This window comes from Podarcis vaucheri (assembly GCF_965113315.1).
Source record: "Podarcis vaucheri genome assembly, chromosome: 11".
NCBI lineage: Eukaryota > Metazoa > Chordata > Lepidosauria > Squamata > Lacertidae > Podarcis > Podarcis vaucheri.
In genome coordinates, this window is record NC_138749.1 from 60,523,019 (window position 1) to 60,667,197 (window position 144,179).

The 144,179-nt window shown below is 42.8% G+C and overlaps 1 protein-coding gene and 1 long non-coding RNA gene across 3 annotated transcripts; one reads left to right on the forward strand and one right to left on the reverse strand.

Moving 5' to 3' along the window:
- The first annotated feature begins 9,333 nt into the window (after window positions 1-9,333).
- On the forward strand, window positions 9,334-84,605 carry LOC309542676 (transducin-like enhancer protein 1). Of its 2 annotated transcripts, none has more exons than XM_082241566.1 (20): window positions 9,334-9,945; window positions 10,874-10,974; window positions 12,823-12,886; window positions 13,273-13,317; window positions 32,690-32,752; window positions 34,163-34,267; window positions 43,445-43,649; window positions 44,418-44,434; window positions 58,690-58,806; window positions 61,179-61,232; window positions 61,724-61,876; window positions 62,850-62,994; window positions 64,028-64,218; window positions 67,221-67,297; window positions 73,179-73,428; window positions 75,681-75,928; window positions 81,999-82,146; window positions 82,796-82,946; window positions 83,625-83,701; window positions 83,968-84,605. In XM_082241566.1, exons 1-20 carry the CDS (start codon window positions 9,922-9,924, stop codon window positions 84,073-84,075), a joined length of 2,343 nt encoding a protein of 780 aa, XP_082097692.1. In that variant the 5' UTR covers window positions 9,334-9,921; the 3' UTR covers window positions 84,076-84,605. The 2 variants fall into 2 exon arrangements, with proteins under 2 accessions (XP_082097692.1, XP_082097693.1); XM_082241567.1 differs by having other exon boundaries at window positions 34,163-34,237.
- On the reverse strand, window positions 34,681-43,438 carry LOC309542802. Its single transcript, XR_014224449.1, has 2 exons — window positions 40,742-43,438; window positions 34,681-40,281 (listed from the first exon to the last, which is right to left on the reverse strand). It is a non-coding gene; the product is annotated as an uncharacterized lncRNA (long non-coding RNA).
- Window positions 84,606-144,179: the final 59,574 nt, after the last annotated feature.

Sequence of the window (144,179 nt, forward strand, 5' to 3'; positions counted from 1 at the left end):
GGGTGGCTCGGTTTGGGGGCAGCTCAAGAGCCAGTCAAACGACCTCCGTGGGCTGCTTCTGGCCCACAAGCCTTCGGTTGCTGACCCCTGGGCTAGTTGCTGTATCACAATAAGCTTAATAATTGCTGCCGTCACAAGGATGTTAATGTCAGCACCAGGCGGGCCTTGCTGGAGAGAGCATTCCATAAATATGGGGGGGGGCACCACTGAAAATATCTTCTCCCTTGTCACCACCCTCCAAACCTCACTTGGAGGTGGCGTCCTGAGAAGAGATTATGTGTTCATCCCTTTGCTTCCAAAATTGCCTGAGTATTCTCACTATGTACTTTACTGTGCAATTAATCTATTAGGTTTCCACCCCTCCCCTGTAAATTAGATGGCAGTAACATTCTTAGGATAGAAAAGTAGGCATGAAAGGAGAAAACAGAAGTAATGGGAAGCCACTCAGTGTTGGATGTCGTTTCCACATGCTGTTCATTTATTGCCCAGAGAAGACTGAAGCTGCTCGTGTCTCTGTGCCTTTTGAAGTTCTGCGTGAGGAAGTGTACTATAATTATCATAGTATGGGAATCAAGGGGAAGCTATGACCTTAAACCCTATTAAGTTTCAAATTATGTTCTTCATTAGTGTTCTCCATTAGGCACCACAGAATCAGTCCAGGCAAGGCATGATCTTGCTACATCAGGAGGTATTTGTATCCTTATAAAAATGGAGTAACCTTTTTATTTGGGCTTAAGCAGTCCCTTTGCTAGAATGCAGAACAATTGACCATGACTGTTTAATGTGGCCTGGTGGAAACATGTTTTTCTGTTACTTGAATGGATAATGTACTAAGAGAATCTGAAAGGGACTCAGAGCTGGGATCAACAATATATTATCCTGTAGCAATGATTTATTTACACATACACTATTTGAAAGCAATAGAATATTGATTCTCAACCATATTTTGATCATTGGTCTTCACCAGTAACTTTTATGTAATAATGCATATCCTGTTATGAATTAGATTGAGGAGTCCTGCCTGGCACAATATTAAGTAAAAGTGTTTTTAAAAAGCAGAATAAATCTTCTATTCTTAACATAGCCTCTTTCACCAGTAATGTAGTTGTTAAAATGGATAGGGGAGCATTATGTCATCATCTGGGAGTGATATTTGACTGTCATATAGAATTGTTTTTGTAAGTTGTAGTCTACTGAGAGTAAGGTGTTGTTGATTTTTAAACTTTTTGAATAATAGTTACAACATGGTAAAATGTGTCTTTAGCAAGAATATAGGAGAAGTGTCTAAAGAAAAAGACAATAGTTAATTATACTGCTTGAAACTAGTATCTATAAAAAGGCTGAGAATGTTAGGATATATCTGGGAGTAAGAATTGGCTGCAATTGTTAGGCTTTTTCAAACAGGTTCTTATAAAGACCATTGCAAAACAGATTGTAAAGGGTCGCACCAAGCAATTTGAATGGAGTAGGTAAAGATCACATGACAGTGCTTCTTCCCATACAGCAGCTCAGTTATTTCCCCCCTGAAGGTAATGAGAAGTCATTAGTCTGGTATGACAGAGGGTATATGCATGTATTCATGTATTCCACTTTGTGGGTGCAAGTTACTCTATTTGCAGTATGAACTTCTGATGGTGCTTTTAATTTGCAAGGCAAAGTTTAGTGACTATAATTAGTTTATAGGCTGAATTGGCAATTGCCTCTAGTGACTGTAAGATTTCAACTTACGGAAACTAGAAAGAAATAGGATTGTTATGTAATGATTTCGTTAACATAATATTTTAGCATAGACTGATTATTAGAATTAATGACACTATTAAGTTTCTTTGGGCACACACTCTTTGAGTTGGGCTGCAATTGGAGCCCCATTTACCAGGGAGTCTTCTTCTTCTTCTTTGACAATCACTTCGTAGCCGAGTAAGATTGTATTCCATGTCCTTCCACAGTGGTGACATAGGTTTCCAGGTGGGAGTTGATCACGGTGTGGATTTGCCAAGTGTGCCTTCCTCCTAGCGTGTTTCTCCCTTGCGTCCTGAGTTCGAGTGTCTTCAAAGCCCATGACACCTTTGGTAAAGGCTGTTCTCCAACTGGAGCGCTCACAAGCCAGTGTTTATACTACATTTTTAAAGATTTGCCTTGAGACAGTCTTTAAACCTCTTTTGTTGACCACCAGCATTACGCTTTCCACTTTTAAGTTCGGAAGCCCCATTTACCAGGGAGTAACCCTCACTGAATTCAATTGGACTTACTTCTGAGTAGGCATGGTTAGCATTGCATTTTTAGGTTATTATCTTTGGGTATGCTTCTTGATAATGCTACTGTACTTTTCTTTATTGTGGAGGAAAAGGCTGACCTTCCAGAGCAGAGAGTCTTTTTCACAAGATCACAAAATGGTGTTAATAATGTGAATTGGGGCCACATTATTGGGCATGTGCATGATATTTATTACCGTATTTTTTGCTCTATAAGACTCACTTTTTCCCTCCTAAAAAGTAAGGGGAAATGTGTGTGCGTCTTATGGAGCGAATGCAGGCTGCACAGCTATCCCAGAAGCCAGAACAGCAAGAGGGATGGCTGCTTTCGCCACACAGCTGTTCTGGCTTCTGAAATTCAGAATATTTTTTTTCTTGTTTTCCTCCTCCCAAAACTAGGTGCGTCTTGTGGTCTGGTGCGTCTTATAGAGCAAAAAATACGGTAATTTAGAAAAGTATTTATACACTGCCCACAACATAAAATAATTTCAAGAGTGACTGCCTCATTTAAAAAAAGGAAACCAAAGATCTGAATAGACCTGTGTGCATTAATTTCAACAAGAGATGTCTGAAGGTTAACACTGAGGATAGTTGCTAAATATCTGCTAGGAGAATATTTCCACATGAAATGTTCAACTCCCAGTTGAGGACAGTTGAGCCTCTGCAACACAGGGGAATCACTAAAAATGTTCCTTCAGATGATATCAGTGATCAAGCTGGGATACGAAGACTCAACTTGGACCCAAATTGTCAGGGCTTTGTATATTAATAACAGATACTTGAAATGGTCCGGTAAAATGCAGGTAGATGTTTTAGTATAGGTATCACATCCTGAGCACCATAAACTACGCGCTGCAGTCTACCTGCTGCATTCTGCACCATATATTTATTTCTTTTAGTTACATCCCACCTTCGCTCCAAGGAACTCTCAAGGTGGCTGACATGGTTCTTTCCCCTTTCTCCATGTTATCCTCACAACAACCCTCTGATGTATGTTAGGCCAAAGTCACCCAATGAACTCTGTGGCTCCTAGTACAACACTCCAAACTGCTATTCCATGGGACTGGGATATATGGAAATCATGGCTGGCCAGTGTAGTACATGCTGAATTATATGCATGAACTAGCTCCACAGGAAATATCCGTGCGTAGGAACTGAACATATTTCTCAGCAATGGTAAATATATACATATTGTCTGAATTCATTAATAGATAGCTTCAAATGCCCCTGACGGGTATGTGTGTGTGTGTGCCTTAAGCAACTCAATAGGCCACGGTGCAACTCTCTACAATTTAATTTGTGAATCAGCGTAATAAAGAGCAGATTTTTATGAGCCCACCCTCAAATGAATAAGAAAAATAGTTAAATATGCAAATGAGCCAGCATTTGTTGCATTAAATATCCCACTGATCTCCCGCTGTCATTTCAATAGCAGAGACTGAAGAAATGTTCTCTGGTATCAAAGTCAAAATCTCAGGTGGCTGAAAAACACTTGTTCAGAGCAACATGAACAACGTGTACTTTCAGTATGTGTTAAAACATGCCCTGCAAAAATTAACTTCGATCAATAAGATTACATAAAGCTATTCAGCATCTTTGCAGCAAGTCTGAGAAGGGGAAAGACTCTTGTTTGTGTTGCAAAATACATTATTTGAATTATCTCTTTAGGTCATATTAACAAACTTGTACCAGCAGGTTAAACATAAAGCCAGTCTTAAACTTAGCTATCATAACTCCACACTAACTTTGTTTCTTGGTGTGTGGCTCCTACATACAAATATCACAGTGCAAACCTATACAGATCTACCTGGAAGTGGACACCATTAATCTCATGGGTACCTACTCCCAGGTAAGTGTGTACGGATTGTGGTCTGAAGAACATCCTTATGTGTGCCTACTCCCTTTTATAAAGGGGACTCAGCCCATAGCTGAGCATCAGTTAAGATACCAGAATCAATGTAATTATATTATTTAATTGCCACTGTGCTAATAATTATTTATTTAATCTGTTACATTTATTTGCCATTCAATAACAAAAGTACTCATTGCTATAATATATACAACTTCCCTCTTTCATTCCCAGGCATCTGAATGTGACTTCTTTTGGTAAAGCACGAGATTGCTACTCTCAGGGTTATGGGTTCAAGCAAAAGATTCCTGCATTGCAGGGGGATTGGAATAGATGACCCCAGGGTCCCTTCAAACTCACAATTCTGTGATTCTGTGATATCTGTGTAGTAGGAAATCCTGGCACCTGTTCCAGTCAATTCATAACGTGTGCTAATCATTGACCCTACTGGGACTCAACCTTGTCATTATTGTTGTTGTTGTTGTTGTTGTTGTTGTTATTTTATACCCCGCCCATCTGGCTGAGTTTCCCCAGCCACTCTGGGCAGCTCCCAATCGAGTGTTAAAAACAATACAGCATTAAATATTAGAAACTTCCCTAAACAGGGCTGCCTTCAGATGTCTTTTAAAGATAAGATAGCTGCTTATTTCCTTGACATCTGATGGGAGGGCATTCCACAGGACAGGTGCCACTACCGAGAAGGCCCTCTGTCTGGTTTCCTGTAACCTCACTTCTCACGATGAGGGAACCGCTAGAAGGCCCTTGGAGCTGGACCTCAGTGTCCAGGCTGAACGATGGGGGTGGAGACGCTCCTTCAGGTATACTGGACCGAGGCCGTTTAGGGCTTTAAAGGTCAGCACCAACACTGCTAGTGTGCCCTGGAACAAACCCAACAGTTTCCCCGAAGAGAAAAATCTGTAGTGGTAGGCAAGCTTTCAGAGAAGCTTGTCAATTGTCCAGTTGTGATCTCTCTTGATCAGCTTCTGAAGAATCCACATTGCAACTTGGAAATCACAGTTGCAAGCTGTGACAGGTATGAAAATTGATTAAGCTTTGTATTATGTGTGCAATATAGTAAGCCTGGTTGTTGTAAATATACAGGCCAGGATCCAAAGCTCCGCACCTGGTGCTTCACCTGCAGGCCAAGCCTTTTCCCTGACAGTTGTGCCACCTCAAAAGGCACAAAGGGCTGAAGAAAAAATGGCCGTGTCCTTCTACAAAGGGGATAAAATTTGGCTGGCATAACAGCAAGCCATTAACAATTTAGAATGGCCCAAGATATTCTGCTGCCTGAGATAAAGGACAAGATACAGCACCCTTTTCTCAACTGGATTCACACCTGAATCTTCAGCAGTGGTGAGGAGACAGCACCCTCCACCATAAGACCAGCAGACTAGCTTAGTGGACACAGGGCAAGCTGCAGGGCACACGGCTTTGTCCTTTAGCAGAAGGGAAGGCCAGAGGGGGCTCATAAGAAATGTGGTCAGGACAGTGGCATCAAAGCACCACCCCAGCATCTGGCGCCTGAGGCAGCTGCCTCACTCTGCCTAATGACAGGGCTGGCTGCATGGACAATCCAGAATTCAGACTGCTATGAACTTCAGCCCATGTACTGTACTGACAGTCACGGTAACCTTTTATAGGACTCAAAAACATGTTCATGCTAACAGCCTGGTTAGGAACATTGAAGTTGGTCTTAAAGTGTTCAGTTATTTGCAGGATCCAGCCTACAGGTGGGTGGGTCTTCACTGGCAATGATCCCACACATGGAAAGATTCTCTCCACATTTCTTTTTGTTTTGTTTTGTTAATAGGGTTCTCTTTTCGTACCCTCTGTTGAGAACTTAGCTAGTAAAAAATAATAAGAAAGGCTTCTCTTGCATTGCATCCTCATGGCACTGCCTGAAAGGAACCGCTCCGCAGTGCCCAATATAACATGGGCATCATTAAGTCAGTGTAGACTTTAATCATACCACATTTTCCCTGTTTAGATAAGATCTCAGAATTATTAATTGTGGAAGTGAGCTGAATGCAAGAGCAAATACTGCTTTAGCAGAGGCTTAGAAACATAAGTGTTGGACATTGCAGCAGACACAAAAATCAGCAAGTGGGCATAATTAGATTATAAGCCTCCAGATCAGAAACGGTGCCATTTTTGCTAAGTATGAGGAGTGAGGCACTCTCATCAACTTCCAAGACTGCAGTTCAGTGCACAATTACGCGGAATGCCATGTATTTTACTCCTGAGTAAACATGCATAGCATTGACTTGCAAAATTGGTATATGAAGAAATCCTGACACAGGAGCGCACTGTGAATTGAGCCACTTACGCTTATGAAGAATTTGATCTACAAACTGATATATTTATTATTAGGCGTTTGAGGCAACCTATCACCTGTGACTTCTGGACTTTGGGCCTTTTTGGGACTGGGCCTAGTGAGCTATAAAACACCCAGTTGACATGGTGCCTCTCAGGCTAGGAAACTGACACTTGCTGGCTGTATGGTGAAGAGATTTGTTACTCAGAACACACCACCACCCAGTAACCTTTCTTGCTTAGCTGAGAAACACCTGCAGCAAAGACCAGCTCCTTGGCAAGGCCACGGGGGTTGCTGTGACTCTTTTCAGGACTGGACATTGAGCTATAAAACATCCCGCTGGCATGATGATGTGGTGAAGCAACCTTCAAAGGGTGGTGTGCCCTTTTTTGAGTTTAGATTTGTTGTGATTTTTTTTTAAAAAATAGGCCAATATGTAAAAGTGTGAAGTTGCATGAAAAGTTATTTTTTTGTTGATGGAGATGCTAAAGAAATGTTTCACATTCAAGTATGTGAGCTTGTTCTTGTGGATCCTGTCCCCTGCACCCACAGGGGAGAAAGGAGAGGGCTGGCTGTTGCATGCTAGGCTTGTAGATCTGTGTTTATTCCCCCCCCCAGGCCCTGGTTTTTGTAATGTGGAGTTAATGAGTGTTTTGTTGGCTAGCTGGCTGGCTGCAGTGCGACAGAGAAGTGGTTTCTGCTTTAGGGCGAGAACATGTTAGTGGAACCTGTTCTCTGTGTGAGAGAGGGAGGAGGAGTGTGTGCACCCTAGGGGTGTGTGTTTGTTTGTGTGTGTGTGTGTGTGAGAGAGAGAGATAGGGGTGCCTTAATTGATGCTTTTTCTGTTTCTTGCTGCAGGGTTTGCTGGAGTTCCTAACACATATCCAGTGTGATTGATGGGTATTTTGTATGGTTTTGATTGATTTATTGTGGATTTCTTTTATATTAATGTGTTTTTCACTGCTTTGGGCACCTTTTGCCCCAAAAGCGGTATATAAATAAGCCCGGGCATACCATTCTCCTTCCACAAAGGGCACCTTATATGTCTATCTGAAGTTGAGAGTAATTTATTGCTAGGTTTAGTCATAAGAAAGGAGTTGTTACTGTGGCCAAATTAACAGTGGTAGGACTGGACTCTCGGGCTGTATTTTTAAATGTACACACGGAACTGTGTTGCTGAAAGTGATTGGGCTTTTAAAAAAAGCTGGGCAAGGGGAGAAGAGGGGGTACCTATGTTCTTATGCCTCCGTTCTATGGAACGCTGTGGACAAAATACCACTATGTTGCATTTAGTAACTTAAATCCACAGCTCTTTTGCTTGCACTGCGGTTTTTTTTAAACCCAAACAGGGATTTCGAGCCTATCCTATCAACAACAGTCTCTTTAAACTCATTACTGGTGGGTTAGCCGCTGCCTAAATTCCTCTTTATCCCACGAACAAAACTTCCAATATGCCTGCAGAGATAGCGGGGACATCAGAGGTCAAACATGCCTTTGGTGTTCTCAAAAGTAGGGCAACGCTGGGCTCTATAGGGAGCTGGCAAAGAATGGTGTGGCCTTGTGTTGAGTGCTTTTATTTTTTTATTATCACCTAGACAGATAGGCCTAAATTCAAAGGCCGTTGATCAGGTAAGAAAATAAATAAAATAAACGATTGACCCACTGTTAAGTCCCGATATTGGCTAAAGACACTTAAAGAGCTCAAAAAGTGACTCGTTACTCTTTCTGGCTGCGTAGGTACTTCAGTAAACACAGGCGGAGAGCCTTCTGACAAATTAAAGATAAAACCGTTGTGAGAGGAGGCTACGTTTTTCTGAAGCCCTGGAGAGGAGGAAACTTTGATACAGATCGCTATGAACACGCCGCCCTCCAAGGCAACATCATGGTCCTCGTTCCTCCATTAGCTTAAACAGGGCAGCATCTATCTGACTCCAGCGCCTGCCTGTCCTGTAGTAGGGGATGCATTATTTATCTCTCTGTGTTATTTTCACAGATTTCTGGAGAGAGCGGGGCAAGGTAAAGGAATAATAATAATAAAAGAGAGAGAGAGAGAGAGAGAGAGAGCGCCTAGCCTATCCTCCCCCCCCCCGCGTCTCTCTCAAAAGCCCACGTTACTTTGATTGACAGCTCAGCCTCTCCACTCTCCTTCTCCCCGACCTTCCCATTTTCCCTGCCTGTCTGCCTGCTCCGCCGCCTCCCATTGGCTCGCTCGGAGGGGTCCCGCAGCTCCGCGAGGAAGCCTTCCTAGCAAAGGCGGGGGGGGGAGGAGAGTGAGAAGGGGGGAGGCGAGGCCTGCCAGCGCCGGCTTCCCATTGGTCTGATGTCACGGCCCCACGTTGGTTCCCCAGCCGGCGATTGGGCGCCCGCCCCTCCTCCCCCTCTCCCGGGGCGGGGCCAAGGGGCTGGTTAGCTGGAGGAGTGTGAAACCGCGTGTTAATGTAACCAGCGCGGGCGGATACTTTGTGTGTCCCGTTTCTTGCGATCCCGCCGCCGAGCTGGGCTGCGCGTCCCGCGGAGTTTCCTCCTTGCGCGCCGAGCTGGTCTCCATGGAAGAGGAGAAAGCCTTGTGATTATCTGCGGCGGGACGAGGAGGGCGATCGCCTGCTCCGCCTGGATGTTTCTTCTTCGACGGATCCTGGGGAGAACTTTGGCCCGGGATTGAGCGAGGCGGGCGGCCGACGGGAGAGGAGAAGCAGAGGCCGCGCGGGAAGGCGAGCGGGGATGCTGCCGCCGCCGCGGCTCCGTCCTTTCCTGGCGGGGCTCTAGTGCGGAGGCCGATGCGCGGCGGGCCTACCGAGGCAGCCCGTCACTTCCTTTGGGTCCCGTTCGCGGCGCCTGGCTGCGGGGAGAGGAAGCGCGGCTGAAGCGGGGCTGGTGGGGGCGGGCGGGGGGCGCCTTTCCCTTTGCCCCTCTCCGGGCGCGGCTGGATCCGCCGCTTGGCTTGGCGCGCCCCATCCAGCACCGCAACCCCCTTTCCTTCCCCGTGTCCCGTGCGCGCCCCGGCCTCCAGTCTCCCTCCCGGCAGCCGCGTGGCCTTTTGTAGCGGGACTCCCCGGCTGGGGCGAGCCGTCGGACTTGACTCCCTTGGATTTTCGAGTTGCGGAGAGATCGCAGGAGCTGCCGCCGCCGGGGAGTTTGGGGTCTTGCAAGTGCACCGCGCAAGTTGGAAGAGGAGATTTCTTGGCTGGGGGGGCGAGGAAGGAGCCCCGTCGGAGGAGGAGGAGCACGGGCGACCGCGACGAGAAGCGACCCCCTTGCCCGGCCAGGGCTCCCCTTCCCCGGTGACATTTCTCCCCCCCCCCCCCCAAGCTCACAACAAAGGAAGCGGCTGGAGCGAGGCGGCGGCGGCGGGAGGATGGTGCAGTTGAGCCGCGAAGCCGAGTAGGGCCTCCCGGTCCCGCTCCTCTCCCTCCGGCCGCCTTTGGTGCGCTTCTCCCCTCGGGATTTAAACTTCGGCCATTCAGCTGCGAAGGAGCAAAGCAGCAGCAGCAGCAGCCCGAGTCATGTTTCCGCAGAGCCGGCATCCCGTAAGTGGCCCCCCCTCTCCCCGGTTGCGTGTCTCCCCCCCCCATCGGGGTCGCCCCCCGTCCGGGCAAAGTGCGTGCAAGGTCGCTTCCCAGGGCCGGGCCCCTCTCGGCCGCCTGCGAACTCTGCCCGTCCCGCCGGAGGAACTTGGCGGGCCCGCGCCTGGCTCGCTCGCTCCCTCGGCCCGCCGAGCAGCGCCGACTCCTTTGTTTATTCTGGGACTTGTTTGTCTACCAGCCGACAATGGCGGGGAGTAGGGGGGGTTGTTGCTGCTCTGGTCGATCTCCGCTTTCCAGCCCAACTGCGGGGCTAGATAAGAGAGACGGGCAGCCGGCGCTTCTCTCTCCCCCCCCCAACCACTCCAAAGAAAAACCTTGCCGGTGAAACCTAGACGCCCCCGAAGCGTCTCCAGAGATGATGGTTCCCGGAGACAGCATCTCCCAGAGCGTTTTGCAAAACTGTTTTGAAAAGAAGGAGCAGATGGGTCTTCAGCCCCCCAGTAAAACATTTGAGCCCCCAAGTTGTTGGACATTGCCATTCAAATGGTGTGTCATGGACCCCCAATATATTATTCAAGTCGGCACCCTTGACCAGCAGGTTTTTAAAAGGTAGGGAAGAAGCACCAGGCAGGTGGCCATACTTGAGAATCTCCAAAAGGACATTTCTGTGCCAGGTAACTAACCTGTGGCCCTCCAGAGGTTGCTGGATGCCTGCTTGCCTCATCCCTAGGCTGATGGGGGGCTTGGAGTCCAACAACATCTGCAAGGCCCAGTTTCCCCAGTGCTGCTTGAAGACCCCCCCCCCCCACTTTTTTAAGTGCCACTGTCTTCTTGGGTTGTGCTCTGTAGTTGGACTTCAGCTGTAGAGATGACTTTGCCTCTTATCTACACAGATTCCTCCTAACTCTTTGCTTTCTTGCTCTTCCTCCAGACGCCACACCAGGCTGCAGGACAGCCTTTTAAGTTCACCATCCCAGAATCTCTAGACCGAATCAAAGAGGAGTTCCAGTTCCTTCAAGCTCAGTATCACAGGTGGGTGCGGCCTGGTCCCTTCATTCCTGCCTCCCTGTGCTCTGTAGGCCACGTCTGTTTCGGGGATTTCAAGCTGCTCCACAGCGTGCTTGTTCAGTGGGGTGTGTTTTGCTTGTTCAAAATGTACTTTGTAGTTGTGCCCAGGTGGTGGCGTGTGGAGTCAGTTTAAGGCTGTCACTCACTTAAAAACAATGGTCAGAACCCCCCCCCCAATTTCTTTTTTTTGCATAGGCTCTTCAGTTCAGGTGAACGTAACCCACCCTCCCCCAGAATGTGCTTTCAGAACTACACAGGAACTGTCAATATTTGCTCTGGAAAGTTTTGAAAGAGACTGAGTTGACATTTGGTCAGCCAGTGTATTCTTGTCGTCATATTCCTGCATTCCACTACTAAATGGTTGAAACATCGATTTAAACCTCTGTTGTTTAGGAAACAGAGGCATTTGGATACTAGGAACTTATCAGCGCTGCTAGTAAAGGGTTCAATTTTTCCTGCCTTGACAAAATGGTGTTTGAACACTTACCCAGGCCGCTAATAATTTCATCATGTGCAAGTTTACTTAGAAGTAACTCCCACTAAGTGCAGTGAGACTCACTTCTTAGTAAATACGCAAAGCCAAAACAGCAGATATGGTATTGAAAGTGATATGGTATAAAAGTGAGGTAAGTCTACTGTATGCAAGTCCTAATGAAATCAGTAGGGCTTTTCCAAGCAAACATGTCCTAGACCTGGTTTGTTAGCATACTATCTTAGTCTGTAACAAAACAAACACACACATACTGAGATCATGTTATTTAGCTTGAGGTTCATGTGTACACAGTTTTAACTCTTCTAACTCAAAAGATCAAGCCAATTCAGATAAGTAGTATTCTGAGACAGCAAAGTTTTAAGATAGTAGGAGCTGATCAGGTATTCTAGCACACCACTGCAATTACCCTTTGAGAGAGAGAAGCAGCAAAACAGTTTGAGTTTCTAAACGATTTATCTTGATGGCCTATAGACTTACATTTTGAATTAACACACTTTCATTGTAATCCCAAACATGGGAGAAGTAAATTTCCATTTGGGGTTCATTGCATGTTAGAGTTTTATGCATGACAGCCTGAACCTTACTTCAGAGGAAATTCAGTGGTGTTCGCTGGGACTTGCTTACAAATATGATTGCAGCTGGGTAGCCCAATCTCTCCACAGTAAATGTGCACAGAATCCTATTGTGGCTTTACTTTCAGCTGAAGGGCCGGTACCTAGCTATCATTTAGGTGCTATTCGATTATGCAAATTCATACTGATTCATTTCTTGCTTAGTTTTTTAAACAGGTAACTTTATAGTGCAATACTAAGTGGAAATGTACTAATATTGAAGTAGTGTAGTATAAATAGTATATAATTTCAGGTAGTTTTCTGTTTTAAAGTGATTGTTTAGAAAGAACATGTAAAGATGTAAACTGCTATAATTATTCTGAACTCTAGTGCCTTATCTTTGGGATAGATGAACTATCTTTCTGAATATTAACACTGGCAAGAAATCAGGAATTGTACTTCACTGCAGCCTCTAACAATCATAGATCCCTATTGGAACCATGGCTTCTATACATCATCTGAGTAAATGTGTGTTTAATTTGTTCTGAGTTGATATTATGTACTCTGCATATTTGAGCTTGATCTTCCATATTAAAGCAGTATGCTACAGTTTCTCTGTATTTACACTGTGATATATTATGACAGCTCTCCAAACAACTTTCTTTTCAGAATGCAAGCAATGGCAAATACTTGAATTGACATACTTAAAAAATACCTGTGTCGTGGTTGGTTTGTTTTTATTTCAAATATATATTATTCTCTTCCTAGCCTTAAGTTGGAATGTGAGAAGCTGGCAAGTGAAAAGACAGAAATGCAAAGGCACTACGTGATGGTAAATACAATACAATCTTGTCTCCTTATTTGTTTTGATAAAACACAGAAATGATAGCATTGGAATGCCCCTGGGAGGTCACCCAGCCTAGCCCCAGCCCCATGCTCAGTGAAGGATCTGCAGTGCAGGATGGAACTATTCCAGGCAGTGTCCTCTCTTTAAACAGCCCCAGCCAAGGAGAGAGCCCATGATCTAGACAGTCCCACGGTTGAGCAGCTGTTCCTGTTTGGAAGTTTCTCCTAATGTTAAGTCAAAGTCAGCTTGCTTACAATTTTATCTATCGCCTTTTGGAGTAGTAGATTGAACAAGCCTCCACCCTCAGCTTTGTAAGTGCCTTGCTGCCTTTTGCATGATTCTAACACATTTTTCCCCTCCCTTTTTTCTAGTACTATGAAATGTCATATGGGTTAAATATTGAAATGCACAAACAGGTAAGAAATTGATGTGATACATAATTGCGAAACTGCTAGAATGCTGTGGTGCAAAATGTTTGTAGTTTTAAAAAAGCCATAGTGTATGTAGATGAACTCAAAGATGGGAGAAGGGGAATGGTGTAAGTATTATGCATAGCTTTTCTATAAGCTACCAGTTGGCCATGTGAGGGTTGGCATAAATACAAATGAGTTATGATTGCTACTCTCTTCTAAAAAAGTCTTCAAAAATATTTCAAGTTAAGTGCTTTCAAGGAAACCAATTTCTAGGAGAAAACTCCACGTTATAATCTTGGGTCTGCCTAACCAGTCTCTTATGTCCAAGCGCATATGTTGATGGTTGCTCAAATCCTAGCAATTTAAAAGCATGAAAAGATTAGTGACTTGGAAAGCTCTTGGTTATGACTGAGTTTGCAAGTTCCCATAAAATTCACACTTATGGCCACTATAATGGTGAATAAAAAGAGTACTGAAGTGGAACAAGGCACTAAGAACCTCATAAGAGAAGAAAAGCTAAATGATTGCTCAGCCCAAAGGACCTTCAATTGAGTAGTTATTGTCTGCCAAAGAAAGCATTAATGGCAGGGTGTAAGTATTCTGTAGATATGCTGACATCCACTTTTTCATCAAGATGCTGGTACAATAAGTCTTTTAGAAATCGATGGCCTCTTAAAAAAATTATCATTAGATGAAGTTGCACAGTTGGACACATTTCAAAGTGCAACAATACGATTCTTTCTTGATGTATATGTGCTATTTCATCTAAAACTCTTGTTTCATTAAATTAAAGAGCATGGCTGACCGGCTAGGGCACAGCAAAGAAATTGATTAGTTCAGGCTTCACATCTTCAGTATATTCAAAGGCTTCCATTAAGCAAGTGTGTTTCAGTGCTGAATTCTGCTTTTGTAACTCTGAACTCTTTGATTTTTTTTTGTCTGTAAAATCCATTGGATGTAAGAACATTGTATTTGGTAATGCGAAGTTATCACTGTGTCAAAGGTAGATGCTTTTTAGCTATAGAAAGTGCATTTGGTAATACATGTTTGCATTCAAAGTATTCATTCACATAAATACTCTGGCAGCTTTCAGTATTTGGATGTATTGCTGAATTTTAGGAAAAAGCAACAACACACCTTTCCTGGATTCTCGCTCTTTATTTTGTTGCCTGCATTTCTTTTGAAACTACTCGTCTTGTGTTGATACAGATACTAAAGTTTCTCTTGGAAAAACAAAAATGTCTAAGCTGCTATTTGCTGACACCTTTTATTTAACAGAGGTCTAAATGCAGGCAGCTTGTTACAAATCATGGGCTTTGTGAGCTTAATTGGTAGTACTTTAACATTGTGACTGACATTAAATTATCTTCTGGTATAGCAGAAGAAAATGTGTAATTTGGAGCAATGGATTGAAAACTGACTTCACTTTTTAAAGATTAAACCCCCTAAATTAAAGAGCCCTGGAGCTGAGGCCTCTGCTTTCGCCTTAATGTGTGTATTTACTATAATAGCTTTGTTTTCTTTTATTTTAGCATGCATCTTATAGGCAGGGTGGTATTACCTGTGGCAGAGACTATATTTTAGGCTACAGTATAAATTGCCAACAAATCACTTGCAAATTGGCCAGAAAATGTTTTAAGCCTTTTGTAGAAGTTTGCGTACTCTTTACATTGTATACAGTGGTAGATAAACCAATAAAGAAACCCATGTTTCAGTTTCACAGACTGAAACCAATCCATGCCCCAGCTAAGCAATCGCTTCTGAAAAATGAGAAGTTCTACTTCTCAAGTCTGTTCAAATCATCATCTTAAAAATTTGAAAAGTGGGGAGGAAACTCCCTGATCTTGAAACATGGACAGTATGTTCTTGGGCATTTGGTGGAGAGTAATCATAATTCTTATTAAAACTGGTGATGTGTTGCCCCTGGGGTGTAGGAAAGCTCAAATTGATGCTTTTTGCTGGCTGATCACCAGCATGGCCTAAGTGCTCATTATGTTGTAGAGAAGGCCTTCAGAGCTCTCATTACATTTGACAGGAATTCTCTCTAGGGGGAAACTGGGCATTAGCTAGACTCCTGACAGGCTGAAATTATTCCTGCTTTATGGCTTATAACCAAATGCTTAGCAAGGCATCATCAGGGGACACAAAAGTTGTCACTTCTGACAACATATTTTTTTATACATATATACTGAAAAATGCAATGATGGGGAAAGTTTTTCACTAAGCTCTAATGTTAATGGGGCCTGCATCTAGTGTGTTTTTATATGTGCCAGGTATATTTTTCTCCATGCCTTCCTGTGTTAACAAAGCCTGAATATAGTAAAACACTGCCGTTATCCAGACTGTCAATTCAAAGAGAAAAGTTATTTATTGCATACATTTGTAGTTGCTTTTCAGTGTTGTCAGTGTTCTCCCAGGATGGATTTCAATGTTGTCATTCTGCTTGAGGAATAGTTTTGTTCCAATGTATGCCTCTGTAAATGGAAGAAGAGGGGAAGCAATATTCTGTGATTCTCCCTAAACCCCTTTCGTGCTGTACCAGAGCGTTCCTCAGCCACCTAGAACACAATTTATGAGGAGGAAGGAGGAATATGTGTAAATTCTCTCCCCTCCTCTTTAGCAGAGATTTCTGCAGGACCAGAAGCTGCAGACAGTAGCAGAAAAGATTCCACCTGTATAATTGATGGATTTTATAAACTCAGTCTTGACAACAAAACTTATCCAGCTTCTGCCATGTCCCCTCTTAGAAGTCATGGGGAGCTGATATGTGCAGCCACTATTACATCCTCACTGTGTGATTCTTTCATGGTCCTTCCATGCTGCCCATTTCAAGGGGCAGTGCTGGGGTTTCTGTATACGCATGGTATATAGCTAGCTCCTGTTCTTACAAACGTCGTAAACTGCTTTAGATAGGTTAGAGAAGTAAACCCTCTACCTGTTACTCAGAAATGCCCCCCTTCTCTTGATTTCAGTGGGACTTGTTTCTCAGTCAGTGTGTATAGGAATTCAGTCTCAATCTATTTTTAAGAGGTCTTAAAAAGATACTTCATTCAGGCATATTTTGCCCAGTAAAGCTAAACTGACTTCACTTTAGCCTATAATGGTAAAGGGACCCCTGACTATTAGGTCCAGCCGTGGACGACTCTGGGGTTGCGGCGCTCATCTCGCTTTATTGGCCGAGGGAGCCAGCGTACAGCTTCCGGGCCATGTGGCCAACATGACTAAGCCGCTTCTGGCGAACCAGAGCAGCGCCTATACAACCAACTTAATACCATGAAACATCTTCCATCCCCACATTGGCTTGGACCCTGAGCTCTTCTTCCATGAATCGAAATCTTTAGCTGGTACAAAGATAGCAAAAAGGGTGTTTCCCTGGAAGATGGCATGTTTTGGCTAAGTGGGATATTAGGACTAACCACCTGGCTGACTTTGAGTGTTTTGCGGTTAACTTTTTCATATTCAGCAACTAGGTTTTCCCCTAGCTTGCATTTGGAAATACTAAGCTTGTACTCCATCGAAACCTGATGTAGATCCTTCTAGGAAGCAAGCTGTAAAATGTACGAGTTTCATGCCAATAATTCATTTTTAAAAGAGTTGCTCATTATAGCAGTCAGGGTTAGCAGTGGTTACTGTGGTAAAGCTGGTGCCAAGTCGCAGAGTTTTCTTGAATATTATCAGCCACACAGGAAGCATTCTCTGTGTGTCATTCTCGCCAATCATGTCTGTTGGCCTTCAGAGTAAACCAGAAGGTAAACCTTCTCGTGTGTTAAAACCCAAATTGTTTAGGTGTAAGATTAGCCTTTGTTCAGTGGCAGTCGGCCAAAGAAAGATTGATCACTGCTGAACCCACTGACAGACTATATAAACTACTACAGTGTTTGAGTTCCAGCCATCCTAAAACTGACAGGTGGGCTTTTGTCTGCTTTGGGTAGATTGCTATGATCTTTCTGACCTGCCTTCAGGCAAGCTTGTCACTCTGCCCTTCTATGTTTTCTCCCCCTTTTCTGTCTGGCTTGTTGCCTTCTCACTTCCAAATAATTGCAACTTCAAAAACCATGCATACTGCTAACAGCACTATTCTTCTCCTTCGTTTAAGGAAGCACTCATAAAACTCTCTGTATTCAAGACTCTTCCTGCAAAAAATCTCTTCCTGATTGCTCATTAAATCATCAGTAGTGGATGTTGACAATAGTGGGTTAAACAGAGTGACAATTTAAGCAGTGGCGGACCTTGATTTCTCAAACTTCAGTGGCACTTTCTGTGATGCCAAAATCTGCCCCCCACTTCTCGCCTTCCATTGGATATCTTAGTTGCAGCACCCCAGAAAATCTGCACCCAGTGTGGCTGCACAGTTTTCAGTTCGCTAGATCTACCTTTCATTCAAGAGACTTCCTTGGTTCTCTACGTCTTTCTTAAGAGGCGTAGTAGTGTTCACCTAGTTCTCGCTGAGATAAGGGAGGAAGGCTCACCTTCCTAGTAAACTCGATATCAGTAAATATATCTAGTTTTCTACATGCAGGAAATTTGTTCTGTAGGGAAGAGGATCAATCATGAGGATCCAGGCTCAGGCTATAATTAGAACATAGGTAAAGGTAAAGGTAAAGGTACCCCTGCCCGAACGGGCCAGTCTTGACAGACTCTGGGGTTTGTGCGCCCATCTCACATCTATTGGCCGGGGGCCAGCGCTGTCCGAAGACACTTCCGGGTCACGTGGCCAGCGTGACAACGCTGCTCTGGCGAGCCAGAGCCGCACACGGAACGCCGTTTACCTTCCCGCTGGTAAGCGGTACCTATTTATCTACTTGCACCCGGGGGTGCTTTCGAACTGCTAGGTTGGCAGGCGCTGGGACCGAGCAGCGGGAGCGCACCCCGCCGCGGGGATTCGAACCGCCGACCTTTCGATCGGCAAGCCCTAGGCGCTGAGGCTTTAGCCCACAGCGCCACCCGCGTCCCTATAATTAGAACATATTTAAAGATAATTTCTCCTTCCTTTGGCTGCTGCATTTTAATTGCTGTCATAAAATGTTTTCTGAATTTCTGCTGAATGCATTGATTCTCTATCTTTGTGGAATTAAACTGAACATATTTTTTTAACACTGGTGTGCTGAAGAGCACATCCCAGTCTAGTTTGGCTCAGGGATTTAGACAGGCATTTGGCCACAGAACCAAGGTTTCAGGGGGGGAAATACACATCTGGGAACTCCAGTGGCGGGAAAAGGAGGAATATTGAAAAAAGAGCAAGGGTTAAAATCTTGCCCCTCAAGTGTTATTTCTCTGCAAACTAAAATTCCCAGCGCCACCACTCTTCAGCTGCTCAGTCCTTAACAGGACTTTTCACACGCCAGAAGATCTTGAAAAGTGAATCTCTTCTATTAAGCAACCCACTGCATAAATTCTATGGGGGGCGGGCAGCCACAGTAGAGGACGGCACCGCATTCATTCCCCTTCCAAATGTTTGAGTTGGATCTGGGAGCAACCTTCTCTTGAAAAGTGTGACAGTTGGATGTGCCTTTTGTAACCTCAGCAATAGGTTTGGCTGGCAGTGTGTAAAGAGTTCTTACCTGCAGGCTTACTGTGGTTAATTGGGGCAATCTAAACAATTAAGACTGATTGGAAATGATGAAAAGTAGGACATGGCTGATCTGCCATGGACCATGCTTCTGGAGCAGTGACACAAACCTCTGGCTAAGTGGCAGCTCTTATGTCGTAAGGCTTTAAAAAATGATTGGACAGAAAATCAAGCCACACTGGATTGTTTTTTGTTCCGTTTTCAGCCTTTTGATATCTTGGGTAAACAGTCGGTCAAAGCAGCTTATGGAATAAGGTGACCAGTCAGTGTATTGACAAGAACAGACACAATAGAAAACTGCATTAGGAGGCAAGCCATTGGGATTTGCAGTAAATATATTACTGAACACAAGTGAATTGCCAATACTGCTTGTTTAGCAGTTTGCAAGGGCAATGGCAGTATGGATTTTTGAATTAGAAGGGAAGGACTGTTCTTTCTCTGTGCTGGAACATCTAGTGGATGGCTGAGAAGAAAATTGATTTAGGGAACAAAATGCTGCAACCTCTGTTTTGTGCCATGTGAAAGGCTTCTATGGATTAGTGAGTGGAAACACAAAGGTAGCTTTCAGTTTAGTAGAAAGAGAGCAAAGCACAAGGGGTCTTTGTTTGCTGCCTGGTCAAGATGGCATTCAGTTAAGCCTAGGAGATGTGGGGGTAAGACATATACCCCTCCCAGCTATTACAAGGACTTCTTTAGCTTATTTGGCTTTCTTTGAAATTGCCTGAAATAAGCTGGTTGTGTGAATGAGCTTCAGTGAGCACTGTCACCAATCTGTTTGTGGTGACAAGTTCGGTTTCACATTGACAAGAGCAAAATTCTACACTTTTTTTTTAAAAAAGAAAATAATAACCCACAGTGGTTCTGTGAATAGGCTCCCAGAGTTATCCATGTATTGACATTGCTTCCCTTAGCCACCATACACCTGTAACTTACAGCCCAGTCAAATACATGTTTACTCAAAAGTAAACCTCACTGATTTTAGCACCGTTTTCATGCGAGCAGCTATATGCATATGGTAGCAGACTTAGGGTAACTTCATAGATGTTTGTTCTTTCAACAAGAAGTGATCTTTGCAGATCAGACATAAGGCAGTGCCTTCATAATACTTTATATTACCCCAGTTACAGAATTGTTAAGTGCAAGCACTTCACACATTCAGTAGAGTGTCATAACTGACCGAGTCACTATGTATTGGCACTTAGATGACCATTTTAAGCAAACTATCTTATCAATGGAAGAATGTATTTTCGAGCTATAGCCGATAAACTATTATTTCTTGTGCCACCCGACTAACATTATGTCATAAGGTTTTAATGGGCATCAGTTCTCTTCCGTCAGATGAATCAAATATGACTGGGGATGTGAACAGGGTCAGAAAGGAATAAAACCTTCAATTAAATTTTTTATATAATATTGTAGCATAGTGGATAGGCTGAAGGGCAGAGCACAGTTTAATGGCCCACCAATACCTTTAACAAATGTTACAAACATTGCTGAGCCAAGGTTTTAGGGTGCTTGAGGGCAAGTGACCTATCCCCTTTATTACTGTGTTTTGGCAGAGTGTGTGGGGGTGTGTGATGCTGTGCTAGCGTAAGAGCATGTGACCCTTTAAAAAGGGGCTCACTGATTATCACTTCTCTGTAGGAGCTGCAAATTGTTATTTGACAACTAGGGTGAGAATTTAGTTCCTCTGCCTTCAGCACTAACCCCAGTGTGAATGGGTGACCATGTTAGACTTTCATTGATGTTGGTGGAGTCCCAGATTAAATTTGGTTTCAATCTCGAAGCATCCAGGCTGCTAATGTTGTGCTGTGGTCTTTTGTATATGTACCTAGGGAATTCTTGGGATCAGTAACTGTTGAGAGTGTTTTGTGGGGGCTGGTGTAGGTTGACGGCAGTAATAGATGTAGAATTCATGTGGGTATTGAGTGAGTGGAAACCAACTTTATGGATGTTGTTTTTTATGTGCTGTATTTAATTTTGTTTTTCTTTGTAAACTGCTTTGCAGTCTTATGTGAAAAGTAGTATATTAATGAATGAAATGGGGGCATAGTACTATTGTACATCAGTACCAGTCATGAATATATAGTAAATTACACTTAGAAGCTTACTTGGGAGAAAGGGAGAAGGGGTACCATGTGTGAAGATAAGTGAACTTAGACTTGATTCATATGCCTGTGCAGGTATTGTGTAAGTCATGTGACAACTTCAGAAATGTGTATAGAGGGAGAGAAAAAACACACCAATGTTGGGGATCCCCGGCTGGCCTTTTGAGGCGACAAAAGAGGCATGTGCATGTCTGCATTTGATACATGTGACTTTACCCATAGTTTCCTGTATGGAAGTGAAACTTATTTTTGGAAACTAATCTGGTGTAATTTAGCCCTCACAAAGAGTAGAACGCTCATGGCTTGAAAATAAATGAAAAGGTGAACAATTAACAGTACCACCTACAAGCCAGTTAGGAAAATTAAATCCACTGATTCAAATTGCTCTGGTTTTAACTGGATCAGAATAATGAATGAGGACAAGAGGAGGATAATACAATGGGTATCCCTTTTTGAGTTTGGCATCCACTCACATTAATGCTATCCAGACAAACACAAAGGCACATGCTAGTCAAAACGGTGGTGATCTGAATTTCTATGCTGGGTGGGGGCTGATAATGCTATTTTGCCATCCTGTTATGTGAATGCAGTCATTACATCGGCTGTAAGGAGGCTGGGGAAGTTTGAAGTGATGTGTTGCTGTTGCAAATGTATCTAGACCAGTGTTTCCCAACCTTTTTTGGGCAAAGGCACACTTGTTTGATGAAAAAAATCTCGAGGCACACCACCATTACAGCCCCGTGATGTCAGCGCGCAGCGTCACGCTGGGAGGGACGCACGAAAGTGTAAGTTTCAATTTCCCCCCCTCCCCCTTGCCGGGGAACCTCCAAGCTTTGGGGGTGGGGGGGGAGGAGGCAGCAAAGTGAGGCAGGAAGGAGAGCGCGGCTTGGCTGGGTGAGCTTTGGCAGGGGCAGGGAATGAGAGCCGCGAGGCGGGCACTGCGGACGGAGGCGCTGCCCGCCGAGCTCGCAGGCAGCCAGGCAGGCAGACGGTGAGAGCCCCGCGATGGGCAGCCTCTCCTCGCCGCCGCCGCCCCGCCTCTCGCCGCCCGACTCACCCGCCTCCCTCCAGGCAACATCTCGCGGCACACCAGGCAACATCTCGCGGCACACTAGTGTGCCGCGGAACAGTGGTTGGGAAACACTGATCTAGACAGCACCTGATCAAAGCTCATTTGAAATGGATATGTATTCCTGTTTATCGGTTGAGTTTAATCTGTTTGGAGTAAGTTTTCCCACCCCTTTCTGTTGATGATAATATTAATGGTGACAGCACTGATAACTTGAAATGTAGCTGAAGGCCACCTTCTATGGCTTTTGTGTGTGTAATGGTTAATATGGCTGTAAATAGGAGATGAATGTGGCTACTTTTCTAAGTCTATTACTCAGGAGGCCTGTAAACTTGATTGGCTGTTACAATTCTAGCAGAATCATTCGATTTGAGAGCAATAGAGAGATAAGATATCCAATTACCCAAATGATTTGCAGGGCTAGCCAATGTTGTCATGGCGACGTGAGTTGGAACAAATTAAATTTTAAGCAATAAAAATAATCTTAAAGCACGTCTGGGAACAAGAACATTTGGCAGTGGCACTTACCTGAATTGAATCTTAGTTTGACATGCTGTTGTTTGACATTGATATACTGTGGGGGCTTAAACTTCTTGAAATGGCACATTGCCTCTTAATGTGTTGCTGTCACTGCCAAAATAAGAGACTAGCATATTTTAGCAGGATTTTTTCCCTTAAAGGAGGCTAATAATGCATGTGTATTGGAGGGAGGGGGAATTAAGTAATGGTTGCATGTGGCAGGATATTTAGGGAACTAGCAAGTTCAAATGTCTGAATACTTAATTTCTAACTATGAAACAACTTTGCCTACAGGTCCTGAAAAGTAAATGGGCTATAGATACTACCAGCATGTTCAGCATTTCACTGTGACTATAACTCTTTGGGCTGTGCACATGTTGACTGCTTTTGTTTGACTTGAAGATACTTCTGAACATAGGAAACCTATAAAATAAACTGGCTTGGTCATGAGAGTAAGGCATGCCCATTGGGAGGTTGCTACTGCTTCCTGTCTTGCCTTAAAGCCTCTCCCTTGCCTTCTGGAGCCAGTCTTAGTGGGAACTTGCATATACAGGAATTGGCTATTTATTCCTATCCCAACCCAGCAACTGGAAACACTCCTCACTTGGTATCTTTTGCTCCAAATCATTGTGTCTCAACATTTTTTTTTTAAGTTAAGAAAAGAGACTTTGAAAAATGGGAGTATTTCAGATAATAAAGAACAGCAATCGAAGTGTGTTCCAATTGCACAAAAGGCTCCTGTTTCCTTATTAATGTTCTATCAGGCTGAATCCTGGCTTGCAATGCTTTTTTTAAAAGAAAAAAAATCTAAGAACACCCTATAAAGAGCTTTTATCCTCATGTCTGTTAGACAGATGGAGACTAAAATTGGTCTGAGGTCAAGCCATTTGCTGCGTACTCGCAGCCTTCGATTTTCCTCACCACAGATCATCTCAAATGATTCAGTAATGACCAAAAGTGCAGCCTTGACCTTTATTCCCTGGTGGATTACTGTTACACAGTGTAAATGGCAAGAAGAACATTTTGTTCATTCAGATGGAGTTTTCATGTCTATTTTGCCAGGTCTTCTATAGCACAAGCAGAGCATTAAGTCCAGTAGGTTGCTGGTTCTGTGGCAAGCCTAAATGTATCATTTCAATTAGGTGATAATAGTGTCCTTTTTAATGATGATTTCTGTTTCCAATACCCTAGAGGGTCATACTGTATTTTTAAAATGATTGCTTTTATATGTACTTCTAGTAAAGAATTAACTCTTATGTTGGTGAACATTGGGGTTCTAATTGTCATTATTAGGTGTTGCTAAAATGTTTCCGAATGTGCTCTATTGCCTTTTTTTCTCATAGTTTTTCTTCTAAGTGTTTTCTAAGATGTAATTCCAGCTATACATTACTTGCACGCAAGGCACAATCAAGTATAGGTGGAGTAGCATTTTTAAAGGTAAAGGGACCCCTGACCATTAGGTCCAGTCGTGACCGACTTCCGGGTCATGTGGCCGGTACAGCTTCCGGGTCATGTGGCCAGCATGACTAAGCCAATTCTGGCGAGCCAGAGCAGCGCACGGAAACGCCGTTTGCCTTCCCACCGGAGCGGTACCTATTTATCTACTTGCACTTGGACTTGGACGTGCTTTCGAACTGCTAGGTTGGCAGGAGTTGGGACTGAGCAACGGGAGCTCACCCCATCTCAGGGATTCGAACCGTCGACCTTCTGATCAGCAAGCCCTAGGCTCTGTGGTTTAACCCACAGCGCCACCCTGCCCTTATGCCAGGAGATCTTTAACAACTGTGCATTACATGGTTGCAACCAAGTGATACAGTCGCACAGAGCCTCTGAATGCCAGTGGGAGCTACTACATTGGGCTCTCTATATAGGCCATTGCATACTATACACGGTTGATTGTAGGACTACTCCAATCTGTACCCTTGTTATGTCTTCACACGAGTAAGATATACATAGAGCTCCTGTTTTCAGCAGATGCACTATTTAGCAACTGGATTTGTTTGGAGATTATAAAGATTCTTATAGGAGTTAAAAGACTGCTTCCTGGATAAACAGATGAGGTTTAGCCTTGTGGCAAGCGCTAGATTGTGGGTATTTTGTTTTTGTTTTTGTTTGTTCAAGGATGGTCAGAAGTCTTACCGCATGTTGTGGTGAGTCAGATAAAATGTTCACTGGAGCAGGAGAAACTAGTTGATATCCCCATGAGTAAGACCTAATAAATGGCTGCCACTGATTAATCTTATAAAATTAAGTAAGGCACAATAGTTGTGGAGCAGAAGTAAAATAATGATAATAATAGGACTTGGTTGTTGGTTTGCATCTGTCTTTCTTGGGAGACAATGGAGGAGCGTCAAGTTGTTGGAAGGTTGCAGCACCTGTTGTAGACACCAGTATGGGAGAAACATGTTTTGTTGCAGCTGGGGAAGATGGTGTCCGGTTGTGCTGGTGTACCATGGCAATTCTTCTCTCTGCATTCCTCCTCTAGCCACTGCTATGGCTGCATGACCTGGCTGTCTCCAGGCATTGCGGTCATCTGCCAGGGATTCCCACATGGCAGTGTTGATGTTACCAACCTTCACATCATGTTTGCAGACATCTTTGTAATACAGAGTTGGTCTGTCTCCTTGGGAAGCCTGCCATCTTCTATTCTGTGTACATGACCAAGCCAGCAGAGATGTTGGCTTGGCAATTAGACTAGATGTTATTAAATTCTCTCTCTCTCTTTGCATTTGGTGCTTTTGCTGATGTGCCAGAATGTGGAAGGAAAAGGTTATGAAGTTTTGAGGCAGCCTTGAACTTGAAAGACGCAGGGGTAACAGGAAGTGTGACTTGCGCGTTTCTTCAGTGGTTGCTTCCCCTCAGATGATATGCAAAACTTACTCCCACGTACTTTCAGTACATTGCTTAGTTGTGTGCCACCCCCACAATGCTGCCTGCTTCAGTTCCTCCCCTCCCTACTTTCGTGTGTAAATGTAAATTGGTCCCAAATGAGCAATTTGATATGTAATCACCACAGGCCAGCACTGCTTCTAATCCAAGGCAAACTCCAGTTTTGGTTTTACAGCTAAAAGATTGCGCAACAGATCCCACAGCTAGATTGACCTCTTGGAAATTGCTTCCTAAGTTCCCAAGTTTAGGTTTGTTTTCAAATGATTTCAGCATACAGAGGTGCCGAGTTGTGCCCCAGATTTATTTTTTTTGGGGGGGGTAATTATGTTACCCGTGTGTGTGTGTGTGTGTGTGTGTGTGATGCTGATGCCTGTGCCTTCCAAGGCTACAATTCTATGATTCTGTGACTTTTGCACACGCTTGCCAGTAGGTGTGAAAAACAACCCAAAGGGATGTGTGGAGAAATATTTGCAAAATGTGCCATGCACAGTGTTGTTTATAAATAGCTAACAGCCATGCTGATCTGAAGTTCTCTCCAAGGTAGTTGAGCAATTACAAGCAAAGTGTTGTGTTCAAGGAGGAGAAAGTGCATGAAGGAAATGTTTTTTAGCCTCATGAGAAGTGGCTGTCAGATGTTGCATTGTAATTATGCAACAAAGATTTTATTAAGATGTTTTAGAAATTTCATACTTTCATAAGACCTATGCATGCATGCTCCATAATATACACATTTTGCTTCTTCACTAGCTGGGGATGAGAGTTCGATGATTTTAAGGTGGGTGGAAGGTAGATCAGGATCTACAGTCATACCTGGGAAGTGGAACGGAATCCATTCCGGAAGTCTGTTCAACTTCCAAAACGTTCGGAAACCAAGGCGCGGCTTTCAATTGGTTTCCAGAAATAGCAGAAACCACGCCGGACGTTTGGCTTTCCCAAAAAAGTTAGAAAACTGGAACACTCACTTCTGGTTTTAGATCATTCGGAAGCCGGAACGTTCGCCTCTCAAGGCGTTCGGGAGCTGAGGTACAACTATACTGATAGATCTCTGAGCTGTTTCCAGGAAATCTTCAATTTTTTGCTCCTAATTGTTTAATAATGACAAAAAAAAAAAAGATTCCCCAACCCACATGCTTGCTGAATCTAGTTAAAAACAAGCTAGATCCCACAAACTTGAAATCTGCACACCACTCATTTAAGTTTGAACTTCAAGATAGCTTCTATCACCTTGAGAAGAGAGGAAAACATAAATTCATGAGTTGGGTGAATGGGACTAGAATTTGTCACCCACATGCCTGTTCTGGCCGAGAGAATAAGTTTTATTGTGTCCCTACCCCCTCTCGTCTTCTAAAAACATATTTCGCTGCTTACATCAGGATAACCACCTGGAGGTAAAAGAGCTTTTAATGGTGAGCTGCTTAATCACCATAATTGAGTTGCATTTTACGACAGTGAGAAAATCCAGTTCTCTCTGCATCCCTCCATTTCCTGTCCAGGCAGAATGTCTCCCACGTTTCAGGAAGTGCAGCCTGTTTCCTTTGGACTTCTTTTTATCACTTTAGGGCTTGGCTGTTTAGGCAAATAAAGTCCTCCTTCGTTGAGAGTTTACAATGATAAAATTATGGAGATTGGCGCGTATGTTGATGAGAAGCTGTTTGCGATAGGAAAACATCCTGATTTTGGCGTTCAAACCCCCCAGAATGGAGGGTGAGACTTCTCAGCTGTTTGTCTTGGATTTCTTGTTTGTTGCTGCTAATGTACTACAGGGATCATTGGTTACGAAGAACATCTGTGATTCATTTTTCAAGATTTAAGAATCTGTTGTCAAACGCGAATCAAAGTTTGCCAATCTTCTTCACACGCAAGATTGTGCTTGGTCTGTGCATGTAGCAGAATGAAGTACCACTGTTGAATGTGTCTTGAGCTCCCTGCTAGCACAGCAGGCAGAGGGTTGGTCTGGTGTTCAAACATGGCCCTCCAAACTTTTATGCTGGGTCCTTGAGACTCTCCTGCGGGCCATGACCTGGCTGGAGTATATCCTTGAACTGTGATAATGATTCTTCCTTTGCCTGGTAGGAGTGTGGAGGTATGTTCATAGAAAGCTCTTGCATTTTTTGAATGACTGGAGTGTAACGGACTGTACATAACTAAATGTCATATCCAATGCTCTGCCAACTTTTGCATTTGGTCCCACTTACCACTGCTGTGGGCTGAAAGGGGTTCCTCACCTCGGTTTAGAAGGTCATTCTCTTTAACATGGACTACTTTTGTGTGTGCTGGGACGCGGGTGGCGTTGTGGGTTAAACCACAGAAGGTCGGCAGTTCGAATCCGCGCAACGGGGTGAGCTTCCGTTGCTCAGTCCCTGCTCCTGCCAACCTAGCAGTTTAAAAGCACGTCAAAGTGCAAGTAGATAAATAGGTACCGCTCCGGTGGGAAGGTAAATGGCGTTTCCGTGCGCTGCTCTGGCTTGCCAGAAGCGGCTTAGTCAAGCTGGTCCCATGACCCGGAAGCTGTACGCCGGCTCCCTCGGCCAATAAAGCGAGATGAGTGCCGCAACCCCAGAGTCGGCCACCGCTGGACCTAATGGTCAGGGGTCCCTTTACCTTTATTTTGTGTGTGTGTGTGGGAAATATTTTAAACTGGGGTTCATTAAAAAGAAGGCTTCTTGGCCTGTTTGGGCAGTGCTACCTCAGGACTCTGCTACCTCATTCTGCTGATGGCAAGCTTCATTGTTAAACAAAATAATGGATTTGTGTGTGTATGCTACCCAACAGCAGTTGTAGGAAGCCAGCCAAGAGAGCGCATGCACCTTCCCCTCTCTTCTGAGCTCTTGACTCCTCCACTTGTCAGGCAAGGAGCAATGGTGGTCCAGTGCTAGCACTGGGCTTTGAGGGTAAAATAAAATAAAATATGAATAGCACCAGGTGCCAAGTGACACCTCCCTCTCTAGCACTCTTGGACAAGTGTCTTCTTGCATTCATGGTAGTTTCACACTTAAGACGGCAACACACACAAAAAGCCCAGGCAAAGGTTTGCTTCTCAGAGGGCATAAATATAATTCCCAAGTACCGCAAATACTCTGAGAAAGTTTCTCTTTGGGATCTTACATTGTGCAGACCTACTATAGATTATTAACCTAAGTTTCCAGTTTGAACTTGGAAACACGTTAACTTTACACATAGTTTAAATATCCACTAACGAAAAACCAGTGACCTATAGAAACTTAGAAATTTAGGGAAGGGTATCACACATTTTATCGCACATTAGTAATCTGGTTAAATGTATTTGTTTCCTGCTGCAGAGCGTGTAGGAAAAATTGGGTGCAAATTCAATAATGGCCATTTTTGAGCTTATTTAAAAGCTGTGTGGGTAGGTGGCGGGGAGAGGCACTCAAGAACTAACATTTGACATAAGACAAGTACTGTTATTCGCAGCTAGCTACATTTTAGGTCAAAACACTTTTCATTTAATAAGAAGAACTTGCAGACACAGACTCACAAGTGACAAAACGACTGCAGTCTTAACTGCACATTGCACAATGCAGCTGAATTCCTTCATGTTGATTTTCCTGATGCTTCAAAAAGGAGGGCAGCACTTGAGTCTGGGGGCCTGGCAAACCTGTCATTTGCAAATAAATCAAAAGGCCATCATTGCTGATAGCAAGGTCTAATGACTGCAGTTTCTGTGTACTCTTTGATAGGCCCCACACTCAAGCCTGCTATTAAAAATGAATGCATTCAAGAGGCCTTGCATTAAGAACATAAACAATTAAGGGCACTTGAGCTGCTCCACAGAAAGCTGCTGCCATACAAATGCGAGCGAGGGCTTTCATGTGCGGCACCGACCTCTGCAATCTGCTTTGCTAGGGAGCCAGAGAGAACGTGGGCAATTAGTGTTGATGTATCTGCAAGGCTTTCCTTCTTTAATCCCTCATTGTTTTAACTGTCCTCTATATTTGCAGATCAGAAATCAAACGATAAGCTGCGTCAAACTGGTGACAGCTCAGAAGTCATGAATACTACATGAACTTTAGAGTCTGTGACAGGCCTTCCAGAGATTTAATACCATATATATTTTATAGCCCATCTCTGAATTATGGCTTATATTTTGATTGGCTGACTGGTTTTGGTTTGCTCCATCCTTTTTATTGTTCTTTTTTGGAACATGGCTGTTGTTTTTTAATTAATGCGAGCTTGTGGGTTGTGTGTTGAAGTAGTTTGGCTTTCTGGTGAAGTTAACTGAACAAGCACCCTTCAGATGGTAGGCAGAGGATAGGATACTTAAAAGTTTCCTTTTAAGTACAGTGGTACCTCTAGTTACGGACTTGATCTGTTCGGGGGTGCTGTTTGCACCCTGAAAAGTCTGTAACTAGAGTGCCGCTCCTGCGCACGTGCAGAGTGCGATAGAGTGCTTCTGGGTTTGCCGCTTTCGCAAGCCGAAAAGATGCAACATGAACCTAACGCAACATGAGGTATGACTGTATGCTAATTGAACACTGCAGATGAAGACAGTAGCATAGGAATGAGAAGAGTATTCAGTTGTTTCCACTAAACAGGAACACAGTACAAGAATACACTCCTACTTGAATCTAGGTAGGACTGTGGCTTCCAGTTGGTGGCAGGAGCACGTCTGAGCCAGTGTGGTGTAGTGGTTAAGAGCGGTAGTCTCGTAATCTGGGGAACCGGGTTTGCGTCTCCGCTCCTCCACATGCAGCTGCTGGGTGACCTTGGGCTAGTCACACTTCTGTGAAGTCTCTCAGCCCCACTCACCTCACAGAGTGTTTGTTGTGGGGGAGGAAGGGAAAGGAGAATGTTAGCCGCTTTGAGACTCCTGAAGGGGAGTGAAAGGCGGGATATCAAATCCAAACTCTTCTTCTTCATAATCTCCTTCTTCTGGTGGCTTTGTGGAAGTTAAGGTGGTCATACCCAGCTTATTTGTCGCCTCATAGAGGCCTTCAGTAAACTGAGGAACATCAATGCCACTGGTTCCTCAGAATAGCCTCAAGCAAATGAGGAAAGTTGAAGTATGATACGGTAGGCCTCACATCATATGCTATAAAGCAAGATGGCCAGTCCATAGCCTCCAATTCTTCTAACCTAAATTTGGGGCACACCCTCCCCCCGGTGTGCTGCTGGCCATCTGCTCAAGCCAACTTTCGCCTCCCCATGTGACCTTACCACCACCACCAGAGCAGCGCACGGAAACACTGTTTACCTTCCTGCCGGTGCTGTACCTATTTATCTACTTGCACTTTTTGGCATGCTTTCGAACTGCTAGGCTGGCAGGTGCTGGGACTGAGAAACAGGAGCTCAACCCATCACAGGGATTTGAACTGCCAACCTTCTGATCGGCAAGCCCTAGAGGCTCAGTGGTTTAGACCACGGCGCCACCCACATCTCTTAGCAGCATCTTTTAGGAGGGATTAAAAGCTGGCAGAACACAACCTCATTATCTGGGTCATCCCTCATTACTCAAAAGTCATAACTTGAAGACAAGATTGTTAGCAACCTTGAATGGTATAGTAACTAAGGAATGGTCTAATTTTTCAAAATAAATAAAATGAAGTGCAGAAATTATGCAAAGGGGGTCACAGAGAGGCATTTGTGTGTGTGTAAAATCTCTTCCCTCCAATAAAGTTTAGCATGGTGACATAAGAATGTACATCAGAGTTCTGTGCTTAACTTGGAATAGAAGTAATATTTTTTTACTAGCCTTGTTGGTACCTTTGTGCATGTACAAATGTGGGGTAAATATTACTTTTCCTTGGTGTGTTCACTCAAGGTTTTCCATCTCTTTAAATTGTGATAAGCTCTGATACATACGGATGGCATCTATGTTAAATATTTAGAAGTGATTCAGACATAGAGGTGTGAAGGCCTAGGAGAAGTGTGCAGTTATCCAACCTAGATTATTTTTAATCCAGGTGAATATTATGTAACTTTGAATTCCAGGTGAGCTATGTTTCTGTTTCTCCAAAGAGACCCCTGCATTGTTGCCATCCACTCTTCCCCATTCTCAAGGAATCATCCGTATCCTGCACCACTCTGCTTTATCTTAACCAGAGTTGAGGTGCTGAAACTGAACTAGCAATTTCCCTGAATTGAGAATTTGAGTACAACCTAGCCTCAAACTAAGCCAAAAACAATTCCCATACTTCAGCCATAATTTCATAGGAGCACAGGAATCTGCCTTTGTACTAAATCATTCTTTTGCTCCATCTAGCTCAGAAATCAGCCCTGTCTGGCTGTGGTTTTCCAGGATGTAGTGGCAAGGGACGTTCTCAGCACTCTCTGGACATGCTGGGGATTGTACCTGGAACTTTCTGTGTATAAAGCAGATGTTCTTTATCGGAGTGGCCAACTCCCAAGAGACTGTGATCTACTCACAGAGTTCAGGTCAAAGTTGTTGAGATTTTTTAGGAAGGAGGAAGGTTCATTTGGGGGGGGTCAAAGCTGATGAGTTTTTTCAGGGAGGAGGTAAAATGTTGAGCTTTTTTTAGGTGAGCCACAGTTGTTCATCTTCTTTGGGGGGAGCCAGTGATCTACCAGTGATCCACTGCAGACGTCCAGTGATCTACTGGTAGATCACGATCTATCTGTTGGACATGCCTACTCTATAGAACTGAGTTATAGAACTGACCATTCCACTTAGACTGGCTTCTTTCCATGTTAATCTAATCTAGTACCTTCTAGGTCATGATGGTGCTTGACTTCAGATAAGGAAACCCCTCCTATGGATAAGAGTTTATTGGAAAATAGTGCTTAGTTGATAAAGATACTTGCTACTAAAATATTGTTCTTTCCTTAAGTTATCTAGACTTTGATCAGATGGTTGCCTCAACCACCACCCTAGTATTTTGAAGATGTTATTGTGGCAAATGTTTTCATATCCTATTCTGTGTGGCCAATAACATGGAAGAACAATGGATTTGTCCGTCTAAAGGGATTTAGCTCATGCTGGATTTTAACCAATGCTTTACTTGCGAATGAGCTACTTATGAAGAACAGATTTGTGCTCTAATATATGTAGATATGAGGTACTGGAGGCATTAACAGATGTCCTTCAACAGACTGAAACCTGCTCTGATTAATCACATACACTCTAGACTCCACCTAATGCTGGCCTACTTTAAATGTTCCTAATATTTGTACTTAATATGATTTTTGTAAATGAACTAATATATAATGGCATGTTTTAATCTAAATATTTACTTTTCTCTATAGACAGAAATTGCCAAGAGATTGAATACAATCTGTGCACAAGTCATCCCGTTTTTGTCTCAAGAAGTAAGTAAAATTGTTCAGCTGTTAAAAAGTGAAATTATGTTGCATCTTTGTTTTTAAATTAGCTAGTTTTTAAGATGTTAATTTTATCAAAATTCACAAGAGTGAGGAACATCTGTTGTAGCTGAAGAACGCAAGCCCCCTGTTAATTTGGAATAGCAGATGAGGGAAGAGACGCACCAACTATATAACTGGTGAAATAGCTCAGTCACAAAATTATTCTTTCTAAGGCAGCTAACCATTTGTTAATTTTTGTGTAAATAAAAATGTCGGCGTTTAATGATACCACGCTATACAATTTGAGTGGCATTTGCGAAATACAGTTCCTAGAAAAGTCTAATTATTATTATTATAGAAAGAGAATTCTGATACTATATTCATGCATAATTATAATGGAGACACAAAAGAGGTATGACCATGTTTCTGGAAAGTTTGCTGAATTGTTGAATTGGAAAACCCCTTTTTACTTTGCATGTAGGATTGTGCCATCTGCCTTAGTGGAGACCATAGAGGCTGGAATTGTTCAATCCTATTCTCTTTACATACTTGATTGGTGGGGAGGAATGTAATGGTTATGCTGGGGCTCTGGACACTAGTCTAGTGCTGCAGGCTATGTTGTTGAGCAAGCAGTTGCTGCTGCTGTTTCTGAATACAGCTTGTAGATTGCAACCATATTGTCACCAAATATTTCTGAAACCACACAGTTATAATGTGTGTGTGATTAAAGATGTAGCATCCTGGAAGAGTTTATCCAAGTTGGTCGTAAGGTTCTTCCTCTCCTTGGCTGAGTTTGCATGTCACAATAAGGCTGGGTTGCTAGCTTATTGTGGTGTATTTGGGAATGAGCATTATGCTGCTTGCTTACTCCCACTTTACTCCTTCTCTGGCATGAAAGGGAGCAACTAACCAGGAAGCGGCAATTAAGTGTGCCTCTCTGTGACATCTGGATGTAGGATGCTGGCTTGTTGCGCCCTGACAAGCCAGGATTGCTTGCCAACCGCAAACGTGGTTTTTGTTGCCTTATGAGGCCAAGCAGTTTCCTGGCTTGTGAAGCAAGAGTATGAATTAAGGCACCACTTGTTCCTGGAAATCCAGGAACCTAGGCTGATTGTGACATGTGAATTTGGCTTTTTGACCATTTATTTATTTATGGTGAACAGAGGGTATATGAAAACTGTCGGTCTCACTTGTTGAAGAGTTGTAATAAGAAACCCCCTGATTTTAAGAAAAATCAAAAGACATGTGCTTGCCTTTTCAAGTCTCATCCTTTCCTCTTTCTGCACAGACTGCCCATATATACTAGCTTGCAGGGTGGCTTGGAAATACTCTGCCCCTTGATAAAATGCCACTTGGTTCCAGCTTAGTTCAGTTAGGTTGGTTCTAACAATGGGAATGATATGTTTGTCTTTCCAGCATCAGCAACAAGTTGCTCAAGCAGTAGAACGTGCCAAACAAGTGACCATGGCAGAGCTGAATGCCATCATCGGGGTACGTGGCCTGCCAGGTCTACCTCCTACAGTGTGTATAACCAGCTTTCCTTTCTTATTGCATTGGTAGTTTTTGATGTGTTAAATGTTTGATTTGTAATAGTTTTGATACTTAACACTAGTTCTTCAGCATTATTTGTCTTGGCACCTTTATCTCTTCAAAATCTGGCAGAATTACTGAAAGCATAATATTGCCTGCCTGGGCCTATGTATTTTGCCCCATATTTCTAGATTTCTGCTATTGCTCTGTCTAGTGTGGAGTATGGGAATTAATAGGCTGCAAAAGCTTTCTCTTCTGAGTCTGCATCCAATATACTGAGGTTTATTCATAGTGTATGCGTCTGAGTTTCAGTTGCAAGTAACTTGACTGAGCAGTCGGAGTGGGGAGTGTCATGGTCCACCATTTTCAACGCACTGCAGACTGTACTGGTTGAGGCAGTACAGTAAGAGTAAAATTCCCTCTATTGAAATCAACTGAAGGGGGAATTAACTAAACCAGGCATGTCCAACGAGTAGGGTGTAATCTATAATCCAGTATAAAAAACTGGCAGTGATCTACCACCTTCCAAAGTCATGTTAGTTAGTTAAATCTATCTATCATCTATCTATCTTTATTTCATAGAAACCAGTAGTTATGTTTGGATATCATCACAACAGATCCCAATAGTTTTGTTAGATGGACAAGGAGCTAAACAAGTGAGAAAAGTCAAACTATATTTTTATATTACTTTACACAGATCTGAGGAGCCAGTCAGAGTGCACTGGGCTTCTCCATCTTTCCCCTACTGTTGCTTTAAATCACAGCTGACTTCCTGTCAGCATCACCACGCCCTTCTCCCACCTTGTCTTTCCCCTACTGTTGCGCCCTTGCTCAAACTCATGGAGTGCTAAGGGGGCTTTCCCCCATGTGTTTTGTTCTTCGCCTTCCTTGCTGGTGAGCAAGCGGGTGAGCAGGCATGGAGCTTTTGGTTTCCTGCCTCCACCATGTCCCCCTCACCCTACTGCCAGAGCTCTAATGCCCAAGAGCGCAGCACAGAGTGGGCGGCGGGGAAGGCTCAGGCTTGCATGAGATTGGTGGCAGCAGTGGCTGCTGTGTCTGAGACTGCAGAGAAAGGCTTTTCTTTCTCAGCCTGCGATCGACCAATATCTGTCCCAGAATCTCCAAGTCAATCGACATCTTGGACATGCCTGAACTAAACCATCTCCAGGCTTGTGTAGGTGATGAGCCTGCTCCTTCATGTGGCTGTCCCACATCCACACACCCCATGAAACACCCCATTTTTGGGGATACAGCAATGATACTACCAATGGTAGGTCCAAAGCTGTGGAGCTTTCTGCGGGCGTGGTCCATAGCAGACATGCCCACTGACCAGCAACTCTGAGGATTAGGCTTGCTCTGTAACCTATTTTGCATTATTGAAGTTCATGAACCATGGCTTCATTTCCTAAGCCCTGCTGCCATACTCTAGAAATATCACTAATCTTTACTGCCCTTCTACAGTAAGCGAAAGGAGCAGGAACAAAAAGTGGTCCTCCTCCTTCTTCTGATTTTATTCATACGCGAGTGCCTGAGCAGATTCAAATTATTCATTTATCAATTTATGTTAATTGCTTGTGAGAAGATGCCCTGCTGGTCTTTAGAGTTCCCTCAGACACTTTGTAATGATAATTAGACATGCTGCTGTATGGATTAACAGTGCCATAGTCCAGTGACGTCTACAGACAATGGAACCAGTTAATCCATCTGTGCTTAAAATTACATCCCAACTGGAGATGGAAAAAAACATAAGAGGGAGGGAGGATTAAAAGAATGAGTCTCAGCTTGAAAACTCTCCTTTTATCAGTTTCTCAATTGTAGATCTGCTGTCTCTTTGCCTGTGGTAAGCTATTGGCAGTCAATTAGGTGAAATAAACGGGGAGGGTGACCTTCATTTCCTTTTAATAGCTATTCCTCCCTGCAATGGGGAGTGTCAGTGGATTTTCAGCTTAAATTTTATTCAAGCTGCTTTATTACACTTGACAGATTAGCTTTGCATAAACATACCCCCCTTTTGAACCAAATCCTTGTTTCTCCCCCCTCCCATCCAATCAACTACTTAAAAAAATAATTAAGTCTCTATTTGTCTGATGTCTTAACAGCCCCTGCTTGTCTAATAAATTCTTAATTTGAAAGTTCAGCTCAAAAGTTCATCTACCTAGTGTCTCAGTCTCTGTGTTTGTGTGTGTGTACATTGATTTAACAAACCCCTCTGGTTAATGGGCATATTTTAAATAGTGGTTTCAAGTATACTTTCTGAGCTTTGTAGCAGACACAGAACAGTGCAAATACATTTCTTTCTTCTTCTTCATCATCATCAAAACCTTTTGACATTGGACCATGAAGCTTTTGTGGCATGTCTGGCTGGGTTTGTCTTTTTGCTACAAAGTGCCTGTCTACCTTGAGAAGGGCGTACAGCTCTGACCCAAGCTCATTCTTTTGCAAACTCCATTCAATTGACTACAAGTCGCACACTGCACTGAGTCCCTGCTTTGCAGCTCCAGCATAACATTTCTTGACAGTGTGTTGTTAAAGGACTCAGACTACCATTCTTTAGCTTAATATGCTAACATAGTTTTAATCTAGGAACATTTGCTCTTTTTCTAAGTCCTCCAGCAGCTGTAATTTTGCTGGATGTGCAGTGCAATTCTGTGCATGTTTATTTGGAAATAAGCTCTGCTGATTTCTGTGCCGCTTACTCCCTAGTAAGTGTGTATAGGATTGCAGCCTTGAGGTATTAACATGTCACTGCCAGCAGAAATAAACTTCAGTTCTCAGTGAGTATTCATAAATACTACATTCATCCCTATCTAGCACAGTCAAACTCCCACATTCCACCCTTTCCCCCAATCTCAGCTTCTTGCATAGCTGATCTGACAATTCTATTATAGTCTGAAGAACAGTTGTGTGTGTGTGTGTGTGTGTGTGTGTGTGCGCGCACACACACACACACACACACACACACACTGGAAACCTCACTATTTTTCCCCCTTTACGTTTCCACCAAGTTGGTCCAAGAAGAGATCATCTCTCCCTTTGCCACATTTGTATACATCAATAATTATCCTATGCTGCACAATAAGTTTCATGCTCTGACATATGCTTGATTTGTTTGAAAGGGATTGTGTGCACTCTGGAAAATTGGAGTAGCATAAAATTGGGATGACAATTCAGTGGACCTTTGCTCCTCTTCATTGAACATGCACTGTGTCAGCCTGTCTCCCCAGAGGGGAGGAGGCAACGGGAGCCTGTCTGTTCCTACAAGCAGCAGCTGCACTGAAAGTAAACGTGGCCCAGTTTGATAGCAGCTGTCAGTATTGTTCAGAGACCCAACTTAGTGTAAAAAACAATAGCGGTGGGGGGGGCAGGCAGGGGCGCATGCTCTTAAACTGCAGCGTCTTTCAAGCTAATAAAAGAAATAGTAATTTAACGGTTTAGACGTCTATTGTGAGCGTGAAAGATCATGAAAGACTTCTTTTTAAAATGCAAACGAGGCCGGTGCATTCTCCAACATTTAGAAGCACAATCAAGTAGCCAGTGGCTTAACGGTGTTCCGTGAAAGTAGAAGCAGCAGAGGGGAAGGAGAAGGAGGAGCTTGGGTGGAAAGTTACCTATATTCCTAATAGGCATTTTGTAAAGAGTTTACTGTGCATAGAGTCTGCAGACTTTATGCTTCTTTACTTAAGAAATAGGCTGCGCTCCTTCCCAGGAGATAATGGTGCCAAATCATTGCACATTAATGGAGCAGTAGAAGTGAGGGGAGGGGGCCTTTAGTGGGAAACAAACTTTTGAAATGAAAAAAGCAGGCCGGGTCAGAGAGGCAGGCACATATAATGTGTGTTGTGGGGAGGAGAGATACTAGGGGGAAGGAACAAAAGGAGCCCTCTACAAAAGAGAACCTGTAAACCAGACATCTGTCTCTGCATATTGGTCCCGTCCGAATAGTACAATGTAATAGTCCTCTTCAGGCATTTATTTTCAAACTCCCTCCAATTGAAGAAAGCGCAGTGGCCACTCCCGCCCCCCCCCAGCCAAGGCACAGTCAGCATTAGCCTGAAGGGGGATGCCTTACTCATGTGTAGGGTTTTAAAAATAGAGATGGGAACCATTATGGTACCTTTATTTTCAGTATTTAAGCATGGTGTAGTTTTGTTTCGTTTGGGTTTTTTTTTTTGCCTTGTAGTGAAGAGAATCTAGATTATGGCATGAAGGGCTTAAATGGATTATCTTGGTATAATTTGAAGGGATTGGAAGAAGATAGTTAAGCAACAGGCTGGAAAATTAAAAGTTGTGCACGCCAGGAAATCTGAATGACACTGGTAGCACATAAAATCACTTTACAAGATTGGTTCAGATTGGGGAAAAAATGTGTTTAAAAAATACTGCCACCTTGATGAATTATAGAAACATACCTAAGAGTGCAGCATGCAACACTCACAAGAAACAGGCAGCCTATGAGAGTGTTTTTAGTTTAGCTTGTTCAGAAAGAATTTAATACTTGCGAGGTGTTGGGTTTCCTCCCTCCTCCTCTCTGAGGTGTGCTGCTAATGGTTCTGTGAAATCTATCTCTTGGACTGACAGCACTTGTGAGACAGATTGAGTTGTCAGCCTCCAAAGGGCTTTCCATCATTGCATGAGGTGATTGACTAAAGGATTAGCAAGATGCTGGATTATTTTTCCTCTGCTTGGCTGTGGTTGCCAGCTATCTCTGAGATTGTAGTGTGTGAAGCTTAAGGGGATGAGGTTAACCTCTTGAGGGTTTATTATGAGCATGTAGTTAATCTTTAGAAAGCCTATAAATAACTAGGATGCATGTTTTTGTTGTAAAATAGAAATGTGGGCGCAAAGAGAAGTGAACTCAAAAGTGTAATTCTAGAACAGCTTAGCCTTGCATGATTTTGGGAATTGTCTGCGCTGTGTGTTTAGTGTTGAGTGCTGTGTTAGGGGTTTGGTTGGGGTTGGTTGAGGGTATGGGAAGATAACAAGCTTCTGTTAGGGGATAGATGGAACAAGAGATTAAATCTTTAGTGTATATAGTGAGGCTTCCATTGGCTGAGACTCAGAACAAAATATATGATGTCCTTTGGGGGAACTACATTTCTGAAGTATGCAAAAAACCTGAATTTAGTGTATTTTTTTGGGGGGGGGAATACTCAGCTGTTACCCCTTATCCCTCTTTACATGTGGACCTATGTTTATCACATCACAGATAAAGCTGTACCTCATGATGGATGATGTGAGTGTGAGTTTTTTTAAAAGAAAAAGTTGTGAAGTACTTTACCAGGCAGATTTTTGGACTGGAGTACAGACACATGAGAAATTCATCCAGGCAGCTAAAAAGCCTGCCACGCATTTTGCACCAGAGTTTCCATTCCACCCTCGTTCCCAAGTATTTCCTAATTTGTTTTCAAACATATGGTGCTGTGTTCCTATTCCCTGTTCCAGCCCTTTTTCCAAGAAATGAAAGTTTCAGATGCATTTGTTGTAAATTTTGTAAATCTGGTTTGCTAAACATACTTGACAACATATACAGTGAAGTGCTAGTTTCCTTCCTTGGTTTTTCTATCCTTTTCCCACAGAAGAGAACTTTTTTTTTTGGGGGGGGGGGGAGATCCCCTGAAGACTTAAGCCCTGCCCGACTCTAAGAGTCATTCTGGTTCCAACGCAGTAAAAAGCAAACATTTAGTTATGAATGTTTAACTTCGTTACTGTTTCTTAATTCTAGCCAAATGAACTGGTATACTGAGACCCTTTAGGCTGTGTCTGTTGTCTGTCAATAGTGACAGCCACAGAGAGAGACCCATTAACAGTCTAGGTTACATGATCCCCCTTTGGTTTTGCTGGTTGGAAGCCTGTCATGGCTAAAATTGTGTTTCACTTTAGTAGTTGTAGCTGGTGATCTCTGAAATGTAACTTAAAGGTAGCTTGACTAAATTACTGTTAAGCTTGAAAATTTAAAGGAAGGCATTATTCACACACACACACACACACACACACACACACACACACTATCTTTGCTCCTTGCCTGGAATTGGGCTTTGCTTGGAAAAGCAAATCTGCCCCCCCACCTGTTGCTTTACCTGCAGCAATGACTCTAGAGGAGGGACCAGGAGACTGAAATGTATGTGAGAATTTTGCAGTTCCACTTCCTTGCCCATCCCACTTACCACGCCCTAACTCAAACCTGACAAGTCTGTAGTTGCATATAAACTAAGTGTGTGGCCCAATTTTATTTTATTTTTAAAATGTCACTTAATCATGTGAATCTTAATTGACTGACTTTTGGCTCTGTAAAAAAATAATAATAATGGCTATGAAAAAGAAGTACATTTCCCCTTTTAGATTTATCCATGCTTCATCATCACAGAGGCAGTCTCTCCTTTGTTTGAAAAAAAGAGGCATGCCTCGTAGGAAGATGCCATCTGCAACCAACATTTTTACAAGAGCCTGTCATGTTTGTAGACCAACCAGTTAATCAAATTAGTTCCATTTAAACGTTTCAACCCCAGTGTAAAAGTGTATATCAGGCATGGCCAAACTTGGCCCTCCAGATGTTTTGGGACTACAATTCCCATTATTCCTGACCGCCGGTCCTGTTCGCTAGGGAAGATGGGAGTTGTAGTCCCAAAACATCTGGAGGGCCAAGTTTGGCCATGCCTGGTGTACATAAGAGTAGCACTGCCAAAAATATATATATGAGGAAGTAATGCAGTCCTTAGCCATGGTTGCGCTTTGCTTCTTGAGAAGTGTGCACCTCATTTAAGGCATCATTCCACTCCCCTTTTCATTACTGGCATCTTTCTATTTAATGATGAACTTGCAGCATTGCAGTTGCTGTAGGCACAATGTTAAATTTGAAGACTAAATGGGAGAAGAGCACTACCTATTAACATCCTTGATAATGAGGAAAAAATGGACCCAGTTTTTAAGATGGAATGCTGGAGGGGTGGGGAGCGGGGAGAAGGGAGACGGAGCTCATTGTTAGAGAACACGTTTTGCATTCAGAAGGTTTCTTGTTCCGCCTCTGGAATCTCCAGTGGAAAAGGATCAAATGATAGGTGATGGCAAAGAGTTCCCGAAGCCTGAGACTCTGGAGAGCTGTTGCCAGCCAGAGTGGGCAATACTAAGCTAAATGCAGCCCTGTTCAGGGAAGTTTTTAACATTTAACGCTGTATTGTTTTTAATACTTGATTGGGAGCTGGCCAGAGTGGCTGGGGAAACTCAGCCAGATGGGCGGGGTATAAATAAATTATTATTATTAATAATAATAATAATAATGGGCTAATCCAACTCCAGTAAAAGGCAGTTTCCTATGTTCTTATACATATTTTCTCTTAATGAAAAGAGAAATCTATTGTGTGTGTTTTTTTAGAAAGGCTAAACGAACGTTGCCATTGGTGAGACATTAGTTCACTTACACATAATGATAAACTACGGATTAGAGTGTGTGAGCGCAGGGGCGGACTTGGTAATGGCTTTCTGAGCGAGGACAAAATTTGGTGCCCCCCCTTAAATATTTTCACAATAATTCCTTATTTATTATTTTGCATCCCTTTGGCTTGGTGCCCATATCAGTAGGCTTGCCATATTTCTAGAAGTCAAATTCAAAGGTTGTTGAGCTTTTTTTTTAGGCAGTCAACCTAAAAGTCCCGGACATTTTGCCACTGGCGGTATTTTGAGCTGGGCAAAGGCTCTTGCTTCTGCATGCGGTTATGGTTTGTCACAAACCCTGGCCAGTTTCAATTGCAGCCAGCTATAAACTATGGGTTATGAAATGGGCTTGTTAAAACATATATGCTTGTTAAAACATATATGCTAGTTTAGCATGCTGTGCCTTGTTAGAATGCATTTAGGATTCTCACTGAGAAATATTGTTGTAAATATCCTTTTTACAGCAGTTGTAATATGAAATGCTTGTCCTTGCAATAACTCTTGCCTAGCTTTTTAATGATGGGGGGCACTGTAGCTGAGCTCATGACTTGTCCATAGCCACCTATTGAGTCTTTGATTGCTCAGTGTTTTTATCAACCGAGCTCTCTTAAGTCCTAAATTTCATTAGCTGTCCAAATGCCACAGCTTCAAATTTTAAATGATAAATAAAATGGAAAATTAGGCCTGTTCATCTGAAATTCTTAATCTAAGGTACATAGAAGAAGGGGGGAGGGATTTCTTCTATATTCTCCAGGTTCAAGTTCCTCTTAAACTTGATACTGTACTCCTGTTTAGACTTATCACTGTTGCAACCATTTTGCTTTTTAAATCAAATTGTAACTACTAACCTGAAATGAAGGGGGCAGGTGGAAATTGGTATGTTGGTGCCACGGGGTGTGTCCAGCACAGGACCTGGTAGTGCTCTCAGCTTTGGGGAATTTCTGTTTGCATTAGAGAACTTACAAACATAAGTAATTTTATCACATTTTTGAAATGAGAGGATTTGGATCGGCCTTCAAGTAGACTAAGCTGCAAGGTTTAGAATATTTCCAAGTAAATCTCAGATGTAACGTACTGAGGATAACAGTAATCAAAGTGAACTTTTCATTCAGACCAGCCATCTGTCCTGTCAAGTATTTAATGCAGGAGTTAGTTTCTAAGTGTGGGTGGGAGGAAGAGGAGTAATAGGGAACATCTATAAATGCTGGGTGCCAAAGTGTATTTGGAAGGTAACACTTCCAGCTGATCTGTTTTGCACAAGAAATACTCCTAGTGGAAGCTGCGGTGGAGCCTTATTTTAGACCAGACCTTCCAAGTCACCACTTTTAAAAAAGCAATCACGCAACACAAGTAGTAGTGGAAATTAGTTTTTTGGGTTGAGTAGGAGGAATGTGTGCAAACTGTATAGTTTTTGCCTGCACTAATTTTGTTAATACGGGGGTGGATTTGGAGAGGTGCCAGATGTCTTCAAGAGTCTAGACTGCACAAATCTCCTGTTAGTCAGGCTGTAGATTAAATTACAGGGCTCAGTTCTCTAATACAAAGGAGGATCGATATCTGAGGAAATATTCTAGCAGTTGTGAAACCTGGTATGGGGTGATTATTTGGAGCAGGTTGAAGTAGTGTGGGCTTTGAAAACTGGAAGTAGCAATGAGTTCAGTTGGCTAACCAGTTCTCCTTTTCTTTCATCCCCAACCTACGTGCCGCTGCTTCTGCCTGGAAATACCCCACAAATAACAGCAACAGCAGTTGCAGGCTCAACACCTCTCACACGGCCATGGACCCCCAGTGCCTCTAACCCCTCACCCATCAGGACTTCAGCCTCCTGGGATTCCTCCGCTTGGGAGCAGCGCTGGCCTCCTTGCCCTCTCCAGTGCTCTAGGTGGGCAGTCTCACTTGGCAATAAAAGATGACAAGAAACACCATGATGCAGACCACCACAGAGGTGAGAGGCATGGAAAGCCTGATTAGGACATTGCCAGGGGCATCTTTGCACCTTGCTGCAAATGGCAGGCATCTCTAAAGAAATTTGCGCTTATGTTGAGCGAAAGCCGAGAGCAAACTGGTTGCCAAACGTTTAAGAATGGCACTTTGCATTCATACCACTGAAGCAAAATTCAGCTTGAAGTTTTCAGTCTTTGAAGCTGGGAGATCGCTAAGGATCCCTTGCTTTTATGAAGTGCAGGACATTTTGACATCCTGACAGATGCTTAGTTGTAACCTCAGTGGTCCGCACAATATTGTGGAAAATTGTTAAAATAGAATAAATGGGTAATTTTATCTTTTTTGATTAAAGAAAGTGATCTTTAATGGGAAGAGTTCTGGGGAGGGTGGGCAAATGACAGAGTCAAATTTTGAGGTGAATGTGTTGAAATGAAAGTTTTAGAGCATTAAAACTGTTTTGTAGGTTTGTTTAGGACACCTTTAAATATTGGGCAAAATTGCACTTGAATAATTTTTGAAAAAGAAAAAAGTAATTTATTCTGCCATGGAAAGAACTAGGCTTTGTGTATGGTTAAACTGTAAATCATGTTTACAAAATGTAATTTTCAGGAAATCACTGTATTAGGAATGTGCAATGACTTATATAAATAAAAGCCATTTTAAAACTGTTCGCGGCTTGTGTTCTAATTTTCCCCCCTTTTTTATTTCTGTTCTTGCCTCTGTGTCTGAACGGGCATGTCTGTGCATTTCTTGGTTACTACGGGAACAGACAGAGATGCGGGCACAGTAAGTACCAATATTCCTGCTAACATTAACATTTTTCAGTTACTACAGTAGTTGATAGCCAGATATTCACATTTTCTTCCCTGTAGGGCTTACTTGCTACGTCTCTCCTAGTTTAGATAATGGGCATAGTGTCTGTGGTATGAATACTGCAGTGCTTTGTTGGAATAATAAAAATAAAAATAATATTTCTATTGAACAACTTTTGTAGCTGCTCTGATAATATCCCTACAAACTAATCTGGTTTTGGATAGCAACTGCTCAAGACTGCATTAATTGCATTACATATGTGTGTACTTGTGAAAACAGGTGAGATTAAAAACTTGCACATTAGCCATACCAGGGATTTGTAGTTTTTCTAACTTTGTCTTCATATACATATGTGTTAAGTATCTGATTAGCATATCAGATGTTTCATATCTAATCTGCCTTTCCTTTTGTGATTAGTATATCAGACATTTCCCATCTAATCTGTCTTGTACTTGGAATGTATTGCTGGTGTCACTCTTAGGCTTTTCAAAAAAGTGTTCTATTGATTTTAAAAACCACTTACTCACCCTCACATCGTTCATTAGAGAACTTTTTTGTTGCTATCAGGGGCCGCCATGATTCTTTGGCCATGTATACGCCTAATTTAGACAATATGTCTGTCGTGCAGCATATCTGTACTACAATCAATGCCATTAGATAGCATTTTTTAAAAATAAAATTTTATTTGATTTTGGGATGTCCCTTGAAACTGGATTTTCCAGGGTTTTCACACATTCGAAACTGTTTTGTAAGATGTGGAAGGAATGTCTTTCTCATCGCCTCTCATATTTTTCCAGCTTATTCCACACTAGAGTGCAGGAACTTCAAAAGTCCATTAGAGTATTAGAAGTACAAATTCTGTTGGGGTTGCTTATGACTTTCCTCCGGACACTTGGAAGTCTTGAGAAGTCATTTGGGATATCTGCCAAAGTTGTGAGGTCATCTTTAGTTCGTTACATTCCCCAAGAAATATAACTCGGGTTGCTTTAACCTTCCCCTGTGTGTCATTGAGCCATCTAAAGATTCATGCAATTTGCTTCAAAGCCTTGGGCAAAGGTGGAAGAGCAAATATGTTGCCCACAATAGTAGGGCTAGATCAAGAGTGCAAGAGGCGAGGGAGCATTGTCACATGGTCAGAACGCATCCCAGAAGCACGTCCATCCCTGTGAAGTTGTAGAGGGTACTGTGTTTCATTTGCAGTTGAAATAAACTGCTGCTCGTATTTGGTTGAAAATATTTAATTTATCCTTTGCAGTACAGTGGACGCTCGGGTTGCGAACATGATCCGTGCGGGATGCATGTTCACAACCCGCAGTGGCACGCCTGCACATGCACAGGTTCTGATTCAGCGCTTCTGCACACGTGCGACCGCTGAAACCCAGAAGTAACCCATTCTGGTACTTCCGGGTTTTGGCAGTCCATAACGCGGGTGGCGCTGTGGGTTAAACCACAGATCCTAGGACTTGCCAATCAGAAGGTCGGCGGTTCGAATCCCCGCGACGGGGTGAGCTCCGGTTGCTCGGTCCCTGCTCCTGCCAACCTAGCAGTTCGAAATCACGTCAAGGTTCAAGTAGATAAATAGGTACCACTCTGTCGGGAAGGTAAATGGCATTTCCGTGCGCTGTTCTGGTTCGCCAGAAGCGACTTAGTCCTGCTGGCCACATGACCCGGAAGCTGTACGCCGGCTCCCTCGGCCAATAAAGTGAGATGAGTGCCGCAACCCCAGAGTTGGTCACAACTGGACTGAACGGTCAGGGGTCCCTATACCTTTACCTAACCCGAAAAAACACAACCTGAAGCATCTGTAATCCGAGGTATGACTGTACATTCTTATTTTACTTATTACCCTCAGTGTATGTTGCACTGTCCTCTAGTCTGCTTGTATGTTTCAGCTGCTCAGACACAACACTGATGTAAGAACTCTTCTCCAACTTCCACTCCTAGCTATAAGATGCTTACCTTCATTTGTGGGCAGTGCATGTCATAGAGCAGGGGTCGGCAAACTAAGGCCCGATGTCTCCACCGCCCAGGCCAGCGGCATGGACTCTGTGCCCCGCCGATACAGAGGATGACGCCATTGCTGCCAAAGACGAGGCGGCAGCGGCGTGAGTGGTGGCAGGGGCGGGGTTGGGGTTCCTTTGGGAGAGGGTGGGTCCGGCCCCCCACAAGGTCTGAGGGACTGGGCCAGACCCCTCCTGAAAAAGTTTGCTGACCCCTGTCATGGAGGTTTAGAATCTAATTTCAGTCCTTTTACTTTTTCTTCTTCCACTTACACTAGCTTCTTCAAAGCTTAATACCTCTTCACTGTATATTAAAGGGGTCACTTTTGAATCTTTCATAAGTGTGTCCTATGAAACATAGGCTGGATTTTGAGTCCCACCAGCAGGCAGGGTGAATGATTGGTCCAGTTTCTCTATCCCCCCTGCTGTTTCTTTCCCCCCAAAAGCTATTCCAAAGGACTGTTCTTTCCCAGAACAGTCTGGGAGAGAAGTCCGTGAAATATTTGCTAGCACCATTAGCAACTACTGAACTAAGCTCTAGTGGAAGAGCTTGCACTGTCCTATATAAGTTGGTTACTTAGAAGTTCTATGCTTCTACGAGTTGTTTGCACAGGCAGAAAAAACTAAATCTTGGATTTAGTTTCTTCTCTTCTACAGAACTCTAGCACAGGGTGTAGCACAGTTCCTCCACCCACACATGGAAGGACACTTTGAATTCAACCAAATACATTATTTCTTGCCATTTTAAAAAGTATATTGGAATGGGAATCAGATTGCTTCAGCAGTAAATAAGGGTTATGCTCACAAGTGTGAGCAAAAAACAAATAAACTCTGCTTAATTGGAGAATGTAAAGCGAATGTACTCTGTATTCTCTAATAATACCTCAAATATTACCTTGGTGTTCATCTCTGCATGACAGACATTTTATTCCACTGTAAGTACGCTGCTTTTACTCTTCCTGCCATCACACTTTTGGAGCTGTTCCTGAAAAAGAGAGGAGGTGGGTTTTCCTGATTTAGTTGCAAGTATATATTATAGTGGACAGTAAGAACCATTGCAGGACCTGGACTGTTGGAGTACTTTTTCCTATCTGGCTAGGAACTACATTCCTGGGTGCATTGAAGGGAATCCTAATAGACACCTCCTACAACAGGATCAGCTACTGTACATCATACCAAGACATAATTTAGGACAATGAGAATGAGCTGCAGTGAATCCTGGGCTCACACAGCCTCTCACTTCCCCTGGAGCAGCTGCAAGGAGGAGTTGGGAACTTTCACCTAAACAGCTTCGGTCCAGTATACCTGAAGGAGCATCTCCAGCTCCATCGTTCTGCCTGACACTGAGGTCCATCTCCAAGGGCCTTCTGGTGATTCCCTCACTGTGAGATGTGAGGTTACAGGGAACAAGATAGAGGGCCTTCTTGGTAGTGGCGCCCGCCCTGTGGAATGCCCTCCCACCAGATGTCAAGGAAATAAACAACTATCTGACTTTAAGAAGACACCTGAAGGCAGCCCTGTTTAGGGAAGTTTTTCATGTTTGGTGTTTTATCATGTTTTTGATATTCTGTTGGGAGCCACCCAGTGTAGCTGGGGAAACCCAGCCAGATGGGCAGGCTATAAACATTCATTCATTCATTCAGTTTTCTATTAACCACAGTTTAGCTTCGCATCCAAATCTGAAACCATGGTTGCCATTAACCACGATTTGTTTAAGCAAACCACTTTGATGACTCATCTTTTAAAGTTGGTTTGGGCAACAGATTGGTTTAAAGTTGGTTTGGGCAAACAAATCATTGGTTTGGGCAACAGAAAAATAAATGATTAAAAATGGTTGTGTCTAAACTCCTTGCAGCTGCATCGGAAGAAAAGATTGGAGGGAGAAGCATGTGAACCTGAGACTTTCTGCAGCTCATTTCTGTTTTGCTGACTTTGGTTTAGTGTGGCATCTGAATATGGCCCTACAAGCCATGAACTCTGCCAAAGATGAAATATGGAACCTTCTTAATTGCTTCCCTTAACAGTCTCAGATTCCATGCAAGCTTGGCTCCCAATCTGTTCAGGATAATATGCTCCAGTTGTACCAGCATCAAATGATGACTGACACCCTTCCCTTCATCATCAACTACTGCCCCTCATTAGTTTGATAATTTGGGGGCTGGGGGTTTACAGTACCAACATTCCTGTCCTTTATTATCTGCTTCTGAAGCCCAACAGACATGCCTGCCTATAAAGGAAATAAGATTTCCCTCTTCCATGTGCTTGCCATTTCAGCTGTGGCCCTACAATTGTGGGTTGCAATTGCATGCAATGTCAGACAAACACCAAACTTTGCATGTCTGAAACAGGCCTTAAGATCCAACTGCCTTCAGCCACAAGGTCACTCTGAGTTGCAGAACTCCCCAATTTTATTTCCTGATTTTGATAATTGCATATTCTGTTGGTTATATGTTGGTCTTTTGGCTTTTCATAATAGTTTTTAATACATTTTGAGATTTTTTATGGTATTTTGTGGTTTTAAATTGTTTTTTTTAAAACGTTTAAGTGGCTTGTAAACCACTTTGGCAAAAATTTTTTTTTGCTTTAAAAGCAGCATACAAACTCATTAAATAAATGTGGACTTTAGCCTTAGGCTTCTTCAACCTTGGCCCTCCAGTTGTTTGTTTTGAGACTGCAATTCCCATCATCCCTGACCACTGGTCCTGCTAGCTAGGGATCATGGGAGTTGTAGGCCAAAAACATCTGGAGGACTGAGGTTGAGGTAGCCTGGCCTAGAGGGTTCATTTTATGCTGGGGCCTCAGAGGTGAAAATGGGGGTTCTACTATTGCCCTCCATCCTTGTAAGAGTATACTTTCTAGCATGGGCTTCTCCAGCCTTTAGTCTTCTCCAGCCTTTAGTCTATAGAGGTTTGGGCTTTACATCATCTCTGACCATTAGCTATGCTGAAGGGGCATGTAGTCCAGTAAAAGTGGGGTGGGGGGGAGAGAAGAGAGATGGTTGGGTAAGGCTGCTCTGAATGATATATCATTCTCCTGGCCTAAACCTGCACCCCTTCCATTGGCTGAGGCAGCACTAGACTTTTGACTCCTCTACACAGAGTTGCCATGTGTCTTCTTTTTCCAGGACACGTCCTCTTTCTCGTGGGTAGAGTCGTCATAGTGATCCATAGTTGAAAGCAGAAGTTGGCAAATGTGTCCTCTTTTTCGCTCTTCAAAATATGGCAGCCCTAGCAGGCCTGACTATTTCCTCTTTCCACTTCAAAACAGGGTTGACTACAATAGCACCTGAGCCTACATCAAGTCTACTTTATGCCAAGAATCTGCTGGTGCTGCCACAAGCTGTCTTTGAACACGCACTCAAAAATGAGTGGCAGGAGCCAATTATGTCTCTTAATGTAAACAGAATCTCTCTTAAGCTTCAACCCGTTCTCTAATGAGAGAGAAGACTTGTTTTCTTCTCCCAGGGAAGATACTGTGGTTGTGGCTTTGTCTAATGCTGCAGCCTGCCTTACTGCTGCAGATAATAAATACCACATTGACTGCAAGTTAGAAAACACATTGAAGAGAGATGTTGATGCTACAGCCCTTAAGGCTTCAGGCGTAAGCTCCTACTCTGCCAGGACTGGATGAGCTTAGAGATCAAATTCAGGGGGATAAAAAGATTAACCCTATTCGTAATCTCTCTTATGGCTGCCTATATGGCAGACTCTCAGCCTGTGTCATGTCAAGCGATGTACTAGCCAAGGCTGCTTTGGCTCAGATGTTGGAACATTAGACCCCCTCATCCAATGCCCACCTGTTTAGTGCCTCCTTGATAAGCTGCTAATGGAACTAGCAGAAAAGAGCGTCTCTTCTCAGGAACTCCTAAACCCTCAATCCCAGGGGCAGCACATCCTTTTTTAAAACCAAAATATCTTACAATGACTATGTCCAAAGGCAGACACAATCGGGCAATAAACAACCCTACTTTAGCAACTACTCTTAATTGCCAGCCCGACACCAAAAAGAGATCAACTTGTCTTCCGCCCTCTCTGGGATCCATTGTGAAGAAGGCTGTCAAACCTCCCTCTGGAATGAAACCTAAAGTTGGTTGTATGTTAGGCACTGTCTCTAATACCAAAACTGTGCCACTGAGATACGGCCTTACTGCAAATGCCCCCTTTCTAAGGAAGGTGATTGCAAGTATTCTTAGATCAGTACACTGATGATGTCCATCTGAACTGGGAGGGGTTGTGCAAGCCCTGGACCACTGTTTGGACTTGGTGGTGGGCCAGATGAGGGCCAACAAACTGACTGAATCCTCAAATCCAGATAACTGGTGAGTTGCCTGCTTTGGATGGGGTCACATTCCCCCTGGGAGTGTAGTCTGGAAGTGATCCTGGATGCCTCTTTGTCACTAGAGGCCTAGTATTCAGTTCTCTGTGCGTGCAACACAGTAGCACTCCCCTCCCCAGCACAATTGCTGTGCTTAAAACTGTTAAGGCAAAGAACTTGCAAGTAAGCTGAAGAATGACTTGCTGAAGCAACAGTGTCCACCTTTATTAACACCCATTCATCTGTCATTCATAAATAATCAAATACTAGCAGCTATTGAAAGGCTGTAACTCTTACAGAAGCATTCATGGGGCAAGTCTGAGCTCCTCTTTGAGAAAAGAGAGGAGCTAGAATTTCATGATGAGTAAATATTGGTTATTCTGGGGGCAAACATTTTGCCATCCCGGCATTCATCAGCATACATTTTCCTCTACTTAAGATTTAGCATAATTATAGTCAAGTGTGGGTGTGCACACATGCACATTCTTATAAATTTTATTTACAGTTTGACTCCCTTCCATACTTAGAGGCCTTCATTTGTCTCCCCAGGCCAGAAAGGGTCTCAAGTGGAGAAGTATAGCTAAGCAAATCCATCTGAACAAAGTACTGTACAGTGTTGTGGGACCTGCATTCCCTTGTGTAGATTTCCCTTTTAGTTTTCCCCACTGCTTTAACTATTTAAATTTAATGACAGAAGAGCTACAGGGGCCTTAGCATCCTTGAGTGCCAGTATAATATAGCAATTACAAGAGTGCTGGGTTAGGGTGTGGAAATACCATATTCAAACCCATGAAGCTCAGGTGGGAAGTTTGGGGCAAGTTCTTTTTACTCTAAAACACCTCACAGTTAAAATGAGGTCAAAGGCCACCCCCTGAGCTCCTTGAAAGAATAATAGTTTTGATGTAATTAAATTATTCATCTTGTTTGCAATAGGACTAACTTAATGCGTAAGACCCCTTGAAACTAATGGTAATTCCCATTCAACAGAGTAGGCCCAAACAAAGGAGAAGCTACACTTTGAATTTATAGTAGAAGGGAATCTTTGAGTAACAGCACCCAAAAATTGGAGTGGTGGTGGAATTACTCATAAAATTGATTTAATCACTTAGGCCAATCTGGATAAATAATGTAGACTTCATGTTCTTAATCCCTGATAAATTGGGTTCTGACCATGAAAGCTGGGATTATCCTCAATTAATATGTCTAGTCTACTGAAATTAAGGTGAAACAAACTGGTTTCATGTTTCTCTTAGCAAGGTGGTAACAATTATTTGACAGAAATGCAATCAATTTAGATTGCATAACTCAATGAAACGATCATACTGCTTTGTCTACCCCAGAATTTTTAAACTTTGGACACTTCTGCAAAAATTGGCAGCATTTGTGAGCAAAGGGATGAAGCTCTCAAACAGGGGATTTTCCACTATAGGGGAAAATAAGTGTTTCAGAAACACTTCAGAAAACAACAACTACTGGAGTTGAAACCCTCCCCATTTTGTTTTGTTTCATTGTGTTTTTACTACAAAATAGTTGTAACTATAACAGGTATAATTCCGCAGTTAGTATATGACACATTGTGCTTTCACTTAGCAGATATGTGGAATTTGAAGTATGGAGGTTAGGCCTAAGTCTTGCTGCTATCACATATAAAGACATCAGTGGTGCAAGTATCACACCTGCGTTGCAGTCAGCTGTAATGGGATGGTGAAGATAATATCAATCAATTTTATCGTCATACCTTTCTACCAAAGTGCGCAAGACTCCTTAAAGCAGAATTGCAAGAAAATAAACTCTTGAAAATACTAAAGATCAGGGTGCTTGCTTTGGAAGCATAGGCAATTGACAGTTACGTAATTTCATTTAATGGTTTGTACAGTGCTCCTTCTTTAGAATTCTAAAGTGGTCAAAATAAATAGTATTAAACCTCAACCAAGCCACATTAATAATTACTGCGGTAGTTTAGCTGCTGATTTAACAAAAAACACTCAAATGTGGTCAAGATTCCATAACCTGTCAACAAAAATATGGGTTGTATGTATGCAAAGTTATTTCCTGTGGAAGTACAGCGCTATTGTGAAAAGTAACCCACTATATAGGGAAATACATATGATAGCCACTTCCATTGCTAACTGCTGTGCTGTGAGGGAGCCCTGACCCGAGGGCTAAGGCAAAATGCAATCTAGGACTGAAGGCATCTTGATGATGGTGGGTGGGGAAAAAAACCTACCCACAATTGACCTCCTTTGGCGATACACATTTCACTTCTATATTGCCAGAAGTTTGAACTGTTAGCTCATTTCTACCTGACCACTGCTTCAGTAGTTATACCACAGTGGATGGAGGATAACTTTGGACAAACTTATTGGTGAGTCTGCAAGTACTTCTGGCAGAAAATGCATAAAGTTCCTAAGTGAAACAGTCCCCCCCCACCCCATTTTTTCTGTTATTTATTCTCATTACTCACTTCAGTGTGTTGCAAACCACTAGCAACTTGAGTGGAACTGAAGATCTTTGCCACTCTGCCTCCAAGATAAGATTCATACCACAATAAAAAAGATAGCAAAATTAGCAAACACATTTCCTTTCTTCTGAATGAACATTATCACTGAGCCTGTCAGAAGTGATATTTGGGTATGTCCCCCTCCTTTTTTTCCTCCCCACCCCCATTGCTAGCTCTGTTTCTCCACTCTATATTTTGCTCAGGGTGTGTACAAATCACTGCTGTGTGAGTTGATTTATTGTCTGTTTTTCATAAACATTTCTGTATTCTTTTGCTTTGGTAAACTCCAGAGAATAATCTCACATCCTACTGAGTCACGATCCATTGTGTATCCACAACACTGGCAAGATTACGTGAAAGCACACAACCTAATCTCAAAAGATAGAATTGGGTGATGCTGCTGAAATAGGTCTGGATTTTGACTTCTTGGTACCTCAGGTTTCCGTACAAAAGCAGCTTCTCTCATAGACTCTTACAAAAATTGTTCTATTTTATCCACCATCTCTCTTCCCATTTGCTGCCTGTGACCAAAACCTTTATTTTAAAAAAGAATTACTATCTTCATAACATTATCAGTCTTTAAAATCGAAAGTCTTGGGGGGGGGGCTTGCTTCCCCTCCAGGTATAGGGCAGTATATAAATTCAAATAACAAACAAACTTGAGGTGGAGTTTCAAGAACAGCACGGCAGCTGCTCAGAACACCCACATGTCTACTGCCTGCTCATAGCCAGCTGATTGTCTGCAGCTGCCACCATGTGTAGGATTGAGAACCTTGAAAATAGCCTCTGGAGGGGGCTACACAAGATTAGCAGGCATAAAAGGTAAAGGGACCCCTGGCCATTAGGTCCAGTCGTGGCCGACTCTGGGGTTGCGGCGCTCATCTCGCTTTATTGGCTGAGGGAGCCGGCGTACAGCTTTCGGGTCATGTGGCCGGCATGACTAAGCCGCTTCTGGCAAACCAGAGCAGCGCACGGAAACGCCATTTACCTTCCCACCGGAGCGGTACCTATTTATCTACTTGCACTTTGACGTGCTTTCGAACTGCTAGGTTGGCAGGAGCAGGGACCGAGCAACGGGAGCTCACCCCATCGCGGGGATTCGAACCGCTGACCTTCTGATCGACAAGTCCTAGGCTCTGTGGTTTAACCCACAGCACCAGGCATGCAAATCCAGTAGTCATCTAGATGTTGCTGCTAATCTTACTTAAAGCCTTCTTATCCTGCTTTTCCTCTTGCTCACCCAAGGCAGTTTCCAAATAGTAAAACTACTTGAGAATGAGTGAATTGCTCGCTACTGTCTGCACGGAATGGCAGCAAATCTCAATGGTTCTCTCTGAGTCTATTTATCTGGAGATGCTGGGGAGTTCAACTGGGACCTTCTGCATGCAAAGCATCTGTTCTGCCACTGAGCTATGGCCCTTCCTCACTAAACATTAGAAATCTCAATGCACACTCCCAACATAAAGTGTAAAATGCAGATTAAAAGGGAAGCAGTGACAATAAGTAGGCATCAAATACTCAGGGAAAATAAAACACTTGGCATCAGTCAGTGAAACAGGTGGCAAGCAAATAGTTCTAGGCAGAATATTCCATACGTGGAGCAGCACCTCAGAAAAAGCTTTATCCTTGGCCACACCTGTCAGTACATTTCTATAACACTTGATTTGAAGAGAAACTTCTGGTCTCTTCCTCTCGCTTTTTCAATCACAGTATTGTACTACTTATGGAATTATAGCAGCATTGCTATGATAGCATTACAACAGAGAGTGCTGGTGCAAATGCTGATTATGAGAATGGTCTTGTAACCAATGCCAAATTGATTTCAAACCATACTTAGTATTACAAATTGCAGTGCATGATATTAAAAATTAATGTGCTTTCAAAATTTCATAAGGTAAGCAGCACTGTAGATCAATAGAAAGTGCCAGCCATTTTGAGAGTGTTTGTTTTCTATGAAGCAGTGAAAAAATCAGAGCTGTATCAGTGGACAAGTCGTTGGGGTCCTGTTGTAAGGTAAATAGGAATCTGCCTTAGACTGAGTCAGACCACTGACCATCTAGCTTAGTATGGTTAGCACTGTCATTGGAGCTTCAATCTAAGGACCGAGCCGTAGGCCCTGCCAATATAAAACTTCCCAATGAGGTACAGCCTTTTTCTCTGGAAAGTCATTTTTCAGAGTCTTTGTCGGATCAAATTCCATATTTCCCAAGGCAAAATTCTGGCATGAATGTTGTAATGCCATACAACCCCTGATGAAGATTCCTGCACTGCAGGGGATTGTCCCCTTTGTCCCCTTTCAGCTCTATTGTCCTGTGATAATGGTGAGCTGCTTCATTCTTTTATAATGCAAGATGTTTTGCTAGATTAGGAGGTCTGTCAAGGGTTTTCCATCCACCAGATGCTTGCAAATGTCTCAAATGGCCCAGGCCTCCCAAGAGGATTTTGGGCCCCTCATGTGCCCTCAGGACCCTTCCCAGTGTAGACTCTTTCAACACTCCACATGCCTCTGAGGTCATCACAAATGACTCCCAACGCCAGTGGGATCTTGGCTTTCTAGGCTCAACATGAATTTAGTGTCATCTCTTGGGCTTAGGGTGGTAGTTTACACATTGCCCCCAAAGAAGGGACCACTTATTTCCAGTTTTAGCCAGGGCAGAGGTGGGCAAATGCACCTCAACATACTTGGTTTCAAGTCTTTGTGATAAGAATGCCCATTTCAGCCACGTGCTTCATGGAAGACTTAGGAAAATATCTGAGGTTTAAAGAAACCAGTGGTGGCAGCACAAAAAAACATTTTGGGGAAGATGTTCAAAGCATAAGCACCTGCAAATAAGAATTGATATTTTAACAGAGAAGGAAATTTTAGGGGGGCAGGAACTGAGTTGTAATGGTGAAGACTGGGTGGAATATATTGAGATGCTGTCTTGGGACAGTGAATATTGATGAAATATGGATCTCTACACACTTGGTGGTTCTTATATCCTCTCTCTCTCTCTTATACACAAACATACCTGTCTGCTAGCAACGTTCTGTAAAGTATATGTGTGGATGTTTGTGTTTTGGTATTAAAAGATCTTTCAAAATAGGAACTTAATATTTGCTCCCAGATTCTCCCTTCAGCCTTCCTAGTTTCCTTGAGTCACCTGGGGGTAGAAAACAAAAAACCCAACCTTGTATATTTCAAGCTAATGAGTTCAGTGATCCTACAAACCTGCCTTTTCAGCCACAGAACACTGCGGTAAAGACATGACTGTGAGCTGCTTTTTACTTGATTTCATTAGACCCTCCCATATGCTTTGTGTAAGATCCCTAGTGTGTGTTGAGCTTGAATAGTCAGAAATAAAAGGGGTTGAAGCTTGCTTTTAAAGTGTGATTCTTGGAGTGCTGAAGAAAGTTCAGATTGCTTTAGGTGCCCTTGTTTGTCTTGTTTTCTTTTCTCCTTGCTGTTAAGAATTGGTGTATGAGGACTACAAAGCTCCTAGGGTGGTTGTCTTCAGGGGGGGTTGGGGGGGAGAAGCGCGTAGTAATATTACCTTTTTTTTTGCTTTCAGGTGTAATTATTAATATGTGAATAACAGTTTTCTTTGAAGTAGTGGTGCGGGTAGAATCTTTTTTTTTGTATACCTTTTGTTAAAGTATGTTAGCATTATGCTTCCTTGTAAAGATGACTTTCAGAAATGAGGCTTGTCAGGTCTTTGTGAAAAGAGCCCTCTTCTCTTTCCCCCTCCACCAACCATTCATTCAGCATTGTTCATGGCATTAACACACCATTGAACAAATTGCCCTTCTTGCATATGCTAATCCTGAACTTAAAAGAACCCATTGTGACATGTTTAATGCTTTTGCTGGAGGGAAGATGAGAATTGGAGGCATGTCAAATTATCATGTGACCCAGAAATATCTCAAATGCCTCTCTTCCCCTTTGGGTCAACAGTTTGTACTTAGCATTATCTAAAAGAAAGTAGCCTGTAGATTGTGGACACAATTAGTTCTTGCTCTTGTATTTTGGCCTTCCTTTCACATTCTGAGTTTTATGTTGGAAGTGGGTTGTTGTTGTTGTTGTTTTTTGTTATTGTTATTTTAAAGAAGTGCTAAGCATTAAATTGGCTGAGACCAACCATTTGTGTGTTTTATCAGTTAGGCAGTAAGGTCATTTCACTTCGTACTGCTTTGTGTTTCTTCAGCTTATGATTCTTATGGGTGATATCCAACATTAATCATACTCTGAGCAGACTCACTGAAATAATTGGACTCAAGTCCATTAATTTCTCTGTGTCTGCTCTGAGTAGGATGACACACAAGCAAATTAAAGCTTGCATTTGTTTATTTACTTACGATAATTTATAAGCTGCAAATACAAAACATTCCTGATTGGTGTACAGCATATTTAAAACAAAGCAAAGTATAAAACAGGAAAGATTCATGAATCTGAAGGAGGTATTATATTCTTCTTGTGTATGGCTTGATAGTTGAAAGGTGGAAACCTGTTTGAACTGCCCTGTGGTCTTCAGATGAAGGGTGGTACACAAATTTAATAATAACTATTGCCTCCTGTGGACCTCCAGATCCTGGTGGACTATATCTCCTAGCATCCTTGACTATTGGCCATACTAGCTAGGGGTGTTGGGAGCTGAAGGTCTTCTGGAGGTTCACATGTTCCCCACCTTTGTTATACCAGTTTCTTACGTAAATCTTTTTGTTGAGTACAGAGAGATGCAGGCATATCAAATTTCTATTTATCTAGAAGAACATGGCAGCCACAGGTATCTACAAATTCCTCTTCCACCTGCCCTGCCCAAAATAGGCTTGAAAGAAGTATTCTGTTGTAGTCAACAAAATATATTTTGATGTCGTGTGATTTTCTTCAGTTTCCAAATGTGCACCAAAAAGGTTGGTGACCCTCAAACTGGAGCCACTCTTAACTGTTCGGACAGAGTTGGCACTCCTGCTGTCTGCTCCTTTCCACAGGCTTTCACTTAAAGGAGGAGTAATATATTAACCATTAACAATGCAAATTTTAAGGCAGACTGTAAATTAAGAGGAGATTAAGACAAACTCCTTTTCAGAAGCACAAATGCTTTATGCTTGGCTGAAATATTTTTCATGAGTAAATAGCCCCTGAATTTCTCCCCATAAAAAGCATTCGAATAAGACTATATATAATAACAAGCTCTTTGATTCAGGTGACTTGCACAAACCTATTTCCTAAAACAGCTGCTTTGTGGATATCTGAATCTGCTTTTAAGGTTTTTATGTTTGTAAAGTACTATCTGGAAATGTAATTAATGTACTTGAATAGTAAAATGCTATCTGGAAATGAATGCAAGGGTATCATGTGCCTATTTCAAGCTTAGGAAATGTGTGCAAGGAGATCTTTAAGGTAAATGTCTCTGACCTTGTGTTTGTGTTTACAGAGTAACTCACTCTTGGTTCCGGATAGCCTGCGGAGCACAGATAAACGAAGGAATGGACCTGACTATTCCAATGACATGAAAAAAAGAAAGGTGGATGATAAGGACTCCAGCCACTATGTGAGTAAATCTGTCAACAATGATTAACTTACTTTCAGATACTGTGCATGTATGGAGGAACTCATAGCTGGGCTTCATATAGTCATGTATGTGAAGGAGTGAACACTGGCAGCCTAGCTTTTGCTTCACATAAAGGGATGTCAAGAATTTGATCTTATTAGTTAGGAACTGTGGTTCTTTCCCTTCCTTTCCTCACCACCTTCTGGGTCTCTCAGCACCTTTTCTCTGAATTCTGTCAGGTTGCCAGGATACCTGCAGCTCTCATCATTCCAAGAGTGCTGTCATTAAGGCTGCCATTATGTCTGAACTGGGCTTTTTCTTGTTAATGAATGACCTTGCTTCTGTGATCCTTGATAACCATACTAACAATAGGATATCTTTAGCCCAGATAATGCCTGAAGTGTAGTTCTGCTGCCAAGCCTAAGCCTGTCTGGCAGTGTGTTCACTATGGATGGGCGACCATTTGAGAGATTCCCAGAGTAGAAACAGAGTAGAATAGTATAACCTACAGGTGAAGAGCAAAAGCAAGAGACTCATGGGAGAGTGTGGATCAGGTGCCACCTTGTATATCAGATTATCTAGCACAGGCACATCCAACAGGTAGATTGTGATCTACCGGTAGATCACTGACCTGAACCCCCCAAAAGGGGGTAGATCAATGCCAGTTTTTAACTCTGTGAGTAGATCGCAGTCTCTTGGGAGTTGGCCACCCCTGATCTAGCACATTTGTCAGGTATGTTTTTATTTTTGTACAGAAATTGATGTTCTCTTTTTATCTGGTTATGATTCATCCATCCATCCATCCATTCATTTCTTACCTGTCATTCACCATAAGGTCCGAGGAAAGGTTGCAATCATGTACTCATACAACTAAAAACAAATAAAACAGTTTATACAGTTATGAAAAGAAGTGAAATCATTCCACATAACAGCATCCCAGAACAATAATGATTACTAATAGTAATTCAGTTTAGAATCTTCCCAAAGAAGCCAATGACAACAAACATTGATATTATAAAATATTGTAACAACAGATTAATACATTCTTTGAAAATGTTTTAAAAAACACATTTATCAGCCAATGATTTCAAGGTTGCCAGGGATAGTAACATATGGTCATCAAGTGCTTGGGTAAACAGGAAAAAAATTTCTCTTGGAAGTCAGTAATGAGGGAAACACTGTATGGTATCAAGAAATGTGGTTCAGTGTCCCAGTGGAAAAGTTAACATACAATATGAAAGCATTTGGAAAAGGAAATGAAACAGACAACTTTGGTGATATATGGTGCCTTTTAAAAAATTGCATGCAATAAAGAAGACAATTTTATAGCTTTTCAAATGCATATTAACTTATGGTTAACATTCACAGATCTTGGTTAACTGTATTTCTATATATTTCTTTGTATTACCTTATTATAATGACCATGTCCACACATCAGCGATATTGATTTATTATACTTTCTTTAAAAATGGTCCATTACATTTATGCCTACTGTTTGTATCTTTATCAAAATCAAATAAATACATTTTAAAAATAAGGTGGAAGACAGATAATCTTCATCAGGTGAGGCTTTTCACAAATGGGGAACCACCAACGAGAAGGCTCTGTCATGGGTAGAGATGGGATGGCCTGGAAAAAAACCAGAAAAATTGGGGGAGGGAACCATGTCCCCCCCTTTCCCCCCCAAAAGCCATTTTTTTCTGGAAAAAATAAAAAAGCAGTTTGATATAGTTTGAATATTCCACACATAATTTTTTCCAAATTTTCCGGGGGGGGGGGAATGGAAAAAACCTGGTCCCTGGTCCCCTTTTTCTGCCCCCCCGGCCTTCCCATCTCTACCCATGACAGAGCCTTCTCTTGGTGTTTCCCCAGTTGTGAAAAGCCCCACCTGCTGAAGTCATGGGTCAGTGCCAACCAGGCAGCCCCCAGTAGCAGGACCACCAACAACAGAAATTAGCAGAACAATAGAAGCTGGCTAAAGAGGGGCATCTTCAGCAAACAGCAGAAACTACAATGAAGATGCTAGATGCACTTCTTTTTCTCTATATCTATATCCAGTGCTTTTTTCTGGGGGGACACAGGGGTACGCATACCCCTAAACATTTTGTGAATCTAAGTTTGGCCTCATTGAGGGACAGTATTTCAATATGAGTAGGAAAATGAGAGTACCCCTAAACATTTTGTGTGTGGGAAAAACCACTCTCTATATCTATATATCTGTCTATATCTCTATATCTCTATTTGTATTGTTTAAGCCTTGGACTTGCAGTGTATTTGATCTGTATTTATGTTTGGTCTTTACAGCTAAAGTGAATAGACATACTGTAGCAAAGTGTACTGACCAAAAACAAATACTTTGTTTTCAAATTTAGGACAGTGATGGGGACAAAAGCGACGACAACTTAGTCGTGGATGTGTCCAATGAGGTAAGTTGCTTTGCACTGGATTGTATGTAATTGGAAGTGGGGGTTTTTTCCCAAGGCACTGCACCATGTTTCTGAAAGTTGTGGATTACTTATCTCTGGTTGAATATCTCTACTTATCTCTGGTTGAATATCTGAGCTACAGTAGTCCTCCCTGTGGTCACTGGTCTCATGGATAGGCACAGGGGAGTGAGGCACAATAGTAGTGATTTTCCATGCAGAGGCCAGGATACTTTCACCACAAGTCATGGATGCTTTGGAGTTCTTAATCTGAGGGCCTTCTGGCGGTTCCCTCACTGCGAGAAGTGAAGCTACAGGGTATTAGACAGAGGGCCTTCTCGGTAGGGGTGTCCTCTTTGTAGAGCACCCTCCCATCAGATGTCAAGGAACTAAATAACTATACAACTTTAGAAGCCATCTGAAGGCAGCCCTGTATCAGGAACTTTTTAATTCAGTGCTTGCTATTGCCTTTGCCTTGCCCACAAACCATCCAGGACCCTTCATCTCCACGGGCAAGTCCTGCTCATTCACCACGTGAGAACGGCATAGACAAGAACCGCCTCATGAAGAAAGATGCCTCTAGCAGCCCAGCCTCCACTGCCTCATCTGGAAGTTCTACTTCCATGAAATCCAAAGAAATTGGTTTGGTGAGTGTTACCCCTCTGGCCTGACCACTGTTGTATATTTGGATGCCTAATAATTATCTATTTCAACTTCACGTGTAAATGGTACATGTCAGGGGGTAGTGTTAGATTGGGGGAGTCAGCCACCACCTAAGAAAACATAAGGTGGTTGTGCAACTAATAAATGAAATGCCTTCTAATCAAACTCTTGTTTAAACCCAGCTCTCTCAAGATCAGTGAGAATTTTGCCCTTTCAGTTCACTGAGATATGGATTGCAATTCTGTCAAATTAATTTGTTGAAAGTCAAAACATTTAAGTTTTCTAGGCTGCAGCTCTCAACAGATTGTCAAACACACACTTGTCTCTAGGACCTTTGGATTAATCTGAGAAAGTATTCAATATTTAGACACAAATTTTAGGCATTAGGATCTAAGCAGTGTGATCTTCTGTCATTAGTGTCATCCATTGACCCTTCTGTACATGGGTGATGTTGTAAACTAATTTAATTTCAATTATTTGATCTGAACAGATAACCAAATGTATGAATATTTTGACTCTCGACCAGACAAAGCAGCATTGATTTCTTTTTAGATTTTTGTGTGACTATTCTCCTAGATTTTCTAAATGTTATGTTTTATTTATATCTCTTATGTCTTATTTATATATCACTTTTCGGCCCCAACCTCTATTTAGTTGCAAACCATTACGTTTTTATTGTTATGGCAACCAGTTAGTATGCTATACAGGTAATGTGAATTTTCAAATTGGAATCTTGATTTATATCAATGATTTAAATTGGTCTTCTCTCTCTCTCTGATGTTTAAATCCTAATTTAAAAGCTCTCGTTTTCACATACAGCATAAATGCTGCTAATGTTCCTTGGAATTTAGGAAAATAAGTCTAGAGAATTAGGCAGTTAGCACCCAGTATCTCAGTTGCTGTTGTGATCAATTGTGTAACATGGCCTGGATAAAAAGCAATGTTTCTTGATACCAGCATGAAAAGGGCAGCACACCAGTTCTGAAGTCCAGCACACCAACCCCACGAAGTGATGTGCCAACCCCAGGAACCAGTGCCACTCCCGGCCTTCGTCCAGGCCTTGGCAAACCTCCATCAATGGACCCTCTGGTCAACCAAGCAGGTAACACAAACCTCTTTTGATGTTGTTTCCTTCATGAATACTTATAAGCATTATCAAGAAGAATGATGTGTTAATAGCTCCCCTAGCTTGTGTCTGTCTCTCTCTGTTTCTGATGTGTTTGCATGCTGCTGCCTTCTGAAATACTAACATAGTTTGAATTTCTGATCATTATTCCAAATGCTAGTTCCTTTCTGAAACTATTATCCCATATTTGAGACTGAGACAGCTAATGTTTGTTGAAGTGCGCATAATGACAAACACAGAACGGCACCATGTGCATCTGCGTGCTAACTGCAGTCGGTTGCAGCACCAAATGTTATAAATTATGCCCAGTCTCGAAAGAAATATGCCCAGCGACCTCTGGAATTGTTTCTCATGGGGTGTGGGGAGTGTGTGAGAGAGTGCTGCAGGCATTCAGGATGTGATGAATATTATCTACATTTTCATGTGCCTCTTTACATCTGCTTCTTTAATGGGCAAATGTTAAAAGCTATCACATTCAGTATTGTTGAAATGGGTTTATCACAATCGTATGCACAGTTCTATAATAATATTTTTTTTGAGAACTAGTAATTGATCAAAGTTAAAATTATAGAGCACTTAACGGAATTCAACTATGGAACACTCTAAAGCATATTATTTGCTTCAGAGAAGAAGGAGGCTGTACCCTCCCCTCACTTCTACCTGTCAGTCCCCTTTTACTATAGCAGCCATCTCCTCCGCCGCCCCCCCCGATCATTGCTGGGGACACGGCTTAGGCACCACTACCCTGGCCAACCTTGGGATGAGGGCTACAGCTCCCTTGGCTCCCATGTTTCTGGAATCCATAAGTATGCAGGTTCTGGTCTACACAGCTGCAATTTGGAGATGATGTTAAGCACAGTTTGGATTATAGCTAGTGCTGTGGACACAATAGTTTGGGTTTTGTGGAAGAAGCACCCATGCGGAATTCCAGGGTGCCTGTTGCTTTCTGTAAGAGGGACGACAAAGGAAACTGTCCTGCGCATCAATATGTCTTCTTATTGTATTGCAGCTGCTGGCTTGAGGACACCTCTTGCTGTTCCCGGACCGTACCCTGCTCCGTTTGGAATGGTACCCCATGCGGGCATGAATGGAGAGCTGACCAGCCCAGGAGCAGCCTATGCCAGCCTGCACAACATGTCCCCGCAAATGAGTGCTGCTGCAGCCGCAGCCGCTGTGGTTGCCTATGGGCGATCCCCTATGGTAGGCTTGCAAACTGAACTGGGTGGGGACAGGGCTCACGGAGAGAAACCTCTATGCAACATTTGGCATTGTCAAGCTCCTGGGATATAACAGCACCAGAGACTTTACTGCTCTGCCGTGTGGCTCATGGCAGGAGTAGCTGAAACTACTTTCCCCCTTATTTAAAAAAGTGAAGGGTGCATCTGTCCTATTTATGCATGCTGTCTAGTTTTTGAAAGCAGCCTTCATTGCCTTGCTCCATTAAAAGGTAGCTTGAAACCATAAAATTGTTTCATTGGTTTGCTGAGCACTTGATTATTCTCTTGGGGAAGAAGATATATACACTTAGTGAGTATCTGACATTCATTTTGTTGCATACAGGATTTTCTGTTTCTGTTTCTGTTTTTGTATCATTGAAATAGAGCAAAGATGGGAAACCTGTAGCCCTCCAGAAGTTCTTCAGCTCCCATTAGCTCCAGCCATCAGAGATGATGGGAGTTGTAGTCCAACAAATACATGGAAGGCAACAGCTTCCCCATCCCTGAAATAGAGGGTCCTCCTCCTTGTATATCATAGCATACCATATATATCATAGAAGCACACATCCATCACATATTGTCTCTGCTTTTTGAGACCCTAGTCTTCCAAATTCCTCAGTATGTGGATCAATTTCATCATGTGGTGAGATTTGTGTGAAATTGTGGCTACGTTCAGGTGTAGCATTAACTGTAGTTTAGTTTTTATGAGAGTGTGCAAATCTTTGGCTCAAGAGCTCCTTCCTGGGCTCCTCCATCACAGCCATGACAGAAATGGAAAGATTCTGCTTCCTCAGCTATCATCCAAACCTTAAACTGTGGTTAGTCATGATTGTGGTTAGTTGAAACAAGTGGACTTCATAAACCAGGGAATGCCAACTCTTTTGGACTAATGGATGCATTTTGAATTTTGAGAGTGTGCTGGAGGCAGCAGCCACAAAATTGCTACCATAGAGAGGGTGTGGCATAACACGAAATGGCTCCCATGTGGAGCATGGTATAACAAAAAATTAGGTAAAGTAAAGGGACCCCTGACCATTAGGTCCAGTCATGACCGACTCTGGGGTTGAGGTGCTCATCTTGCTTTATTGGCCGAGGGAGCCGGTGTACAGCTTCCGGGTCATGTGGCCAGCATGACTAAGCCCCTTCTGGCGAACCAGAGAAGCACACAGAAACGCTGTTTACCTGCCCGCTGGAGCAGTACCTATTTATCTACTTGCACTTTGACGTGCTTTTGAACTGCTAGGTGGGCAGGAGCTGGGACCGAGCAACGGGAGCTCACCCCGTCGTGGGGCTTCGAACCGCCGACCTTCTGATCGGCAAGTCCTAGGCTCTGTGGTTTAACCCACAGTGCCATCTGCATTTAGAGAGACAATTATCCCCCCAGCAACCTTAGGTTTACCATGGTAAGTCAGCTGTGTGTAAGCTGATTTCTCACTTACATGCACACTGATTCTGTTGCCGTCTGATAATAACAGAGAACATCCCTCAGTTCGAGGAAAAGTATACAATGCAACTATACCACTCTCCTTTCACAGAAATCACTTAGAAGGTACCTGCACATTTTGCCCCATAACCTGCTTTCTATGAGGGTTAGAGACTTATTTTTAGTAGTAGTAGTAGTAGTAGTAGTAGTAGTAGTAGTAGTAAAAAGGTAAAGGTAAAGGACCCCTGACAGTTAAGTCCAGTCGCAAATGACTCTGGGGTTGTGGCGCCCATCTTGCTTTATTGGCTGAGGGAGCCGACGTTTGTCCGCAGACAGTTTTTCCGGGTCATGTGGCCAGCATGACTAAACTGCTTCTGGCGAAACCAGAGCAGTGCATGGGAACGCCGTTTACCTTCCCGCCAGAGCAGTACCTATTTATCTACTTGCACTTTGATGTGCTTTCGAACTGCTAGGTTGGCAGGAGCTGGGACCGAACAACGGGAGCTCACCCCATCATGGGGATTCGAGCCACCGACCTTCTGACTGAGAAACCATAGGCTCAGTGGTTTAGACCACAGTGCCACCCACGTCCCAGTATAATAATAATAATAATAATAATAATGGAGTCTGGGACACCTCTGGAAGTCGTCTTGAGCACAATGGCACCCACAGGCATTTGATTGGTGTCTTCTGTCATAAACTTTGACTAGATATTGGCTTGCTTCAACTGACTATCAACCACTGTTGGTCAAGGTTCGGATGACATAGCAAACTGCAGTTAAGTCTAGAAAAAGAGAACGCTTCCAAACACCTCATGCCACACCAGAGGAGGAAGGGGAAGCACAAATGTTCCAAACTCACTACAGATCTCCCATTATGTCCAAATGAAGCCAATATGTGGTCTTTCAAGGCCTTCAGAAACATGCTTTAGACTTATGTCTTGTCTATAACCTTTGAACACACACACTTACTTTTTGGGGGGCACAATATCATTCAGTATTAAATTGTTTTGTTTATAACAAAAATCCACATTCTTATCATCACTACTATAAATTCAAAAGTGTTGATATTTATTGCAGATAAAATCAATACAGTAAAGTTGATCAAGGCTACGATGTACTTTGTTGTATGCATGATTTGTCTACCACAAAATGAGGCATGCACAGATATAATTTGCCTTGCATGCACCTATTTGCGTTGGCCAATAATAAACAGACCCACATATCTGGTTAACTTGGGTTTTGAACAAGCCATTTCATTGTTACATTCACATGAGGTATCAAATCAGTGCCTGTCTGTCTTGAGCTTCGTGCTGTGAGAGCCATTGCTTATGTAGCCAAAATGGCAGCAGCCATGCAGAAGGGAGAAGTATAAGCAAGTTTGCACAAAACAAAAACAAAAACAGAAGGAGGGGCGGGAGATTTGCAGAACAGCCCCAGTGAAGGCTGAGCTTGCTCAGTGGCTGTGGAATGCCAGTGCTTTTTGTTCTGGTGCAGCCAATGGGGAAAGTGTGCTTTCTAAATGGTCAGCGAGTTCTGAGACATCTATTTGCTCATTATCAGGTTGGATTTGATCCTCCTTCTCATATGAGAGTGCCCGGCATCCCTCCAAATCTGACTGGAATCCCTGGAGGAAAACCGTAAGTAATGTCTGACAGCATAACTAAGTCTAAATCAGCCAGAGCTCATTCTGTTTACCTTTTGTCAACACACGACAGTTCCACAGGGGAAGGTACGTGGAATTTTCCAGAAAGGTTACAGCCAGCTGCTGATAAGGATTTTCAAAATACAATCACCAATAGCATTTTCATAATGTTTTTATTTCTAGTGCATGCCATTTCGTTGGCATGTTAGAAGCAATTGGCAAGATATGCTTCTCTTTTCCTAGAACTTTGCCTCACCAGACTGCTGAGGGGGAATTTAGTACTTGGGTGGAATAAAGAAAATATGTCCTTGTTTTGATTTGTTTTTAATCTGAAAACCTCTCCTGTGAAGATAGGAATTCCTGTTTCTAATTTTAGTATGATCTGAAGATTTATTTAATTTTTAGGAAACATTAAAATGGGAATCTGGACTTCTCACTTGCATGGAAACATGGCTGTGCATTCCATGCCATTTGTGGCTTTTGCATGTAGATTTTGAGAGCTTCTACTTCTTTACTTTCTGGCCTGTGTGGTTATTCAGAGCAGTGACAGCTGATGCCCACTAGACCTAGAGGAATAGCCAGGTTGTTGGGGGTTTCTCCCCATCCCCATCTCCATTCCCATCCCTTGCAATGCTACTGTGGACACTTTGGCATTATAGTCTTAGAAATAGTACTTCACTAAATTTTCAATTTCTTGTGTGGGTTCATGCCAAAGAAGTTATGCATTTCTTAGAAGTAAACCACACTGGATTCCATGACTTCACTCCCTGCTAGGTATTCATAGGATTGCAGCCTGAATTAGTTCATCTTAAAAGAGCCACACAGGATTGTTAACAGGGGAACAGATCTATGGGGAACTATTGTGCATTCCTCACCACCCCAAATGTGGAATGGAGAGATATAAAGTGGACTGAGACCTGGGAGTCAAGGGTTAAAATCAGCCGTGAAACTCCCTGTGTGACCTTGCACCAGTCATTGTCTCTCAGCCTAAACTGCTTCACAGGGCTACTGTGAGGAAAGCAAGAGGCGAAAGACGACCCATGTATGCTACTTTCAGCTCCTTGGAGGAAAGGTGGAATGGATATAAGCATAATACTGATAAATAGGGGGGGGGGCAAAATAAAAAGTCTTATATCTGGCAATATCCTGATTTTGGATTGGATTGAATGGAACACAGGCTTGCAAAGACATGCATCTGATTGGGTGGGGAGGCTCCCGCTAGCTCTGCCCCAAGGCTGGGGCACTTCCAGGGTGTTTCTGAGGGACTTGGATTGACGAGAGTTAATTCCCCAAGAAACAAAATCAACATGGAGGTTCAGAGGGGGTTCCCTGGTACTCCCATTGAAATTTTCCACTCCTGGAGACAGGAATGGGGCATAGAGGTGATTGTGATTGGCTGTGCCGCCCAGAGATGTGATTGGGCAGCACAGGAGATGAAGCATTGTCCAAAGTGCCTTGTAATGTGAGGTACTGTATCAAATATGAATGTACAGAACAGAGAGGCTTTGAGGCTTTAGGGTGGGCAGTGCCCCTCTTGCCCTAATGGGCCAGGATAATTTGTTGTTATTGTTTAAATTGCATGCTTGCAAAATGTCTGGTGCTGAAAAACTAAAACCAACAGCAATATGAAGCTAAGGACCTTTGGTGACCTGAACAGTTCAATAACCTGGTGGCTGTTATTGTTTGGCCCATGTTTCTTAGAATTTATTTAAAAACAATACTCCATAATACCTAGTTCTACTTCCACCCCCTCTCTTTCTCTCTTTCTCTTTGCTGGACGCAGCTTCCATCTTAGCCTGTGCGTACTATATAAATAGACAAGATAAACTTTGAAAATCCTAGGTGCTGAGCTGATCTCCTTTCATTATTTGCCTTTGAAACGAGGCTGACGCTACGCCTGATCACCCCAAGGCAGCGGGATGCCTTCAGTTACCCATAGCAACTTTCTGATGGCATATCCTTATCTGTGATAGATAAGTCTATTGAAAATTTCTGGTGTAGGAGTACAGATAATGCACCGTCTGCCACAGATTCATATTGACAGCAGGAGAGTTTTCAGCTTCAGTCTGAAAAGCTTGCTTCTTTCAGGCACACAAATCGAGATGTCACATTGAATTTATTTTGTAAATGGGATGCAGCGTTCTTGCTGTGTCTCCTCTTCTTAGTAGGGGGGAGATTTCCATTCCCCTCCCAAACAAATAACTGCAACTCCCTCCGTGTCTCAGCTGACTGGTGCTCTATTATTTCATACCCAGAGCAAGTTGTGTGTTGCCTTATGTTTGTGTTTGTTTTAAAGCCTTGTGTGCTAGTTCTGTCTTTCCTGAAAATAGCATTTTTGTACAAGCTGATGACAATTAGAATAGAATTGGTTGCTGTTTTTAAAAAAGAAATCAGCCTCTTAGGAGCACACTCTTGTTTTCCATTCTGCTGCTATTGAAAGAACTCCCCCTGGACAGCCTGCTTCCTGTTTCTCCTCTACCACCTGACAACATGTTAACAGAATGTAAGGCCCACAACTTTTTTTAAAATAGCCTGGCCCTTGTTAAAGGCTACTTGTCTTTAAAATCCTGAGGTTGACTTTGGGCATTAATGATGTATGCAAATGCTAGAAGCATGGGGATCATGCTTGCTGTGCTGATGTATAGCATTAGCATCCAAACATACTGTAAGCTTCTTTTCAAAAATATAGTCTCCTTTCTACTGCTTGCCATTTTATATAGTAATCCTTGTACACAGTGGAACTTCCAAGTCAGCATGTATAAAACGCTAAAGATAAAAAGTCAACATGCATAGGATAAGAGTCGTAGTGGCTTTGGTCAATTGTAAACTGACCTAAAAAGTTAGGTGTCCTTCTGTACAGTGGTGTGGGTTTTCTGGAGAAAATTTGAACCGGAAAAATTTGCAGTGCAAATTAGGTTAATTTGCATAGTATTCTTTGCATGGTACATGTACAGTTCACATTAGAAAAGTTACTGATGCCCTAGAGAGTGCTCTAATTTAGCATGTTTATTTTACTTTTATTTAGTAAGCAAAGCTAAAAACTTTAAAACTGTTCAACTTGCCTAGCATTCAATTTTCAATATTTATCATTACTAATGAACATGGAAAATTAAAGCACTTACATTTTTTCCAGCTCATATATCACTGCTCTTTTGTTCTTTGAGGTACTGCTTCCCAAATTATTTTCCATGCAAGAGATCCCAGACTGCCTTTTAGACATCAAGGCTGTAGCCTATTTTCTTTCCAAAAGAGTTTCCTTCTAAACTTCTAGTTTATTTCCATCTTTCTGTCTAGTTGTAGTTGTGGTTTATTCTGGTGCAGCCTTTTGTAATTTCACCTCCATACAAAGTAGTAATCCGTGTGATCCCACAGCTTCCTAACTTGTGCATATGTGGATAGTGGAAATGGTATGTGGTCATGTTGATCTTCCAATATAACAATATTGGTCTAATGATCCATAGTTTATTAGTGTGACCCCACACACCATAGACTGAGAATGAGATTTGTGCTCAGGCACTCTATCTTCACTCCCTCTCTTCTCATCCTTTTATGTGCCCGGCTTCAGTGCCACTGTGGAGGAGCGAGTGCATAGCCCACCACTCCTTCTGTCTAATAGGCCATGGATTAAACTGCAATTGTTAGGTCTGAATGGGGCCAATGTGCCTTACTTGACCAGGTAGTTCAAAAGTCTTCGGGCAGCGTGTTGAGAGAGGGAAACTAATTTCGGTTATATGTTGATGGTGATAGGTCCCTGGCTGAGTTTCTTCTGTTTTTCTTTTTTTAAAAAAAGGGAGCGCAGTCTAACTAAATTGCATAATCAATATTTTAAGCCCTACAGAGAATCTAGCAAATGGGTAACTAGCAGTAAGTGAAAGTACGAGGTGGATGAGGAGAGCACTTTATTTCCTGTTTTACTTCCCTTGGCTCATGTGATGTGCTTCGGGCCTCTAAGCAAGTGAATGCATTGATTCTTTCCTCTCTCCCTTGAATAGCCATGCTTTACTATAAATCATCTAGTGTTGGCATCTGCTGTGAATCACTGAATGGCCAAGGACCTTTTTCAGGGGGCAGGGGAGATGTTGTAGGGCCACGATAAGTAATCTTTATTTTTTTTTTATAACATTTTTATTGGTTTTACAAAGTTTTTAAATAACAAACAAACACTTAAAAAGACAAACATACACGTATAGTTTCATACCATATTTTCATAAACCTCTTTTCTTGGACTTCCCCTCCCCCCCCTTTCTGCATCCCAATGTCCATAATTTTTAGCAACTCCCAATTGTTACTTCCAACCTCTGTCATCTTAGTCTTCTCTATATTCTGACCTTATATCACTGTATCCCTTTGTCTCTGAAAACCACAACACTTTAACATTCATTGAGTTTATAATAGTCCTTAAGGTAACTTTTAAATTTTCTCCATTCTTCTTCCACCGTCTCCTTTCGTTGGTCGCGGATTCTGCCTGTCATCTCAGCCAATGTCATATAGTCCATCACTTTCATCTGCCATTCTTCCAAAGTGGGTAGATCTTGTGTCTTCCAATACTTCGCGATGAGTATTCTTGCTGCTGTTGTGGCATACATGAAAAAAGTTCTATCCCCTTTGGACACCAATTGGCCGACAATGCCCAAGAGAAAGGCCTCTGGCTTTTTAGGAAAAGTACATTTAAGTACCTTTTTCATTTCATTATAGATCATTTCCCAGAAAGCCTTAATCTTCGGGCACGTCCACCAGAGGTGATAGAAGATACCTTCAGTCTCTCTACATTTCCAACATTTATTATCGGGCAAATGGTAAATTTTTGCCAGCTTGACTGGGGTCATGTACCACCTATAAACCATTTTCATAATATTTTCCTTTAGGGCATTACATGCCGTGAATTTAATACCGGTGTTCCATAACCATTCCCAGTCAGCTGACATGATATTGTGCCCAACATCCTGTGCCCACTTGATCATAACCGATTTGACTGTTTCGTCCTGTGTACTCCATTTCAGCAACAAGTTATACATTCTAGATAAAATCTTAGTATTGGGTTCTAATAACTCAGTTTCTAGTTTTGATTTTTCCACCTGGAAGCCAATTTTCCTATCCTGTTTAAAAAACTCCATTATTTGACGGTATTGAAACCAATTTTGTACTTTATGTTTCAATTTCTCCTGGCTTTGTAGTTTAAGCTTATCTCCATCCTGTTCCAAAATTTCCCAATACTTCGGCCATCCGACCTCCATATTGAGTTTCTTCACTGCTTTAGCCTCCACTGGTGACACCACGATAAGTAATCTTTAAGCACTGAAGCCATTATTCAAGCTATCTCATCACAAGAGCATGGGAAGCTGCCTTCTACTGCCTTAAACCACTGGTCCATCTAGCTTCGTGTTGTTTACACGGACTGACAGAGCCTCTCCAGGGCTTCAGGCAAGGTACATTCCCAGCCCTACCTAGAGATGCCAGAGGTTGAGCCCAGGGATTTTCTGCATGCCCGGCAGATGCTGTACCTTGGAAGGTCATGACAGCATTTCTCCAGATAAATTTAGGCATCTGTTCATGTTGATTTGCGTTTTGCACTCAGGAATTGATATGTGTGAATTGCTGGGGGAGGCAAGGAACTAAAAATAACATTTTCACTTTGCAAATACAACACTGCATCAAAACTGTGCCCACGTGGCTATTTCCCAAGCCAGGTGGCAGTTGTGTGGAAAGAAGCCACGTCACCGGCATTGCACAAGTGGTGAGCTATCTTTGAGCTGCTCCACAACATCTACCCTGCTTGCAAGTGTGAACTGGTACATAGTTGTGACTTAGTAACTGAAATAGGCCAGCTATGTGACCTGGGGCTTCCCCTCCCACCTTCTTTTTTCCATCCCAAACAGAGCATACTCATTTCACGTCACTGCAGATGGTCAGATGCAGCCAGTTCCTTTCCCCCCAGATGCTCTCATTGGACCAGGAATACCACGTCATGCTCGCCAGATCAACACCTTGAATCACGGGGAAGTGGTGTGTGCTGTCACCATCAGCAACCCCACAAGGCACGTGTACACTGGTGGGAAGGGATGTGTCAAAGTCTGGGATATCAGCCAGCCTGGCAACAAGAGTCCTGTTTCTCAGCTGGACTGTCTGGTAAGTTTATCCTATAGAAACTGGAGTCCAGTATTGAAATATAGGAACTTGGTGAATTTAACTAGGTCATTCGCTAACATCTGAACCCCCTAAAACAGCCTTTCTCAACCTGTGGGTCCTCAGATGTTGTTGAACTACAACTCCCATCACTCCTAGCTAGCAAGGCCAGAGCTCAGAGATGATGGGAGCTGTAGTCCAACAACATCTGGGGACCCACAGGTTGAGAACCACTGCCCTAAAGGGACCCCTAAGTAAAAAATGAAAGTTAAATGTTTTAAACAGTAAGTAATAAAAGCGAAACAATGGAGCTGCAGAGAAACCAAGCCAAGGACCAAATACCTGTTGGGCCCTGAACCTTGCTCTCCTAGATGGAACTCAGAGAGGGAGGGGTGGGTATATAAACAAGCCTACTGAACAAACATAAAATTTGCATTTATTGTTTCACCCACTCTGGCCTTTGGCCCTGCCCAGGTAGCCCCCTGAAGTTTGCCCCGAAGACCAAGAAGTTTCAGGCAAAGAAAGGTTCCCTATCTCTGCTTTGCTTCTACATGGCAATGGCAGATAGAACTGGTTTCTTGCTCTCAAGCCTTGCAAGAACCAGTGCCCATCTTCTACAGCTGCTTCTTTTTCCCTCGTTGATTTTGGCACCCATTTTGCAGCCTTTACAATTTTGTACCCCCAGAAAGCGGGCAGTGAAGAAGTGAAACTCTTATGGGCCAGCAAATCCGGAGTTTAACTCTGATTTTGTTAAGGGTTGCTCAGGCTGATCTTGGGTGAACTGTTTGCCAGATGTAAAATGGTGATGGAGTGGCTTAACAAATGTGGCATTTGTACCAAATACTTAACTTTTATCGTTAATATTTTAGGAACCTTTCATAAGGTTGATAAATATATTATAAAAAGCCCTTACTCTCAAGGTGCATTTTGGAACACTATTGTGTTGGAGGCTCCATGGTTGAAGACTGTTCTTCCTCTTTGCTTGCTGTTCTGGAGCTTCTCCTGATTTTTTTTTTTGGGGGTGTGTGCACAGGGGAAGGGGGAAACAGCCCTAGTGGGAGTCTTTGCATGGGCTTCTGCTAACAGAACCAGAGAGTTGAACCTGGCTCCATGAAGCTCTATGAAAACAGTAATGTTGATGGTAGTTTTTAATGGGGTGTTCAAGCCAAGTCCTATACTTACTGTCCCCTTAATGTGTCTTTTTCTGCTGCCACAACGTTACCTGACACCAAAAGAGAACAGTCTCTTGCCATGACAGAATTTGGCTCTGTTGAATTAAGGGAAGCGTAGCACAAAGAAACACAAAAATAATTGCTTTCTCCTTAGTAGCACTGCATGATTTGTTACTAGTTTTATCCTTTTGGCTGCTTCAGAATTTTTACCACTCTTAATGTGACTACTGAAAATGAGCATAATGACAACTGCTGCATTTATGGACTAAAACCTGAAATAGTTGGAGCCTGGGGTTTTCCATTCCTTGATTCCCGCACCCCAAGCTTTTTAGCAACAGGTATTTTTAGGAACTTGGGATATTAATCAAAGAGAGCCTCTGTAACCACTGGGGGCACGCTGATTTTGTCCAAAGTGATTTCTTTAGCACTGCACCACACTTTTAGAAAACAAACAAACACTTATCTTGGATCGGGTTCTTTTTGCTATACTTAATGTGCAATAAGATGCTAGAATTGCCATCGCTCATATTGAAAACAATATAAAGAGTTATGCTTTCAAGAGAGAAATTCACTGAATTTTCTTAGCTGCTGTCTCTGCTTAGATGTGAACAGTAGAAGACAGGACCGGCAGCACATGTGTGGGTTGGAAATTATATGTCCTGTTCAGATGATTGTGCAGAGCTACATAAACCATGGTTTATGAAGTGGTTGCTGAGTGCTCCCGAAAACCCTGCTTTGTATTAAGCTGGAGTTCTCCTTCTGAGCTGAAGGATGATATGATCCTGGCTTATTACCCCGGTTTGTGTTAGCTGACAACATTAACTCAGAGTTCCTTGGCTAGGACATAACAGGGAGCTCTGACTTAATACAAAACAAGACCTTCATGCCAAAGCCAGTGCAGGGTGAAAGGAAGAGTGCTCAGCCCTGAAGCTAATGCAACTTTGAATGATTGTCCATGCCAGGCCAGTGAGGTTCAGCTTCAGAGCTTACAGTGCTTAAAGTCTGGCTATCGAATGAAAACATTATCATTGGCATTATTGCAGAGAATGTATATTAACGTCATTGAGATTTGTACCTCCACAGAACAGAGATAACTACATTCGATCATGTAAATTGCTCCCCGACGGATGCACCCTGATTGTTGGCGGGGAAGCCAGCACGTTATCCATTTGGGACCTGGCAGCTCCAACTCCACGTATAAAAGCAGAGTTGACGTCCTCTGCTCCTGCCTGCTATGCTCTGGCAATCAGCCCTGATTCCAAGGTCTGCTTCTCCTGCTGTAGCGATGGGAACATTGCAGTCTGGGATCTGCACAATCAGACATTGGTCAGGTTAGTTGCTGCTTTTCAGCCAATTTCCTTCCATTCCCCCCCCCCCTTTGTATGTGCAGCTACCATGAAGCAGTATTACATTGTCATGACTGAAAGTGCTAAATTGCCTAAATTAGCAGTTCAGAGTGGGCTGGCCATTGGGGCAAATCAGCAAGATTTTCCTAAGAGATCTATGAAATTTGTCTGGGTTTGGAGACAAATCGGGTTTTCTTCTTCTTCTTGTTCCTGTTGCCCTACCCATTCCTTCTGTTGGATCCCACCGTCACTGCCACCGTCACCAACCACTTGTATTCTGTTCCATTTCAGTTGAACTGAGCTCATAAGATAGGGCAGTTGTAGCCTTTCAGGGAGGAACTAGTGCATTAGAGATGTCCTGAGGCCATCAAATGCCAAGAACTCTACCAAATACACCCATTGTGGCTACAGAAGCCTATCATAGCCAGAGAAGTGGTTTGGGGGAAAGGGCAGCCAGCAGAGATGGAAGAAATGGCGCTGCCCCCTCAATGACTCCAGAGGTCAGCAGACATAAAATTCTAATTACTTCCAGCAATCAGGAGGCTGTGCTTCTGAATCTCCCTTTGTACGGCAACTAGCAAGCCAGGAAGGATCCTGTCGTGATGTCCTCCTTTCTTCCTCCTTTCTTGTTTTCTTTGCACCTAACTCAGAAGTTTGTACACGTGCTTAGCCATTTTCCTTGCTGAATCAGTTCACCACTCCCCCCCCCCATCTGCTGTCTCATCTGTAAACGTGTCTGAAACAAAATACATGTATCTTCAAGCTGCCCTTTGCAGGGTTGTGTGTATTCTACAATTCAATGAGAGCTCTGGAAAGCTGCACGATTTGGATATGGTTGGAGAATTCAGCCTCCAGGGAACCTTGGTTTTCTTTTGTTTGTTTACATAACCAGATTCTAGCGCTTGTGGTTGTGAGTGTATACTCAAAAGTGTGTGAATAATGCACACTGAAACCCAGAAGCCTGAAAAATGCCTGAACAAGATTCTCAACAGCAAAGGAATGGGCTCAATGCTCCCCATGCTTATCAAAATAATTATGCAAACTAGCAAAAATGGTATGCAGCATTTCTTCATTTGCATAATTTGTTGAGAATTGAGATTTTCTTGGTGCAAAATTTAGATTACCTTTGGCCTCAAATCCTTCTGTGTTTTAGTGCCAAGTGTGCAGTGCAGTACCTTTCCCCCTCCACTATACCTACATTCCACAAACCGCTCTTCCAGAGCATGGAAAAAGCCTAGTTATGTGTGCGGTGGCAACATGACCAGTCACATTCAGGATACAAACTCATGGGAGATTTGGAAACATCTACCATGTTTCCAGCAGTCACTCACTTAGCTCAGATTTAGATAATGTTGTTTATTTACGTGTAGTCACAAATCAACATCTCTAGCTTTCAAAAAAACAGACAAAACCCCCAAAACTGGCTGCTTGCCATCTTTGCTTCCTCAAAGCACAGCAGGTGTGCTCTGCAGACCCCTCTGAAAATGCTGAATGGCCAGAATATTAATAGCTCATTTTCAGGTTATCGGGTTGCCCTCAATTGCTTTTGGCATAGCGTGCATCAGGGGAAACGAAGAACAAAAAAAGCCCTTTGGTATGTCTGCAAATAATGAGAGAGTGAATAATTTCCAATTGAATTTGCTTCCATCAGGGACAGTTGACAATGTTATAGTGAAATTATGGCACTCCCTGCCTATTTCTCCCCTATTTCTATTATATGCAAATTATAGGCTGCTCCTTTATCACTTTTGTTGTCTTCTAATGGGCTCTTTCAGATTGGGTTCCTCCCATCTGACCTTTTTTAAGTTACCCGCCTGGTGCACCTAAATACCTTTGCCTATTTCTACTTACTGCTCTACTACCCATATCCTTTCTTGGTTCCCCTCCTGGACATTATGCCACTTCCTGTTCCATATTCCTCAGGGCAACCCACAACACGCACAACTGACCCACAACTGATGTTCTGTTTTGCTATTTGAAAAATAATAATCATGGAATATGTTGAGAATTTAAAACGACTCCTTTTAAAATCCAGTTACGTAAGGTAGGAAATACATATTAAAGTACTGACTTTGGCTATAGGAAATAAACCCTTTTTTAGTCAATAAAATGATGCATTTTGAGAGCTCTGATCCCTTAAGAATGCACGTAGCTCCAGTTAGCTGTGTGCTGCTGGCATCTGCTAATAGCTGAGCTCAAGCCATCTTTCAACATGGTCATTTCTACTTCAGAACTCTTTCAGAAACTATTCCAGTTCCTCTGGTGTGAATTCAAGGATATAAGTCTTACACTGTCCAGCTGGATATCTTTGAAAAAGGCCTCAGCATTTCTGCTGTAGGTAGAAGCCAGCTAACCGAAACTTGGTGGTTTGCAGCTTCTGTCTCTTGGCATTAAGTACCTTTTGCCGCCAGTAACCAGTATTTTTTAAAACAACACCAACACCCGTTTAATGCTTATACTAATGTTGAGCTATCCCAAAGCTATTGGCAGTATAGGTACAAATGCACAAGGCAGCTCTTAAATCTTCTGTTTAACTAAAAGATAAATAAAAATTAGAAAATATCTCACAAATCCTGTGTGTTCTTTTCCTAGTATATTTTTGGCAGCTAATCAGCCTTCTCTCACCAGCCCCTAGAGGCTAAGTGACTTTTCTTTCCTCAGTCTCTAACACTTCCAGGTTTGGAAGGTAGGGAGTGTGATTAACATAATGTCCACATAAGTAATTTCCTTTCAGGCCTTCAGGATTAAAGAATGAATGTGTACGCACACCTCAATGCGAATGTCTTGGCAAGGCAGTGACTTTTAACTGCTCAAAATAGCTTTATAATATGACAGTGTTTGGTGGGCCACAAGACCAACTTTTCATACATCTCAGCTCAATTGGCAGCAGCCCACAATAAATCTCAGCAAGCACAGCCGACATTTGCACCTGTCTTGATACTAATGAGTGGCTATTTAAAGCATCAGAGTTTGGCTACTTAGCATTTCTGGACACTTACAGGCTGAATGAGTCATCTTAATTATGAACTGGGCTGTGTGAACATGGCACTTAAAGAAAATGTCAAAATTCTACAGCAAGGTAGTTCAAAATTCAAGTAAATCCAAAACTTGCCACCTCTGTCGCCTTTATACAAATCAAGCAGCTTTCCATGCCTCCACTTATTTCCTCCCCCCACCCCCCGCTTTTTGCTAGTAATGGAAAAGGGCAAAGAGCTTTTCAGAGTACTGAAATCCTAAATCCTGACTCCTGGAAACTGTGATCAGCTGAATATCTTGCTTCTAAAACTACAACGAAGCACTCCCTTGCTAAGACATATACTCAGTGTTAGTTCATTTTCTTTATTAAAACAAACGCTTATATTATCTGGATGGCGATTATATGCCTAACTGCAGTTTCTGCTTGTGTGTGATCCATGAGGTGTCATGGAGTGGCCCATGAGAGGAATTCTGCCTCGTGTCTAAAGAGCAGCACATTTGCTCTCGATATCTGTGTTTGTCTTAGCTTTTCTCTCCGCAATCCATAATTGTGCACCAACTGGTTTTCAGTCTTTCTTTACTGTGCTAATTGCATAGTGGACCAGACCTTTTCAGTAAGTGAACGTTGTTGTCAGACAGTGAGGCTTGTTCGCTGGAAGGATAAATCACAGCATTACACAATCACTTTATAAATGTTACTTTTGAGAACAGAGAAAAGAGGTGCAAAAAGCACACTGTTCAAGACTCCCATATATTTAACTTTTGAATGGTCAGACACACTTAAAATTGACTTTTAAGATGCATGGAGATAAAAGTAATGTCTGAAATGACTTCCAGGAGTGGCTTTGTAGTTCTTTCTGCTCACATCCCCTGATGTTTGAACAGTCTTACACATACTTGCACTTTCTAGGAAGAGGAGTGCAAGTGCTGTGCCAAGTTAGTGGCACACATAGATCATGACCAACTTCCTTCATACTGACCTCTAATGCCACTATAGGACCACAATCTTATTGTATTAGTAGGCTGAGTTCATGCAAGAGAAGATGGATAGATGAGCAAGAGAAGATAGATAGATAGATAGATAGATAGATAGATAGATAGATAGAGCTTTCTTGGACAATAATCCAAGGTAATTGTTGGATGGTGAGCTCTAGATAGAGAATAACTGGGCATTTTTATGTATGTATCAATGCATGTCTTTTGAAAATCTACCCTGCCTTTCATTGGACCACATGTGTAAGTTATGTATCATAAAAACTAAACCTAAACCATCACTTCTAATTCATAAATCAATGGGAGCAGCTAAAACACCACAGTTAAAATGTCCATCTTATAGCTGCAGAGCGGGTCTGATACTTCCAGCCTGAACCTACAGCCTAGCAACCAGCAAAAGTATGAGCACATAAAGGGACATTTATATCTTTAAGACACTTTCTGCCTACTCTTCATTGTAAATACAGTTCTAGAGAGAGGGTTGCAGTTTAAAATACAAGTTCATGAACACAGTACAACAAAGATGGTGAACCTGTTGCCCTCCATAGCTTGTTGGACTCCAGTGCCCATCAGCCCCATCCAGCATAGCCATTGGTTGAGAAAAATGGGAGTTATAGTTCACCAATCCCTGTAAGGCCACACATTCCACATCCCTATAAAAAAATTATGATTTAAGAAAGGCAGGTCTATCCTGGCACTAAACCCCAACAAAGGTCTGGGCAAATAGCTTCAATTGTCATCAGAATCTCAGTAAGGACAGTGCCAGTGGTATCTCAAGAGGGTAGAGAGCTCCAAAGCTAAGGCATCACCATCTCTCTTGCGTTGCCACACAGCAAGTCTCAGCTAGAAGTGGCACTGCCAAGAAAGGGAACCGATCCCTTTCTTGAGAGGGTGCCCAACTACACCTCTGAAGGGAGGGCATTTCACAGAAGACACCACAGTGTTCAAGCACTCTGCATATTTAGGTCCTAGCTCACACAGGGCTTTCTACGTAACCACATGTCTATACTACACATGGAAAAAGCTTGGGGTAGACTGGCTCACCTGTCATTTACCTGAGCAAAGGAGGCAGCATAATTTCCTAATGTGGGCTTCTGGAATAAAGAGCTTCTGCTTCCTCTCTTGTTGCAGACCTTGTGACTGGAGCAGCTTAGTTCTTGCCAGGCTTCCTGAGCAATAAGTATTGGTTGCCAATTTGTTGTGGTTCACTTCTTGCCCTTGCTTGTGTTGGTAAAAGTCAGAGAAAATAAAAGGAGAGCACGAGCTGATAACTCCTTGAATTTTCAGACCAACGACTCCAGACATGCCATGTTGATTCATAGGGTGTCCCATGGTAGTCGTTCTACGCCTTCCTCTTTTGCTTTTGAAGCATGAAGCTGAAGCTAATTGCTGGTGGTAAAAGGCAGGCAGGCGCCTTAGAACATTCCAGTTTAGGGATTAAGGAAGGCTCGAGCTGACTCTTTGTTACCAAGAGTAGGGATTTCCAAATGCCGAGATTTAAAATGTAAAACATTGTTGAATAATGATGGCTGCTCATGACCTGTTTGCTACCAAGGGCATCATTTTGCAGGCTCAGCCAACACAAGTAAAAAGATTAGGTTTATTGGATCCCTTCCTGCATGTGTTTATGTAGCTGAAGTATTTTTTTTTTATGCTCTTGATTCACAGCTTAAACAAAGCCTATAAATAACTGGCTGCCTCTGTTGAGGCAATTTGTCCTCTGTACTTTGAGTTTAGCCTAGGAGCCTGTTAAGTTTTTGTTTTTTTTCCAGGTGTCGTCATCGTGAATTACATTACAGTTTTTCAAACTGTCAACTTACCTTTTCCAAAATCTCTGCTAATGTTCACTTAGTTCCTGTTTAGACGATTAGTGGCACATTCCATGTGCTTTGGCACCTGCAAAATAGTTTTTTGTACAGTGCGGTATTTTATGTCAGGTTGGGGTGGGCGAGCAGTGTTGCTGCTTGCCACACATCAGGTGATGTGGAGGAGATGACACACAGAGAGAGTCCAAAACTAACAACACAACAGTGTTTACCTTGAGTTCTGGCAGGAAATCATTATTCAATCTGGTTTGTTTTATCAGGCAATTCCAGGGCCACACAGATGGAGCCAGCTGTATTGACATTTCTAATGATGGTACCAAGCTCTGGACGGGAGGCCTGGACAACACTGTAAGATCCTGGGACTTGAGAGAAGGGCGGCAGCTACAGCAGCATGACTTCACATCCCAGGTGCCTAGTATTCCTTGCTGCAAATTTCAGGCACTGACTGGTGTGCTGAACAACTTCCATCTTATCTTGGTTATTAACTTTAGAGTGAAGTCAGAGTATTAATGCTAGCAAAAGTATTAGCACCACATCTGCTTTTATTATTCACATAGGCTTCTGGTATAGTCTCAGGCTGCTTTCAGCCAAAGCATTTACTGTGGAGCAAAGCTTTTATTGTTAATGAAGCATCCATTGGGGTAATCCGACAGTTTTGGAATAAAACGGTATCTTAAAACACTGGACTCTGCTAAGAATGCAGTTTGGCATTTTTGCCAGGGATGGGGTGGTGAAAGCAAAGGAGGTGGAAATGCCCCAGAACGCTGACAAAGCATGTGTGTCATTGCTTCACATAATGCAAAATTAGCATGCACCCTTCTTATTTAATAAACAATCAGTGCTGCCATTTGGACTCAAATAATGATTTCTTGTTCTAAAAGAGATGCAAAATGACTTGTGATGGCACAGTCAGAAATAAGTCCTATTGAATTTAATGGGGCTTACTCCCAGGTAAGTGGCTTATGATTGCAGCCCTAGTGTATTGTCTCTTGTTTCCTTCCTTCCTTGCTAATATTTGCAAGAAAAATAAAGGGTTCTTTCTCTCTCTCTCTCAAAGATTTTTTCCCTTGGCTACTGCCCCACTGGTGAATGGCTGGCTGTGGGAATGGAGAGCAGTAATGTGGAAGTGCTTCATGTAAATAAGCCAGACAAATACCAGCTTCATCTGCATGAGAGCTGTGTGCTGTCACTCAAGTTTGCTTATTGCGGTAAGTTGGAAGAAGAGCGGCTCCAAGTCACCAGTATTTCTACAAGCCAATCACACCTGAGCTGAACGTCTCAGGGCAAGGCACCTGAATGCTTTCATTTATTTTGGTTTAACAGCTGGAAAATAAAGGTAACACCCTATTACCGGCTCCCCCAGGAGGTCAGTGAGAGGTAGTTCTTGCCTATAAAGTCGCAATATCATCAAAGCAGCTTTCATACGCAGCTGGTGGCCCATAGTTTGCTTAGGTTGTGAGGCTATAGAATGTTGGAATATCAAGAGTTTTGAATGATGCCCGTTGCTTTACTGAGCTAGTTATGCCTTTTTAGTTAAATCATTTATAAAAACCCACAAAGGTGGATTTGTCCTGGATGAGGAGAGCTTGGGGATGCCCTGCGGCTGATTTCAGGCACTCTGTGTTGGTTAACCAGGCATCAAATGCTTGTCAAAATGACAGGCCCCTGAATTTAGTAGGCTACTATACTGGTTTTCTGTAAAGCGACTTTGTGCAATCTTTCACAGCCTACCCCCCGCCCCCACCTGCAAAGCTGTTAACATGGGGAACATTTTAGGCATATGATAAAAGTGCTGTTAGATACAAGAGAATATGAAAAAAAAATACGCAAGTCTGTCTGTTAGTGTCAATTATTTGACTGTGTTTTCATTGATGGTCACATTACAGGCAAATGGTTTGTAAGTACTGGAAAAGACAACCTCCTAAATGCCTGGCGAACCCCATATGGTGCAAGCATATTCCAGGTAAGAAGAACAGCATATCAATGAAAGGGATTTGAACCTCATGGTGGTGGGTGAGGTGTAGGAACAAAGATATTATTACCAGTCTTACACTTTCACCAAGGAGCTCAGGAAGTGGACAAGGGGTTATCCTGTTCTGTGCATGTATCTTAACACAAGTGACTTTTTAAACCAGAACGTGGTATGTTCTAGAAAAGAATAAACAAGAGGGACACACCGACACTCATACTGCGTACATTTATACTATAACTCTGTTCTTTTTCTTCTAGTCCAAAGAGTCATCTTCTGTACTTAGTTGTGATATCTCCGTGGATGATAAATACATAGTTACCGGCTCTGGAGACAAGAAAGCTACTGTCTATGAAGTTATCTACTGAGAAATTCTGTTGGAGACATAATGAGTTGAACTGGGCCAAAACATTCTTAATGTGTAGACATAGAAAGATTTTACCTTTCTTAATTAAGGAAAAAGAAAAAAAGAGGAAGAACTTGATTTCCACCATGTCACACAAAGCTATTCAACATGTATTAAACAGAAGGCAGCATTTCGGTATCCAGCTCCTGGATCGATGTGAAGCAAGAAGGCAAAATGGATTAATGTAGCATAGTTTTGATGGATTTTTAAAGCAGAGTCTGCTGAAGATTGTTGAAGCCTTTGGGTTGGTTTCCCCCCCTTTATGACCTCATAAAAATCATGCTCATTGCTTGAATATGCGGGATTATGTTTCAGCACTTGCAATTCCACCTGCATTCTTGTCTTGTGTAGAGCAGTGATATCTTGGATAAACTTGTTTCCTGGTTTTGCCTCTTGGGATATGGGTTTTTGTATTTTTTGTTGAAGATCAAACATTTGTATAAATTGTAAATATATTTGGTTTAATACAGTAAAGGCTTTAGTATCAATAAATGGTCTCTTTTTTCCTCTCTCTACCCCAATGCCCCTTAAATCATTTTTTTAAAAAATCATTTTATGGTCTAAATTTTGTAACAAGCTTAGAGTAGAGTTTTTGCAATATTTGATAAGGTCTTTCTAGGGTGCATCAAATACTATTCCTAACAAGAAAAGATCCAGCACATCTCCTTTGAGTAAAACTTAGTTGGACACAACACTCTGTGCTGAGCTCTGAGGCTTATTTTACTAAAAGCAGTTTTCTTCAAACCGATTGTATTCAGAATTCACATTTGTACTGCAGAAAACAGAAAAGCAGTAACTTTTACATTCAGAAAATAATATAATTTTAAATTTTGAGGAATTGTTCATTCAAAATGTTTGTAAGTGAATGTTTAAGGATCGAAATGCTATGGTAAACAAGCTTGGGGTTCGTATCCCATGGAAGTTTGCTACTTTGCAGCAAAAAAAAAACCCCACACAAGAGCAGTCCTATACGTTTCAAAGAAAGAAAAGAGTCAAGGGCTTAGGGAAGAATTACATTATTTTCCAAGTGCAGGTTATCTGCTTTTATGAAAGTGGTACAGGTTTGCAGTCTTAGAAAGTGAAGGAATTCTTTATGCTCTTGAAGGTTAGCTTTCTTGGGCATTTGCCTACTGGTTTGCTTGCTAGTGCGTTGGCCAGCTTCTCGACTTTGATGCAAAAGTGTCACCTGGAAGCCAAATCAACACAACATTGGCTTAACTACAGACACAGCTACCCATTTGGAAACAGATTTCCTTTCTTGCATCTAGTGCCTGAAGAGACATTAGTTTTCTTTTCAATTTATATGCTCATTCTACCGAATCCATTTTATAGCAGTATGGAATGGTAGTAGCCCTAATATATATAACTCTGATTTCAGAATGTAAAATGTTAACTATTCTCAATAGCCTCATTTGATGGCCTTTAAAATTAGTATTGTTTTCTACCTATCGGCACATATCAGATGTGCAGCTATATGAACATGGGTGGATGAGCAGGTGTGGTTGTAGCATTTGGTTCTGGGGCACAAAGCTCCAACATTATGCTTTTTAACCATTCAAAGCCCTGTCATGTATTGTATCAAGAGTATTTCTAATGGCTTAATCCATTTGGGTCATCTTTCTCCCATCACCCTACTGTTCTTGGACTTCATGGTTTCTTCGCTTTTCAGAAAGTTTTGCAAACCAAGGTGCTTAAAGGCTTAGAAAAGAGTCAATGGCGTGTGTTTTGTAAGTGTGATGTCTCTGGCTCTCAGGATACATAAAAGCAGGAATGTGCATATACACAGAACCCTATTTTCCCCAGAAATTGGGAATGGATATGGCTGCTGGTAAATGAGTGCTTAGGCAGATTAAGTGAATATATAGAGTGCCCAATTTGCATAATTCATAATTGTTGCAGAATTTGGGTTTCTTGTGGCATTACAAATTGTCACAGAATTCCAGATGTTCTTACTCTGATCTTTCAGCAACACTTTATTTTGGTGGCTTGGTCCAGAAAGATACCGTTTGAGGCTTAGCATAATATGCAATGAATTGGCTATCCTTTTTAAAAAAATCTTCTGTCTATCACATTCTCAGATGAGTTTGTGTACATGCTGTCTGACCCTCCTGAAGTAGATTCACAGCATCCACTAATAGTTGACACCAGGAGGTGGATTCTCCTCTGTAATTTTCAGTTTAAGGCTAAAACTTTCCCCATTTTCCTTGTAGTGTATAGACTGCTGGTAGTGTTATGCTTTTTTTTTGCATCACGTAGATAAACACTAGTTACCTAGCTCTTTCCAGGTACAATTTACAGTACTGGTCTTGACCTATAAAACCCTCGGTGGCTTGAGACCAGAGTATACCAAGAATTTCCTTTACCTCTACAAAGATGCCCAGACACCATGATCCACTTTACACAGTTCTCCACTGTCTGATATTTGGCAGGTGACACAAGAGATTGGAATTTAGAGCAGTCTCCTTTGAGAGGTCTGCCTGGATTCTCACCTTTCAGAGGACAGGGAAGGCTGTTAGATTTCAGTGAGCTTTTAAAAGGTGCTGTTTTTAATCTGTGGCTGTTTCTGACTTGAGTAGCTTTTGGTTTTTATTGCTGGGGTGTTTATTGCTTTATTTGTATCTTTTTATTGATTGTTAGCTGCCTTGATGAGGTGTTATAAAAACCTAGGGTAGAAATACTGTAAATAAATAAACTAATGGCCATGAAACAGAGATGCACACATAGCACAGTGACCTGTTACTTTACTCATGTTTTGTTAAATGTTGGTGTACCTGGATGGCAACAGAATCTCCAATAGCACCAGCCACCTGTTAGGCAGGAAGCTCCAGTTGTGGGGCTGAAAGCATCCATACCCTGCCTGGGCCTGCTTTTCACCATCCTCTTGCCATTTTACCAGGCAGGAATGCATCTTTCAACTGTGATACCATACCTCTTACTAGCCTGGATGGAGAGGTGTATATTTCAAATCATCCCCATCATTGCTAAGTGGCCCCTGAAAGGTTACCATGAGTGAATGCAGCCTTTAGGCTGACAAATCGGGTCCTCCCTTAAAGAGGGCACATACTGCAGTGAGACCTGGAAACTGACACCCTGTGTTGTGGGTGGGTACGATTGGTCAGCCACAACACCCGATTGGTGGGTCCCTCGAAGCTGGGTGCAATCTGGCCAATGGGACGCAGTACAAACGGTTCGAGGGACCTATTTATACCCATGCACTTGACCCGAAGCTTCCTCTTTCGGCGTGTGCATTCGGAACACCCACCCACCTCTCCCTAATTTTAGGGATTTGTGCGATTGACCTTGCTATGCAGTTGTGTGTCACCTGTCATTGGGACAGCGGCATGGCAGGAATTTTCCCCACTTGGCTGATTGGCTGTTGCCATTTGGGTTTCACCTACCGTGTAGCAAATCCTCACAACTTGTAAGGTTGCAGATAGGCTCTAGTTCAGGTGATAGGGATGGGAGAACGCTCTTGCTATCCCTATGTGAAGGGTATTCCGTTAAAGGAATCCAGGGACTCGATGGTTTGGTCAACCCCTGAGAGGGGGTTCTGCCCTGTCCAGGGGGACATTTGGATGGCGGAGGTAGCCTGTTCCCGGCTTTCCGCTTATCCAGGTGTTCACCCTTGGCTGACCTATGCTGGTGCCCTGGGTCAGCGCTCCCTGTATGGCAGGGAGCTAGTTGAACCAGAGCCTATGCAACCAGTCACTTTCTGTAATCAATAAAGTTGTGGCCTAAATTCTGCCAAAAACCAAAACCAAAATTCGAGTCAAGTGTGAATTTATTTAAGGGGGAGGTTTCTGGGTCTGAACACACAAACGTTCCCTACCCCTGTACTAGGGCAACAGTTTTTAATATGTGTCCTCTCTTCCTATGATCAGTGTGGATTATCAAATGAAAGTTAGGCACCCATGAAGTGGGTGCAGCTCTGGGTTATGCTTATGGTATTCCAACATGGAGAGGTATCCCATCCCAATTCCAAAGAAATTGGGGGGATAGAAATAGTAAGCTGTTATCAACCTTCCTAAGTAAGGGGTGTGATCAACTTTATCTCATTTAAAAAACAACAACTGAGAGTATAGTATGGCTGAAGATAATAGATTGTTCCACAACTTAATTACTGAATTGATTGTGTCTGTGCTCCCAAGGCCAGTTTACACGAGATGGATTGCCTACTTTGAACTCTTGTCTTGTATAGAAAACTCTGTGATCACAGGCGTGTTCATTTTGCTGTATGTGAGCTTGATCTTTTAGGAAGCAGGTCTTCTAGACACAGAGGTTGAAGATGGTAGCTTTGCAACAGGAAGTAGTAAGCCCTTGTACTCCTTCAAGGATTGTGCTTAATGACAAGAAAAAAATTTAGCAAGCAGTCTGAGAAGGTCACAGTGGGAAGTTAACCCATAACATGGAAAACTACAAAATCACTTGTTACATCCCAGGGAGTGGGCTTAATTTGTTTAAAATCAAATCCATCTGTTCATTTCACACGCTTTGTTCCACTTCCTTGCAGCAATCCACAGCGGAGTACTCTGTTACTTTAAAAATTGGCTGCAATTATGATAAGCTAATAACTCTTATTTTTTGGTTAACTGCATCAAGATATTTTGGATAACTTCCAAGCTTCCCCTTAATTTTTCTGAATTATCCAATTTATCTATTGGCCCAAGTATTCGCTGCAAAGCTAGGTTTAAAATTAATGTACTATTTTAATATTTATAAATTCTATATTAGTGCTGTCATTCAATTACTTGCTCCTAATGAATCAGCCATGTATTTCTGCTTAATATGACAGTAACCTTAATGTCAAATTAGTATTTGCAAATGTACTGCATGTATTATTGAAGAAATTGCACATTAAGATTTTACTTGTCCATTTCAAATGCATATTTCTCTCTGTCACTTGCTTCAATTGAAGAAAAGTTAGGCACTGCCAATGCACTGTCTGTGTAATCAGAAGAGATGTTAATCAGTTGCCCTGATTCCAAACTTCCCCTGCTTCCCGAACTGAAAAGGCTTCCACTTGCAGACAGCTTCATGCCTATATAGCAAGGAATAGATAATGACGGTTCCTCTCCCATTGAGATAAATGGAGAAGCCTGCTACACAGGGAGTCCATGTATACCAGGGGTGGCTAACCTGTGGCCCCACAAATGTAACTCCTGCACCACTGGCGATGCCATCATTAACTGATAGGACAACATCTGGAGGGCCATTGGTTGCCCATCTCTGATAGACACAGTGAAGAGCACTCAAGGCTCTGGGTCATAATGGTGCCTTGAGTCTACTCATTCATTGAAAGAATGTATTTGAGGATTGTACTGTTTAGTCCTGGACAACTGCTACCAAGCTGGTCACCCACCCACCCAACTGCGGATTCTGTTGCCATGTAAAAGGATGCAATGCACATACAGATACAGGCACATAGAACTCCATGCAAGTGGGGAGCTTGATGGATCAGTTACTCATGATCTACATAGAAAGCTTACAATCTTTGGGGACTTCCAGTTTATTTAAAAAAAGATTAGCGTTGGCGGGACATCATAATGGTATATAAAAAATATGTATGGCAGGCACAGGCAAACTTGGCCCCCCAGATGTTTTGAGACTACAACTCCCATCATCCCTAGCTAACAGGACCAGTGGTCAGAGATGATGGGAGTTGTAGTCCCAAAATGTCTGGAGAGCCGAGTTTGCCTATACCTGATGTATGGTATGGAGAAAGTGGATAGAATAATATTAGAACCCAAAGTTCTCCAAAGAAGCTATATGCTGGAAGGTTCAGGACAAACAAAAGGAATCATATAGTTAGACTATAGGATCCACTGCACAAGATGTAGTAATAGTGACAAACTAGGGGGACTTTAAAGGGGGTCTAGACAAATTCATAAAAGATAAGACTATCAATGGCTGCTACCAATGATAACCCTGTACTTTGCCCAGTTTCAGTCTGTTGGTTCTCATCCAGCCCACTACTGCATCTAGGCACTTGGTTCCCCTTTCCTGACTCAAATTTGATGGAGGAACAGAGCTGGGTATCCAGCGTACTAATAACACTGCACCCCCAAGCCTCCTGATGGCTGCTCCCAGTGGCTTCATATAGATGTGAAACAGCACTGGGTGTAAAATAGGGCCATGGTGTAGAGACACAGTACCCAGATGACAGCAGTGATGCAAGAAGAAGCTGAACTACCACAGAACAGCACCTCTAGCCCCCAATTCACAGACTGGCCAGGATTAAAAGCTGCTGAGAGATCTAGTAGGAGAAACAAGGTTGTGGTCCACATCTCTCTTCCCAGAGAAGATCATTCCTCAGGAAAAAGAAGGCCACAGTTTTGCATCAATACCAGTCCTGAATCCTGGTTGAAGATAGTAAGCTTCCTCCAAAAGCACCTCTGAGCAGCACCTTACCCCCCCCCCCATGGACTATTGGTGACACTGAAGTAGTTGTCAAGTGTCTCAGTGTCCAGGGAGAGGGTTTAGTTTTTTGCAGGAGTGGACACACTAGGACCACTTTCAAGACCATGGGAACTGTCTCCTCTCACAAGGATGCTCCTCCCAACCCGCACAAACAGACCAGAATGCACAAAGGGTAAATGGACTTCTGGCATGTGGAATGGAGTAGCTGGCATGGCTCTGTTGTTGTCGTTTAGTCGTGTCCGACTCTTCATGACCCCATGGACCAGAGCACGCCAGGGCATGGCTCTGTAGCTCCCTGAAATGTTGAGTGAGCATGAGAGGGTGGTCATGTGTCCTGCTCTGTAGTCTTTCCTTCAAAGGATTCTTCTTAGAAACCACAACAATGATTACATTGATGCAGTATATATATATCTAGTTATTGGATGGCAAGTGCCAGAACCTGCTGATTCAAAGATTTTAAACTGCAGGTGAATCTAATTGAAAATGGGCCCAGGTGTGCATTTCCATTCTCCATGATCATTTCAATTCAAATCATTTTCCAAGTCAGGATTTTTAGAAGCTGTATTCCTGCTGCAGCTGTGCGCTCTCTCTCTCTCCTCATGTTGTGTGTGAACAGTTACACTGAGAATGGTAATTACATACTGCGTCTTATTGGTGTTTGAGTGCAAGTAACTAACTTTCTTCCATCCTTTGAAAGAGCAGCACTTCATTAAAAATACTAAATATGAAACTGTATATTAAGTGCCGTGTGGTTTTAAATCCAAGAATTGGAATGAAAGGCTGTTTTGACACTTTCATGGTAACTTTACATTTTTCATTAGTGAAGTAATTAAGCTCTTTAAGATTGAATTTATGGCATGTTTTTATATTTTCTCCCCCACTGGGAAACATTTTACTTCATTGGAAATTCTCATTTTACCTTGTTTGCCCTTGTTTGAAGATGATGGAGAGGGATCTTAATAGTTCTATTAACTTTTACCATACTTGTTTTGTTTTTGTGGGGTGGGGAGGGAAGCTAACTTTAAAGTTAAAGGTTTTCTCATATTTAAAAGGTGCGTAGAGTTGCTATTTTAAATTCCTGTCATGAATTGCCCACTAATTCACCCCATAAGAACAGTTTGGTGATGCAGTTTCTTTATTTTGGCATTGCCAAGGTGGGCCCCCTGGGGAGAGAAGGCAGTCAAGGACAACTTCCCATTGTCTCCTTATCATACGTGGACACGAAGGACCTCATAACTGACTTCAGTTTCTTACCTTGAATTTAGGGTCTTTATTCCTTAGTCATAGTTTAGTCCAGAGCTTTCCAAACTTTTCACGTTGGTGACACACTGTTAAACCTGCATCATTTCACGACACAGTAAATCAGTTTTACTAGTAAACCAGAGATTAAACTATCCCCTTTCCAACCCTGGGAGGAGCGTTCGTGCAACACACTACACTGCAACCGACATACTAATGTGTCACGACACACAGTTTGGAAAGCTCTGGTTTAGTCCTGTGGTATTATAGGTGGAGTTGCCGATGTGCCCCCATAGGGCTGCCATGGTTCCTGCCAAGTGATTTGCTCACACTTGTAGCAGTATTTAAATGACCTCCCTGTACTTCTCTGGCTGGCTGCAGTTCCTTGTTAGGCCCTTGGCACAGCCAGCCACTTCCTTTCCAGTTGGATGGCAGCAGGCTTGTGGGCTGGTTGGAAGGGGCAGGGAGAAGCACAGGCAGTGGCTGAGCTCTGTTTGGGTGTGTTTGGCTTGAGGGGGGGGGAAATAGGGAATGTGAAATGAGGAAAGGCAGAAAACAGGGTGGATGGGCGGGCAGGCAGGGAGAACACAAGAGGTGCAAAGCAAGAAAAGAGGAAGGCAGGACCATGGGGAGAGAGCAAATAGAACAATGAGAGGGAAAAGGTTGTGGGAGAGAAAGGGGGGCAGAATGGTGCTTGCTGGTGAATACACAGTTGCAGTGTATGCAAGAGAGTCATGAAAGAGAGGGAGATGGGGGCAGCAAGCTCATCTAAAGTTGATTTAGGGAAATTAATTCACTTGCCTTCTGGGTGTTCTGTTCGTCAGAAATGTGACTGTATATGAATGTTCTTGTCTTCCAGGGTTCATTTGTACATTATGTGGGGCACATTTTACCTTCTTTGAAATGGGTTCACAGAACTCTGCAGAAGAAAGCTTTGGAATCAAAGGTGCCCCTTTTTTGTATTCTGCTCTGTTCTTGTTGCTTGTGACTAACTTGCCCCCAACAGCCATTTTGTGACCAGCCACAGCCCTATGGCAACCATGTTGTGTTGCTTTCCAAAACAGTTTTTTTGAATTTCCCACTAAAAAATGAAATAAAATGAGGTACTCAGAAAGTTAACTGCGTACTGTGCTCTCCCACAATCATGCATACCCAGACTTATTTAATGGGTATGTGTTTGTGCAGTGAGTCTTTTGGAATTATGGCATTTCCCATTAAACTTCAGGAAAATTATTTTCTCCTATGGTTGCAAATCCTCTGGGATGACATGGGCTGCCTCCTCTGAAAACAGATTCGAAAGGAAAACATGACTGTGATATCCAGATGCAAGTCTATGCATTTTCCTGTTTTGAATCTGAACGATGTCTAGAAAGCTATTTGAAAGGCAGTTAAACCACTAATCGTATGCAATCTATTTTGTAAAGGGGGGTGATATGTGGCGATAGCAAATTCAGATGGAAGAAGAATATGAAATTCAGATAGCAGCTTGAATGATTTGGTGTTAGCATGGGGCCCAATAACACTACAAAGCTATAAACTCTGTCGATCTAGATTGCCCAGTTAGGTGGCAGAGATGCAATTTGTCTTTTCTGAAGCCGCCTGCTGCTTGCTAGCTCCATCTCCTGTCACAGCCTATTAGCTCCCCGAGAAAATTGGTGGGAAATTGCCTGCAGATTGTAGGAAATTGCATCTCCAGGCCCTGGAAAAAATGTAGGATAGCACAACACTGACCCTCCCAGAGCAGCTATTAATACAGCAAAAGCTGACCTTTGGCTTGGTGTGAAACGGCTTTGCTATTTACTGAATAAAGGCTGTATTATGTGCAGTTGCAGGAAGGTACAAATTATTAGCTAGGCTGGTAGCCACCCTCCTTTGGAAAGCTTTTAAGTGTTAGAGATAGAGACTGCCTCACATCTTGGAAATGGCAGAGAACAGTTGTTTGGGGACTTGAGCATAAAACTTATTGAAAGGATAGTCAGAAGTATCCTTGTGCTTTTATTACATTTTTTTTAAGAAGTTTGTAAACAGCTTGGCATCATCATAGCCAAGAGACTGCTGTCCCTTCTCTGTTCTTCTTTTCCTGTTGTGATCTGTACCGCATGATGAAGTGAAAGCATCTGTTTCTGAATGATCAGGATGATGTTGGCTGATCAACAGAATGAGAAGAACCAGAGCTGAATTCAAAGAGCCAATTTTGGGTTGGTTTCTTTTCTATTTTTTACATAGAAAGTAAAGATGGGGAGAATGAATGCTTATCTCAGCAGTTCCCCACTAGACACAAAAGTAGTGTGGTTAAACTGTATATTGGTCTCTGGCATTTAGTCTATAACCATCTTAACTTAGGTGAGTTATGAAGTATACTGCATCATCTCTGAATAAGAGGTCAACATTTTCAGGGGGACATAGTGAACACAAGACCATCTTAACAAAGAAGTGAAAATAAACTAGTAAAAGTAACCCACATTTTTTTTTGCCAAGAACCATGCATAAACCAGTGTTCTGATAAGTAGACTGCCTTAGCACAGCCTCAAATGCCTAAATGGGAGGGTTACAAGAGTCATTTAAAATGGTGTGCGCCATGGAACTGAGCGATTCCAAAATCACCTGTCTATTTGAAATCTTACTTTTCAGAGAGAGAACTGTTATCAGTGTGCTGTCACAATTTCACATGAGACATAACTAATCACTAGCTTATTTGTCCTATTAACAATGGTACATCACGCAGATTAATGGCGCATGTGACTGTGGGAAGGGAAGAGAATAGTTGAAATGGGTATATCTTTAATAATATTTGTAGAGCTACTGAGCAGAGAAGGACATCCGCATAGAAGCATCAACTGCTTTAAAACAGAAATTCCAAAGCAAAGATTAACAGAAGCCCTCTCTGGTCAGTGGTTTGGTACCCAAGGGTATTGGACACATGACTTGGCTTTCAAAAATGCCCCACACCTACCTCCTAGATGCTGACATATGATTGGTGTGAGTCTGAAGGGTTGGGTTTGTGTGTACAGGCTCCCTTCAGACAACTGATGATCATACATGGCCTGGGAGGGCTTGGCCATGTTATGATATAGAAGCAATGCGGCAGCGAGCTGCTAGCTTGGAAGCAAAACATAAATGGGAATGTTGGGACTGTTCCGTGGGAAACAGAGGGACAGTCTATTCACAGTGCGAAGCACCGGAATTAGCTCAGAGCGTAATATGAGCTGTACAGGAAGTATGGGAGGAGTTTGTCTCTCGGCTGCTGGAGTTTGAAGAGAGCAGATGTGTTTTCTGTAACGCTGGAAAGACAGAAATAAAGGCATGTAAATACGTTTCTGTCTATCTCTTTCCCCTGCCCACAGGGGGGGCAGGGAAGAGTGGTGTGTTCTTCTCACGCTGAGGAGGATCGCCGATCGCGACCTAGCCTGTATCCTGCCGGGAAATGCAGACAGGCAGGTCAACCGGAGATCAAGCCGGGTGCCTGGAGAATGGCCAGTTTCTCCTGATAATGGCTTGAATCCCAACAGGCCAGCATGTGTGTCTGTGTCTAGGAGGCCAGCAGGACACCTTCTTGGAAGCCCAATTGTTCCTACATTCCAATACCTATGAGTTTCAAACAACTGAACCAGGGGTAGTCTCACAGGGGAATTTTATACATTTCTACTAGGCAGTAAGTCCCATTTAGTTTCAGTGGGTTTTATTTCCTGAAAGTGGGTGCACGATTGCAGGGTAAAAAACAGGTTTGTTGTCTGTTTACCATTGTTTCTTAACCCAAAGCTGTGTAGATAGTGTGAAGGAATGAAATTGCTCCAGCTATTTTGTGTTTTGCTTTGAGGATGTAAAATGGTAGCTTTCTGTCTTAAAGGCTCATCTGAGGAGGGTTAAATGTTCAACCCAGGAAACTGACACCTAATGGGGGGAAATGAACCTTAAAACACAAAATGGGTTAAGGGAGAGAAAGAAATTATGGGAAAGAGTGAACCCAGACATAGCTGTATTGTCCTTCTGGGTGGCCAAGAGTTGGGGAACAGAAATAGAAATAATTACCTAAGTAAAGCTGGGCAATAGAGTTGGTTAGGATTGAAATTTTTGCTCTTAAGGAAAGAACAATGAGCTGAAATCAGAAGAGAAGCCATGATGGAGAGAGCTGCAGTGGTCCCAGAATACAGAAGCTAAACCAAAAGGTTTGGAAACTGCTTTATTGGTAAATATTTGCTTGGGTGGGGAAACTGTGTAGACTAGCTTTAGATAGAACTGCTTCCCTGTGTTATTTTCATTTGCACTTAAGGTCAACTGTTAGAACTGTTTTACAATGAGATCACCCCTTTCTTAGAAATATATTCACAATAATTTAGGGCCTTTCAAAAAACTGGATAGGTTTTTGCTTTGCTTTACATGAAGCCCCTTAGTCTAGCTGCTCTTCTACAGGACTCCAGTACAAAGAGTGAGCTGGATCAGAAAGCAAAACCCAGAAAGGGCTGCTTTGAGTAGAAGCAGCCAGAAAATAAAGATAGCCACATGGTGGCTGCAGGTAAGACCAGAGAAAGGTGGAGAAGGCTTTGTTCGTTTGTTTACTCACCTTTCTCCACTTTCATGGTGCGGGTTACAGCCCTGGCTGTCTCTAATGGGCTGAGAATCTGTGGAAGGAGTCTGCTTAACCCTTTTCCTCTGGTCTTTTTCCAGCTGAAAATAATCCCCTCCCCAAATAGCTTTTTCACATTTGCTATGGAAATAAAACAGCTGTGCTGTTCTTCCACACAAGACTTCCACCCCACCCAGGCTCTCTCTCTGTGTGTGTTTTAAACAAATCATGGAAAAATCTAGCATATGTTTGAGCCTTAGAAGTTCTGCTTGGAATAGACCCACTGAAATTAATGGACTCGAGTTAGTCATTTCTGTTTATTTCAATGGGTCCACTCAGACTATGCATCATGCTGCATATAATACTTTGTCTGTAAATCATAATCTTTTGAATTGATGCAGAGTAGATACCACTTGATCGGGAAATGACTGAGTCACTACTGTATACTACAGGAATACTACTAGGCTAGTTTTAATTTTTTCCCCAGCACAGAATATTCTATTAAACTATATACCTGCAGTATGGAAATGATCGATGGGACAACAAAAATGGATTTTATGTGCCCTAATGGTGGCCAAGAGACTAATATTGATGAACTGGAAAAATAAAGATATGATACCCTTTAATCAATGGCTTGATGATATGACGTCACTCGCAACCTATGAACGGACTGCTTACAGGCGCAGACTCTGTATGGATAAATACGATAATATTGGGAAGGACTTAATACAAAATGTAGAAGACTATTAACATTTACATAAGTATTAGGATAATAGCACTATACCAATTTATATATGATTGTATGGGAATATCATATATTGCATTTTTGCATATTCTTTTTTATATTTATCTTTGTTGTTCTTTTTTCTTCCTTACTTTTCCTTCTTTTTTCTGTATTGCTTTATTTCTTTTAGTTGACATCACTTCAATAAAATATAAATAACATAAAAGGAATATTTCTAGGCTGCTATGATAGTTACCATGTGGGCCAATTAACAACCATGAGTCAAAATTCAAATATGTGATATTAGCCACCCTAGTAGGATTAATCATATTTCCCTCCCTAGAAACGTGTCAGATTCCACATTTCCATTTCGGAATGGAAATGTGAACATTCCCTTGGTTTTCCTCCCAAGAAATTCTCCCCAGCCCCAAATGGCTAATTATGAGGAGATGGTTGTTATGGCTATGACTGCCGAGCATGGTCAGTGTTCACTGTCAATAGGCCCTTCTCTGTTTGACTTTACAAAACACGTGGTCAGGATGTTTTTGTGTTCTGTACACCGTTTTTGAATGCTTGCTCTATCTCAGTGGGTTTCCAGATGAGGAAACCAGATGTCTCTGTTTCTCCTAGCTTTTCGGATTATTCCACTGGTGGTGGTGAGCAATCTATAGAACAGAATATCATTTCTTCCCCTCACATGAAACCATACACTGTAATGAGAGAACAACATTGCTGCTTCAAGAAAACAAATGCATTATCTAGGCCTTCCTCAAATCCACTATTACTGTAACACACTGACAAATGTTTGAAGTTGTCTCTCCTCTAGAGTAGTACCATTTGCTCCTTAGTGCTGTTTTTATAAATAGCCAAGGAACTGAAGGCAGCTTACTGTAAGCTGCTACCAGCTATAGCCATGATGTTTGGCTGAGTAGGGACACTTCGGCATGGTGATTTTGAGAGATGCTGGCAAAATTCTCCTGAACCAGACTCAGAAACTGACTTTGGAAGCTCAATGTCAAGGCTGGAGTACCTTTTTCAGCTTGAGGGCTACATTCCACCCCAGACCACCTTTTGTGGGGCTGCATCCCAGTGGTGGGTGAGGCCAGACACCTCTCCCTTCCTCAAGGCAAGCAAGAGTATTATCACAGTTGGAGGCATTGCAGCCAGATGGGCAGAGTCCTGTGGACCAGATAGCGATGCTCACAGGGCTGCATTCTTGGACTTGAGGTTCCTTATCTCTGCTCTGAGACAAAAAGTCTAAAAGCCTGCCCTGAACAAGAGCCAAGCTTTTATGTCCCCCAAGTTCTCCACTTGGGATGAAAATCTTCACTGGGGAATTTCCTATTTTCCCTTGCTGGTTACTGCATCTTTGCCTTCTCCCCTCAGATAGCAGCTCATAGAAAACATGCCCACCAAAAAGAGAGAGAGAAATGCTGTAAGCGTAAAAAGCGTAAAAAGGTAAAGGTAAAGGGGCCCATGACAATTAAGTCCAGTCACGAATGACTCTGGGGTTGGGGCGCTCATCTTGCTATAAAGGCCAAGGGAACCGGCATTTGTCTGCTTCCGCAAACAGTTTGTTCCAGGTCATGTGGCCAGAGCATGTGGTGAAACCAGAGCAGCGCACAGAAACGCTGTTTACCTTCCCGCTGGAGGGGTATCTATTTATCTACTTGCTCTGTGTGCTTTCAAACTGCTAGGTTGGCAGGAGCAGGGACCGAGCAACGGGAGCTCACCCTGTTGCGGGGATTCGAACCGCCTACCTTCCAATCGGCAAGCCCTAGGCTTTGTGGTTTAGACCACAGTGCCACCTGTGTCCCACTGTAAGCATACAGAACCCAAAAAAGGAAAAAAGGAAACATGCCCACCTTTCCTTTCTCTTTGAATTACTCCCACGCCTCCATCTTTTAATGCATTTTCCCCCTTTCAATGCTTTGTGCAGTTCCGTGGCTGTATCCCAAAATACTTGAAGCAATATGCTGAGGAGAAGAAATGGAAATGGATTAATACTAAAATCCACATTCTAGGATTGTGAAAAAACACAAGTTTTAACTTCTGCAAACTTCATGCGTGTACATGTGTACACACCCATACAGACACCTGTGGATGAGGAAAGAGGAAGAGGTTGTAGGGGAAGGTTTAAGTGAGTCCCCAGCTAAAAAGCAAAGTAAGGCTTTGCAAAGAGGGCGTGAACCCATTTGGCCTTTGTGGACATGGCTTGCATTGGTTGTCACAGATGCATTATTGCGATGGGGATTTGGGGCCCTATCTTTGCATTGTGAATATTTAAATGTTAGAAAAGGGCATGTGTCCACCTCCCTCTCCTGTGAAGAAAATAGTGACCCGCTATTTTATTTCTGCAGTGTGCTACAGTCTGTGTTTATAACAAGTGTTTCACACTGTGCTACTACTTTAAAGTCCTGAGCTTGATCCATAGCAATTTCCCACATTTTTGGTGCAAAGCCTTGAAAAGATGCCTCAAGCAAGACATTCAATCAAAAATAAAACATGCCAGTTATTGACTGTGTCTCCAGCTCCTTGGGGTGGGGGGTGGGGGGGTGGGGAGCTTACTGCTACACTAGTCTGAAGAAACCCATGTTTTCAAAACCAAAATGAAAGAAAGCAGAAATTAAAGATAGGAGCTTTGTCTGGGTGTCCCACAGCAAGAGAGAGAAAGAGATAGAACCTTTCACTCTTCCTACAGAGATTCTTTTTCTTATGCCATAAACACTCAGGCAATGATCTTCCGACTGTGGAAACAGGGTGCTATGTATGACGCAGTGCTTTGCCTCCTATGACCACATCCAAACAATCTAGTCCACCTGTAGAAGGCATGGGCATGGATCTGCATGGAGTGCTTTTCTTCTACTTCGCAGCCTGGGACCCTTCAACAATGGAAATATAATCTTATAGCCATTCTCTTACCTCTGAGTGTATTGGGTGAAAATGTCATGTCCCCGCCTATACAAAATGTTCTGGGCTGTGTTTCTTTGTGTCACACCTTGGCCAGTGACCTTGGAACTATTGTAGATCCAAAAAAAGTTTTTTCCTCATGGCCAGACAAGATGGGATAGGACACCTACATGTATTTTGTGCACATTATCTGTTCTACTTGCAAACAAATCAGGGAAGGACATATATTCTTTACCCACCCCAGAAAAGGAGCATGCAGGGAGGAGAGGTAAAACCCTTCCTCTTGCCCTTTGAGCTTACCTTGCTCTCCTCCATTGCTTTGGGAGTTCCACACTCTCACCTGGTTCTGAGACTGGAAAAGCTGGGTAGAGGTAAATTTGCTAAAAGCAATGAGTGCTGTAAGGTCAGTAGGAGTACAACTGATTGTTCTTGTCAAGCTCTTGGTGAAGTAGACAAGGGTAGCCATTGTGGTGCCTTCCAGATCTTGCTGGATCACAGCCCATGTCAGCCCTGGCCATGTTGACTGGGGCAAATGGTGTTCAACAACACATGGAGGGCACCATCTTGGCTACTCCTGGAGCAGATACAAGAATAAAATGCGCCAGCCTGGCCTGTCGTATCTGGGCCTGCATAATGCTAAACCATGGTTTATTAAACTGTGGCTTAGTGTTTATTAACGGTTGCTCATTAACCAAGGTTCCTAGCCATTTTTTAAAACTTTATTTACCGCATTTTTCGCTCTATAACACGCACCAGACCATAACACGCACATAGTTTTTAGAGGAAGAAAACAAGAAAAAAAATATTCTAAATGAAATAGTGGATATATGATTTTTGTGGTTCATGCTGTGGCCACAGACATGTGATCTGACAGTGAGTTTGGAGTAGCCCAATGCAAAAATCCTGAGGATCCATGTGGATCCATGCTTTGTAACCACGGAGGAGGGAAGGACGGGGAACCATGGATCCTCTGCTCACGACTGCACCAGATCCCCCCCGCCACCCGCAGGCATTCGCTCCATAACACGCACAGACATTTCCCCTTACTTTCTAGGAGGAAAAAAGTGAGTGTTATGGTGCAAAAAATACGGCAATGTTAACCACAGTTCGGCATTACAGGTGGACCTGTACCTTCTCTTTAACTATGGTTAAGGAGCTGCCACCGTCCAAAAGCTCTAGACCTGTGAAAGAAGAGTGGCTGAAAAGTCGAGCCACGATCAAGACTCAGTCACATACTAGTTGTTTTAACTATTCTGTAATATCACAAACCAAGGTTTAAGTGATCATCTGCCAAACACATCTTCTTTAACTATGATTAACTGTAGTTAATGTTAACCCTGGTTTAGCATTATGAGTGAAGCAGACCCTGGTTTGGACCTATGAGCTGTGAATGTCATATGCTAGAGCAAATGTTCCTGCTATTCTTTTCCTAATCACTGAGGTACATTTTGCACACCTTAAATGTTTTAAGTGTTACAACTGTGTCATATTCATCAAACAGCGAAAAAGAGAAACAAATCCTAGCTGAAGTTCAGTAACCCTAAAAGATATGTCAGGGTTCACTTTCTTTCCTGAAAGGCTGCTTTCACATATTATGACTGATTCACCCTGCTTTCATTTGTAGTTAGATTTATACTTTGCTCCTTTTTGTGGTGCTCAGTGAAGTGTCTTTAATCTCTGTTGGCTATATTTGTATTCAGCTCTTCTGTCAAGTAGCTCAAAGAAGCATTTTAGCCTCACAACTCCTTTTTTGAAGTCAGTTCAGGCATTATATTTGATTGCATATATTGGGTGGCAGTCAACTAAATTTTACTCAGAGTAGACCTATTAAAATTAATGGACCCAGTTTAGTCATGATCATTAATTTCTATGAGTCTGCTCTGAGTGAAACTTAGCTGAATACCACCATGTTGTACACCACCATGCTATGTTGTATGAATTGGCACATATAAATACAACTAAAATGCATAGTGATGTCTGGCTATTGAACCTTGTAGTAGCTATTGCCTTTAAGAATGTCTGGCTTTGGTAAAGCTAAAGAGTAACCACTGAGAGGGCCTCTCTGTTCATTCAGTGTGCCTCTTATATGCAAGGAAGAATCTCTTCAGTCTTAGCTGGTTGTAGATTCTGGGATGGGACATCAAAGCTAAGGTGTTTAGGGCCCAATTTAAGAACATAAGAAGAGCCTTGCTGGATCATATGCATCTCGTCCATCCAGCATCTTGTTTCTGTCCGTGGCCAACCGGATGCCTATGCAAAACCCACACAGAGGGCACAAGGGCAATGATCCTCTTCCACTGGTGTTCCTGGACTCAGAGGTATGCTGTCTTTAATCCTGTAGGAAGTATACATCTATCAGGAGTAGCAGACATTGATAGCTTTATCTTCCATTAATGTGTCTAATTCCAGGTGACAGCAGCCACGAAATTAAAAGACGCCTGCTTCTTGGGAGAAAAGCAATGACAAACCTAGACAGCATCTTAAAAAGCAGAGACATCACCTTGCCAACAAAGGTCCGTATAGTTCAAGCTATGGTTTTCCCAGTAGTGATGTATGGAAGTGAAAGCTGGACCATAAAGAAGGCTGATCGCCGAAGAATTGATGCTTTTGAATTATGGTGCTGGAGGAGACTCTTGAGAGTCCCATGGACTGCAAGAAGATCAAACCTATCAATTCTCAAGGAAATCAGCCCTGAGTGCTCACTGGAAGGACAGATCGTGAAGCTGAGGCTCCAATACTTTGGCCACCTCATGAGAAGAGAAGACTCCCTGGAAAAGACCCTGATGTTGGGAAAGATGGAGGGCACAAGGAGAAGGGGATAACAGAGGACGAGGTGGTTGGATAGTGTTCTCGAAGCTACCAGCATGAGTTTGACCAAACTGCGGGAGGCAGTGGAGGACAGGAGTGCCTGGTGTGCTCTGGTTCATGGGGTCACAAAGAGTCGGACACGACTAAACAACAACAACAAAGTTGAGGGCCACCACAACATCTCCCACCCTTTCATTTCATTGGGCCATGGGTTCTAGTACTGTATTATGAGAGATTTAATACTTTATAAATTGTGAATTCCTATATGAATGCTGGGCCCTATTTCCTGACTTTGCTACTTAGATGACTTAAAGATACAGTGTTTTACCTAAGGGGGTTGAACCACAGGAAAAATCAGCCACCCACCCCTGGATTACCTAGAATGTATAGAAAAGTGTGACTGGGCCCAGAAAGTTTAAAATATGGTTTAAGAGGAAATACGGCACATCATTTTGTGTTGTAGACACAGCTGAATAAACTGCTCTAGGAGTGTTAAGGGCCACTACAATGTAAACAGAAAACAGCAGTGACCTGCACTGTATGCTTGAGACACAATAAATACATTCTTTCATCCTGTTGTTTGCCTTTCTGCTGAATCAGGTCACCATAAAGCACCGTGGGTATTCTTGGCATACCAAAAAAGTCAACCTAATTTTCCATATTTACACTTTCCAGAATTGTGTTTGAAATGTTTCAACTGGAGTTGTCAAAAGTGTATCTGTTGTAAGTTATGCTGTTGGCAGAACATCCATGAAATATAGCAGTTTGAGCAAGTGCAGCCGAGCTCTAAGTAGATGGTAATTGCCCAAACTGGCATAGATCACTGTTGAGTCTCATTGAATTCTTATGAAAGACTTAGCAAAGATTCATTACATATTTTATGATGTTGCACTTTGCTCTTTCTTCTAACAATGCCACATATACATAAGATATTTCTGTACCTAGAGTGCTATTCTTCTAACTGTTGTCAGTTTGCAGTCTTGGTATATGCCATAAACCAATTTGGAATCTCCACTGGTGGTATTGAGGTCCACCTAGAGATCATGCTCTGGAACATCAATGTGATGTGATGGTGACATTATTTGGGACCTGGTTGGACAGTTCTGGAACAAACCACCTTTATCTTCCATGAAGTGACCTTCAGCCAACTACTCTGGGCTGCCACAAGCATTCATGCAAAGGTGATTATATAACCAAGCAGTTCTCCATGCATGTTTACAAAAAAGATTGTGAACACATTCCTGGCCTTGAAGCTTTTGGCAAGTAGGGCTACAGTCTCCTTGATTGTGTAAACTGCTGTTTTCCCCTGGGGCAGGAGAAGGTGGAAACAGCAGTGAGCACTCCCAGGCCCTGGCAAAGTATCTGTTCTTGCCAGAGGTTGGAATGAACAGTTCCAGAATTTCTGGGCAGGAAGCTGATGTTATGCATACCATTTTCCCTAAAGAGAAGGACTTCAGCCAGGGATTCTGGGACTTGTAATTCTAGTATCAATTTATTCTATTCTTCTGGGACTTGAGGCTCTCAGTGGAGGTGGTAACAAGCTTGTTTAATTAATGTTATACCAGATAAAAACTTTTCTGGTATGATCGTGTCAAGTAAAGTCTCAATGAGCAGATTTGAATCATGTAGAGACAGATTCAGGGGCACGTGGCTTGATTGGACAAGATTGTGATGAGCCTTATCAGGACCAAGAAAAGCTCCCAGTGAACTCTTCTTGCTGTGGCTTTCTTCTTGTTACAGGTTATGAAGAAATGTTGCCTCTGCAAAGAACTGAGTCTTATGAAGGCTGCTATTCTGCACTTGGCCCCACCTCCCCACAGGATCTGGCTCTGCTAAAGGACTCTTGTTTAGTTCTATCACTGATCGTTTCTGTAAGGCTGGGGATATATACACACTACTGGGGACTGATCCCTGAAGTAAGAGGACAGAGGAAAGGTCACATCCTCAGGTTAGGAGAGTAAAGAAGGAGGTGCTGGATGTTCCCCTGGAGTGCAGCAGCCTGTATCTCTTCCTCACCCAAATCTAAGGCAGTACAAGGGCTTTGTTTTGGTGGTCATAACACAGCCCAGGCTGATAACTGATAACTGACAACCACTCTCTTGTTCCCCAGAGTAAGTTTTTGGGCCACACTCAAACCCTGTAAGCCCAAGGGCAGCCAACATGGTGACCTGACCTCCTTATGTTATTGGATCCCAACTCCCATCAGCCTCAGCCCCAGCATGGCCTATGATGAGAGATGGGGTCCAAGACCGTGTGTGTGTGTGTGTGTGTGTGTGTGTGTGTGTGTGACATTGGCTAACCCTGCTCTAAGCAGTGAAGACTGTAAATATAGCCTGACTGTCTGTTAGGTCTAACATCTATAGTTTGCCTTGTCCAGGCTAAGCATTAGTAAGATGGAGCCCATCCTAGATTGCTGCTGTGTTAAATGCAACAGTACTAAGATATATATGGAAGTTCTGGATGACTGACAGCAGCAAAATACCTAGCAGTTTGCCAAAACCTAACACACATGGTCGCATTTTATGTGTGCTTCAAAATGCAAATGGTCTCTAGTGAATTCATTAGAGCCCCATTACTGCTTTCCCCCCTAGCATAACGTTAGTGTGTAGGTTAAATTTTTGAGTGTCAAGCCATATCCTTTATAACAAAAATCAGATGTTTTAGATTAAGCAGTTCAAAGTCAGCAACTCCTTTACCCAAATTTAGTTTATCTTTTCTAAATTAAGCCCAGGCCTGGGCACTTAAATTATGGGATACACTGTGCCAGGTCTTCGTGCACTTTTTTTGTGCACATAATAATGTGTAATGAGTGCAATAAGGCTATTGACAGGGATAATTATGGCCATGACTGGTATGAGAATAGCATGGCCATTTCCAGACTGAGTCGTACCTTCCATAGGAATAAAATAAGATACATATGGATTTATTAACTGTGGAAAGAAATAGGGATGGAATTAAAGCATTCATCTGAGGGCAGCAAGCAAGAAATGATAATTCTGGGTGTTTGGTTATAACTATTGCCATAGCAGAAATCCCTCGGGGCAGATCCAGTTTTGCACTGGTTTTTATTATATCTACACTGATTTTCTGATATATATAAGTATTAGAGCTGAGTTAAAGCTGGGCAGGGGATCTCACAACATTTTTCGGTAGGGTGTGTCTATCTTAATTCCAATAACCTCCTCCCACCCACGGCTGCTACAATGATTCAGTGGGCAGGTTCCATTCAGTGCTTTTAAGCAAGGTAATTGGTTATATATATCCTGGGATGCAAAAGTGATGGGAGAGTGCAGTACCAAACCCTGCTTAGGTGGTATCACCCATGCAATCAGAATAAAGAGGGTTACCGTTACTCTAAATGGAGTTTATTTAGTGAGTTTAACAGATAGTTTTAAATCAATGTACTGTAAATCATCACATTCAGCATGTATTCCCTGTGACCACTTGAGAAGGAATGAACCAGAGAGATTAAGAAAATAGTGGGCGGGGGGGAGGGAGGATAAGTGTTGACAATTATGAATAACAGTGGGGGAAGGCCTTCTACCTCCCAAAGTCACTACTTTCAAGGGGAAAGTGAATAATCTCAGCCATACTTTGTATATAAGATCTTATTAGACCACAGACTGATCTAATATGGTCCCAAGTAGCACACAGAAGATTGCAGCCTTAGGTTTACATCATTGTAACTAAACTGCAGTGCCCAGTTCTCTTTTCCAGGGAGTCTTCTCTTCTCATGAGGTGGCCAAAGTATTGGAGCCTCAGCTTCAGGATCTGTCCTTCCAGTGAGCACTCAGGGCTGATTTCCTTCAGAATGGATAGGTTTGATCTTCTTGCAGTCCACGGGACTCTCAAGAGTCTCCTCCAGCACCATAATTCAAAAGCATCAATTCTTGGGTGACCAGCCTTCTTTATGGTCCAGCTCTCACTTCCATGCATCACTATTGACCTCCTAACTTACCTTCTATCAAATTACACTTCTGTAGGACCAAACCAAGTTTAATCACAGATTTGCCCTTTAGTGCACAATTTCCCTTTTAAAAATAGCCAGCCTGGAAGATGGGGCTGATTGAGAACAGGATCTTGATATGGAGGAGGGGTCTGCCATGTGCTCCCTGAGCTAGCTATTGCATCCACTCAAAGTCTAACAACATGATTAACATCACATTTAGGGTTTCTCTCTCTCCATATGATGAGGGAAAGCCCATGGACTCCCAAGTTTCCCTCAACAAATCCTGCCACCTGTGACTAGTTGCTCTTATCTCTGACTTCATCACTGATCTTTGCCTCCACTCATTGTTCCATCTTTTGCTGGGATGCTGACAACATGTATTTCTGTGGAGCTGAAATTTGTTTCTAGTTTCTGTCTGTTTGCTGTCAAAACAACAGTTAAGGAGTCAGGGGCCAGGCCACGAAGATGTGTTTGTTGAAATGTACCTTCGTCACCCTGTCCCATTTGGGTCTGTCTACTGGTATTCTCAATTCAGATAATGAAACAACAGCTCACAAGGTCAACAAGTAGGAGCCTTGCTTGGCATTAGGATTCCTCATACTAGACAAACAGTACACCCAAAAAGTTGTTCTTAGTGGATCTTGACAATGGTAAAGAAGCAGAGACAGAAGCAGTTGGACATCTATATGGCTACACCTGAAATTTCCCACTGGAGCAGATAAGTTTTAGCTGCCAAGTACAGTGGTACCTCAGGTTACAAATGCTTCGGGTTACGTGTTTTCAGGTTGCAGACCGCGGGAAACCCGAAAGTACCGGAAAGGGTTACTTCTGGGTTTTGCCGCTTACGCATGCACGGAAGTGCTAAATTGCGCTTTGCACATGCACAGAAGCGCCAAATCGCATTGTGCACGTGTGCAGACTCAGCACTGCAGGTTACGAACGCTGTGGGTTACGGATGTGCTTCTATCATGGATTACGTCCGCAACCCGAGGTTCCACTGTACCAGGAGTGACTGGACAAGATAAGTTTTCTTAAGAAGGTTGTTCCACTATCTCAGAGCTACCATATAAATTGGCCCACATGCCACACATTGAGCTGCCACAGTGTGTTGGGCATGCATCAGCAGACCATTTCTTTGGTGGGGGCCATTCTTGGTCGTACATTTATACCACTTTAAGAGTCATGGTTTCCCCAAATAATTTTGGGAACTGTGGTTTGTTAGGAGCGCTAAGAGCTGTTAGGAGACATTCACAGAGCTATAATTCCCAGGACCCTTTAAATCCAGTCCCAGGATTTGAAGGGGAGGCCATGACTGTCAAAGTGGCATAAGAGTACTTTAAATGGATGGTGTGGGTGTGACCAAGGTCAAATGGGGCTTTCTAGGACAAAATCATTTATTTGAATTAATGTAGAAAACAAATCAGTGGCTAATGAAGGCGGTAATATTCAGAGAGAGATATTTTTAAAAATTACTCCCCTTACTAATTGAGATTTCTGAAATGCTTTCAAAGGAAGCCCCAACCAAATTCAGCACACAACATAGTAATCGCAGTTGGAATTAACTAAGAATTGACAATGGACTTAATGGTTGCATTGCCTCATGGACAAAATTCTGTGGGGTTGAATGCCAGTGAGGGAATGGAACAAGGCTAGTAAATGATGCAGTCTCAGGAAGAGGGATGAGGCCTGCAGAAAGGCTTTGTTTGGGGAGAACCTTGAGGGCTAGATAGAGAGGCATGGATGGCCACATTTGTTCTCCACTTCTGATCTACTGCATGAATGACAAAGGCCTGGTTTGGCTTCTTAAGGACAAGAAGGTGCACCAACCTTAGCTGGTAAAAGGTATTCTTAACTGTTGCTGCAGTTGAAGCACAGGTGGTCAGAGCTGGTCCTACCATTAGGCAGAGCGAAGCAGTCACCTCAGGTGGCAAATGATGGAATTCAGCAGCGGCAAGCCCCCTCTGCAGCTGTGACTCACTCGCAAGTGAGTCACTCCCTAAGTCAGAAATTCTCTAACTGAGCTTTTCTTTCCAGAATGAAGGAAGCCCACAAACAGATCCTGAGTACAACAGCACACCCCCCCCCCACTTATGATTCCCAGCTGATGATATTCAGAGGCATGGTGCTTCCAACAGTTTAGGCAGGACATACCCATTATGGCTGATAGCCATTATTGTAGCCTTATCCTACATGAATTTATCTAATCCTCTTTTAAAGCCACCTAAGGTGGTGTCCATTACATCTTATGGGAGCAAATTCTATTAGTTATGCACCTTGTGAAGAAGGGATTTGTATTTCAATATTCCCAAGTTCTAATATTATGACAGAGGGAGAAAAACTTCTCCCGATCAATTTTCTCCTGGTTACCATCTCTTTCTCACTCATTTCCCCGGAGGCTGGAAAAGAGAGGGAGCATGGAGACAGGCCAGCCTAATGCAACTAAGCTGTTATTTTTCTCAATTCGGATCAAAGCTGCTTTGGCAGAAACACTTCAACATGCAGTATTTAGTAAGATATGGCAGGATAGATATGAATTGTGTCCAGAGGAGGGCAACCAAAATGGTCAAAGGCCTGGAAACGATGCCTTATGAGGAACGGCTAAGGGAGCTGGGCATGTTTAGCCTGGAGAAGAGGAGGTTAAGGGGTGATATGATAGCCATGTTCAAATATATAAAAGGATGTCACATAGAGGAGGGAGAAAGGTTGTTTTCTGCTGCTCCAGAGAAGTGGACACAGAGCAATGGATCCAAACTACCAGAAAGAAGATTCCACCTAAACATTAGGAAGAACTTCCTGACAGTAAGAGCTGTTTGACAGTGGAATTTGCTGCCAAGGAGTGTGGTGGAGTCTCCTACTTTGGAGGTCTTTAAGCAGAGGCTTGACAACCATATGTCAGGAGTGCTCTGATGGTGTTTCCTGCTTGGCAGGGGGTTGGACTCGATGGCCCTTGTGGTCTCTTCCAACTCTAGGATTCTATGATTCTATGAACTTTTTGTATATACCACTTCCAAAACCGATTGTGGGAGCACACAGGATGCAGTGTAAATGGGAATGTGTACATAGCCAGAAAGCCTTATTAGCTAGGCTCTGTAGTTAGGCTTGCCTTTCAATCAGGACTGCCTCTCTTGGTCTGCTGAGGGAGTCTGAGATGCTGACTAGAAGGCAGACACACATCAGTTCAGACTGTGGTTCCTCACCCCTCCTGTATAGTCAAAAACTCTATTTCTAGCTTTCTGTTATTTCTCTTGTCACTTAAGGCCCTATTATCACAAACAAGTGGGTGAGGTGGAAAATCTGAGCGGTGCCATTTCAGATCCTTTGAACATTCCCTGCATACAAAAAAAATGTATGGAAAAGTAGCAGTCAGAAATAAATGTCCAAGCCTAGTTCCCCGACATCCTAGGTTTTCTATACATAGGAATATATTTTCATCTATTCAGTCATGTGAATCACCTGCAGTTCAAAGTGGCATAGTCCAGACACAGTTTTACTGATGCTATTTGTGAAAACCAGTCTTTGGAGTCTGAATAGTCTCTGCAAGTGCTCCTTGATTGCCAGTTTTCTTTCTTTGTCAATTTTCTATGGGGGGAAAAATAGACCGTTCACTCTATGTAAGGGGGCTGATCAGACCCTCTGTGTGAGGTCCTTGGCAAAATAATCCCACTCCAAAGATCTAGGTGGCTGGAATTCCCCACCCCCTGCTTTTACCTCCTTTAATACAAATCCTTAAGCATTAAGTGAGGCAGAAAATGAGTCTACTCTACATTTATCTTGCTGAATGGCAGCCAACTCCAGCCTAATCTTTCAACATATATTTGTTGAATGAATAAACAGATCCCATAAGCTGTTCAGTAGGCGGGTTTCAAAAGGTGTCTGCCTGTGTTTGATTTTTACTGTTTTTTGACCATTTTGTTTGTGATTCTAGAATAATTGATATCCCTGGAATTAGTGTGAAGGCATCCATTGCAGGGAGTCTCCCTTAAGCACTGAGTGTTGTACAACAACAACAACAACAACAACAGTATTAGTAGTAGTGGTAAATATATATATATATAGTTTTGTTTCCTCCCTCAGTAGAATTGCTATAATCCACTCTCTTCTGGAATAGAAGAGATTTTGTTAGTAAATATTGAACTGGCTTCAGAACTGAAAACTGCTTTCACATGTAGCTAAATCACTGGATCTATCTCTAAATTATTTTTGTGCTGCTACTGTAGTTCTAGGGAATCTAAAGTGTTTATGCATTCTCACTTTGATAACAAGGAACAAACATCTTCATCCAGCCTTGAAGTTGAGGGAGCATTAAGGATTGTTGTCATTGGGTACCCGTTGACAACCAAAGAGCTCACCACCTACCCAAGACAACTTAATGAGTTAGTCCTCTCTGTTACTACAGCCATTCCCAGGATCACTTCACCCACTGCCCTCTCCCTCCCTTCCATGGGTAAGGAGAAGAAGAAGAAGAAGAAGAAGAAGAAGAAGAAGAAGAAGCATTTTAGTAGGGGTGCTTGCTCAGATGTTCCCTTGACTTCCACATGCAATTCAGATCAAGAACCTAGCATAGGAGTAAGACAACTCCCATGCCCCCATGTGACCAGTGATCATGGATGGCAGGAGTAGGATTGTAGAGTTGGAAGGGACCACAAGCGTCATCTAGTCCAACCCTCTGCAATGCAGGGATCTTTGGGTCCAACATAGGACTCAAACCCATGACCCCAAGACTGAGTCCGATGCTCTACCAACTAAGCTTGTATAACTCAGTTTCTTATGTTCCTAATTGTTTCTGCCAAGTCCAGAAGCTTGGCGACATAAATAACAAGAGAGGAGAAGAAACCAACTCACTCAGAGACTGGATAAAAAAATAAGATATTTCCACACGTTATATAATAAACGCAGTTGTTGTGAGTTCACTGGTGTTTAGGGTACGCAACAGTGTGCACATAGCTTTTCTGTTTGCTTTGTAAAGCATGGAGCCATCATTTCCCCATGTTATATTCATTAATGTACTCCATCAACATCTGCGTGTACATGTGATAGCTTCTTAAACACAGTAAAGAAACACATATCTATCACACAGCCATCTCCAGGTACTTCATTATCTCCCATAAAAAAAAGCTGGCAATGAAACTGGAAACAATAAGGTCTTGTCCAGATAGTGTCTTCTCTTCTGTCTATTCCTGCAATACTACAATTCTCAGCAGCCCTTGCAAGAATACAGGAAATAAAGGTAGCCAGGAGAAAGAGCTATAAATGGAATAACTTTTACAAGATTAAAGAGGTGAAAGCAGCCTTCACCATTATGGTGCCCTCCAGATGTTTTGGATTATTTTTATTTATTTCATTTATGAATCACTTCCCATTAAGCATCCTGAAGTGTATGGCATATATATATAACAATTACACATAAAAAGTACTAAAACTATTGCATATTTAAAATCCATTATTAAAAAGTTTAATATGACAGTAACACACACAAAAGGAAATTCCAATCTAAAACAGATACCAATTGAAATAAAGATTTTAGACTACAACTCACATCATTTATAACTGTTGGCCATGCCTGGTCTTCAGTGTTGTAGTAAACTGCGGAGGAAGAAAATGTATCACAAGATAGAGGCACCAGAATTCTGGTGGCCATCTCTTAATTCTAGTCCAGCATGATGACAGAAAAGTCCCAATTTTTTAGAGGCTTTGCCTCTTTCCCTGTATCTAAACTGAAGCTTTGCAACAGTTCAGGGCTTGATTCTTGCATGTACAGGTGGTTGAATCTGGAATGAGAAGGTAAGGGGTTGCAGCTGGCAGGGTCTTTCTGCCTCAGTTGTTATTTAGATTCTCTGGTCCCCACATCATTGTCATTGAACCTTTGCAATGGTATAGTTGCTCTGTGTGGAGTCACTCAGTTGCAATCAGAAATGCATCCTTCTTTTCTGCAAACTGCCTAGCGATTTATTTTATTTTATTAGATTACACAGCATGCAAATGCAGTAAAATAAACAAACAGCATTTTTTTGTTAGCAGTTTCAAAACTTTTGTGGCAATGTATTGTTAGAAAATCAGCCCTGAGTGCTCACTGGAAGACAGATCGTGACGCTGAGGCTCCAATACTTTGGCCACCTCATGAGAAGAGAAGATTCCCTGGAAAAGACCCTGATGTTGGGAAAGATGGAGGGCACAAGGAGAAGGGGACAACAGAGGGCGAGATGGTTGGATAGTGTTCTCGAAGCAACCAACATGAGTCTGACGAAACTGCGGGAGGCAGTGGAAGACAGAAGTGCCTGGCGTGCTCTGGTCCCGGGGGTCACGAAGAGGCGGACACGACTAAATGACTAAACAACAACAATTGTTAGAAAACATTTTTGAAAATGCAGTTTGTGTTCACATTTGCTTACAAGGCCTTCCTGAAGAGAGAGTTGATGGAAAAAGGTGAGGCAAGTAGTCTCTAGCTTAATAATAATAATAATAATAATAATAATAATAATAATTTATTTGTACCCCACCCATCTGGCTGTGTTTCCCCAGCCACTCTGGGCGGCTTCCAACAAAGATTAAAAATACATCAAAATGTCACACATTAAAAACTTCCCTGAACAGGGCTGCCTTCAGATGTCTTCTAAATGTCAGGTAGTTGTTTATCTCTTTGTCATCTGATGGGAGGGCGTTCCACAGGGCGGGCGCCACTACCTAGAAGGCCCTCTGCCTGGTTCCATGTAACTTGGCTTCTCGTAGTGAGGGAACTGCCAGAAGGCCTTTGGCACTGGACCTCAGCATCCAGGCAGAATGATGGGGGTGGAGACGCTCCTTGTGACCACTAGCCAGCCAGACCCCATGCTTGAGGGACCAGCTCTAAACACTGGGAATCACGTAAGGACAAGCTACCTGGCCACAAGGTCATTATCCTTAAGTGGAAATGAAGCTGGACTGAAGGCGCTGCTTAAAAGATAATAATATTCTTTCAACAGTGACCCAATTTTTTTGCACCAAAAAAGCAAGTCCGTGGCATGCTTCGTCACCATTCTTCCCAAAGGTGCTTGGTAATGCTTCTGCCCTTTAGATGTTTGAGACATCCACAACCACTGGAGGGCATGAAAAGGCTTCCTGGCATGGAGACATTTAACTTCTGCGGTTGCCACTTCAATCATCATCTTGATTTGTAGCGATTTCTTAAAGTTTGGCATCACACAAAGCTTGAAGGAACCCCATGCTTGAAGACAAGGCTTTCCTAAAATAGCCCAGTGTTACAGATCCTGAAGAACAGAGCAAGCCATTCTTGCCTGTACTGGCTTGTCAGTAGGGGACGATCTTGGTAGATGAAGGGTGAATGCGGAAATGTCAGATGTCAAAACTGCAATCATATAAAAAAGTCAGTCCTGCACTGAAGACAAGCATGACTGAGAGTCTTATTGTCAGACAAATAACTTGCATCTATGGGGACGGTGAACCCCCAAAGCATGCATTATTTGTGGAAGGAAGCATAACATAATTTGTTTCACAAAGAAAGTGCACTATTGTACTTTACTGATTCCTCCTTTCTTTTCCCTGTTGTACAGCATCTTTGAAAACTGAATAAAATATATTTTTAAAAATCATAATTTGGCTGGATTTTACACTAAATGTGAAAAATAAGTATGGTTAATTTATACTATGGCAGCTTTTTATATAGTCTTTGGACTAGCCACAGAATTTAACAAGAACAACATATTTTAAAGATGAATCTAGCTTTCTTTCACTATATTGTAATCACCAATAATCCATTTGTTTGAAGGTTTATTTATTTGAATGATGTCATATGGGGCCACAGATTCATATATAGTCATACCTCAGGATAGAATCATAGAATCATAGAGTTGGAAGAGACCACAAGGGCCATCGAGTCCAACCCCCTGCCAAGCAGGAAACACCATCAGAGCACTCCTGACATATGGTTGTCAAGCCTCTGCTTAAAGACCTCCAAAAAAGGAGACTCCACCACACTCCTTGGCAGCAAATTCCACTGTCGAACAGCTCTTACTGTCAGGAAGTTCTTCCTAATGTTTAGGTGGAATCTTCTTTCTTGTAGTTTGGATCCATTGCTGTGTCCGCTTCTCTGGATAAATATGCTTCAGGATAAGTATTTTCGGGTTGTGCTCCACGGCGACCCGGAAGTAATGGAGTGCATTACTTCCGGGTTTCGCCGTGGAGCACGTGCGCAGACAGTCAAAATGATGTCACGCGCATGTGTGGCAGTGGCAAAATGCAAGCCGCGTATGCGCAGTCGTGTCTTATGTTCTGTTCAGGATGCGAACAGGGCTCTGGAATGGATCCTGTTCGCATCCCGAAGAACCACTGTACAGTGGTACCAGGTTACAGATGCTTCGGGTTACAAACTCCGCTAACCCAGAAATAGTACCTCAGGTTAAGAACTTTGCTTCAGGATGAGAACAGAAATCGTGCGGCGGCAATGCGGCGGCAGCAGGAGGCCCCATTAGCTAAAGTGGTACCTCAGGTTAAGAACAGTTTCAGGTTAAGAACAGACCTCCAGAATGAATTAAGTTCTTAACCAGAGGTACCACTGTATGCATTTATGCCCCTCAGTGACTTATCACTCAGTGAGAATTCAATGTCATAATAAAACAAGCATTCCATTGATGCAAGGCAAACATTTGTGCCCAATGGAATGGCCCCCCTTTCTCCTTCCCCAGGCAGTTCTCTTGACCCTCCAGAGATAACTGAGGGGGGCACAGGGGCGAGGAAGTGGGAGGGGGAAGCCCCATTGCATTAGCAAGAGCCCTTATACTGGCGCAGGGGGGCAGACGCAACTGATAGATTACATGGAGTTGGCTGAAATGACTGGCAGAATTCGGGACTTGGGAGAAGAGACGGTGGAAGAGGACTGAAAAAAATTCAAAGACTATTTACAAAAACATTATAAACTGTATGAATGTTAGGAGAATGCACGATTGAAAGAAACATGGCAGCAGTAATTTTATTGTAAGACATATGAGAATAAGTGATGTTTAAGGAAATGAAGAAATTTGAAGTAATATTATGTTCAAGCCAAGTAGTTTAATTTATGTTAAAACCATTTAAAAGTCGGAACATAATATTTGAGATTTATAAAATAAAAATGGAAGTAAGGTAATAAATTGCTGCATATAACTACATGATTGAGAACGCAGGGAAGGGGGATGTGAGGAAGTCTAAAGATTATGAAAATATGTTTCATGAATAACCTTATTTTATCTGTATTTTCTTTTTTCATTCTTTTTTCTTCACCTTGATTCTTTTGTTTGTTATATGGTGATGGTACGTTATATGTTTGGTGGTTTGTTTGTTGTTTAAAAATTGTAATAAATATCATTAAAATATATATATATATATACTGGCGCAGGGGTACCATCTCCTAGGGGCTGAGCTCTTTTGGGCCCCCCAATATTTTGGGATGGGGCTGCCCCCTCCCAATGTTCAAAAAGGGTGGAGGAGGGCAAGCACGGAGCAGAACACACCGTGGCTGGCTCCTCCTGCTGCTGCTGCTGCTGTAGAGGGGAAGGAGCAAGGAAGCAGCCCTGGCTGGTGGCACTGGTGGAAGGAGGAGCTGTGGCCACTGAAGTTGCGCTGCTGCCATGCTACCACTGCTTCCTGACATCATCTGCCGTGTGATATTGGCACCCCCATTCTCCTTCAGAAGTTGACACCTCCGGACTGGAGCCTGTAGTGGAACTACTTGACTGATTCTGGCCCAATGAGTTTATTACTCAGTTCTTCCTGGCTGAATGTACAAACTGCCTCCCTTGAAGACTTAATGAAAAAACTAAATGAAGGGATGAAAATGTTTTCTCTGTTATTTGCAATCATCTATGATGGCTTTCATGATAAATAAAACGTTGTCCAGTAGCACCTTAGAGAGCAACTAAGTTTGTTCTGGGTATAAACTTGTGTGCATGGTATCTGAAAAAGTGTGCATGCACACGAAAGCTTATACTCAGAACAAACTTAGCTGATCTCTAAGGTGCTACTGGACAACTTTTTATTTATTTCGACCGTGTCAGACCAACACGGTTACCACCCGGCTTTCATGATGATCACTTGATAATTCAGTCCATTGAGTGGTGCAATGTGTCTGTGTAAACTTGCCAAAACTTGCACTGATTTCACTTGATCACGTTTCCAAGGGTATGTCACCTTTTCTCCCAGGAGATTGAAGTGGCATACATGACTCTCCTCACCCCCATTTTATCCTCACAACAACTCTGTGGGGTAGGTAAGGCTGGAAGATTATGACTAACCCAAGTGAACTTCATGGCTGAGTGGAGATTTGTACTCTGCCCCCCCCAGCTCCTAATCCAACACTCTAACCACCAAACTGTTGGCTATTTGCAGTTTAGTAGCGCTGCAGAGAGCTTGCTGGGGTGACCATGCGTTAAAAAGGGACTCAAAAATAACTTAAACAAGGTTTTAATAACAATAACAAAAACTCCTTATACACTAAATACATCAACAACAAACCAGACCCAACCACCAACCCATCCCCCAGGGTAATAGGAGAGCTAGGTGCTGCTCCTTATATACTATACCCAATTGCTGACACAGCTTGATTAGCACAACTCAGCAGCACCTGCTATGTTTCACAGCTGTAAAGCTGGGTCTCGTTATCTGCCCTGGCCCTTAAAGACATACACAACTTGTGAAACAATAATGAACCTTCACATTTTACAGTGACCATTCAACACAAACTACACTGCCTGTCAGTGTACAGTTACATGCAAGCTATTTAGAATCATAGAATCATAGAGTTGGAAGAGACCACAAGGGCCATCGAGTCCAACCCCCTGCCAAGCAGGAAACACCATCAGAGCACTCCTGACATATGGTTGTCAAGCCTCTGCTTAAAGACCTCCAAAGTAGGAGACTCCACCACACTCCTTGGCAGCAAATTCCACTGTCGAACAGCTCTTACTGTCAGGAAGTTCTTCCTAATGTTTAGGTGGAATCTTCTTTCTTGTAGTTTGGATCCATTCCTCCGTGTCCGCTTCTCTGGAGCAGCAGAAATCAACCTTTCTCCCTCCTCTATGTGACATCCTTTTATATATTTGAACATGGCTATCATATCACCCCTTAACCTCCTCTTCTCCAGGCTAAACATGCCCAGCTCCCTTAGCCGTTCCTCATAAGGCATCGTTTCCAGGCCTTTGACCATTTTGGTTGCCCTCCTCTGGACACGTTCCAGTTTGTCAGTGTCCTTCTTGAATTGTGGTGCCCAGAACTGGACACAGTACTCCAGGTGTGGTCTGACCAGAGCAGAATACAGTGGCACTATTACTTCCCTTGATCTAGATGCTATACTCCTATTGATGCAGCCCAGAATTGCATTGGCTTTTTTAGCTGCCGCGTCACACTGTTGGCTCATGTCAAGTTTGTGGTCAACCAAGACTCCTAGATCCTTTTCACATGTACTGCTCTCAAGCCAGGTGTCACCCATCTTGTATTTGTGCCTCTCATTTTTTTTGCCCAAGTGCAATACTTTACATTTCTCCCTGTTAAAATTCATCTTGTTTGTTTTAGAATGCTAGTATTCATTTCTTTCATCATTTAATTTGGTAAATCAAATGCAAGTGCATGCTGTAGGCCTCTTGAACTGAGCCGTCAAACATTCTTATAATTGGCAGCTTATAATATTCAGGAAAGCCAGTCATCCTTCCTGAACACATGTCACCACCCATGCCATTTCAAGCTCGTCCCGTATCTTGTTTAGTAACTCTTCAATTGGCTGATTTCTAACACCTAGCCGCCCAGTTTGTGTCCTTACTGAAAGTATTAGCCCCAGCAGTTGGCATTTTTGGCACACATTTCTTCATGTAATTTGAACATACAAATGGCTTTTATAGACCATTTCCCCCAGTATATATTAGCTTTAGGAAAGTGCAGCCGTAGAATGTTGTTTTCTACATTATTCTTGGGAATGTACTCCTTTGCGCCATCTTCTCAGCACTCACAGCACAAGATGAAGTGAAGAAAAAGAACAAACACAGACACACAAACAGGTGAGTGGGGAAAATTTTAAGAACAAAGAGAAAGAAGAGAAGCGGAAGCAACATCTGTATGGCAAAAGAGTGCCCTATGTTCTTCAGCCATCTCCAGTTTGTTTATTGCTCTTTTTTTAAAGACAAAGAAAAATGTTTAACAAATCTTTGGTCCCATCTGATTGAAAAGTTGGTTGGGCAGCTCAGTCTGGAAGGTTTAGTGTACTTTCTTTCACATATTCTGAAGACTAGCAAGAATGATAAGAGTAAATATGACAGAAATCATATTTCCCGAGGATAATTTAAGCCTCCATAAGAAAGTATACATATGGCTCATTATAAAAATGTCTTTCTATGTGACCTACTCTAGCAATGAGTTCTGGCTAAAGCTGCTAGAGTTTTCTTTCTCCCTCCTTTTTCATTATATACCAGGCAAATGTTTTGTTCTTCGGTGTACGTGAAATCTCCTGGGGAATTTCAGCATGCAATTAGCCGTAAGTGTCATGCTAGATGGAAGAAGCAACTTGATCAAGAAATCCTTCCTCATTTTGTCTGTTCCATAGATTTATGAAACAGTAATTAATGTTAGAGTAGAATGAGTCCATGCTTAATAATGCTTTTGTTTAACTTCATAACTCCTGTGCAGAAAGCTTAAAATAATAGAGGGTGGGTAACCATGTGAAGCTGTTGTTTGGGCTAAAGATAGCTGTGTTTCATTCATATATCCACTTTTCCGGTGCGCGGTGCAGTTAACCAGAGTTGCAGGTCAGCCAATTCAAATAGCAGCAAAAAGAGGGGATGGGTACCAACTGGAGCCAATTTGTGTGTGAATTTTAAGGAACATTACAACTCAAGGCAATTCTGTCTATCATGTTAATTTTCCTATCACTAGCAAGACCCAAAATGCAAATGCTGAAGAGTATTACACTCAATCTACAAAACCATTAAGCACTAATAACACATCCTCAGAGAATGTTAACATAAGAGAAAATTAGCCCTCCTCTGAGATTTGTGTGCTTTTGCAGGTTGATTGATGCATATAGAAAATAATGCAGAAGACAGAAGTCCAAATGAAGTGTGCCATTGACGGAAACAATAGTTAGTTTAACATCTGCATACCATGCAGAATATGCACAACTCAACCTCTTATATAGTAGCCTGGTTTTTATGTGAATTGCGTGTGAAATCCAAATTGATATTAAAGTTCTTAAAGTGAAAGCATTTATGCAGTGAAATGCATTTATCTAGGGGGGGAAATGCTCCTGGGTATTTTTACTTTGATGGTGTTGCCTTCCAAAAGAGAATAAAGTAAAAGTGAAAACTGTACATTCTTCATTATACACAAAATTTACTCAGTTACCTGGACATACTGTATACTGATTCATGCATATAACACACTCAAAAAGTTGAATGGGGGAATTCAACACGATCCCCCTTTCCTCCTTCTGTGTACTGTTCTGTGGGTTTACCTGACCCCCACAAGTGTCACTTTGACCGGGCATGGGGACTTGCAGGGCGGAAAAAGCGGGGAAAGCCTTGTTAGGTGAATCCCACCCATTGTGCTTCATGCCATGTTCTGAAAAATCTCAAAGAACTTGGCATGTTCCAGTCATAGGTAAGTGTTTTGATTAGGAGAGTTCAGTCTGTGTTTAACTCTCTCTCTCTTTGGCATCAATGTAACCCTAAATCACTAAATCAGCATTTGGGCTCAGCTTGGCGTGTTCAGACAAGCACATGATACATTGAACCCAGGCTGACTCCCCCCAAAAAAAAAGTTTCAAGAAAATAATTGTGTAAAGTGTGCATTGGCTTTCAAGCTTGGAGATATCAAGATGCAAACTAGCATGACGTAGTAATTTGATTTGGAAGCAGTTTGAACATGTGATCTTGGTCTTTACTATATATTTTCAATAACATGAGTGTCGAGGGCTCCTAAAACTGAAATAATTTTCACTCAGACTTTCTTTGTCTACAGTTTACCATTCAGATCCTTGCTATTACTTTTACTTTTGCCTCATGAAAGCATCATTGGAATAAACTTATTTAGTAAATGGGTCAGGTATCTTAAGCAGGGGCTGGGGGTGGGGTGGGGAGCCTTGTTCCAGAAAGTGGTAGAAAGGATGTGATGCTCTATAGGGCATACTTGTGCATGTGTAGGGAACACAGTCAAATATCTAAGCCAAAGGTAAAAGTAAAGGTACCCCTGCCCGTATGGGCCAGTCGTGTCCGACCCTAGGGTTGCGTGCTCATCTCACTCTAGAGGCCGTGAGCCGGCGCCGTCCGAAGACACTTCCGGGTCACGTGGCCAGCGTGACGAAGCTGCTCTGGTGAGCCAGCACCAGCGCAGCACACGGAAACGCCATTTACCTTCCCGCTGGAGTGGTACCTATTTATCTACTTGCACTTAAGAGTGCTTTCGAACTGCTAGGTGGGCAGGAGCTGGGACCGAACGACGGGAGCTCACCCCGCCGCGGGGATTTGAACCGCCGACCATACAATCAGCAAGTCCTAGGCACTGAGGTTTTACCCACAGGGCCACCCGCGTCCCGCTAAGCCTACCTTTTGACAAATGATATCAGTGACATAGATACCATTTCTGCACTCCTCTATGTAGAAAGCTGAATAAAGAATAGGACAAGAAAAAGGTACACAATCAGCAAATTCCAAATTGCAAGCATTCTATGTTAAATCCTATAAAGGACATCAGCTGCCATCTTGCTGGAGGCAAATGGGCTTTGTGTGAATATTCCAATTTCAAGCATCTGCTTTCTGTATTTATTTAGCTGTTTATCAGTGCCTGACATGAAACCAATGCTTTTGCACCCAAGGTCACCATTTTGAATAAGCAAGCAGCATGGACATTGCTTTTCTCTGTCTTCACAAAGATTCAGACATTAAAATATAAATAATTCAATTTGCTCAGATTTTTGATGAATGAGAAATTGGAGCCCAGAGCCCAGCTTGCCCGGCTGGCATCAGGGAGAAAAGCACAGAAATTCAAAAGACACAAGGACTGCTGAGGACAGCACCTCGGGTGTGAATAGCGGTTGCAACAGCTGGGTCAGACCAAAGTTCCTTCTATTCTAGCATCCTGCTTCTTGCACTGGCCACAGATGCCTCTGGGAAGCACATAAACTGTGACTCCCCACTAACAGGCATTCAGTGGCATGTTGTCTCTAAACCAGTGGTTCCTAAAGGGGGTACTCTCCCCTGAGGTGCGATGGGATTATCTCAGGGGGTGCTAAGAGGGGTAGCAGGGGGACACTGGAGGTATAAATTACTGCCAGCCATTGAAAAGCCTGGAAAGACACCATTCTTCTTCATTCTTCTTTGGTGATCACTCATAGCCAAGTCAGATTGTCTTCCATAAACACAGTTTTGACAATGAGTCCGTAAGTGACTGTGGAGGCCAATTCTGGACCCACACGTCCTTCCACAGTGGGGACATTGGTTCCCAGGTGGGGGTCCATGTATCAAAAGCCACTGGAAGATCCTGGGTGATCAGTAGGTCACCCTGCCCTTCTCCTTCCACCATCCATGACCAACAGCCAAACTACATATGACTGAATGTATTTGTAGTTCAACATTTAGAGAGCATCAAGTTACCGTACTAAGCATGGATTTGTCCTACAGTGTACAGTGGTACCTCTGGTTAAGAACTTAATTCATTCTGGAGGTCCGTTCTTAACCTGAAACTGTACTTAACCTGAGGTACCACTTTAGCTAATGGGGCCTTCCACTGCTGCTGCGCCACCGTCGCACAATTTCTGTTCTCATCCTGAAGTAAAGTTCTTAACCTGAGGTACTATTTCTGGGTTAGCGGCGTCTGTAACCCGAAGCATCTGTAACCTGAAGTGTCTGTAACCCGAGGTACCACTGTACTACTAGTGTCTGAATTAATTTTTCGCTTCTGATAGGCTAACAAGGGAAATAACCACCAGGCCTAGAATTTACTAACTGAAGCACCAATTGAAATGTTACCATTGTGGGAAGAAGCTATGAGGAAGTAGCAACCATAACTGTTCTGGTTACATATAAACCAGCTGGCAGAATCTACATGTGGCTCCAGGAGGCCTCTGACTCAGACACTTATCAAGTCAACGTCAACTTAGCTTCAGCAGTGCTACAGCTGTATAAAGTGCTTCAGTGTATACTCTGGAAGTTGTATACATTGATGGTTTTCCCTGGTGGTGTGCCTCTAATAATAATTCATAAAGGGTTTTAGATGTATGAGGACTGAGCATGTGTGTGTTCCTCCTAACTTCTTTGACAGCTCTTGTGACAATCATCCATGCTCCACAGCTGTTCCAAGATGCCATTCATACAGTTGTACAACATCCAAAATACTGAGGGCCTAATAAGATTTAGCTTTCCCTCAATATAAATAATTTAATCAGATTAATGACATTGTTCAACCTGAGGGATTCTATAATTAGTAGATTACTGGAGCAGCAAGCCAAGCTATCTGCTATTAGCACCTGCAGGAATTCCTGTTGTCTTGGTTGGTGGAATTGAATATGAATATTCCTGTCATGCAAACTGTAAAGATAATAAGCCACCGGCATTTTGTAAGCTATATAAATCCATGATTTCACATTAAATATTTAAAGCACAGGAGGTGTTATTTGTTAGGGTACTGATAAAAGGAGTTCAACCATTACTGCTTTCTTTTTCTTTTGGCAAATCCCTCTTTGTGTGAAGACGTTTTCCTGCCGTTCTGTATTTGTTTTTTCCCCCTCGGGCTGTATATTGTTTCAGTTCCTCTGGAGGTGGGTTTCAGACTTTGCAGGCGAAACACTCCAAATATTTTTACAGAAGGTTTATCCTTTTGATATAAAAGGGAAATTCAAACTATGAGCATAAACAGATGTGAGGCCGTCTGAGACTGTCTCAACTGCAACCAGATCCCTGAAATATTTGCAGAAAGCGCTGCCTTTTTCCTTGCAAAGGAAAGGACTGCTTGCAAAACCAGTCTGAATGTACATAGTTTATTTATCCAAAAATTATACGGAAGGGGGGAGGAGTTTGGCAAAGTGAGTGTGTATTAAAATAACATAAAAAGAATATTGTAAAATAAAGGCTGCAGGAGGTAGCTAATACCATAATAAACTGTGAATAACTCGAACAGAAGCTTTTTATGCTTCTTAAAATATGAAAAGTCTTTGCCTGAAAAGGAGTGGTTATAAATTACCAGGTGAACGAAACTGTGAATTGAAAAACTTTGTTGGCTGAAGTGTCTCTGTTTTTAATAATTACCACATCAGGCTGGAGTGAAACCGAGATAACTAATGACCTTTTGAAGTCCTTAGGATAAATTATGGTTTGTGTGCAAGAGATGATAACACCGTTTAAAAGATTTATGTAATAGTTCTTCACAGAGTCTGAGATATTAGCACACAGTCATAAATTAGCAGGAGTTTCAAGGAATTACTTTAAATGGGAAACTCCTAGAATTTTATCCATTGATATGGTTGAACTCCAACTCCCATCATCCCTGGCCATTGGCCACACTGGCTGGTGGTGATTGGAAGTTGGAGTACAACAACATCTGGAGGGTCATAGGTTCCCCATCTCTGCCAATCTTTCCCAGCACCACCCCCTTTCTGATCCAAGCATTTATTGAAGATTTTAAGTATGATGAATTTTCTAGGCAAGTATAGCTGAGGTGGTCTGGGCTGTGATAAGAACTTATGACAGCTCAGTACTGACTAAAGAGCTTTCCTTAGCAGGGAACTTAGGTCCCACTTGCAGGACACATGTCCAAAAGCAAGTTGATCTTCAATCTTTCAGACCTCCTTGGTGGTCTAGGTGAATCATTGCAACATGAATACATGGTTTAAAAACCTTTCGCCATATCAGAAATATCTGTCATGTCTAAATAAATCCTTCTCTTACTGCAGTGATGGTACTATTTTGTCAATTTTAAAAAGCAGTGCTACAGATTTTACCCAGGAGGTAGCACAGCATAGCATGGAACAGTTTTCCTGATTTAGGGGCAATGTATAACAACTAATTAGTTAAAGTATTTCTAGTGACATGCTAGAGTTTGTGATCATGAAGGGGGAAAGAAGTAAAGGGTCTTCTTGCACTCATTTCATTTCTGTAACCCAAAAGCATTCTCTCTCAAAATGGGAAGCAAATGTAAAGAAAGAGGAAAGAGGGCATTTACATATATTTTGAGTAGTGGTCACAATGTTTAATGTCTTTTTCTGTTTTCAAAAAATTGGGCTGTGTACTGGAAAGATCATGTAAGCTAAAGGTTTCCATGCTTAGTGCATACTTATTAAACCTCTAAACAATGTAACTAAGAACCACCAAAAACAAATCATCTATAAAACATGAAAAAATACCCTCCAACATTTCTCTGATGAAAATAGGGACGCCCCATTCCATAATGATAATTTTACTATTTATACCCCACACATCTTACTGGGTTGCCCTAGCCGCTCTGGGCAGTTTCCAACATATATAAATACATAATCAAACATTAATCAAAAAATACATAATCAAAGTATTGTTGTTAGCCGCCCTGAGCCTGGCTTCGGCTGGGGAGGGTGGGATATAAATAAAATTTATTATTATTATTAAACATTTAAAAAACTTCCCTATATGGGATTGCCTTCAGATGGCTCGGGGATCGGATAACTCCATATCCCCCCCCCCAAAAAAAAATTTCCTTCAATGAAAATAGGGATGTCCTAAGAAAAGGTGGGACATTCAAGGATCAGATCAAAAACTGGGACAGCTTCTCTTAAATCAAGGTCATCCATGGAAAATAGGGACACTTGGAGGGTCTGTGAAAATATGTCAAAATAATCCAGGTTGTGAATTGGAATGTGACAGAAATAGTGACCAGGGATGGGGGCAGAGCTAGTGTGTTTAGTTTGCTCTCTTTCACATGTGTAGGGAAATGGGAAACCTATTTCTGAGATGCTAGGATTTATTTGTGAATATGTGTTGGTGAAAATAAAATGCAGAATTATTAAAATGAAGAGAAATGTGCCTTTGTGTGGGTACGTGCATCTTACTGTTGGGAAAAAGGACTGGGAAAGGCCCCAGACTGTATTGTTGTCATAATTCTATTATATCAGTATCTCATACTAATTGAATGTCTTCAGGATGTAAATGCAATGTACTCTAATTATCTGTTTAGACTCATTCTCTCACCTTGTGGGCTTTTTATTATCTTAGCCATGAGATAAGAACCTTGGTTACATTACATCTCTACACATCAATGCAATTAATAACTGGTGGTTCTCCTTTTCCCCCACTCAGCCAGAGATTGAGATTAGATATTTTGGTACAATATGAGCTTTTCCCTAGCCACTGTCTGCTAACCTTGCTAGTTTCTGAAGCTTCTTTTCTTTTGATTATGGACTTTACAAGGAGAAGCAAAGCTTTAATTATGACATTCCTGGGTCTGTTTATAAAGCTGTATTTGGTTTCGTGTTAGCCGGGTTGCAAATAGACCTAGAAAACCAGCTGCATTTTAATCATTGCTTCCTGCCCATACTCTTAGTGGTGGAAACTGCATCTGGCAAAGTCCATCACCTGCCTTCTTATCTTCAGTTTTACTTTCAGGTTGCGTAATACAACAAACCTCAAACCACTTCAATCAGACGCTTTAAGTTGAGGAGTGTATCTTCCTCCTCCCTTTCTTTGGATTTTCTTGATCTGCGAGGCTCCCTCATGCATAACAGTAATCCCACAATTTAAGGAGGGAGACTACAAATCACAAAACAAGCTGGCTCTACAACAAGAGAGATCCTGGAGCCTTGATACCGCATTGGTTCAAATAAACAACAGCAAGGCCATGTCAGCCTCCTTATCTCATGCCACAGTGGTGAGAGTTAACATTCCCACCCTAACTAAATACTCTGTGTATCTGTGAGGTAAATAGTATTTTGATCATAGTGCTCTTTGAAGAGGGGAGGTTTCCCTGAGTCATGCTGCTGGGGAAATGAACTATTTTCACATTGTCTGGAGAGTGCCCAGAAAAGTGGAGAGTGTATGGGGAGAGAGCAGGGAGGACAAAAGGAGAGATGTCAGTCTTCTGTCCCCCCTTGTTCTGTGGGAAAGTGAGGAGGAAGCTGAGTCAAGTTCCCATGTTTAAAGAGTAGTATTTGAGTTAAGATTCAAACAAGGGCTTTATATGTGCATACTACGATGTGCTTGTACCACTGGGTACCAACTTGCTAGCAGGAATTATAAACGTAGGAGCAGCATTCACCAACATGCTATAACTTGGAGCACCAAGAGATTACAAAATTAAGCCTCCACAGAAAATGTGAATGCTTCTATGATTTCTTGCATCTTACACCTGGGGATACTGAGAAACCATCTTCAAACTGTCACGGGCCATTTCATCTAACCTTGCATGGTTTACCTCACTTTTTCTTCCCTCGTGAAACTTTGTGCAAGTTCTGGAAGGATGCCAGAAACTAGCCGAGCCCTACAACACAGGGGACACAGCAGACAAATGACACGTCAGACAATATGAAATGAAAACAGAAATGGTCATAATTTTGTTTTAATTGACCTTGACTTTAATAATTGCAACCAAACTTAATAAGGGTTTTCAACTTTTCACACCATTATAAACTCACCTCCTCATTTAAAACTATTTATATATCACTTTGCCAGGCAAAGCCCATCCAAAATAATTTACAACAATAAAAAGTGTGTGTGTGTGTTATTATTATTTTTAAAAATGAAACTTTGGTCTTGCTTCCACATGTTGCTGTACTAAGAGTATCATAGGACCATAAAGTGTACATTTTGGTTCTGACCCTCAAAATATGCCATGCTATCTTAACAAGCCCAGGGAAAGTAAACTAGAAAAAGTTCAAAACACTCATTTAAGACCTTGCTTTGAGCCTCTCTACATGTTGATTTATATTGGCCCCATTTCCCTTGTCTGTTTACTTACATAAGAGCACCAGCTGTCCCTCAAATCTTAACTGTCTGGATTACTCAAGCAGCCACCTGATTAGCAATGAAGCTTCAAATTAGCAAATGAATGCTGAATTGTTTTTAAGAAGTCACAGAATTTGGGGGCTTTGTATAAGCACTATAGCTGCTCTTTGGCAGTTACATTAACCAGCAGCTTTTCTTCTTTTGTTAAAATTAAGGCTTTAAAAATCACCAAAGGGTTGGGGGGGGGGAGAGAATCACCATTGAACTTTCCTCTTAAAGATTCCACTCATTTGCCTAATGTCATTCTTTTTTAATTAGGAGGATACACATATGACTTAATCGAGCCTGTCTTAGGGAATTATGCATTTATTAATGATTTCAGCACTCAAACACATTATTAAGGGATTTCTGCTAAGTACCTGACACAAAACAGCATAATTTTGCTTGCTTTGCTTAACTTGCTGAGAAACAGCTCATTGATCACTTCTAAGCAATGTTATATTTAGAACAGTTGATAACACTGCAGCTCAGTATTCTGCATCAGAGAGCTGGAGTGGTCAGAGGGTTGAACTAGGACCTGGGAGGCTAGAGTTCAAATTCTGCCATAGCCAATGAAGTTCACAGAGTGACCTTGAGCCAGTCACTGTCTCTCAGTCCAGCCCTACTCCTCAGGAAGAGGATAAAATAGGAAGGGGGAGAACTATATCGGCCATATAGGGAAAAGTAGGCTATCCATGTACTATGTTTATAAATGTAATATGTTTCTGCATGCACACAATCCCAAAGGGGTATTGTTTATATCTATGTGTTTTAGCCTGACCCTCCCACAGGGATATAAAAATTGTTATGCTACTTACTTCTGCACTGCTAGAAAGAGCTATGGAAGGATTACTCTAGTGCAGGGGTCAGCAAACTTTTCCGGCAGGGGGCTGATCCACTGTCCCTCAGACCATGTGGTGAGCTGGACTATATTTTGGAAAAAAATAATAAAGAACGAAGTCCTATGCCCCACAAATAACGCAGAGATGCATTTTAAATAAAAGGACACATTCTACTCATGTAAAAACATGCTGATTCCCGGACTGTCCGTGGGCCGGATTGAGAACGCGTTTGGGCCTGATCCGGCCCCTGGGCCTTAGTTTTCCTACCCATGCGTGATTATGATTCGCTCAGACAATCACTGTTGCATGATCCAAGAGTTTGAGAGCAGCTCACCATTAGTGTGATGTATAAACTGAGCCTTAATTGCTGGCTGACTTTTGGGTTAGAGTGACAAGCTATCCTTGCCACATTCTTCTGTTCCACACAACTATTAAAGGTACAGAAGCCCTGTCCACTTTCGCATCTGGCAATGGCTTTTTAAATTAATTGGTAGGGTACAGGGGCGCCGACTTATAAAAAATATTGGGGGGGCCCATACTGGGGTCCTGCCGCTGGTTCGCTCGGGTAGCCGGGAGAACGCAGTTTGAGGTGGCGGTGTTGGGGAGAGACCCTCGCTCAGGGCGCCACGAGACTTGGCGGCCGGCGGCCTATCTGGGGGGTTTTGGAGCGTATTTCGGCGGAGCGATTGGGGAGGAGGGGGCTTGTTGCCAGATTCTTCAGCTGGGCCGTAGATCCACTGCTGGGGGGTCCCTGGGCCGAGATGTGAGCACGGCCTGCTGAAGGGAGATCCAGCTGATTGCGCGATGGGGACGGCCGGGGCTCTCCGGCTAGGGCGCGCGGCTGGCTGGCTGGCGAGGGAGCAGGTGGGGAGGAGGCGGGCCTCAACCACTTTGGCTGCCCCCCCAAGCAAAAAGCCTGGCTACGCCCATGCCCCCCCAGGCTCCAGCTCCTTCTGCCCCCTCCCTTGGTTTTCTATATAGTAGACCCTTCGGAGAAGTCCCTCTAGTCTCGCCTGCTCCTGCGTTCCCTGCCAAGAGATTTTCTTTCCATAATGCAAGGCTGCATTTCCCCCTTCCCACCCCAGTTGCTTGCGGGTTAGTTATTCCCCTCCACGCTCTTGAAGCAGGCAATCCTTTTTAATTTTTTTAAGGTGAGCTGAATTTCCAAGCATTTGACATTTTGGGTGAGGCGGCGGCATTCCCAGGCGCGGCGAGAGATGCCAACAAAGCAAGCGGGCTGCCCTTTTGGGGAAGGAGGGTTGCTGCAACCTGCACGGCTGCCCTGGCCCCTTGGCCAAGCAAACTCCGCGGGACGGGGGGATGTGGTGGTTGTCTCTGCGCCAAGCAGCGCCTCGGCGGGGGCCGCCCGCCCCGCGGAACAGGGAGGCGGGGAGAGCAGGGCTCCCTCCCCGGAAGTGAGCGCCTGTTGCGCAGCCAGAGGGTTTCGGCATCGCGGCGCCTTGCAGGACGAGGGAGGCGCGCCAGGGAGCAGGGATGCCACTCCGCGCTTGCTGCCCCGGGTAGAGCCCGCTTGCACCGCGCCCCCATCCCCCCCGGCTCGTGCTGTGTCTTGGTTCGTGTGCATGCGATCCCCTGTCTCGCGCTGCAGATCCTCTCGCGCGCGGAGAGGCGGCAGACACCATGGGGCTCCTCGCTGTTTCTGGTGCTCGGGTGCTTCTACAGGTACGAAGGTGCAGCGGACGCCGCGGCAGGTAGGGCCACAAAGGCTGATGCTCGGCGGCGGCGCTCTGCTGGAGGGGCGCCCGAGATTATTGGGGGGGCAGAGCCCCCCCAAAACGAATTTTTGAGGGGGCTCGGGCCCCCTCAGGCCCCATGGAGTTGGCGCCTATGGTAGGGTAGTTCTAGAACAGACAGAAAGCTGTCTTATTTTATACAGAAGAGTGCAACATACTGATTGCTAGCAAAGGCTGAGATTAGAACATACTTATTTCTATCAGGTGAAACCTAGGACAGTGAGTTGCAAATGAGAGTATGACTCTCGTTTGATTGCACGGCTGTAGGAACATTACCTTCACCCAGTGATTGTCTGAGGGAAGTGGATTTATAGTTACAGACAGGAAGGTGTCTCTGCTTGCAAAGTAGAAGCTGAATTTCATAGTATGGTTTACTTACAAAGAACTGTAAAACGCAAAGTTACAAAAGGTGACTCTGAATATAACTGAAATTGATTTAGATTTACAAGTTACCAGATGAATATGATATTTTTGGTGTGTGGATGCAGTGCACTTTAATTATAGTGCTTTGGATATGGCAAGAGGAGCAGTTTAGGCCATCTGAGGAGATGGGATGGAAGACAGTTAAAGACTCTCCCCCTTTCTGGCTGCCCCGATTCATCAAACCAGCGCTCCCATCTAACGGCCCTGCTGGTGAATGCCAAGTCATTCCATAATGAAAAGCTACGCATATACAGTACAATCATGGATTACAGAACTAACCTTGTATGCATCACTGAGACCTGGGTTGGTCAAGCAGACCCTTATCTTCCATTCAAAGGTATGGGAAGCATGCCAGTCAACCTGATAAATTCCATCTTTTTAAAAAATAATAATTTTAAATTAGGTTTTTAATAATTTTATACACATTATACCTTTTCAAACATTCAAATACAAGATTATTTTTGAGCCTTCAGACCTCCTTCGCTCCCTCCATGGATTCCATATTTAAATTTAAGTTTGCCGCATCTTTTACCATTATCTATCTATTAATGAGAAGAGAAGACTCCCTGGAAAAGACCCTGATGTTGGGAAAGATGGAGGGCACAAGGAGAAGGGGACGACAGAGGACGAGATGGTTGGATAGTGTTCTCAAAGCTACCAACATGAGTTTGAGCAAACTGCGGGAGGCAGTGGAAGACAGGAGTGCCTGGCGTGCTCTGGTCCAGGGGGTCACGAAGAGTCGGACATGACTAAATGACTAAACAACAACAAAATCTATTAATTAACCACAGTTATCAGAAATAATTCCAAATTACAAGTGTCCTTACATCCCTGCCAAAAAAATTAACTGTTTACAGTGGTCTTTTAAGTACAGTAAATTACAAATTTACTCCAATCTTTAGTAAATACTTGATCTTCCTGGTTTCGGAATTTCCCGTCAGTTTTGCCATCTCCTCATACTCCATCAGTTTCATCTGCCATTCTTCTTTGATTGGTACTTCTCCTTCCTTCCATCTCTGGGCTAGTAGCATTCTCGCTGCCATTGTTGCATACAAAAAAAGTCTTTTATCTTCTCTTGGTAACTCTTCACCTGTTAGATAAATTCCATCTTATTGCTGCTGCTGTATTGTACTTCTGAGTAAACATGTGTTAGGATCAGACTACAGTGGTACCTCGGGTTAAGTACTTAATTAGTTCCGGAGGTCCATACTTAACCTGAAACCGTTCTTAACCTGAAGCACCACTTTAGCTAATGGGGCCTCCTGCTGCTGCCGCGCCGCCAGAGCATGATTTCTGTTCTCATCCTGAAGCAAAGGTAATATTTTTGGGTTAGCGGAGTCTGTAACCTGAAACGTATGTAACCTGAAGCGTATGTAACCCGAGGTACCACTGTACTTGACTTTAATCCCATTTATTTAGGAGGAAGTCACATTTACCTTTATGGGACTTATGTCTGGGCTAAATCAGGGATACATAGCTGGAATCCTACATGTGCTTTCTTGGGAATATTTGTTACGTGTATTCATTCCTATTTTATCAAGACTCCTTATTTAATTTCAGAGGTAGTGTGTCACTCTCTTAGTTCTACCAGTAGATATTTGCATAACTATCCTAGCAATTCTTTAAAAATGGCAGTCGGGTTATATATTTAGGGTATGTCTACAGGGAAGTCCCATGATTCCTCCAGGCTCTTGCATGTGCTGTCATTAAGCATCAAGCTGCAGTGTGGCATGTGGGATTTGATATGCTGACTCTGTGTATTTAGGGTCCAAAAGCATCCCAGTGTGTATATTTCTGTTTATTTCCACGGGGAGTGCTTCAGTTTATGGGCACTGCGAGAGGCATTCCTATGACCACTCCATTTGAAATCTAACAAGCTTCTCTAGTTATTATGGGAAGATCAACACTTATCATTGGGAGTGAGTGCACATTATGAATAGTCCTGTGCATAGTTCCAGATATAGTTTAACCATCGAAATGTTAGCCTAAGGACATATGTGACATTTGAGCAAGCCTGAGTGACACTACATAGAAAAATCAGGTGCAGTTGCCCATTTATAGATGACTGCGTGCCAGAACATTCATTGTGTGCTGTTGTTGACTCACCACTTCCGTGCGGTGGAAGTTTGAGAGACAGTACCACAGCACTTCATTTCCCCAGAGGTGCGGAAGCTCAGATCCAGTGGTTCAATGCACTCCTCTCGGTCTCTCTCTCTCTCTTTTTATTAAAGTTTTCTTGGTTTACAAAGGTATGCACAGTGTCTCTTTTTTCAAGTTACATTTTCCATAGGTCAGTTTCATTTGTTGAGACAATAGGAAGAATAAAGGGGAGAAGAGGTGGTGGGGGTGGGGTCGGGGTCAGGAGGCGATATTTCTGTTTTGCTTAATGCATGTGCGGGTTTTTGTTTCAGCGTCATTTGTGCAGGTTTTCTTTGCTCGTGTTCCTTTGGTGGTGAGAGGTGTGCTTGTTTGTTTGTGATTGGCTGTGTTGAACTTTGTTTTCGTGTGTGGGTGGGGTGTGTGTGTGTTTTGGATCAGGTTAGCCATATTGATTTGTATGCTGTTGGTGGATTTTTGTCGTTGTCTTGTTGGGCTGTGTAATAAAGGGGAGCCATACCGGGGTGAAGGCGTCTTCTTCTATTTGTCCCCGTGTCAGTTTCAGTTTATTGGTTAATTTTTCTAATAAGGCTGTTTCCCATACTATTTGATACCATTTGTCCATGCTTACTCCTGACAGGTCTCTCCAGTGTCTGGTTATGATGTTTCTGGCTGCTGAGAGTAGGTGGGTTATGAGTTCTTTGTGATATGAGTGGGCATTATTGTCTTGGAATATGTTTAGTAGGGCCAGTTCTGGGGTGATTTCTAAAACTTGCTTAGTTATTTTACATATTTCTTATATGGCTGTTGTCCAGAATAGTTGGATTTTGGGTACTCCCACCACATGTGGAGGTATGTGCCTGTGGAGGTGCAACCTCTCCAGCATTTTGGTGAGGTTCTTGGGCATATTAGAATTACCGTATTTTTCGCTCTATAACACGCACCCGACCATAACACGCACGTAGTTTTTAGAGGAGGGAAATCCGTAGGCATGCCACCCGTAGGCATTCCCTCCATAACACGCACAGACATTTCCCCTTACTTTTTAGGAGGAAAAAAGTGAGTGTTATGGTGCAAAAAATACGTTTTCCTTGGTGTTAGGTACCACCTGTCCTCTAGGTCTCTTTATGCAGCCCTCAAGACTTTTCCCAGGCCACAGCCCATGTCTCCAGCCACTAAGCTCACTGGCCCTGCTTTTTGTCCTCCTTGAGCTTTTTTACCTGGAACGGATCCTTGAACTGTGACAGCACCTCTTGCTCTCCTGCAAGAAGGGTGAAAGGATGTATGTGTGTGTAGAAACCGGACTTTAGCAAGGCTAAAATGTAGCCTACTGTACAGAGGCAGGAGTCACAGACTTTGTCCCCGAACAACACTGGCATGCAGCCCTTCAGAGTTTTCCTTTGAGAGAATGTGGCCCTTGGGTGTGATAACAATAAAACAATTCTCTGCTTTGGATGAAAGCGTTCCAGAGACCTATGGTATTTGTAAAGGTAAAGGTAAAGGTACCCCTGCCCGAACGGGCCAGTCTTGCCAGACTCTGGGGTTTGTGCGCCCATCTCACATCTATTGGCCGGGGGCCAGCGCTGTCCGGAGACACTTCCGGGTCACGTGGCCAGCGTGACAACGCTGCTCTGGCGAGCCAGAGCCGCACACGGAACGCCGTTTACCTTCCCGCTGGTAAGCGGTACCTATTTATCTACTTGCCCCCGGGGGTGCTTTCGAACTGCTAGGTTGGCAGGCGCTGGGACCGAGCAGCGGGAGCGCACCCCGCCGCGGGGATTCGAACCGCCGACCTTTCGATCGGCAAGCCCTAGGCGCTGAGGCTTTAGCCCACAGCGCCACCCGCGTCCCTATGGTATTTGTAACATTGTATTTATTTGTAAGTAGACCACAAGCTGAGGCTTACTTATACAAAACAAAAGATAATACTAACAAAAGATCCCTCAAAAAGCAATCTGGGGATCCTTCCTACACTCTTAGGTGGAATCTACACACATATAAAAACCGCTTTGAAAATGCTTTTTTTATAAAAGTGTTAAAAATACATTGAATTTTCCGTATGGCTCACTATCGCCATCTAGCGTCACATAGTATATTGCACTTTACAACACACTTCAAACGTTTTATTTGCAGCTGTATATCTGAGTCCTTAGGGACGAGGGTGGCGCTGTGGGTTAAACCACAGAGCCTCGGACTTGCCGATCAGAAGGTCGGCGGTTTGAATCCCCGCGACGGGGTGATCTCCCGTTGCTCGGTCCCTGCTCCTGCCCACCTAGCAGTTCCAAAGCATGTCAAAGTGCAAGTAGATAAAAAGGTACTGCTCCGGCAGGAAGGTAAACGGCGTTTCCGTGTGCTGCTCTGGTTCGCCAGAAGCAGCTTAGTCCTGCTGGCCACATGACCCAGAAGCTGTACGCCGGCTCCCTCGGCCAGTAAAACAAGATGAGCGCCACAACCCCAGAGTCAGTCACGACTGGACCCAATGGTCAGGGGTCCCTTTACCCTTACCTTATCTGAGTCCTTAGTTTCTGCTCTCTCTAGCTACTGTCGTTCTGCCCATTCCAATGGCTTCCCACCCACTACGCAGGCCATTTATCTCCAAGGATGGACTACAGTTCAATGGGGGAGCATACTTTTGCTTTATTTCCTGTCCACTTCATGCAGTACAGTTCTATGCATTATTTTGAAGTAAATCCCACTGGATGGGATTTCAGGTATCTGAAGAAGTGTGCATGCACACGAAAGCTCATACCAAGAACTGACTTAGTTGGTCTTTAAGGTGCTACTGGAAGGAATTTTTTTATTATATTCAATGTTTGGGATGCAAGTATGTGTCTCATGCTTTTTAATTAATTGCAGCTGTGAGGGCCCTTTTGCTATTGGGACTTCAGCATGTGAGAAGCAGGGGGGGGGGTCTCTCTTTCTCCCCTAGCTATGTCTTCTCAAATACAGTGCCTCTACATAGCTACAAGGATTAGTAAAGAAAAGGTTCCCATTTACCATCCATGATGTGGGGGCAGGGCAGGCAGAGGAGAATACAATGCAAATAAAGGTAAGAAATTGATGTGTTGAACAGCTGTGAATATTAAAGAAGCATAAATAGGGTGTTTTTTTAAAAAAAAATCTATTTTATCCATGCCCGTATATAACATCATTTGGTGCTGATGTATTTATTATCCTTCAGCCAACTCTCAACAGTGTTTTTTTCTCTTACTGACACTGAAAAACTGCTGAGAAAGAGGCATAAGCACATCTAATGATGCCTTGCGGATTGTATCATGCCACATCACCTTTATGACTTTTCTCATTTATGACACTTGCTACTATATGTAAAATGACTTGGCAGAAATTTTCACCTATCAAAATCCTTTTTCTGGCGAGAAGACGTACAAAGACCCAAATTGATTTCCCTCTAAAAAATAAATAAATCAAAAAAGTGATTATTTTTATTTATATACCACTCAACTTAAAAATACTCCAAAATATTAAAATAGCACAAAAGGACTTTAAAATAGTAGACATGGTGCAATTATCCAAATTAGATAAAACCAGCAGTTTTAAAAACAAGCATAATAAAATTGCAGGAATGTTCTTTCATCATTGGGAACTGAGGAGAAGCTGGAAAGTGTATCCTCAATATATAAGTAAGAGAAGGTTGAAATGTGATCACTAGTTTTTCCATTGGAAATGCACATGCGACCTGGTCAGCTGACCACCCTTGCAGTTCCCTCTGTGTCACTCTTCACAATCAGGGTTCCTGACCACTGGGAGACTAACTGCATTGAGCTCAATGCTCTTAACAAACCCAATTCAAGCCTTGCCACCCAATAACACAAAATTGGAAGTTGAGCAGTGGGGGAGGCAGGCATTGTCAAGGCTGGTTCAGCACAGAAACTCAGAGATGAGCAGTAGGGTAGATTCTTTACGATGATTTATATATACTGTAAGCTGCTCAGATTGGCTGGGGAAACCCAGCCAGATGGGCAGGATGGATAGATAGATGATAGATAGATAGATAGATAGATAGATAGATAGATAGATAGATGATAGATTTATCAATCAATCAATCAATCAATCAATCAATCAATCAGAGAGACAAAACACCAACAGAGAACTCCACGGGCAGGACTAGCCCTGGTTAGGCAGTTGCCAAGACTGAGGATCTGAGCTTTCCACTTCCTCCTAATTCAGATGGGTTGGAGGCTGAGCAAGTGACTGGGTTAAGTGAGACTGAGACAGTAGAAGAGGAGGAAGAGGTGCCAAAGACCCCCAAGCCAGCTGCCATCCCAACAGTTGCAAACTCCTCCAAGGAGGGTCTCTCTGCGCCTTTTGCTCTGCTACATGTAACACCCTCCTCGATCTTGGGGACAGAGGAGGAGGGGAGAAGAAGCCACTGGAACTGGCAAGTGGCTAGGGGTCTGTCGCAGCCTCAGCCTTCTCCTCCTCCTCCTCCTCCTCCTCCTCCTCCTCCTTAGCTGTCCCACTTAACCCAGTTGCTTGCTCAGCCTCCAACCCGTCTGCACCCCCTTCTTCCTCTGACTTGTCTCCTGCATCTGAAGATTTTCGTGGCTCGGAGCCTTCCCATTCCGATGCTTGCCTGGGGAGTTCCCCAGCTGTAGCCTCCCACCGTTCCCCCTCATCTAGCCAAACCTGGGTTTTTCCTTGGAAGCAGCTGTGTCAGAATGTAACAGACGTGTTTTTATAACTTCACTCACACTTTAAAGCAGGCATAGGCAACCTCGGCCCTCCAGATGTTTGGGACTACAACTCCCATGATCCCTAGCTAACAGGACCAGTGGTCTGGGATGATGGGAATTGTAGCCCCAAAACACCTGGAGGGCTGAGGTTGCCTATGCCGGCTTTAGAATGTCAGTCTGCCCACTGACTCAAGATGTTCTGAAAGCATTTTTAAGATGCGTCTCTTAAAACAATGGGCATCTTGTAATACTACTGACAGTGCTCAGAGTCATCTTGTGGTGAAAAAGTGATCAAATGAATTGGATATAAGGAAATCTGGAGGACCTGAGAAGAACAATATTTTTCTCCCCTGTTGTTGTTGTTTAGTCGTTTAGTCGTGTCCGACTCTTCGTGACCCCATGGACCAGAGCATGCCAGGCACTCCTGTCTTCCACTGCCTCCCGCAGTTTGGTCAAACTCATGCTGGTAGCTTCGAGAACACTGTCCCACCATCTCATCCTCTGTCGTCCCCTTCTCCTTGTGCCCTCCATCTTTCCCAACATCAGGGTCTTTTCCAGAGAGTCTTCTCTTCTCATGAGGTGGCCAAAATCTTGGAGCCTCAGCTTCAGGATCTGTCCTTCCAGTGAGCATTCAGGGCTGATTTCCTTCAGAATAGATAGGTTTGATCTTCTTGCAGTCCATGGGACTCTCAAGAGTCTCCTCCAGCACCATAATTCAAAAGCATCGGCGATCAGCCTTCTTTATGGTCCAGCTCTCACTTCCATACATCACTACTGGGAAAACCATAGCTTTTCTCTCTCCCCTGCTTCCTTCTAAATCAGCACTAGACAACATGGGGCAGTCCTGATGTCATCGGACTACAACAGCCACCAGCCCAAACCAGTAGGGCCAGTGGTCAGGGATGATGGGATTTGTAATCACCACATTGGCCGTGCATGTTCTGAATAATTACCAAGCTACAAATGCATACTTGGGAATAAGCTCATTTGAGAACAAAGGGACTTACTTCCAAACAAATATGCATTGGATGGCAAGCTGGGTATCTGAAAGTATTTTAATATTCTTTTGGAAGCCGCCCAGAGTGGCTGGGGAAACCCAGCCAGATGGGCGGGGTATAAATAATAAATTATTATTAATTATTATTATTATTATTATAAAGCTGCAAGAGATACAGCAATTTGGCGGGCTTAGATTTAAGTCTTCATTGAACACCAGAGCCAGTGGCAACACACCTTCCCTTATAAATTGTACATCTTTAAACAATTTGCAGTTCTGAGCTCATGTACTGTAGCTATGCTGAAGGCCATTTCCATTTTAACAGTCAAATCAATTGCCATGGTAGATTAATTCACTTCTCTGGTCAGAGGTTAGTCAACTCCTTCTGATGTTTTGAAGTGCAGTATGGTCAAGGAGGAAGACACCATGTCATAACTGTCTACAATTTGTCCGTCCTCCCCCTGCCCCGAAACATCAAACACTAGCTGACTTTTCCCACAGATGCTTTCCTTTGCTTGCTTGGTAATGAAAATGTGATTTCTTTGGTTAAAATAGGTTCTTTTTTAATCTATGAAACGGTCTGTTTTCTTGTCCTTTTAAATACATGGCATGACCAAGAAGAAGAGGAAGAATGTGTGTGTGTGTGTGTGTGAGAGAGAGAGAGAGAGAGAGAGAGAGTAATGGTTTTTCTTTTTTAAAAAAGTAAACTAGTACAATATAGTCAGCCAGGCAGCGAAGGCCAATTCTACACAGAAAGTGAAGAGGTTTTTTATATATGAAAATTAACTTCCTTCTATTATTTTGTGATTACAAAATACATATGGGCCAACGACCACTTGCATACAAATACACTGACTGCTGATCTGGCCTTTGTCATTGAAACTTGGGTGGAAGAGTTGGGCAGAGTGGATCTTATTCCTCTCTGCCCATCCAGTTACTCAGTGCAGCATCAGCACAGGCTTGAAGGTCAAAGGTGGAGGTGTTGCCATGCTCCTTAAATCTTCTGTCTTGCTCACCAGGATCCCTCTTCACTTTGAGACTGGCCTTGAGTCCCTATATCTGGTGTCAAGGCAGACAGACTGGGGATTCTGGCTACCTGAGTCTGCCTTCGTCACCCTGATCAATGACCTTTGCCAGGAGAGGGAGAAGGGGAGTGTGATGCTTATTCCACGCACGTTAATTGAGAAGCAATACCCCATGAGCTGAATGGGACTCTTGAAGATTTACCCATATCAGAACATGTAAACGAGGTGGAAATTTACTGGCTATGATTTACAGATTAGCACGGATATGCAGCCTAATAAAAAAATTGAAAGGAAAATTATCATTTATAGGTTGGTACTAAAACAGCAATAAAAATCAGGAAGTGCATATCTTACATCAGTTGAAGAGGACCCATGGCACACAAAGAGGAATGACTACTCATCAATAACATTAAAAAAATAGTCCTGAGGATAGTCTCAGGGGTGCTAGTATAAGTGAATTTTTTCAGGAAGCAAGCCCATTGATCCAAGGCAGGGATGATGAACCTGCAGTCCTCTAGATGTTGTTGGGTTTCAACTCCCAGCATCTCCAACAGCCTGGCCAATGGTAAAGGATGATGGAAGTAGCTGTTCAACAACATCTGTAGCTCCGTATCTCTCATCTAAGGGATGCAGACACAAGGAAGAATTATCTGGTAGAACCAAGCAGTTTGGTCATCAAAGAACAGAAATCCTATGGAGCAGATCACCCTTTTTGTGAAGGATTTGCCACAGAATATGAAGAAAGGCGTGCTTCAAAGAGTAGAGAAAGATCTACTCTAGCAAATTTGGGTTTGTCTCATGGGATGATGTGATTAGAAGTGGTTTTTTAATTAATTTAGAATGATAGAATTGTAGTTGGAAGGGAGTCATCTAGTCCAATCCCCCGAAATGCAGGAATCTTTTGCCCAACATGAGGCTTCAACCTATGACACTGAGATTAAGAGGCTCATGCTCTGTCAGGAAATGGCAGATAAGAAGAGGAGAAAGATACATAGCATTATTGTCTATGCAAGTCTATAAAACCACAAACATAAAGACAGGTTGCAATCGCTCTACTCCACACTTAAATAGTATCTTGAATACTTTGGTGTTGATGGTACCCAACACCTAGTAGATTGGCTAAAATGTATAAATCCAAATTTAATATCTGCTGGAAATGTAAAGAGAAAGAAGGTACCTTTTTCATATGTGGTTGTCTTGTAATAAGGTTAAAGCTTACTGGGAAATTATATATAATGAGCTGAAAAAGATGTTTAAGATAACATCTATTAAAAAAAAACCCAGAAGATTTTCTTTTGAGAATTATGGGATCAGAACTACCTAAACAGTATAGAAATTTATTTATGTATGCAGCCATAGCTGCAAGAATCTTATTTGCCAGAAAAGGGAAAGAAGAAGAGGTCCCGTTGAGACAAGAACAGATACAGAAGTTAAAGGACTACACAGAAATGGTGAAACTTACTGGAAGAATAAGAAATTAAGATAACAATTTTAAAGAAAGGAATGGAAATGGTTTATTGAGCATTTACAAAAAAACTGCAGACAGATTAAGACACTGGCAAGATTAATGTAAAAACCTGTAGTTTCAAAATCTATATGGGATATATATGGGAATAGATATATAAAAGAATATGTTGAGATAATTTGGAGTATGCAGGAAGATGAAATGGAAAGAACCACAGAAAGAGGGGGAAGGGAGTTGGAGTCTGAAATGTTAAAATTATGATTGAATAATTGTTGTGATATATATATATAAATGAAAATTATATTTTAAAAAATTTGGGTGTCACTCCATTCAGATTGGTCACTCAGATGGTATGGATGGCTTGCAGTCAACAATCCTAAACTCAAAGTATTAAGACTATTTGGTTTATAGGCACATAGCCTTCAGCATTTGAAAATTAAATATAGATCTAATTATGTTCAGCAAGTATGTATCTCCTAAGGGCTAGAGGTCTTAAAAATGTTGCTGCTTAAATGGAATTCCTTAGCCTTCTTTGTACTGGCATATATCTGCATTCATTGCTCATGTAAGTCGGCCTGGGGACATAGCATGAGACAGGCTTCCTAAAATGTTCCTGGAGTATGAAATACCTGGGGCTGCTTGATGGTGTGCTTTTCAACCCTGTGCCTTGAATCTTCTGAAAATCAGTGCAGATTAGTTCTGGACTGATAACGAGTTCACAATAATTTGGAATGGAATTTATATTTGAATTTACAAAAAGCGAAACAAAAAAACCAGGATCAGGGAGCCAGTTGCTGGACTTCAACCATCTTCCTCCTTGTTGGCTGATGCTGATAGCAGATGGCCCCAGGTGTAGGGGACTAAAGTCCCAGAAGCAAATCTGTTGATGGAGCCTAATATCCAATGCTGCTTTTCCCAGGAACATTGCTGCTGCTGAGTCACAAGTGCTGCTGGCACTCATGATACGTTACACTCAGGTGGGATTTGGCACTGCATACATGTGGAAGGAAATAAAGAGAATTGATAGGTGAGTAGCAAGTTCAAAACTTACTCAGAGGTTCCACAGCAACTCATAAAAACTGTATTGCTACCCATTTCTTGGATTGCTGCCAAGGAAGGACTGTCTAGAGAATAAAACAAGGACGTGGTGGAATCCTTCCTTGCTCCCCAGTAGACACCCATATTTCATGTTTAACACTTATCTTTGCTTCACTTTTAGCTACCCCTCCTTTCAGTAACCTTCTGCTGGCCTGTTGTAAGAAAAAGGTTGGGGTTGTTTTTTTTAGAAAGAAAATCCCATAGATGGCAAGCAAAATCCCTGTGGGGGATTTTCAGGCTCATTTTTGCGAGAAATATGAAATGGCTATAGCGGGAGGATACTCTGAAAGCATAACCTTGGAGCTGCGAAATCCAGGCACACCCTTAGACAGCAGTTGCCTTGTTATTTAAGTACTGGAACACAGCTAACATAATCTGGGGAGGGGGGGGATATATATACCTAGCAATGTTCATGCACAACGTGCATTACAAACTTTAATTTTATCTCTAGCTCCCTCCATGTTGCTTCAGAGGAAACTAGAACAGGGGGTTTACCTGGCTTCCCCTGAAGGTATGAGGTTTCCCTACACAGAATAAAATTGGAATGGATTTGCCTCACTTCGAGGCTTACTTGCAGGCAATATTGCTTTCTTATCAGCCTTCTTCATGCATTCATTCCTGCAGAGTGAATGTGTGCGGGGGCAGCAACAAGGGATAGCATGGCCAGGCCCACACCCCAGAAGGCTCCTCCCCCTTCCCAACTGCTACCTCCTTGCTTGCTCAACTGCCTTTGGCTCTGGTCCCGACAACAGTCGTGATGAGGAGGAGGAGCAGTAGATGCCACTGACTGCTTGCCGCCTGGCACTCTGCCTGGTAAGCAAGCAAGCGGGTGGTTGCAGTAATGAAAAAGAACAGGAGCTTGTGATAACTGGGACTGGGAGTGAGGAGCTACACTCACTGTAGGAAGGAGGCCCCCTGAGGTGTGTCTTTCCAAAAGTCCTCCAGACACTGAAGTTGACAATGAAAACCCACATGTTGGCAATGAAGCAGGAGGATCTGACAAGACCTGCTCATAGCAACATGTGCAAAAAGCCTTACAAGTACAGTGGTGCCTTGCAAGACGAAAAGAATCCGTTCTGTGATTCTCTTCGTCTAGCGGTTTTTTCGTCTTGCGAAGCAAGCCCATTGACGGATTAGCGGATTAGCGCTATTAGCGGCTTTTAGCGGCTTATCTGCTGATCGGATCAGCTGATAAGCGGCTTAGCGGCTTAGAAAAAGGGGGGAGGGGAAAAAACCTGCAGGAACTCGCAAGACATTGTCGTCTTGCGAAGCAAGCCCATAGGAAATTCGTTTTGCGAAGCACCTCCAAAACGGATAACTCTTTCGTCTAGCGAGTTTTCGTCTTGTGGGGCACCACTGTACAGCTGTTGGGGGTAAATTGTGCCACCACTGAGAGGTTAACTCTCCTTCCATACGTCAGTTTTACCAGAATAAACTTCTGAAGTGTGGTAAAGACAGAATGGACCCTTGGCCCAACATTCTATGGCATCTTGTGAAAAATAACTTTGCTTTTAACGTTTAAAAATTAGCTTCGTTATTAAGAATAGCTGCCAGTTTTGACAGCAAGCCTATACCCCCAGGGCAAGTGAATAGCAGGCTTCAGAAAAGCTCTTTTGAATGTTTTGCTTATGCCCTGCCCAGCAGCCTTCATGCTTGGTATACCAGCACCATGGAGGTGCCAACGTAAATAAAATATTGGAGGGGGAGGTAAGCCCCGCCCCAAATAATCAATCACATGATGGGGCACAGTCTCACCATTTCAAGGGCAATGCTCATCAACTGGGGAGGGGAGGGGAAATCTGTTGTGCTCAAATATTTTATGGGGGGAGGGGACAAAGGGACCTCAGCCCCTAGGAGTCGACATACTGACTGCAACATGGCAGGCCATTCGTTTTGTGGGAATGTTCAGGGAGGCAGGAGAGGATATATTGTTAATATCCTTCCTAACTTGTGCTAGCAAGTTCTACAACTTAGCAGAGTTTTGCATTCCCCTTTTAAATGCACAGCAGAAAGCTGGTTGCAGGCTTGTTTAAGCCGCTCACTATTATACAAAGACTCTCCTCCCTGAAAGAGAGGGGAGGGGTTGTGGTCGGGAGCCCGAGCTCCGCC

Bases quoted from the DNA above. Each gene is read 5' to 3' on its own strand.
- LOC309542676 (XM_082241566.1), top strand. From the start codon at position 9,922: ATGTTTCCGCAGAGCCGGCATCCC. The intron at 58,807-61,178 runs GTGAGTAAATCT...TTTCAAATTTAG, and splicing joins ATAAGGACTCCAGCCACTAT to GACAGTGATGGGGACAAAAG. The intron at 64,219-67,220 runs GTAGGCTTGCAA...GCTCATTATCAG, and splicing joins CCTATGGGCGATCCCCTATG to GTTGGATTTGATCCTCCTTC.